The 140,905-nt window shown below is 39.0% G+C and overlaps 5 protein-coding genes across 6 annotated transcripts; 3 read left to right on the forward strand and 2 right to left on the reverse strand.

Moving 5' to 3' along the window:
- Window positions 1-3,900: 3,900 nt before the first annotated feature.
- On the reverse strand, window positions 3,901-21,370 carry slc29a1a (solute carrier family 29 member 1a). Its single transcript, XM_027026719.2, has 13 exons — window positions 21,306-21,370; window positions 14,787-14,860; window positions 14,631-14,712; window positions 13,234-13,418; window positions 12,716-12,855; window positions 12,279-12,413; window positions 12,027-12,124; window positions 11,705-11,786; window positions 11,309-11,394; window positions 11,017-11,125; window positions 10,844-10,929; window positions 8,701-8,900; window positions 3,901-4,744 (listed from the first exon to the last, which is right to left on the reverse strand). The coding sequence occupies exons 2-13, from the start codon at window positions 14,813-14,815 to the stop codon at window positions 4,633-4,635; spliced, it is 1,344 nt and encodes a 447-aa protein (XP_026882520.2). The 5' UTR covers window positions 14,816-14,860; window positions 21,306-21,370; the 3' UTR covers window positions 3,901-4,632.
- Window positions 21,371-42,314: 20,944 nt separating this feature from the next.
- mtrf1l (mitochondrial translational release factor 1-like) lies at window positions 42,315-48,055 on the forward strand. The gene is made up of 7 exons (XM_027028415.2): window positions 42,315-42,857; window positions 43,004-43,083; window positions 43,240-43,423; window positions 43,534-43,697; window positions 44,746-44,863; window positions 46,523-46,659; window positions 47,075-48,055. Exons 1-7 carry the CDS (start codon window positions 42,410-42,412, stop codon window positions 47,270-47,272), a joined length of 1,329 nt encoding a protein of 442 aa, XP_026884216.2. The 5' UTR covers window positions 42,315-42,409; the 3' UTR covers window positions 47,273-48,055.
- Window positions 48,056-48,777: 722 nt separating this feature from the next.
- fbxo5 (F-box protein 5) lies at window positions 48,778-51,885 on the forward strand. 2 transcript variants are annotated; one of them, XM_027027891.2, is made up of 5 exons: window positions 48,778-48,901; window positions 49,935-50,634; window positions 50,720-50,810; window positions 50,902-51,081; window positions 51,279-51,885. In XM_027027891.2, the coding sequence occupies exons 2-5, from the start codon at window positions 49,973-49,975 to the stop codon at window positions 51,531-51,533; spliced, it is 1,188 nt and encodes a 395-aa protein (XP_026883692.2). In that variant the 5' UTR covers window positions 48,778-48,901; window positions 49,935-49,972; the 3' UTR covers window positions 51,534-51,885. The 2 variants fall into 2 exon arrangements, with proteins under 2 accessions (XP_026883692.2, XP_026883698.2); XM_027027897.2 differs by lacking the exon at window positions 48,778-48,901 and adding an exon at window positions 49,221-49,277.
- Window positions 51,886-60,676: 8,791 nt separating this feature from the next.
- On the reverse strand, window positions 60,677-63,399 carry vip (vasoactive intestinal peptide). Its single transcript, XM_027028064.2, has 6 exons — window positions 63,265-63,399; window positions 62,832-62,936; window positions 62,349-62,453; window positions 61,623-61,754; window positions 61,314-61,422; window positions 60,677-61,130 (listed from the first exon to the last, which is right to left on the reverse strand). Coding segments are annotated over exons 1-6 (462 nt in total). The 5' UTR covers window positions 63,267-63,399; the 3' UTR covers window positions 60,677-61,121.
- Window positions 63,400-69,424: 6,025 nt separating this feature from the next.
- On the forward strand, window positions 69,425-99,224 carry anapc1 (anaphase promoting complex subunit 1). Its single transcript, XM_035531430.1, has 48 exons — window positions 69,425-69,641; window positions 70,152-70,388; window positions 70,573-70,734; window positions 70,960-71,002; window positions 71,138-71,238; window positions 71,797-71,879; window positions 72,026-72,099; window positions 72,201-72,352; window positions 72,655-72,878; window positions 73,047-73,256; window positions 73,394-73,489; window positions 73,651-73,741; window positions 74,070-74,135; window positions 74,544-74,672; window positions 75,161-75,301; window positions 76,140-76,200; window positions 77,831-78,018; window positions 78,219-78,293; window positions 78,703-78,968; window positions 79,637-79,728; window positions 79,877-80,025; window positions 81,247-81,342; window positions 81,562-81,599; window positions 81,710-81,783; window positions 82,675-82,853; window positions 83,004-83,230; window positions 83,551-83,669; window positions 84,180-84,451; window positions 85,761-85,995; window positions 86,211-86,302; window positions 87,092-87,226; window positions 87,335-87,417; window positions 87,520-87,598; window positions 88,655-88,729; window positions 89,689-89,759; window positions 91,500-91,590; window positions 91,672-91,734; window positions 91,868-92,061; window positions 93,490-93,576; window positions 93,872-93,989; window positions 94,471-94,548; window positions 94,743-94,810; window positions 94,906-95,044; window positions 95,387-95,473; window positions 96,872-96,967; window positions 97,937-98,141; window positions 98,479-98,613; window positions 98,843-99,224. Exons 2-48 carry the CDS (start codon window positions 70,176-70,178, stop codon window positions 98,965-98,967), a joined length of 5,877 nt encoding a protein of 1,958 aa, XP_035387323.1. The 5' UTR covers window positions 69,425-69,641; window positions 70,152-70,175; the 3' UTR covers window positions 98,968-99,224.
- Window positions 99,225-140,905: the final 41,681 nt, after the last annotated feature.

Genomic DNA, 140,905 nt, shown 5'->3' on the forward strand with positions numbered 1-140,905 from the left:
CCTTGTCTCCCAGTTTAGAAACTGGGACCCAAGGGAGCATCAAACACATTTGTTGTAAGAACATTTTCTTTTGCATCACCCTCTCAGACATTTCAGGCATAAACCCCCATAGGCAGAAAGAAGATAATCATGGTTCCATTATTCTTAACTTACAGTATGACACAGCTTCAATTTATCAGCTAGCACTTAAGAGGAAAACTGCTGTACTCTGTGATGCACAGGTATGCGTCGTAAAACCCTCTTAAGAAAGCACCAGGATTTCCGTATACTCACTTAAAATGCAAAAGGATTCTTAACAATATAGTTTGTTAAAACTGTCACTTCAGTCATTTTTTCTAATACTGGTTCCTCCATTTACTTCCATTCATAAAATTTACCCTGTGGTTTTTGTAACAAAGTGCAGGCTTCCCATATAGGAGGGGCTTTGAGTTCTGTGTATATAATGTTATGTATCTACTAACGAACCCAGTCGCTCATCGGTTGTCAACATTTGTGCTACATTTTTCTAATAAGCATAACGGATAGCTAAGTAGGTACAGTTTGTTTGCTATTTATCTAGTTTGCTAGCTAGTAAGAATAGCTAGATCTTGTCGTAAAACTACACTGCTTAAAACAATAAAGGGAGCACCTAATCATCACAGTATAACACCAATTCTTCTCTACAGTACTTTGGTTTTATGTTTTTCTAGTGTATTGACACTACTGGTAGCATGAGGTGGTACCTGCAGCCCATTCAGGTTACACAGGTACTTCAGCTCCTCCAGGATGGCGCAACCATACATGACGTTGCAAGAAGGTTTGCTTTGTCTCCTAACGCAGTCTCTAGAACATGGAGATACCAGGACAAAGTCCATTACATCAGGAGAACTCAACAGGGCCATAGAATGGCATCAACCCAGCAGCAGGACCAGCATCTTCTGTGTACAAGGAGGAACATGAAGAGCACTGAGAGAGGCCTACAAAATGTCAGTAACAGACTACATGAGGGTCTGAAATCCTCAAGTGAAACCTGTGCTCACAGCCCAGCACCATGGATCTTGACTGGCATTTGCGAGAGAACAGCACAATTGGCAGGTACACAATTGGTACCCCATTCTGTTCACATGTGACAGATGTGGAAGAGTCTGGAGACACTGTGGGCGGTGGGTCACTGATAGTCTGGAGAGGCACATCTTTGGAGGGTCGCACTCTCCGACATGAACCTGACACCCATCGGTACCCTGACTGCTGTTAGGTTTCAGGATGAAATCCTCAGAACCATTGTCAGACCTCACGCTGGTGCAGTGGTACCTGGGTTCCTCCTGTTGCAGGACAATGCCCAGCCTTGTCAAAGTCAAATTTATTTATATAGCACCTTTTACAACAGTTCTTGTCATAAAGCAGCGTTACAAATGTCTGAGTCCAAGCTAATAAGTAGCTAGTAAGCTAGTAAGTCCATTTGTAATGCTGCTCTATGACAGGAACTGTTGTAAAAGTAAGCAAGTGAGCAAGCCAAGTGCGACAGTGGCAAGGAAAAACTCGCTAGAGTATGAGGAAGAAACCTTGAGAGGAACCAAGACTCAAGGGGGGGGCATCGTCCTCTGGCTGACAATGTACACCATAATATTAACGATATATACAATAAGCAACATAAGTAGTGAAAGAGAAAAATTATAATAATATATAAATAATAATAAAATCATACTCCAGTTTCTAGAAGTCCTAGTCTGGTCTCGATGGTGTGCGAGTGTCTGAAACTCATCCCACATGAAAACGTCCATCAAGGGCAACAGAGAAGTAGGCGGCTGGGGTGGAGGTGTGGTCAGCCACAGCAGTGGGTGGTGAGTGTAGCCACGACAGCAGAGATGGGTTGAAGCTCAGTAACATCATGACATTAGATGTAGGTGTACCTCGGCAGGAAGGGAGAATAGAATAGAGTGTAAAATAGGGAACTATATTGTGTAAAGATGGACTTCAGCTCTAGCTAAGGCAGCATAGCTACAAAGAGCCAGAAGGAACCACAGGCATGAGGGCACCCTGGAATATCAGCAGTCTACCACTCTCAGTCAACCAACTTGAGAGACAAAAGAGAGGTGAAGTGACAAGTGGCTAGAATGTGTAGGCAGTCTATGGATGATGAAGGAATTGATGCCATTGACTGTCTTTCACATTCCCCAGACCAACTGATAATCTCTGGGATGTTATCTATTACTGCATCCAACACTGCCAAAATGTGCCACAGACTGTCCAGCAGCTCACTGCTGCCCTGCTCCAGGTCTGGGAGGAGATCCCCTAGGACGCCATCCAATGTCTCATCAGGAGAATGAGTACTATGGATACTGTGGATATTAACTACTTTTGGGCAGATTTTGACCTAGTTTAGCACTAAGTAGGCCTACTGTTGCTAATAAAGATATAAAAAGGACAACTTGTATGATGATGTTAATTAGTTATGTTTTTGTTTACTTTCAGGTTGTACTATTTGCAGCACATAGAATAAATGGTTGATAACATTCAGTCTTTCAGAATGGACTTGACTGTGTCAGGGTTCCTATTGGTCATGGAATTTCTGGAATATTATAAAATATCCAGACATGGAAAGTCAGGGGATTTGATCCTTTTTTAGGGTCAAGTCAAAGAATATGACTTGTAGCATCTTTACATTTTAGATGTAATTTATCAGTGTTATATTTTCACATTTCCCATATTGCAAGCGGTTATTATTGTTACTTGATTTTTCTGCATCCTTATAACAAAGATGGTCTGTTTTTCCACTCAAAATAGGTCATGGAAATTCAGATTTTTAGTTAGTGCAAGTTAGAGAAAAGTCTTAGAATTTGACATGATATATTTTTCAAAATTTCAGAGTCACTGATAATGCCAATTTAAATCCTAACATGAATAGAAGGGATGTAGGAAAAGTGCATTTCATAATTTAAAAATATTTAAATTACAATTGGGATACTTCAGTTATTTGTGCTAATCTGACACTCAGTGCTACTGTCCTTAATTATCTGACAGACCTTATCTAATTTTATAACATGGCAAGCTGCTCCAAGGTAACTGAAACCCTGCGATGAACATCATAGGGATAACACTTAGAGGTTGGGTCTCTTATGGTGAAGAAACCTACTACAGTTAGCAAACTGTAGAACAGACTAGAAGAAGAGTGGACCAAGTCCAAACCAGAGCAGTGTGAGAAACTGGTGTTTTGTGGGTGCGGATATGCTGAAATCATTCAAAACAATGACCTCTACACTTCAAACTACCTTCTAAAAACTTTCATTTGGAAAAAAAAGATTTTTGTTGAATTGTCTGTGATTTTGATAACAAGCTAGTAGAATGGTGTTACATTAATATTCCTTTAGGAATAAATAAATATATATATCTCCTCCTCCCACTAATTAAAAATCACTTTGCTTGTACAGCTGATTATATTTGTGTGTATCCAGTAACTTAATATATACCAATGTAAGTTTATACACATACAAACACAAATATATAAATATATAAACAGCACTTTACTGCAGTCAACCATGTTGAAGCTGTAAAGACTATGAAAACTGCAAAGAAGTACCCAAGGTTTTCAGGATGTTTCAAAAGAATTTTGATTGCACAGCTGATGATCACAAGTCATCATGTGTTAACATGCGTTATCCAGCTGAAGCCTACATATTGTGCTGCTTATTTATAGCAAGAACAATCAAATGTGGACAGCAAAACTACAGCAAGCAGCAAATAGGTACTAAAACACCACGTTTCAACAGAGGTCACTTTGCTTTTTGGAAAACCCTGGCCAAGTATCGTACTACCACATGCATATGTGGTCGATATGTCATGTACAATGTACAAGTGCTGTTTGTGTTTTTTGTCTATGGAGGTGTTAAAATGGAAGTACTTAATGACACTGGCACAATGAAATACAAAAAGGTTAATTTTTAATAAAAAAAGCAGTTATAATTAATCAGGAGCATTATCTATGAAGATGAAGTTAGTTAGTCACTTCAACAACCAATGAAAACTGAACAAATTCCACAACCAATAAACCAACACACTTAAAAGGCTAAAAACTAAAATAATCAAACAAAACTAACAATATGCGATTAAAAGAGATTAAACCAGAAAACAGCACCTCAGTCATCATATACCTTTTATATATATTAGAATTTTAGAGTACTACTTAAAAAAACAAAATAAGAGTAAATTTAAAGGCTATGCATTCAAAAGATTTAATCTCAAATGAGCTAATGATTCAGGTAGTCCTATTACTGAGCTAACATAAAAAATATTTGATTCACACTTAGAGTGTGAAAATGTTAAAAAAAAAAAATTTTTTAAAGTTTAAGTTTGGCTTATACAATGGTTCCTGAATGGAGAGCTTTGCTTAGAAAGGGTGTTCCTTTCCACAATGAACCCCCACAATGTCTGTTTCCTAAGGAGCTGTTTTGTGTAAACAATGGTGTATACGACCCCCCAGTAGCCCTTCCAAATAAGCAATGGTCTCTGTTTATACAAAGCAGATGTTCTCAGGCTTGGAAACCATGGGCAATTATGAAGCCAGTTCTGGTTCCAAATGGCACAGTTCAGAAATCTGGCCACTTTTTCCTCCTTCCCCCAGGGGGCACTATGCTGAGTAGCTGCAGAACAAAGATTCTAGATCATGACCCGGAAAGCAAAGGACACCGCGGCTCCCAGTGCAAGGCCCAGGGAAAGGAAAAAGACCATGATAGTCCCAGCTGTCTCCGCTTCATGCTGGGCCACTTTCCTGTGGGACACAGACAAAATACCACAATATTACCAAACAGGAAGTCATAGCAGAAATGACCAGGAAAAAAAGTCCTCCGCAAACACACAGAAAGCACATTCATTAGTTTGTGTTAGCTAGAGTTTAGCTTAGGAAACCAAAAATCATGAAGTACCATATTGTTTGAATCAGACACTGCTAAAATTAAGATTTACTAAATATTTGATTTTAAAAGTTTATTTTTACATTTGTGTGTTATATTATGTACACTAGCCTTGTATTAGAGTACGACTTCATTATATCCCTTTCATCATCTAGAATGCATTTCTTGGTTCTTATTCCATTTCTGTTGTTTGTATGCTAATATACAAGGGGGAACAATGAAAAAGAACAAATTTTGGTAATCTAATTATTGTTGCTTAAATGTGTAACTACATAGATAAAAATTATTTTTAATTAAATAAATAAAGAAGCAGGCAGGCATCGGTGACTAGTTACCAAAGGTGTAATTTACGTTGGGGACATGGCTGATTTTGCCCCCTGTTATGGACTTCTTCCCCACTGTGCTCTCAGTTTTCAATGCAAAGTCACTAAGTAGAAAAGGTCTTTGGCTTAGTTATTTTCTCTCACAACATAATGTTGATATTCTTTTCTTAGTTGAAACATGGCAAACTCCAAATGATTTTAAACAGTTACACCAGTTAATTCTTTCAGGTTATAATTATTATACTCCAGCCACATACATCATGGGATTTACTGCCCTTCTAAGCCATGTTTAATTTATCTGATTTGTCTCCACAACCGTTTTCTCTCTCCTCATGTGTTATTTGCAAGTGAGTTTAACATACACGTGGATAATCAGTAGTTCTTTAGCTGACTTACTCTATACTGTTAAAAAGCCAAATACTTGATCTAGTTTGTACCTTTGAAGCAAGTCCCACTACTGTTACGTTTGCCATTTCATATCACATATCCATTGTTTTTGTTATTCTCATTACTCACTCTCTGCAAAAAATGTATCAATTGAGACAATTCACTTCAGAATCCCAATACTTTTGTCATTCTCTCCTCCTAATTCTTTATTTTCACCTAACTGCCTCATTAGATCGCTTAGCCACAATTAAAACAAGAATAATTTCTTTGACTAATAGCACCCCGTTTCACCTCAGATCTCGAATGAAGGCTGGAGGATGTAGATTGGAATGTCAGTCTACAAGAAATGGCCTTACAAGTAATTTATGGGCATAACAGATCATCTTCAATCTTACCACAATTGCCTTGTCTAATGCATGCTCTACCTACTATACTTCTAGCACTAATTCTACCACCTCACTGGTGTGTTGACTGGATGTAAACTTTGTGAGTTTTTGTGATTGTAAAGTGTCCTTGGGTTCTGAGAAAGGCACCATATAACTTCATTCACCTCCAATCAAAGGGGTTTATTTGCAAGTTAAACCTCTAAAGCCACCTAATAGTTTTCATAAATGACATTCTGTAAGCAGCTGATTCAGGCTTATTTTCCATTCTTGTCCTACTTGATCTTAGCTCAGCTTTTGGAGTAATTTGTCAAACTTCCTGATGTCCTGTTGATTGGCTCCAAGTCCAATATGCCAAAATTGTCCACTTTTCATGTCACTTCATGACATTACTTTCTCACAATGCAAGTTAAGAGCCTTGGGGTCATCTTGGATAGTACTACACCAATGGAACACCACATTAAAATCACTCGGACTTACTGGTTATTTTCATCTCAGAAATATTTGGACACCCATTCCTTTCAAAAACTAGTACAGAAACACTGGTACATATATTTGTAACATCGAGCCTTGATTATTGTAATGCTCTATTTACTGGACTACCTGCAAAGATTCTGAAGAAAATTCATTTGGTTCAGAATACTGCAGCTCATATTATTACATGCACACATTGTCACCAATGCAATTCCCCTGTTCTGCACAATCTTCACTGGCTTCCCATAAAACAAAGAACAGATTTCAAGATTAGTCTTAACATTTAAAGCACTTCATGATTTAACTCCTTTATACCTCACTGGTCTTCAAGATTACTCTTCACAGAGAAATCTACACTGCTCCTCAGCTACACTCCTTACTTCCATTTCTTGTTGGCAGACGTGGCTTTAAGTAATTATGCACCACAGCTATGACGCTCTCTTCCTCTAGACCCTTCTCTCTTAAGACTCTCTGAAAGTAAAACAAAAAACTTCATAAATGTTCATGATGATTTATTCTTATTTTTAACTTCCCACACTTCCTTCCACCTTCACTGTACACATATTGGTATTCTTGTCCACTGTTTTGTTATACATTTCCTTTATTTAATTGTCTGCACTCTGCATTGTGTCCTTGAGGTCTTGATGCACTGATGCACTACAGATTGCTGATGTTTTGCTTCTACTGCAGATTAGCTAGTATATATTTATATCTATATTTTATATACATTTGATAAACTTGTTTTTTTAATTATTATTATTATTATTATTTTTACATAGCATCTTGTTCGTTGTACGTGGGTAATGACAGATATTCTATTCTCTATTCTATTCTGAAAGAGATGGAATAATCCTGTTCTGGGTGTTCTTGTTGGAAATATCCTTCAGTATAATTCCACTTTATGTTTTTAGCCAAGCTAGTTTGCTAGCTATATTAACATTATCTAGCAGCTATAATAGCTAGCTAACTGTGAGTGATATCTTCTGTGTTGCTAAAGCCAACAAGTGTACCAGTAATTTAAACAATTACAAGATATGAGTCAGGTATCTACGACTATATACGCACTTGTTTCTAGTTAAAGTGTGGACAGATATGTAAACTTGCTAAATCATTCATCATAAGCAGATTGCGCCGAGTCATTAGCTAGTTAGTCTGAACTGACATCTATGGGCCAATGCAAATCGACAAAATAAAGTAATAAAAATAAATAAATAATTCACATTCTGTCCTAAATGTATTCTCAATGCAGTGTTTCAGAAACAAGCATATCAGCATTTTTTCTCAAGACATATTAAATGTCATTTTAACTGGAACATTTGTGTTCAGACTGCTATAACTTTTGGGGTTTTAATCCTGTGTCGCCACAGTGGTGCTACTTACATAGCATTTACAATATGGAAAGCGCACATTATCAAGTTGGAGCAATATATTATTTCCTTGCTGGCATCTAAGGGGTGATGGAAATGGGTAAAACTAGGTATATTTAGCTTAAGTTGGCTTTAGCTTGCGTTATAGCAACCATTATCAGACTACCCAAATGGGTGTAAAAACAACTACATGGTTAATTACGTTGCTTACATATCATTCTGTGATATGTTTGATATGTGATATTCTGTGATATGATATCATTCTGTTTAAAATATTCCCAGTACTGGTCAAAATAAATGCACTGTCTGTTCATTGTGTATTGGTCCTGTCCTGTATTTATTGTATATTATTGCACTGTATTGTATTGTTTGCACTCGTGCAGTGTATTGTCTGTCGCACTTGTTTAGTGTTGCACCATGATCCTGAAGGAACATTGTTTCGTTTTGCTGTTTACTTGTATATAGCTGAAATGACAACAAAGCCCTTTTGAACTTGAACTTTGAAAACTTGAAAACACAAATAACTTACTTGGCAGTTGCTATATATAAAATAAGGCCTTAAAATTTAAGTGTAAGTACATGTTACTCCTGGAGGTTACTTTGGAGGAGGAAATTAATAGTATAAACAATATTGCTTGCTAGTTTAACACTGACCAGAAAACTGTGTCCTGGAGAGCATAATGATTTCAGGCTGGACCATGTCAGTAGCAAGGCCAAGAGCAGTTACAACAACACCAGTAACATCAATTGTTGTTTTGAGTGGTGTTTTGAACCTTAGTGACCAAGGCTAATCCTTGTAATGCCAACCTGGTAAGAAACCAACAACGGGGCAGCCAAGGCTATATTTCATTCAAAGATGCTGTAACCGGTGCATACTCACTTGGGTCCAAAGCACATGCAGAGGCTGGCCAGGTAGCCATTGCTAAAGGAGAAGACGATCATGAAGATGATGTACCAGGCATCATGGTCGAAGAGCACAGGCAGGTTGTTCCTAGGTTGCACGTTACACAAAATGAAGAGGGGGATGAACACCACACGTGCTATGACCAGGCCTGGCAGCCAGATGCTGTCTTTGCCAGGCTGAGGGGAGACCAGGAGAACAAGAGTTGGACTATGCACATGCACGTGCGTGCATGCATACATAAATATGGGGCCTAACAAAGTCTCTCTACTGTATATTTTATTTGAACAGAGAATTTCCCTTAGAACCTGAGTATAAATAGTCTAAAATCCAGAGGTTAAAGCTTTTACTGTCAGTCAATACAAAACCTTTTAGACATTTTGGGCCAAAGATCTTGAGCAAAGTAGGGGCACATGAGTCACCTTAAACAGCAAATGCCCTGTAACTACATTTTTTTTTTCTGCTTGAAAAATCTGATTTTCCACCCAAATCTGGTTCACATCAGATGTTGAGGACTTCTAACACAGCTGTTTTCTGCTGAAGATAGGAGTTGCTCTTAAGCAACGTATATCACATCACTTATTTCCTTGATAGATTGATAGATCACTATTAGTGTAATTAAGTGTGTTCACACTTGAAAATGCAACAAGATTTAGCCTATTGTTAATACCTTGATGCATTAGAAATGCCGAAAAAAAAGAATGAAATGGCAGACAGTTTTTGGACTGGGAGTCTGCTCTATGTCGTGGAGGTGAAATAATCCTGCAAGGCCACCACAATTCAAAGTTTTGTTTGAGATAACCAAAGCTATGTCTTCAATTTCAAGTTCAATGTATGTTAAAGCAGAAATTTGGTAAAGAACATGTCATTTTCACATGCTCATTTTTAAGAAGAATTTGAATTTAATTCAGTGGACCACATATACCAACTAAAAGCCAAAAGGCATCATTTTAAAACTGTTAGTTTTGTTCATACTGAGGTCATTTTAGCACAGTTGAATAATGTGAGATACACTGAAGGAATGTCATCTACATTTAGCACCAAACATTAGTATCCAATTTGAGACATTACTACTCCATAAAGACCTAGATAGTCAAGTATATGTGTAAAGTAGGAATATTACATGGTGGGCAAATTGACACAGCAAATTATTTATTTTAGTTCTGGTAAATGACTTCAGAATTGTTGATTTCTTGTAAAATAACTGAGGAATTACTAATTTAAGAGGAAAGGGTATGGTCAGAGAAATAGTGGGAATGGTAAGCACATAGAAATTTGATCTCAAGGGGACTAGCTCAAGCTGTTGCCAGGAAAAACTCAGCATCAGGGGGGTGAAATCAGAACACAACACAAGCTACTTATGTTATACTACTAATGTACGTCTCAGTTCCACCTCTTAAGGAAGGGTAATGTCCAAAATGTCAAAAGTAAAATGTCTAAACAATAGCAAAATTGTAAACAAAGAAAATATGCTCCCTTACACATAACAAAAGAGACACTGTCAGGACAAAAAACATCCGCTTTGAACAGTCTTGGATGGGGACTTGTAATAAAAAAAAATTGCTCACTTTACTCAACCTCATAATACAACTAACAGATGGTATTGTCTAGTTCTAGCATCGCTATAGAATGAGGAGATGGAGAAATGAGGTCAGAGGAGTAGGGACAAAGGAGAACTTGCATATACCACCAAGTTCACAAACTTTCTAGGGAATATGTAAAAATGCCTCAAAACGGGGCCTCTACAACTGCTTCACCACTGCTTTCACAATAGTATGTGTTACGCAACAGCCAGAACACAAATTGCTAACAGGTTTGTTTTGAAATCATAGAAGGGACCATTTTCCATTTTGCTTTTCACAAAACTGGAATCATTGCACTATGGTTTCTAACATTTGGTGCTATAAGTAAAGAACACTACATTATACATTTCATGGGAAATCACAGGGAGAGTTCATCAGTCTGTTAGATCACAAGTTAGGTTTAATTTTGCCCGAAGCAAAGAATCTGTACACTGGGAAAATATATGCACACAGGGCCATAAAAGGCCATTTTGGGCCTTTCTATGTCAGACAAGGCAAAATCTGGGATACAAGCTCACATCCACACAACCTTCACTTACCCACATACACACTGCAGTTAAGCTTCGTCCAGCCCAGTCCATCACATTGAAGAGCAAGAAGCAAGCCACGGGAATGAAATAAATTTCTGGCCACCAATAAAAAAGAAGCCAGTGAACAAATGCACAATGATGAAAATGTATGTAATTATAAGTTTATGTATGTAAACTCTTACCCCAAATGCTCCCATTTGCCACAGATGATTTGACGTCTACAGTCACAGCAGGAAACATTCCAATAGTGATCATGAAAATAAAACACACTGAAAGTGCCATCACCCTGATCTATAAGGGGCGGAATAAAGAACAGTGAATACCTTTGATATTATGCCTATAATAAAAGGGCCAATAATTCACTAGTTTATTTAAAATGGTACAGGCCAAGCCCATGCTTGGAGACTGAAAAACAGCAAAACCTGGCAAGTTGACAAAAGTTTTTTTTGGTTTTTTTTAAAATAAAAAAGGTACCTTTTTAAAGATGGCAAATACAGAGATATTGTGTGTTGTTTCTTCACCAGTGAGACTGACTACAGCGGTTGCCTCCCCAGGGCTTTCTGTGGAAGAAACATCAACCATCCATGACAAAAACAATAAAGGAACAGAATAAGACAATCTGAAATCATATGCCATAAATTAAAGTGAGGCCAGTGCAGAAACTAACTAGGAGTCTTTTAATGCAGTGCAGAGCAGAACTAAACTCACACTGAGCATCATTTCCAGATGGGTTGGGGCTTAATGCAAACTGTAAATGCATTCATTGGGTACTCTAGGTACGAGTCAGGAAGCATTTGTCAATTCTTGTGTTTACTGGAATTAAACAGACACATTTCAACAGAGCACCTTTGGATTGACAGATTGTTCTACCTTTGGACAACAGATCCATATTTTTTTCCTCATCAGTGCCAGGTTTGGAGCTACTGGTGTCTGAGTAATACTGGAAAAATTCCTGTTGGCCAGAGGAGAGAAAAACAAACAAACAAAAAAAACAGTGGTGGGCATACAACAAACGTGCATTCATTGATTAGCTAACTAGTTTTCTTGAGTATTCTGACCTTAACCCAATGTAACTTTACAATTGGGCTCAGCTTTGCAATTATACACAGGATAATGTCAAATTTCGTATGACAAACCATTAATCTGCAAACACAATCTATTTCAGAAAGTTTGTAATGAATTTGGGTCATACCATTTTTGGTAGGGCAATATAGGACACGATGGCCAGAAGTATTACAACGCATGCAGTGATGAAATACCCAAAGGCACTGTCCTGCAGCTCTGAGCCAGCTGGGAGGGAAAAAAAAGCCCATGGATCATGACCTAGACGTTCCTCAAAACAAATAAGTCTTAAATAAGTGACTAAACTCAAAAAGCTTATCGAATAGTGCCTAGCATTCAATCTGTGTGGGGCATTATATGACTGAATTGAAGATATACATACTGGCAAGCGCACAGATCATGGAAAATGCTGCAAAGGTTCCAGCGAGCCCTTGGCCACTCATGATTGGAGTGGTATAGGAGGCTGGCAGCATACCAGCCAGACCAAACAGACTCCCCTGTAGAATTGCACCAAATGCTGCAGATAGGACAGGATGAGAGAGTGATGAGAAAAGACACACCCTCGTCAAAATGATAGAGCTGGACATATAGCACCTAAGAGAATTTCAACATATATTGCAACATATAACACCTAAGAGAATTTCAAAGATTACTTCCCAGCAAGCATTCTTTTTGATGTTGTCTCTTCCTCACCTACACTTTCAAAACCACTATAATGGCATCAAAAAAAGCCATCTCTAAGATGTTGGCCCATCCTCCGTTTCCACAAAGAAGGAATACAGAACCAATGGACACAAGACAACCAGCAGAGGTACTCACAGTTAATGCAGACAATTTTGATCATAGTGACCACGAAAAAGGACAGAGGGGTCATGTCCACCTTCACCAACACCGCAGTGATCAGAAACACCAACAGGATAACTGAGAGACTGCCAGAGATTCTCAATTTCTGTGGAATTCTGAAAGAGATAAAGAGTGCAAGGGCACAAAATCAGCATTCCTAAAATAATGTTTGTCTGAGGAGTAAATGAATAAATATGCGATAGCTGTCAAGCCCACCCCTTAAAAAAAAAAAAAAAAAAAGAAAAGAAAAAAAAAGCCCTCCAGGATGTTGAAGTTTATGAAGGGATTAAAAATAAGGGAAATAAGGGACTGTGATGAAGGATGAGCTATGATCACGTTTGAATGTGAGGTTTATTGGGCCAGAATTAGACTGAATGATGATTAGCCAGAAGAGTTCAAGACTTGAAGACATGATCAAGATCATGTCATGATCACGGTAAGTCACAGTCAGGTGCTGGCAGGTTTTGTGCAGAGGTGAATGGAGCTGGTCTCACCTCTGATGGATGAAGGAATTGAGGCAAGTGAAGATGAGCAGTGGCACCATAGCACATAGGGTCATCACATTGTTGAACTTGGACTCCAGGACATTACGTACGTCAACAGCTGCCAACGTGCTATTGGCTGTCTGGTTGACCACAGCTCCGTTTGTGGGTGTGCTCTTCAACCGGCTGGTGAAGTACTGTGGAGAAATGGCACATCAGTCATAGTGCTGCTTGAAACTGCAAAAATTTGGTTTCAAAGCAGTTGACAATATTCATGTTTGCATTAATAAAAATGTAATGAATTCATGCTCTGGTTCTAAAAAAAAGAATCTCCCATAAATCCTGATATAAAGGTTTTAATTGAAGTTTGTTCAATTTTGTTCAAATCATATAGTATTGCAGAGATTAGCCAGAAAAAAAAGGAGGAAAAAAGATGTTCAAGAAAACTATACATCATTTCATAATTTGTTTTCTCAATTTTTTTAGAGCGGAAACAGTGTGTTTATGACTATTCTGAGAGCAGAGAGTCAAGAAATTGTAAATTTTAATCCTGCCACCAGCTGTTTGTTTCACTCTTCTGTACGGAAACCAATTTCAAATCTCTCTAACACTTGATTCTTCAAGTGCTTGCATGAGCATCATAATGTTCATTATCCATTAACAAATTCAACAAAAACTATACATTAATCATTGTGTGGCACCAATTATTCATTCAACCTTTAATCCTTTAATCAATTAATTAAATTAAAAGAACAATTAATCATTGTGTGCATGCTTGTATACACAGTATATTGCATAGTACTAAACAGTCATGCACCACTAAGGCATCTTATGCTGGGAACATAAAATTGTAAAAATTGTGCTGAATTTATCATAACTGAAACTTCCAGTATCTGGCCCAAATGTGAGTCTCAAGTATGAGGAACAGGCATTGCAGACAAACAAAGAACGCTGATGTGGTGTTTGGGATACCCCATGGCACTCCGATGAAAGGTTCTGCCTAGTTCCTTAATATCCATGGCTAACAATTTCTTGACCCTCTTCTCCTGTGAACTCGCAAAAAGGCACGAATGACTGGTGGGGATCATATGTAGTGTTGCTAATCTCACAATGAAGACACAGCAAGAATTTATGGCACCATGACTGACTAAATCAGCTAACATAATGACTGTCGTGAAAGACAAAAATATGTAGTCTGATCCCAGCATTACATGTTGCTCAACCCTCAGTATCATGGTCATAGCTACAATTCCTATTTTTAAAAGAAGGAAATTACACGAAGACACTTGAGTAATTTGTAAAATATGTTTACTAAAAAAACAAATAAAACTTATTTCTTTATACATTTTTGTAGCACAATGGAATGCCTAACTTCTATTACATATTAGCCATAATGAGTACAACGTTACCATGGTAGCAGTCATGAAGAAGTTCCATGGCAGGAGAGTTCCAAGCCCCAATATGAAAAATATGATCCATACAGCCTTGTACCTGCCAAAACACAAAACATTACACAACTGGACATTATAAGTTTGCACGTGGTTGATGATGAAGACATCACCCACCTGTCTCGAGGAGAATTAATGGCAGTCATAATTCCTTGAAATTGGAGGAATCAAAAGCTGGTATCTTGACAAATCTGGAATTACAGCAAGTTTCAAATTAATCATGTGCACATTTTATAATGTTTCTGCAAAATGGTTGGTGAACGAACACCAAGATTAATGTAAGATAAGCCATTCTAAACATACAAAAGCTACAGCTATGAAAATCACTATTTAATAGGCATCACAGTAAAATTACCATAAAGAAACTATGGGGACTTCATAGATAGCACCATACAATCTAGTAGATGATCATTCATGAACAGTAGCAATTAGGTCAATTAGCAAAGAATTAGTTAATCATCCACAGGTTCAGCCAGTGCCCTGTGTATGAAATCTAAAAGTACAATTATAGGTCAGTAGATTATTACATCAAGAACAGAATACTCAAAATTCCATCAACAATTAGTGAAAGCGTATAGGAATATTTATGCAAATTTAAGAAGTTAAATCAAAAATAAGAAATCTTACAACATGTGTTCCTTCTGTGCCAACAAGTTGCAACTATGGCAACAGCTGCTTGACAAAACTCAACTTATATATTCCATGAGACACGAGGAGAGGTGAGAGGAGCCGCAGTTTAAATGTCAACCCAGCCTCAGGAAGCCTAGCCCAGGCCAATAGGGGTTGTGGTTGGAGTCAATTTGGCCAGATAGAGCTGTACAATGTGTCATGTATTTATCAGCATCACAATACTTACCACTGTAGCAGCATACAACAAAACACCCTTCAATGTAGTGAATTCCACTGAGTACCACTGCAGCCTGATACATCAGTCTGTTTATTTATTTATTTTACCTAAAACATCCTTTACTATGGAAGTGTGAGGCGCATGATATTACTGATATTCAGACTGAGCAGATTCATACAACATTGAATCACAAGTATTCACTCTCAGAAATATTTACATTTATGGCATTTAGCAGACGCTCTTATCCAGAGCGACTTACAAAGTGCTTTGTCGTTTACTCATAGAATATATCCTAGTACAGTAGGTTAGAATCAGACATACCAATGAACTAGAATACTGTCGAATACAGGGATGAATGCTGATACCTAGAAGTACAAAATACATAAGGTCTATCTTAAACAATGATAAGTGCTATAAATAATAAGTGCTAGAGTTTGTTAAACAACATAAACAATACCCTACGATAAGTACTAATTTAGTACTTTAGTACACTGGGAGCAGTGTGAATTGTCCTTTAAATATTCTGCAAATAGATGGGTCTTCAGAAATACCATATATGACATCTATGAGAGGTGTGAAAACATTCAGTTCTGGTATTTTTGGAGAAGCATCACTAAGCTTTATAACTGAAGTACCTTGCCTTGTGCCTGTATTCCAGTTCCTTCACTGAGAGCTCTGTTGGCATGTTTTCCATCATTTGTACGTTTTATGTATGTCTGAAACATATGCCTATGTAAAATGCTCAAGGTGCATATTTCAAACGCATAAAACAAATGACTTAATACCCAACAAATGTCAACAAGTTTGATGAGCTTGTGCAGCTGCCCTAAGAGAACCCACTGGAAGACACCTGGTAAACGTGACCTAGTAAAAAGGGCAGATGCAGAATTCAAAGTTCATACAAGCAAAGAACTGGGCCTTGATCAAAGACAGCACAACCATACACAATCCAAGACCTCAAACTGTTGCCAGAAATCTCAAAGGTCTCCATTAAAGCACTTAATACACTTAGTCACCCATGCATGGATAAAATCTCTTGTACAACACTTAAAAAAAAAAAAAAAAAGTCATAATTGGGAATTCTTCAGAAATAACAGTTTATGGGAGACCTGCATTGTGTTTAAATGTTTGTAATTAATTGGCCTGAAATTTCCCAAAAACTGAAATGCACAATACCCGTGATGCTGACAGCTGCCCCATTCAGTTGAGCAAACACTATGGTGGAATAATTCCCCTTTTCCCAGACTTTTTGGCTATTTAGTAAATCTGAGTTTCGGACTCAAGTGTCATTCTATACATCACAAAAGCAACCTGTGACATGACTAAGTGGACTTTTATCAGTAGTATGTACAGTACACTGGGGCCGGTACCAATAGTGTAAAAATACGATAAAATACAACTATTTATCCCTGACCTTTACCCATAGAACCCTGCTGGACAACTGCAGAGGCAAAAGCACTCAACACAGGCCATCATTAGTCAGTACCCTGCACATATATAAAAGTTTATGGGTGCAGACATGACCAGTAAATAAATTCATATTACATGAGTAGAAGGGGCATTTTATAGTTACCAAGAGTTCTGAATAAAATCAATTCAACTTAGCAGCAGGACACACACACACACGCACACTTATTATGAACATCCTTAAAATAAAACGGATTTAAACCATTTTTAGGAAGAGCTGTTGTTCAACAGTAAGCAAAATTATTAACATAAAAATAGCATATTGTACAAATCAAGAAATTCAAGACTAGACGTTCTGATAGTCAGCCAAGAACAAAATAATTTTTCACAGCAATAAATGACAAAAATTAGAACAAGAATTTCAGTTAATGTAATGTTGCAAAAAAATGCAAGTTACATATGACTAAGACACATGCCACACCCTACACAGAATGCCATTTTCCATTAGAAGGCCTGAAAGAACTATGCACAGAAACAGCTTTTCACAAACAAGATTCTGAATCCCTTAAACATAATCAACTTCTACTTATATGTACGCATGTCCCCATTATATTTATACTATGGACTCCTGAAAATGAAATTCTAAGATTACAGAAATCTTTTAGAAGTGAACATTTACAGGGGGGTTGTGATAGCTGTAAAGAAGTCATACCCTGTTCTGTTAAACTCTGTTTTAGGATATTCTAAGTTAGAGGAAAATTAAATTAAATGAACTTAAAGCAGGGGTGGGGCTTCATCAATTTGGCTAATTTGATAACAACTAAAGTCAATTGTCTGATTTCAAAACAGGAAGGAACTAGACACCACACGCAAGTATAAACCAGCCACAATCATTACAGCAGAAAGCCATACCATACCATACCATACCATACCATAGTTTATGGTAATACTATATAGCAATACTTTTTATCCAAAAATTAAATGCAACAGGCTTTCAATTCCTTGCACCCTCACTCTCACATAACATGCCTGAAGCAGCATACAGGCATCTGACCCCAAAGTTATTCCATGGAATCTAACTGCTTGTAAACATTATAATCGCAAAGGGTTTGCCTTACTGAGTGAACCTCAGTCACAAACAAATGCCTTGGAAACTATGCAGCTCCTCAGAGACGCTGCTATGATGACTAAGTCTTACATTCTTTCACGTCCTTCCTAAACTCCCCTTAATTTGAAACAGGCCTGCCTCTACTCTGCTGTATTGGATGTGAGGTCTAAGAAAACAAATCTATTAAACTTCTTTGCCTGTACATGTCGTTGTTGCAATCTGAAGTCCTGGTTAGTCTGGATCTGTAAAACTACTTGTTCAAACAATAAAAGCAAGAGGCCATCCAAAACAAAGCTAGGACTTGCCACCCACTGAAATTGACATGCATTTTCAAAACACTTTTTGTTATTTACTTAAAGTAATTACCAGAGTGCCCACAGTTGTTGCGGTAATTGGACTTTCAAAGAAAACATGTACAAATGCCAGTTCGGAACCTGGAAATGTGACCATGTAGGCCAAGGTAAATTAGGCAGGGGTGGGGCTTCACCACTTTGGCTACTTTGATAACAACTAAAGTCAATCGTCTGATTTGAAAATAGGAAGGAACTAGACACCACATGCAAGTATAAACCAGCCACAATCATTACAGCAGAAAGCCATGCTTTTCAGTGATACTATAGGATAATAGATTATGGTAATACTATATAGCAATACTTTTTATCCAAACATTAAATGCAACAGGCTTTCAATTCCTTGCACCCTCTCTCACATAACATGCCTGAAGCAGCATACAGGCATCTGACCCCAAAGTTATTCCATGAGATCTAACTGCTTGTAAAAATTATAATCGCAAAGGGTTTGCCTTACTGAGCGAACCTCAGTCACAAACAAATGCCTTGGAAACTATGCAGCTCCTCAGAGACGCTGCTATGATGACTAAGTCCTTCCTAAACTCCCCTTAATTTGAAACAGGCCTGCCTCTACTCTGCTGTATTGGATGTGAGGTCTTAGAAAACAAATCTATTAAACTTCTTTGCCTGTACATGTCGTTGTTGCAATCTGAAGTCCTGGTTAGTCTGGATCTGTAAAACTACTTGTTCAAACAATAAAAGCAAGAGGCCATCCAAAACAAAGCTAGGATTTGCCACCCACTGAAATTGACATGCATTTTCAAAACACTTTTTGTTATTTACTTAAAGTAATTACCAGAGTGCCCACAGTTGTTGCGGTAATTGGACTTTCAAAGAAAACATGTACAAATGCCAGTTCGGAACCTGGAAATGTGACCATGTAGGCCAAGGTAAATTAGGCAGGGGTGGGGCTTCACCACTTTGGCTACTTTGATAACAACTAAAGTCAATCGTCTGATTTGAAAATAGGAAGGAACTAGACACCACATGCAAGTATAAACCAGCCACAATCATTACAGCAGAAAGCCATGCTTTTCAGTGATACTATAGGATAATAGATTATGGTAATACTATATAGCAATACTTTTTATCCAAACATTAAATGCAACAGGCTTTCAATTCCTTGCACCCTCTCTCACATAACATGCCTGAAGCAGCATACAGGCATCTGACCCCAAAGTTATTCCATGAGATCTAACTGCTTGTAAAAATTATAATCGCAAAGGGTTTGCCTTACTGAGTGAACCTCATTCACAAACAAAAGCTTTGGAAACTATGCATCTCCTCAGAGACGCTGCTATGATGACTAAGTCTTACATTCATTCACATCCTTCCTAAACTCCCCTTAATTTGAAACAGGCCTGCCTCTATTCTGCTGTATTGGATGTGAGGTCTTAGAAAACAATTCTATTAAACTCCTTTGCCTGTACATGTGGTTGTTGCAATCTGAAGTCCTGGTTAGTCTGGATCTGTAAAAACATTTGTTCAAACAATAAAAGCAAGAGGCCATCCGAAACAAAGTTAGGACTTGCTATTCCCTAATATTGACATGGACTTTCAAAATACTGTTTATTTATCTGAAGTAATTTCCAGAGTGCCCACAGTTGTTGCGGTAATGGGACTTTCAAACATGTACAAATGCCAGTTCGGAACCTGGAAATGTGACCATGTAGGCCAAGGTGAATGAGTACAGAACTGCATCCCTGAAAAACAACCTTTGGACAGCATTTTTAAAGGTTTCATGAGTTGGTAGAGAAGCTCTACAATGTCACATCTGATATCTAACAGTGCTTCCCTCACCAGGCATGTGACAGGGGATGCCTTATGCACAGTCACCGCATTGTTGCAGACGACCACATAAATCTCGCAATTCATCTACAGTAAATCTCCACGTGTTCACAGTGATCCACCTGGCTCGAATCGTTATTTTTTATTTATACCTATACATATGTTCACCAACAGTACCTGCTGCTGGTACCCTGTTATCACTAGCATTTGGGGCACATTTTGGCTTCTATCTGGCTCCCCCTACACAATTATACGAGATATTCAGTGCTCGTGGAACCTTGGTTCATGCGTTTTGGTAAATAGGGCAAAGAAAAATGCTGAGCGTCTGGGGATATCTTAAGGCTGGGCTGGTAATCATTTGGCCAAAGCATATTTTTCTTATGGACAGGTAACTTCATTAAATTAACTCAAAGTTTCGTTTCTTTTGCGATGGCCTAGACAACATGGAAAATCATACCCTTGCCAGTAGTTCTAAATCCGCACGTAGTTAACCAAATAGAACATGCATGCCAACATAACCACCGTATGTACCTAACTAAAACAAAAGGGCGCTAAGCCCACAATATAAATAATTTGAACATAAGACCTCTTATGCATGGAACTTCCAAAACGTTTTGGGACAAAAGCGACTATAATCTTGGCCTTCGACGAACATGAGTCCCGGCTGGTTATCGCTCCAAATATATCGTACGTTCCAATAGACTCAAAGTACTCATCTCGACGCACGTGGGGCCGTAGTTTAATATAGGAAGCGTATATTTTTAGTACTAAAACATATTCACTACTAAGAAAGTAGCTACTTATCAAATTTGCATGCATTCGCGCTGTATTTTGTCTGACTACTTAAAAGCTTAAAAGTTGAAACATACAGCCCAGTAAAGTGAGCTCTAACTGTAACACCGACACAGCATGGCATCCACGTTGTCTGGCTAACGGAACAAATTACAGTAGATAGCTATGTTAACGTAGCTACCTAGACAGATTTAGCGACGTATGTTAGACCCGTTATTTCAGCGCTTAACGACAGTACAAAAAAGAAACATATTCATAAGCTATTACCAGTAATTATGTATTAAAGCCGATTTATAACATAATTTAAAATTCGCCTAGACAAAGTGAACAAAAGAACACATTACCTAACACATTAATAGAGGTTTCCGCTGAGTGGAGGTGGCTAGCGTGCCTTTCTTGGCAAAAAATCATTTGCGGATGGCGCGGAGCGCACGCGGGCTTATGTTCCACGTTCAGCTTTCTTTGTGACGCCCCATCTCGGTCAGGTCTGCGCAAGCCCCGAAAGACTTATGAACTTTAAACGTGCATTTACTTAATTTAAATACGAATGCAACACCAGTTACTGAGAATAGCACTTAAACCAATCTCGCAATTCACTCCAAGTTACAGTCTTAAAAGAGAATTATAACTGTATGAGCCAAAATAAACTTGAATATTTTCATGCTTGGTGTAATTAGAAAAAAATTAAGACCCTGTCTTCACAAATCCACTTGTGTAAACAATTCTTGAATGTGAATACTTCCTGTCACAGCAAGGGAACCTGAGGGTAGAGAAACAGTAATGTCTAATGGCCCTGATGGCATCAGTGAAATATCTGTACTTATAAAGCAATTGGTCTGTCTCTATAACAAAGTATTAAAATAAAAGGAAAAGGGCAAAGTTTGTTAACTTTACTGCTTTCCTATTATTTTAATAAATACATGTTCTTTTTGTTTTGTTTGCTGTTGGTTTTGTTTATTTTGTTCCTTTTGCTTCTAGTGTGTCTAATGTGCTCTCAAACCAAAAACTCAAAATGCAGGCACACTGACAAAATGTGTGAGTGTAATTTGTTATGAGTCACACAGCATTTTACATTGGTTGGTGCAATACATTATTAAAACAGAATTGACAGAATGCTTGTTTACTTGTGGTTTAAGCTGTAAGCAAGTGGGTAAGTGTGGAAGATGCTGTTTACACTTACAGCCAGACTGCTTTGCCTCCTACACCCTGTCAGGTCTAAAATCAGTCTGCAGTGGTATGGGAGGGACAGTCTGGGGTCTGTCCCTGAAAATAACACACAAATTCCAAAATTGAGAATGAGAGAGTGAGCTTCTAAGCATTACTTGATTATTGTGAAATAATAGTCTGTAACATCAACTTCAGTATGTGTAATCAGTATCAGTATATAGTTCTGTGCTTTAGTATATTTTCTTTTATTTGTAATATGAAATACAAAACTGTTTCCAGGGACTTTCTAGACACTAACTTTTCCTTTCACAAAATGGCAGTGCTGACAGTGTTTTTCCAAGGCTTGTAGACCAGAAAATAAAGTGAAACTTGTAGTCAGATACACACTGCAGTTTTGCTGTCCAAAGTTAATTTTAAATTCTAAGTGCACTAGAAACTTCTTTTATTGGGTTAGGAAAGCTGAAAAGACAAATACAGACTCAGAGAAGTGGAATGCTCTCTCACTGGCACACCTAATCCTCAGACGTCTGCTATAGCAGATTATGCACAATACAGAATTCATAAAATCAGGACCCAGTTTCAAAGGTGAATAAAAAAAGGAAATTAAATAAGTCTGCTTTCTTGCTTATGGGTAAACTCATGGGTAATGTTTACCTGTGCCTGGGAGGGGTACCATTTATTTCATCCTCGCTGCATGACATTTCTATCATAATGCGTAAAAAGCATAACATTCAGTAATGATATTGAATAATGAGTTATGAGTTGGCAGCTTTGAAAAAGAAGTTGTTTTAGATCTTTAATGCCTCATATCTACACTAGTGTTAATTTGTCTAAGACACAACAAATAATAACTCTATTGTGCATAGGGGCAGTTGTTGTCTATAAAAAAAAATCAACAAAAGCTTACGTGGAAATCAATAAAAACAATGTGAAGTGCAATCAGAGTTTATGTGGAACAGGTATTTAAACAAAACAATGAATGAATTCTTCAGTCATAGGTAATTGTAAATTAAGGTTTACATCTGTAGAATTCATTCTTTCAAAGACAAGACTACATTTACAAAAATTCCTCAGAGGAGGAAAAGGTCCTCTGAGCAAATGGATACACTGTGATTGAAAAGTGAGCACAAGTCCTGTCTTGCCTGTTCGTTTTGCATCTACAGTACTTTAGTTTTTTACACTGAGTGTGCCAAATGTAGTATTGCATCTAAGATTTATCAATGCTGATGGTTAAATGCTGCAATAGGGAATATTTATTCCAATCTGCCATACAGTTTAGTCATTCACATAATTATACCACTCATCTTTTTCTCATGTATATGACAGAAATGCCATACTGTTACAACTTTCCAGTTTATTAGGTACTGCTACCTTATAGCTGGATCTGTACAACCCATTAATGGGTTGACTTTTAAGATCCCGATCTTTTTTCAGTCAACACCATGCATTTAGAAGTGAATTCACTGACAATAACTTATCATGCCTTAGTACAGTTGTTTCCAATATTTCTCTTCCATAAATGACCTGTTTTGAACAAAGGGCAGGTAATATGTTCATATTTGTTTGTGTATAAATAAATGTGTTGACATCTGAAATGGGCTGAGACTCAGTAACAACATGACATCAGAGGTAGATGTACCTCAGCAGAAAGAGAGAATAGATTATTAGGCATGTCCAGGTATAAGGGTGTGTAAATTAGGGAACTATAATGTGCAAAGATGGACTCCGGCAGATCTAGCTAGATCTATAGCAGCACAGCTAAAAGCACAGAGCCAGAAGGAAACACAGGCATGAGGGTACACCGGAACACCTGCACTCCACTGCTCTCAGTCAACAAACTTGAGTGACAAAAGAGAGGTGAAGTGACAGCATCATAACATGCCAGTTTACCATAACTCACAATGCCCATGGATCCCCAGATCTACACCTTTAACTAAGATGGGGAAGTAGTTAATAAAATGCCTGACTATACAGATATTATTTAAATGAGCATTGAATGGATCCATAATAACTCCAAGATCTTTAACTGTTAGAGAAAATGTGACTGCTAGACCCTTGAGGTTCATTGAGTAATTAGAGAGCGAGGACCTAGCCATCTCTGGGCCTAATAGAAGCACCTCTGTTTTGTCAGTATTAAGTGAGAGAAAGTTCCTCAACATCCAGTGCCAGATGTCCTTTATGCATTAGGATAATACTAAGCATATATAATATATATATATTATGGCCTCTGGTTTGGCTGCGACATAGAGCTGAGTATCATCAGCAAAGCAGTGTAAACTAGCACAGTGTTTATGTATAATGTCACCTAGAGGTAGCATATATAAAGAAAAAAGCAAAGGCCCTAGAACAGATCCTTGTGGGATACCATAGCTAACCTTGTTGTATGCTGAGAAGTCTGCATTTATGTTAACAAACTGGTAGCAACCGGCTAGATAAGATATAAAACAGGAATGAGCTATTCACAACAACATTTTTGAGTCTATATAGTAAAATGTTGTGATCTATAGTGTCAAATGCTCCACTCAGGTCAATCAATATAAGCAAAGAGACATAACCCTGGTCAGAAGCCAACAACAGGTCATTAACTACTTTAATCAGTGCTGCCTCCGTACTATGATGAGGCCTAAACCCTGACTGAAAGACTTCATGTGTCTGGTTCTGATTCAAGTATGAGCTTAGCTGCTGCACTACAGCTTTTTCTAGGATAGGTTCCTGATGGCCTGTAGATGCCAATTAGTGGAAGAGGCTGGGTGGGCTTCTTATCGCTGGCTACATTATTTATGCTAGTAGATATAATTTCAAAGGACTCAAAATCATAACCAGGTTTAATAACAGTGTCAGGATAAATAACTACAATTCCACCTCCACGGCCATTTAAACAAGCGCAGTGTACATAGCGGTAGCCAGAAGGACATGCTTCCTTTAAAGCTGGCTTGATCCAGGTTTATGTTAGACAAAGTACATAAAATCTATGATCTGTTAGGATTTCACTTATCATGATTACTTTAGATGTTAGGGATCTAACATTTAGTAAACCCATCTTTTGATGAAAGATGCAGGTAGTGTTCTGTGAATCAGTTACTTTAATACTAATTAGGTTATTAAGACTTGTTTTTCTTCATTTTGTTTATTTCTGCTTATCTCTGGGAACAGACACAGTGTCAATATGATGAACCTCTGGTGACGTCACGTAGCGACCAGTAGACGGTTGGTTTAGCTTATTTGTCTGCTGCCTGGCCTACGTTCTGGATTGTCAGATTAACAAGGTCTGTCATAAAACTATGGCTTATGTTACAGGAGAGGAGAGCAGTGCTCTCTCTGTTAGGATGGATACCATCTCGCCCTAAAAGGCCAGGCTTGCCCTTGAATGTGCTCCAATTATCTATAAACCCCACATTGTTTTGCCAGCACCACTTGGTCATCCAGCAGTTCAGCGAAGATAACTGGCTGTATGTTATATCGCTGCGCTGCACTGGGATGGAACCAGAGCATACTACAGCTTCGAACTTCGCCTTCGCTAATTGACATACCTCTTCAATATTATTTTTAGTAATGTCTTACTGGCGAAGTTGTATGTCATTAGCTCCTAAATGAATAACTATGTCAGAGAACCTATGCTTGCCCAAGACCTTTAGATGCCCTGGCCCTCGTTATATAGCTAACTACTGCTGCTGGTGTCCCTAAAGGCCTAGCCAATTTCAAAAGAGGGTCCCCTATAACCAGAGCTCTTTCAACAGGCTTTTCAGATGGTGCTTTGCTGAGTGGGGCAAACCTGTTAGACACGCAAATTGGGGATGCATGATCCTCCCGTGGACGAGCCGAAGCTCGGCTATATCACTGTAACATCACTCATTTGCCCTGCTGCAAGGGCTATAATGCTGGACTTGAGGGCTTGCTAACTACATCTAAGTTATATTGAGCTTGTACTTCTAGTTCCTTGATAGGTCTAACACTTTCTAAGGTCTGGATGCACACCTCTAGCACTAGAATCTTCTCTGTCAGACTAGCAATTGATCTACTCTTCTCACAGATAAAACTATCACTAACGACAGACAAAGAATAGCTAAACATGTACTCTGCACACTGAAGAGGAATGAAAGCAGCCATGATGGAAAAAGAAAAATGTTAACGTAATTTACGTTTTAAGCATTCTTTGGATGTAGTTTTTGATGTCTAGTGGAAGTTGCTGGTTTCCAGCTATAATGTAGTAAAGTCCACGGGAAAAAATATAAACAGTTAGAGAGCACTAAGGGCTAGTATACCTAAACGGTGTTGGTGATAAACAGTTCCAAAAATAGCAGCGTCATGCTTTTGCATGAGTTCTTTTGAGTAGAAGAAGATCCAATTCGTCCAATCCAACTCTTCCCTGGGGCATTTTTATTATGTAATCTGTACAGAGACATTAATCCCACATCAGAACTATTACATTAAAAAAGTTTGTCTACAGAAAGAAAATTTGGAAAACATTTTTGCCTTTATAGAACTGGAAAAACATCACTTGGAATTATGGTGTATGTGAGATAAGATCAGACATCACTTGGGATTATGGTGTATGGGAGATAAGATCAGACATCACTTGGGATTTCGGTGTATGGGAGATAAAATCAGACATCACTTGGGATTATGGTGTATGGGAGATAAGATCAGACATCACTTGGGATTATGCTGTATGGGAGATAAAATCAGACATCACTTGGGATTATGGTGTATGGGAGATAAAATCAGACATCATTTGGGATTATGCTGTATGGAGGATAGGAACAGCATTGTTGTACTTTTGGCCTTCAGTCATAATGTTAAAACATTACATAGCCTCATTAAAATATCAGAAATTTTGGATTTGGCCTAATAAGCCTCATATAGTTCACTACAGTTCCATAAATTATTACTGGTTTTAGATCTGAACAAATACATTTCAAATTCCACAAAAAGATTAACAAGTTAAAAGCTTAATAATTATGCATCACTGGGGTCTTGAGTCAAGACACACTTAAATCCTCATCATCTCACTTTATTATCAGTAAACATGAAAGAGGTAATCCTTCTAAACCTTCATCCTGTCACATGCTCTATGCACATGAACCCTCCATTGTTCTCATTTCATGATTACTTGAGTCACACCAGCCAAATACAATAAGAGGAAACTTCCATGTTCAGCCATCTCCTTTTGAACCGTACACTCAGTGCATGTGGTGGATTTTCAGACAATTGAGTTTTCCACATTTTGGTACATTTCAGATTCATCTTAAAGTCCCTTTCCTGTCATCAAAGATAGAAATCTCCAATGCCCTAAAAGATTCAAGATTCTTTATTGTCATTCCTCAGCACACAGGTGTACAAAAGTGGACTCTGGCTCAGTAGTGCTGTGTAAGCATGTAATAAGAGTTCTGTAATTAAATATGTAACTTAAACAGAAGAAATGTGCCAAATATAATATAGGTACAAATTAGACAAGCATTTAAACCTAAGGAAACAGAAATAAACATAAGAAATTAAAGCTGTAATGGACTGTTGGCAAGAAGTGAAAAAAAGAGCTGGATGCAGACACGAGTCTAATGTTTTTTAATTGAAACACGATACAACAAACATGAGAAGAAGCACAGCAGACTATAACCGACATCATACATGTTCAACAAAGGGGTATATGAATATACATTGATTAAGGCAGAGAACAAGGCACAGGTGAAATGGGGAACACTGCTAACAAGGGGGATGACCTCATTTCTGGTTCCGAACAATAATTGTTTGCTGTCTCTGTCACGATTAGTCCTTCCCATCTTCCGTATTCCATGTTTTCCCTGTCTTTTTTATTTTAGTTCCATTCGGTAGTTTCATTTTCTCCACCCCTCGTTTGATTTTCCACACCTGTCCCTCGTTTAGTTCATGTATTTAAACCCTGCCCTGTGCTCTTGGTCTTGGCTATTCATTGCAAGTTTATTTGAATCTGTGCGTTTATGTGTTTAGTGAATGTTTTTAAAAGCCCGTCTCTGTATACCTGTAAGATTGTACTACGTGTATCCTAGCCTCCGTGTTTCTTAGCCCTGAGTTTTCCATAGTTTTTGTTATAGCCTGATTCCCCTGTTTGCCTTTGTGTGTTTTTGTTTTGGTCATGTATGCACATACTCTCTGTGGTGGCTCTATGACCATGGAATGCTACAATGACTCTGATTTTGGATTTGCCCATAATAAATCTCGTTCTTCTTCATACGTGTCTGCCTCCTCACTGCTCCCTGTTACAGTCTCATTACTTGCTTATTATATATCAGTATCTTATTTTTTCTATTTTAAATTTAGCCTTTTCCTGTTGTTAATTGCTATTTTATTTTAATTTGTTGCAATGCACTCCGCATTACCCCTCTTTCCCCTAGATTAACCTTTCTTTCCCTCCATCTGAAACATTGAGGAAATGGTATCTGCCAAAGAATGCACACTTCACCAGCCAGACTTGACCCTGGACACTGACACACCATATTTCCATGTCAATATAATCCCCTCACTTGCTGTGCTGTGATGTCATTATGTTGTCCAGTGTCGAGGTGGATGGGTTCACATTTTTGAGTCTTGGTACCTCTTGAGGTCTCTTCCTCTGAGCCAGGGAGTTTTTCTTTATGCTGTTGCCTTTGGCTTGCTCTACTGGGGCTTGGACCTGGATATATGTAAAGCTTGCAAGTGTTGCAACATGTGGGGGAAAAGAAGGTAAACACATACACACAGTGACATACAAACAGAAAAGAAACCAAAACACTAAACCACATGTACAAAAATAATGTGGATGAGGGAGTTGAGGAGGGGAGCATGACAATAATGTAATACTATATCAATATTGAGCAACTTGACATGTGTTATTGTAATCTTAATTAATGTGCAAATACAGCTGAGAATGTGAAAATAAGTTGAGTAGTAGTATTGGATCAGGTTGTGGTGTTTGCAAGGCAGATAGCTTGTGGAACAAGTTCTGCCTTATGCTCATTTACGGTTGTCCTCGTTACTTTCTGTTTACTCCGGTAGCATGTTATTTTACCCTTAGTGTTACCCCTTTGCCTCTGTTTGTTTTACACTTCATGTTCGTGTTTCCTCATATAACAAACCACCTCCTGCAATTGCGTTCTACCTCTGCCTGTTCCTGGTGGAATCATAGCAGAGTAACCAACTATAAAACAAACAGAGGCAAAAGGTGTAACACTAAGGGTAAAATAACACACTACCAGAGTAAACAGAAAGTAATGACGACAACCGTAAATGGGCATAAGGCAGAACTGACAGAAGGACATAACACAATAACCAACAACCAGAAGACAAAACAAAACGGCTTAAATAAGCAAGACAGACGCCAAACAGACACAGGCGAACATGAGAAGAGCGGAAACTTAAACAAGGAGTGGAATAGAGGAACAGACGGGGAAGGAGAAAACGAAACTAAGGCATGGAACCAGGGAGTGCAGTAAGACAGGGAAACCGTGACATCATGCACGTGAGGAGGGTGGCCATTTGTGACATCAATTAAAAGTTAATACTCTCATAGAAAATCTCACTGCCAGGTTAATAAATATAATTGATGTGCTGGTGTCTGAAAAAACAGAAAATCTATGACAGGCAAAAGTCCACAGGGAGAAGAACAAAAACATCGAACTGCCTTAAAAGGCAGGCAGAAAAGCTAAAAAGCCTCGATTGACTAGCCTTCAGATTGACTTTGAAATAAATAAAGCCCCAGGATTATAACACATACATTTTGGATGTCATTAATAAAAACATTAATAATTCCTGTGCTCTCTTTTCCATCGTTGACCGATTAACAAGGCCTCCTACATCTCTCAGTCAATAAATGCAATGTATTTCCACTTTTTTTCAGAGGCAAAGTATTAAACATCAGGCAAGCCAAAGTGATCTGGGTGTGTCTCGCATTACTCCAGTAATGATGCCCTCCCTCTGCTGTTAGCCTCCGGCCTATCCCATATTAGCTATACCACCTGGGACTTGTGTCACTGATTGTCCTGATTTAAGCCTGTTGAGTTTCCTTGACCATTTGTCGGTCAATTTCTAACCTCCTGTTTATAAGCAATGTTATTGAAATGGGTACGCTCACTCATCTTATTAAATTCTTAAGTGCAAATAGATGCTTTGCTAAAGTCCAATCAGGATTCAGGATATATTTTTAAAATACTGTTACTTGTATTCAAATCACAAAATAGCTCCTACGTACACTCTGATATGCTGGAAAAATTCAAGCCTAATAGGACCCTTTAGAGCAGTATTATTCAGCCATCATGTTGTGAAATACACACAGAGTATAACCATTTTCAAAAACAAACTGAAAACATCTGTTCTCCTGTATCATACAGACCACTTAAGCCACTACCCTGCTATTGAACAGCTGTTCCACCGCCTTGATTTTATGCACTTTATATATGTTATTATTCATATTTTTATTCTATTTTTTCACTATTTTATTTATTTCAATTTACTGAATTTTATTTAATTCTATTTTAACATTATCATTATTAATGTCATTATATTATTGTTCTATTTTATTTTTTTCTCTTTTAATTCCTTTTTTATATGTCATTATATAATTAGCCTTTATGTCACATTTCGCCCCCGCCTAGCATCCCCGTCGCTACAGTTTCCCTGTCTTGTGTCTTTGTTTTGCGTTACTTCATTGTTGTGGTTCAGTTCCTTAGTTTCGGTTTATTTGTATCACCTGTCTCTTGTTTAATGCTCGTTAAACCATGTATTTAAGCCCTGTGTTAGTTAAGTCTTGTTGCTGGTTATTGTGAATCCATGTCACTGTAGTGTTCGCTGTTCATGTTTGTCAGTGCAAACCTCTAAGTCTTTTCCTCTGCTTGTTTAAGTTGTGTTTCTTTTTGTAGCCTGCTTTCCTTTTTCTGTTACCATGTGTTTTGTTTCCTTTTTGTTGATCATGTATTCTCAGACTCTGTGTATTGTTTCTATGACCGGACTGTTTATTTCCGCTTATGAATACGACTCTGGATTTGCCCATAATAAATCTCACTCTCTTCTGTGTATGCGTCCGCCTCCTAACCGCTCATCGTTACATTTTATTTAGATCAATTTCATTTTATTTAAATACATTGTAATGTAAATTTTTCTTTAAATTATTTTGGGGAAGAAAACTTTCCCAAGGTGATGGATCTCGGAATGCATTAAGCTTTATTACTTTAATTTCTTATGCTTATGTAAAGCACTTTGAATTACCTGTGTGTACAAAAGTTCTACACAAATAAACTTGCCTTGCCCGGCCTTGCTAGAAATACTCTCTTGGGTCCAAGTCCAGAATCTGGGTGACCACTCAGGACGTCCACAGAATTTTGCCAAAGATAATCTTTGGCTTTTGTTCTTTGTCATATTGACTCTAGAGATGATATTAATACTAGCCAATTACTTCAATCTTTGTTTTATAAGACCAGCAATCTTTCTTTTCGGGGTCTGAGAGTTGCTCAAGTGCCTATTGTCAAACTCCACATGAACTTTAGCATGCCTTTAGGGAAGAATGGCTTCCATCTGGCCACTCTACCACAAAGGCCTAATTGGTGGATTGCTACACTGATGGTTAGCATTCTGTAATTTTCACAAACAAACTCTGTATCTCATAGTGACCATTAGGTTCTTGGTTACCTCTGACCAAGGCTTTTGTCCCTGATTACTCACAAACCTGTCTTGCAGGTCTACAGACAATTCTCTCAACCTCATGGCCCGATTTCCATTGTGACATACACCATCAACTGTAAGACCTCATATAGACAGCTGTGTGCATTTTATAATTATGGCCAATCAATTAAATTAGGCACAAGTGAAGTTTCAAGGACGATTTATAAAAGTAGAATGCACCACAGCAAGACTGAGTGTCATAAAATGTCTGATTGCTTAAGAAAATGCAAGATTTTTATCTTTTTTTTTTTTTTAAATGTACAAAAACATCCAAAAACCAATTTTCACTAACTCATTGGGCAATATTGAATGTAGATTGATAAGGGAAAAAAATGTTGAATTTGTGTGAGGATGAGCCTGAAAAATACCAAAATATGAAAATCAGTTTGAAAAGCTTGAAAACATCAATTTCAAGCTTCAATTACAGTCAATCAGGCAATGCTGGTTCACTGCTTACAGTATGATTTCAATACAGGCCAGGATATATATATATCGTTGGACTGCCTTTAACTTTGATGATGGCACGCATTCACTGTGGCATCCTTTCCACAAGCTTCTGCAATGTCACAAGATTCATTTATGTCCAGAGTTCGATTCATTTTTCCCCAAGATCTTGTATTGATGATCGGAGATTTAGACCACTGCACAAAGTCTTCTCCAGCACATCCCAAAGATTCTTAATGGGGTTCAGGTCTGGACTCTGTGGTGGCCAATCCATGTGTGAAGATGATGTCTCATGCTCCCTGAACCACTCTTTCACAGTTTGAGCCCGATGAATCCTGGCATTGTTATCTTGGAATATGCCCGTGCCGTCAGGGAAGAAAAAATCTATTGATGGAATAACCTGGTCGTTCAGTATATTCAGGTAGTCAGTTGACCTCATTCTTTGGGCACATAACGTTGCTGAACCTAGACCTGACCAACTGCAGCAACACAGATCATAACACTGCCCCTACAGGCTTGTAGGCACTAGGCATGATGGGTGCATCACTTCAGCTGCCTCTCTTCTTACCCTGATGCGCCCATCACTCTGGAAAAGGGTAAATCTGGACTCATCAGACCACATGACCTTCCATTGTTCCAGAGTCCAATCTTTATGCTCCCTAGCAAATTGAAGCCATTTTTGCTGGTTAGCCTCACTGACAAGTGGTTTTCTTCAGGCTACACAGCTGTTTAGTCACAATCCCTTGAGTTTCCTTCACATTGTGCGTGTGAAAATGCTCTTGCTTTCACTATTAAACATGAGTTCTACTGTTGTTTTTCTACGATTTGATTTCACCACACGTTTAAGTGATCGCCGATCATGGTCATTCAAGATTTTTTTCCCACCACATTCCTTCCTCGAAGATATTTCCCCACTGTCCTTCCACTTTTAAATAGTACAGTTCTTAACCCGATTTTAGTAGTTTCAGCAATCTCCTTAGATGTTTGCTCTGCTTGATGCATGCCAATAATTTGACCCTTCTGAAGATTAACAACTTCCTTCAAGGTCAGGTCCTTTACTAGAGGCCTGTTCCCAAGATTGCACTCTTCTGGATGGAGATCTCAGATGTTGTTCCTGGGATCTGCTAGAGACATTTTCCTAGTTTGGGGGTCACAACCCCTAGTGCTCCAATTACTACTGGAACGACTGTTGCCTTCACCTTCTACATGTTTTCCAGCTCTTCTCTCAGCCCTTGATATTTTTCAAGCTTTTTGTGTACCTTGTTCTTGATGTTGTTATTGCTTGGGATTGCTACATCTATCACTATGGTCCTCTTCAGCTGTTTATCCACCTCTACTATATGTGGTTGATTAGCCATTACCATTTTGCTTGTCTGTATCTGAAAGTCCTACAGGATACTACAGGACAAATGCCATTCTTTGGGTGATACAAAGAATAACAAAGAATACAAATCTGGGGGGTGATTTCTTTGGGGTGTATCCCACTTTGACCTTGGAACTTCCAGCATCAACTTGGCACAGATCGGTACGATGACAGCTACTAAATTATGGCATTCCATGTAGACTCTGCCTGCTAGCATCTTGCACCCCTGGATTGTTTCAGGAGTATGTTTGCACAGCCTGCATCTGCACCTGGTGTGGCAGATCCCAGCCTCTACTGATCTGTTATTCAGAGCTTGTAACTGTGCTGCTGTGATTAGTGTAGCCATGCTGTCTTTCAATCCAGCACTTTTCAGCCATTGGTAAGATTTTTCCATATCAGTCACTTCCACTATTTTCCCGTGGTACATACCATGCAGAGGTTTATTGTCTCATGATGATTCCTGCTCCTCCTCATTCTCATTCACCTTGGGTTACTGCTGTCTGAGGTACTCACTTCATCACTTGTGGGATCTGGAGGTCCTACAGTATCTTGTTCCCTGTGGTTCCTAACATTTAGACTTGGGGGTGTCCAGCTCATATGTCTTACATATGTTGTTGTATATGATGACTTCTACTTAGATAAGTGTCTCTATCAGCATTATTTTCTTGCCAGCACCTTGCATCCTGCTACTATCCACGTGATTCCCTCAGATGCTACATATACAAAGATCACTACAGTTTTTATTATCTCTACACCTTTTACTACAGTACACTGCACACACTCAAGAGTGTTCTTGTGGTCAGAAACTGAACACTGATGAATGGGTAGAAAATGGCTGACAAACTGATGAGGTCCACTTTATATTTTTGTTTTGAGAATTTTCTATTCTATTTCTGTTAAACTCTAATGTGTACTATCAGAAATGTGTATCAGAAATGTGTACTAAATAAATTAATAAAAGTAACTTAAACACTATGGTCTTTTCAGTGAATTGAATCATAAAAATCAACACTCCAGCTCTGCTCCATAGACTATTAGTGTATTTTACAGAAAAAAATGCTATCTTGTCATCACAGCCATCCCGCATGTTGCGGGAGGATGGTGCCCTGCCAGTTTGTTATCGTAAGCTGAGGGATGTGAACATCCCGCAGGGCCAAAAGTGCTCAGTGTTCCACGAGTGCTTTGTTGCTGCCACATTGCCCATCCAATAGTACAAGCAACAGATAATTTGAAAGACTCAGCGCACAGCTGCCTATAGGCTGTACATAGCCATTATGACATATCACATGTCTGATCCAGTACAGGTTAAAATGGAAGCTTAATGTGTATCCAGCAGAAATAGACTGTGGATTAAAATGGCAGTAACTGTGGGTCTGAAAGTCTAAATAAATAAAGTCTAAGTATATACATCTATAATACTAGAATCTATAAAGCATTTTTTTCAATAGATTAACATTGTTACCTCCTGGGATGTTGGCATCATAACAATTCACTCACCAAATTAAATTTAGCTACATTTAGTATGTCCTCACTGCAGGAAGCCTGTTTTTGGCATGAAATGCTTAGCCCTAAACATCATGAAAAACATATCAATGAGGTGAAAACCCCAAATAATATTTTATCGCTAGACATTCATTTACTTGAATAAAAGATGTTGATGCCAGGGGTTGTGTGATTGTCATTTCCCATAATCTTGGTGTTAAAGCACCAGGAAAGCAAAGGGAAAGCATAATGAATCACAACAAACTATGCAATGTCACACTGCCTACAGTCAAGACCAGGCGAGCCAAATGGGACCCTGCAGCTTCCTCAACAAGTTTATCCCCAGTCACTGCACCCCATGGTACTTACCATCACAGTCAGCTAGTGGAAGGCCGAGGTAGGAAATTCACAGATTGCCCCGCACACACGGTATATTCCTGCACAATGCATACAGTGTCCTTGTCCAAGTGTCTAATGTTGTTCTGAAGGCCAAAGTGATAAATGTGTCTAGTAAACTGGCAATTCAGTTTATTATCTTAAAAGACAGGAATGAGTTTAAGAATACGTATTTTGCATGGAGAAAAGAGAATTTATAATCTTCTGCTTAAGATTAACTAGTCCAACCTAAACATTTATAAAACATTTCAAAAATCAATTTGTGGCTTGTGTAGATTTCAATGAACAGCAAATATTAATAATTCAATAATTATATCAAATATATAATTATCCACATTTCACTCAACTGAAGGTAATTACTAGGATTACTTACAACTCGGTTGTTGAAAGAGATTTTTCTTATATAGCTCCTAACTATAGGAATATTAGTGATGCAAGCACTACAATGTTTTTTTTAAATCCAGAATAAAGACTTACTTGTTTAGATTGGCCTATACATCATATTGAGTCTTTTATTTAATTTCATTTTAATTTAAATTTCATGATTTGTAGTTGTTATTTCGATAATGTAATTTATTTTTGACCCAAAATGAAATGTGCTATGTAAATACTAGATCTTAAATAGACCAAATTCAAAGAAAGTAAAATATCATACTGTTGAATCTTTCATGTAAGTTTACCAGTGTTGATCATGAAACTTTGAAGTAACATGATACTCTTGTAAGATACATGTAAGATTTTTCTTAAAGTGTAAACAGCTAACAATTACATCCTGTCACTTTAAACATAATGCATAATTTAATTAAGCCACTCAGCTTTGAATTTCTTAGAATCTGCCCATCAGAAGACTATTTTCAGAGCGTAAATCCGCCTATGAATGGTCTTATTATCTTTACAGTGGCTTCATTAAACCAGAGCTAGCTGCGCACTATAATGGAAATGCATTCCACTCCCTTTAGGAAATGTTCTGCAAGGCTTCAATGTTCTTTTGCCCACACACAAAAGCAGATATTCATTTGAATGCATATTTCCTCCTCCTTTATTTTCAGGCCTTGGGTGCGCAACAGCCTATTTATGTGATGCCAGCATGTAGTGTTTTTAGGAAGCAGCAGAGTGTGTAGTGAATGAGGTTAATGCAGATTAAAGACCAAAAAGACAGGTGTCTATCCTCAGATTTTCATGTTACTCATCTAAATGTAATTCAGACATAACTTGTTCAAATTAAAAAATAAACTTTAAATTAAAAAATTCTTGAACTAAATCCTCACATAATTTACAGAATTTATGGACATAATTTATCATTTCAAGTTGCATTGACTCTGTGCTGTAACAACATTGGCTGCACCAGGATTAAGTGACACCATGAGAATGTCTAGAATGTCTCAGCTGGAATGCAAGTATACGCAGGTAGATAAATGGTGAAATGAAGTGAATTTAGAGAATGTGTCACTGTATTTCTCTGTTTTAGTCATGGAGACAGGACTTTACCTATGGTTTCTATATATTTCTACAAATATCTGTAAATTTGGCAATTAGTGGTGTCACTTGAAGTCAAACATGTGAAATCAAAAACTGTGGTGCCCACTCCCAACCGCAATACTGGCAGAAAATGTCCTATTGTAGTATAAGGTGTTAGTTGTACTAAGCATGAACCTTTGTTGTAATCAGAATCAAGTAAACCAAGTATGTTATACAAGGAATACATAAAAGGAATTTGTCCCATATAACTCATGTTACTTGTGAGTATTTCGGAAAGTGGCATGTGGTAACTCAAACTATGATGTTAGAAATACTCCTTCACAAAAAGAAACATGGATTTCTGAGGCTCTGTTTAACCCATTTGAAACATTCCTACCGTTTTTACTTCCAAACACTGTTAACATTCTGCTTTAAGGCAGGTTTAAGCATAAAAACGTTCTGGCACTGACAAATGGAGAAAAGGCATGAAGCGAAAGAAGAATTGTACAGCAGAGACCTGCCCATTTTTCCTTTGAAGATTTCCTGTGCGGGCTATGGTTATGTCTCTTGTTCATTACATTTAAGCTTTTCAAATAAGGATCTTAAGTCAACAGTTAAGCTGCCTGACACAGAAAAAGCTTTCTTCTGTGTAGTAAAATGTCCAAGTATCGTTTAATGTCCAAGTAAGGAATTAATGACATCTGATTTATTCATTCTCTGTTGGATGGACAGAATTTTCAGATTGATTTGACATCACCACTGAAATATCAGTGAACAATTTTGTATTAGGGCGGGCATGTAAAACACGACAATAAGACTCTCTCCGAGTTCTGTTTGACCTTCCCCGTGCTACGTGCTACAGGAACATGCCACCACTAGTCCCACGTGTTAATCTTAGGAATGAAGTTGATATCACCCTGAGTAATATGTAGTCTGTAAGCACCGATTACAGAGGATGAACACTACGACTTCATAAATGACACGTAGAACTGCTAAATACATACAGTCGTGAGCAGCATCTTTTAAGGCAAATCCAAGTCTAAGGTCATAATGCCAGAAGAAAGAGAAACACCCCAAAACCATAAAACAATCAGGATGCAAAGTAAGAGATACACAGGGATAGACATATAGGTAAAACAGTAAACAAATGCAATAGTCAGGTACAAAAGTGAAGAACAGAACAATTGTTACACATGCAGAGTAGGGGTTAGGGGGGAATCATGACAGGTGAACACAATGAAGGGTGGAGATATGAAACATACAAGACAAGGTAGGGACTAAACTAAAACAACAAAATTTAAAAAAAGCATTGCTCCTAGTGCCATGGGAAACACAACACCAAACAGGGAAAACCGTGATATAACCCCTCACCCTTTATGCACAGCAATGGAGCACAGTATGGCAAACAAGGGCCCCCTAGAGCAGAAAGGGGGCAGTTAACAGGAACACCAGAGGCAGGCGTCACACTGGGCCCAGGGCAGGACCTGGTACCGCCAGGCAAGCAACACAGGCAGAGAGAGGATCAAGGTCCTGGTCTGGAGCAGGAACAGAAACAGGAATGGTAACTGGAACAGGAGCCGAAACAGAAACATGGTCCATGAAGGGGACCAGAGGCTGTGCAAAGTCAGCAGACAAATTCAGAAGAATGCAGGGGACAGGTCATGAAATGACACCAGAGGTTTTAGAAAGGTGGCAGACAGGTCTGGGAGAGCAGAACATGCTAAGAGCTGCATCCTTTTCAGTGTAGGTTATGACCAAAAACACAAGACAGAAAGGCAACTATTTGGCATTCCTTGGTAAAAAAAAAAACAAAAAAGGATATGAAAAGAAATCTTACTGAAAATATGACAGAAGTCAAAATTATGATATTATGATAATGTTCAAATATGAATATAAAAATATTATAAATTGTATTTTCCCATTTAAAAACGGATGTCACAATTATTGGAAACTCTGTATTTTGGTAGTCTGTGCACTCTTCCTTTGCACTTACAATGTTGCATGTGGTGGGAGAACATGTAGGGACCTGAGTTTGTTCTTCCATGTAAAATATCTCTAGATCCTTCAGTGCTTGGTCATCACTTGTGAAGCCAAAAAAGGGTTTAAGTTGGGGGAAGTGATGATTAACCCTTTTTTGTGTTCTCAGATTTGGAGGTATGCTTTTAACAACTGTCAAACCATAATCTAGTCTTAGCCATTTCACAGAGACAACAAGCTTTTAATCTAAAAACGCCTAATGGAGACCATGGTTACTGCCATGTGTGCTAACATGCCGCTGGACCTTTGGAAGAAAAAAAGCCTCACAGTGGGGAGGTTCTTTTCTGTGTATCCTTGACTTTTGTATATCTAAAAATGTCCATGCCATTGACCTTGGAGTAGGTTTTTGCTATTGTGATCATCCTTTTCTTTTGGCTTCTCTTTTAGGCGGATTAGGAAGAGTCCAGCCATGCTTTGTAAAACCTGAATACAATACATGCCAATTTATGATGTGTGCCTTTTTTTGCGGGGGTGGGTGGGGGGGTGGCTTGTATTTTACAAATTTTTGTATGAATAATTTTAACCCAATGACAGTTTGTACTACTTTCATACTTTCAGTGTAAGATCATGCTGATTAACAAAGACACTCTTTCAAAAACATTCTTTGTGATATTTTTTTGTTCTTCTTTACCAATAATGACAATTCTGGAGGGCACATGACACACACACACAAAAAAAAGAATGGTTCATTCATAGCTCTGTGGAAGAACGTTTTTCTTTCCCATGAGAGCCTAACTGCAAACATCTCAGCATTTCAACCAGGTGTTTGGCTTCTACTGCTCCTGAATGGGTTCTGTGGTCTAACAGGGTATTTTTCTTATTTTCTGAGCAAAGGGCAAGTAAACAAACTTTGTTAGTCAAAGATTTCTGATAGTCAAATATGTTATTAGTAAAAAAAAGGGGGCTCGCAGAATAATGCTTAATGGATTGATGGCTCCAAGCAAATTATTTGAATCAGACAATATCACCCACTATGTTCTTAAGAGGCTACATTTTCATTTTGATTGTACTGAAAGTGCCTTCACTAAAGGAATGTATTATTTATTAGAAATGATGACTCAGTGGTTAATGGTTAAAGGTTAATGACTCCACACTAACCATGAGAATGATAAGACATGGTCATAATCCTTTCAAAGATTAACTGTACAGACCCACAACTCCCTAGCATTAATTGCTTAATACATTAAATATAGAGTTAGGTGAAAAATCTCTGCTGAAAGCTCATGAGACAGAAAGAGAGAGAGATGATATTGATGAAGGTGTATGTCATAATGTCTAACACTTGCTTGTCCTAAAGAATGAAGTATAAGAGATTTGTTTGTCTTTTAGAACACAATACCAATGTCCAATTTAACATCTGCTTCCAGTTAAAAAACAAAAACTTAAAGTTATAAGTTGCAATTATTTAACTTTTCTTTTTTTAAGTGTACCAAAAGAGTACAGCATTGGCAGAACAATATTATCCAGACTTACCTCCAGAGCAAAAAAGTTCACTTGACATATAATTATCAGGCTATTAATATTTTGGATCTGGGACTATTGTGTAAAATCTATTACTTTAAATCTACCGAAGATAGAAAAAATAATAAATAAAAATGCAAATCACACATTAGAGTATGATCCTTTACTGCCATCTTCTTGATAAAAAGCAAACTACAATTTATGTTATTTTTAACTTCAGCAGAGGTATACAACACAAGTTCTAGAAGGGACACAACATTGAAAAATACTAAGCTCTGCAGTGCTGTCAATATCTCATACAGGACTCTTTAAGTCCTTTTGTCATAAAAAACATTCCATTACACACTAAAGCGAACAGAAATTACCTTGGGAATTATCAGTAAGATTCCATCTTCAGAATTGTATCTATCATTTTTAGAAAAAGTTGATCAAAAGGCATGAACGAATCTATGAAGTTGTAAATACCCATTCTCATTTATACATTTTAGTTAAGACCTGTTTTTAACAGATTGCATAAAGTAGGAAATAGATAAAAGGAATTCATGTAGCAAGGTTCTGTTACACTTACTAAAGGCTTTTGACAGATTATACGATACAATGATTTCAAAATTAAGAGTCAAAGTTTTTTCCAAGTACAACAATCACATGGTTGACATCTTTTATTTCTCTAGCAGGGTTCTGAAAGTTGAGATTATTTTCTAAAGTTTCTATTTTCTAAATTGGAGATTTATTTTCTAAAACCGAACCTGTGACTCAATGTTTCTGATATATATTATCTGATATATTTATTTTGTGTTTCTGATATATATTAATGATATAAGAGCTGCTTGTAGTAGTAATTTATTCCTTTATTATTGTTTCTGCACTACAGGTTTTAGACAGGAATATCACCTGTGTGCAGACACAGCCAGGTAAGGATCTATGAAAAGTAGGTGCATGGTTTTGGCAATAAGCTCTCTATATATGTAGGAAAAACAGAATCACTTTTATTTGTATCAAAACCTAAATTCTATAAAAGAACTGCATAGTTAATGGTATGTGTGGGGGATTGTAGTATTTCACCTAGAACCTCTGTTAAATGTCTTGACTGTCTTGTATAATAGCTTAAGTGGTGTAGGTATGGCTATGAAAGTGCTAGGAAAATTTAATGGACTAATATTCTTGCCAAACAGGCAGATTTCTTGGTTAGGGATTGTTTAAAGCTGCTGCCATCAAGTCTGATACTGCATCATTTGATTATGTCAATAATATCTGGATGATTAATTTGACAAAGCCACAGTTAAAGAAATTTTAGGTATGACAAAATCAACTGATTAGAGTGATTCTAGGGTTACATCCTTGGAGCCATGTAAGAAATGGTCTATTTCAGGAACTCATTTATTGGTGTATAGCAGCTCAACTCAGGCTAAATTTGATGCATAGAATAATTAATAAAAAGGCTCCTGTTTTTCCCATATTAATGAGAGAACTAAATCAAAAATATTTACTGTAACTGCTTTTAGTTTAATTGTTAGTTTTAGTAGACAAATAAAAAACTGATTACTTGAAAAAAACATAGGATAATACAACCATATGCTGAATTAATGCTTCTATTAAACTAAACTAACTAAATAACTAAACGCCGAAAACCTTCCCTTTCTGAAAACTAGTAAACAAACAAAAGAACAAGCGAATATGTTTATGTGTGTATTAGATAAGAAACATCTAAAAAAAAGATTTTTAAAAGTCTTACATAGTATAACATCTATAGAAGAATCAGCATACAGTATTTTCAAAGCAACCACCGATTTATTGTTCAGGTTTATAAAAACCTGACTTTTATTGTGCGGACCTTTATAATGAAATATAGCTGACATGGAAATAAAACAACGACCTTGGCTTCTGTCGGCAAGCATGGATGGCAAGTTATTGAAGGTTTGAACGGTATATTATACGTAATTTAAATGACAAGATATTCCTGTTTTTTGACTTGCTATGGCCGTCGCGAAATTGGGTCCTGTGTGTCAGCTACTCTGCTGGACTGTGCTAAAACAAATAAAGTACTCAAGACCGTTCAGGAAATCAGCGTCTAGTTTCATCTCCGGTGGTTTTGCAAATCACAACTGCACAATTACAAACCCGATTTTTTGCCAATTTTTAAGACATCAGCGAAACTTTCATAGTACAACTCCAGTAATGGTCACAAAGATTTTGACAGTGGACGAGATCTTTTCCATGAAATCCCTACATGACTACCTCAAGAGAGTAGAAACGGAATATGCTAACTGTTTGGAAGCAGTGAACGCTGCAGACATTCACACGGACGACGAGGAGTTAAGAACAAAAAGGACAAGAATGTCTTTTTTAGGACCGTTGATCCAAAAAATTAAAGATTTAGAAATAAAACGGAGGGAATTTGAGGAGACCGAGGAGTTACTGAAAGGTAAGGATTGATAGCCAAGTTACCCAGTTATTGCTGACTTAAACTGTCATGGTTCACGGTATTAGGTTACGTTTTAAGGCAGTTAACTACCTAACATGTCTAGCTAAGGTATACTGGCTAACTCGCTAACTCCCAGTTCTCTTCAGAGAATGACCCAGATCTGCGTGAACTTGTACAGAGAGAGCACGAGAATTGTCACGCAGCCATTCAAGAAATGAAACAAATAGTAGGTTCCTACATGCCATGTAATCAATCATTAGGTGTATATCAGCATGATTTAATGAAAGTCAAAATTGTGCAGATTAATTGTTATACAAAAAATGTATTTCTGTAGTATTTCAAATATTACAACAATCAGTACTCTGACTTTTAATGCTTGTAGATTCTCTCTCTCCTGATCCCTGAGGAGCAGTCAGACATGAGTGATCTGGTACTAGAGGTTACAGCTGGGGTTGGAGGTCAGGAAGCCATGCTTTTTACCGCTGAAATATTTGACATGTATCAGAACTTTGCTGCTTTCCATGGCTGGAACTTTGACATTCTGGAATTCATGCCAAGTGACATAGGTCAGTTTCAATTCTACCGAAAGTGTAACCCAAAAACAACTGGGACTATTTTGTGCTGGCTTGGGAAAATTATTTACAGATGATGTCTCATGTCTCTCATCCTTGCTCAGGTGGTGTAAGGCATGCCACAGCAAGCATCAGTGGCCCATTGAGCTATAAAAAGATGAAGTTTGAAGCAGGGGTCCATCGTGTTCAGAGGGTCCCAAAGACAGAGAAACAAGGACGCACACACACAAGCACGATGACAGTGGCAATACTACCACAGCCATCAGAGGTCCCAAAGATACTGGAGATATAAACTGTCAATTTTTTATACCTAGAAAAAATGTCTGAGGGAGTTTGTATTTCAGTTATGTTTACTTGTTTTTTATCTAACCGGCATGGTCAGTTTGAGGTTCAGTAATAAGCAACACCTTATAATAAGGTTTGATTATAGTACATCATAGTCAAAACATTTACAATAGACCTTATCTAAAGACATTCAAGCTCAATTTTTCAAAACTCCACACTTTCAGTTAACTATACATTTCTTTTGCAAAGTCAGTTAGGGCATCTACTTTGTTCATACCACCTGTGGGATTTAAAGGTCTGCATTTAAAGTTGCCGTTGATACCATGGGAAAATCCAAGGAACTCACCCAAGACCTTCAAGAACAAAAAATGGGGATCTCCATAAGTCCAGCTCCTCCTTAGGAGAAATTCTGAAACAACTTAAAGCATCACAAACTTCTGAGCAAACAGTTGTATGTAAATATAAACATCACACAGACTCTGAATTGTTCAGGAACAAGGCAGGAGTGAATTTCAAGGGCTGAACAGACTTTTCTCTGAGTGGTGCAACTGAACCCCAAGACAACTGCTTCATCTGTGGATACCGTATTGTATCCATAGATGAAACAGTTTGAGGCATCAGTTATCAATGTATCTATACCCACCATTTAGAGAGTCCTACGTTGAAATGCTGTGATGCTAGGAAAAAGTCCCTAATTCAAAACCAGCATAAAAAGCTAGACTGAAGTCCTGGTGATGACCTGCAAACAAAGATCTACCCTTTTGGTGGGGTGTTCTCTGGTCAGATAAAACAAAGATTAGTTTGGTCATAATAATGTAAGGAAAAAGGTTGAGGTTTTTAATCCAAAGCGCACCAAAACATCTTTTTGCAGGGGGGTGGCAGCATTATGTTGTGGGAGTATTTTGCTGAAAAAGGGACTGGTGCACATCATAAAAGAGGGAGATTATCTATAATTACTGAAGGAACACCTTAAACAACCTGAAAGTTACAGAAGAGTTTACTTATGTGATTATATTATATTGTATCCACAGATCTCTTTTACTATAAACTCTAAAGACCTAAGGATAGAGACAAAGCGAGCCAGTGGAGCTGGAGGACAACATGTTAACACGACTGATAGTGCTGTGAGGATTGTCCACTTACCAACAGGTAAAAAGGTCAACAGGGCATAGAAATATGCTCTTTTGTTAAAACCAGGGAATTCTAGTCAAATTTAAACTTGGTCACCCAAAACCAGTTGATAGTACCAGTCATGGCCAAATGTTTTGAGACTAGCACAAATTTTAGTTTTTACCAAGTTTGATGCTTCAGTTTTTATGGTGGCAATTTGCATTAACTCTAGATTGTGAAGAGTGATCAGATGACTTGCAATTTCTTGCCATGAAAACGAACTTAATCACAAAAATGACTGCATTTCAGCCCTCCCACAAAATGGCCTACTAACATTGTTTCAAATATCTTCTCATTAGCTCAGGAGAAAGGGTTAATGAGGACAAGGTAGGTGATATCACTCTGTCATGCTGATTAGAAGAGCAGACTGGTTGCTTTAAAAGGGTGGTGGTGCTTGAAGTTTTCTTCTGTTAACCATGGTTACCTTCAAGGAAATGTGCAGTCATCATTGCATTGCATCAAAGGGGCTTCATAGGCAAGGACATTGCTGCTAGTAGGAAAGCACCTAAACCAAACACTAATCAAATAATCAAGAGCTTGAAGAAGAGAGAGGTTCAGTTGAACTGAAGAAGGCTTCAGGGTGCCCAAGAAAGTTGAGCAAGCACCAGGATTGTCTCCTAAAGAGGATGCAACTGTAGGAGCAGGGTCACCACCAGTGCAGAGCTTGCTCAGGAATGGCAGAAGGCAGGTGTGAGTGCATGGCTTGGGTAGCAAAAAAGCCACTTCTCTGGAAGAAAAACATAAAGGACAGACTGACATTCTGCAGGAAGTGTAGGGATTGGATTGCAGAGGACTGGGGTAAAATTATTTTTCTCTGATGAAGCCCCCTTCAGACTGTTTAGGACATCTGGACAAATTATTGTCCACAGAAGAAAAGGTGAGCGTTACCATGAGTCCTGTGTCATGCCAACAGTGAAGCATCCTGAGAACATTCGTGTGTGTGGGGTTGCTTCTCATCGAATGGAGTGGGTTTGCTCAAACTTGCCTAAGAACACTGCCATGAATAAGGAATGGTATCAAAGCATCCTCCAAGTGCAATTTTTCACAATGATCCAGGAGCAATTTTGTGATGAACAATGCTTTTTCCAGAATGACAGTACCATGTCACAAGGCAAAAGTGATAACCAAGTGGCTTGGTGAATGAAACATTGAAATTTTGGCACCATGGCCAGGAAACTCCCTAGATCTCAATCCCACTGGGAGCCTGTGGTCAATCCTCAAAAAGAGGGTGGACAAACAAAAACACAGAAACTGATCAACTCCAATCATTGATTAGGCAAGAATGGGTTGCCATCAGTCAATATTTTGCCCAGAAGATGATATCCAGCATGCCAAGGTGAATTGCAGAAGTCTTAAAAAAGGGTCAACACTGTAAATATTAAGTCTTTGCTTGAACTGGATGTATTTGTCAATAAAAATTTATGAAATGCTTATAATTGTATTTCACTATACCACATAAATATTTGACAAAAGGATCTAAAAAACTGAGGCAGTAAACTTTGTGAAGGCCAAAAGTTGAGACTGACAAATTTTGGTTATGACTGTAAAGCCGTACACTTATTAACTCCTATCACCAGTGTGCTATAATAATTATGATAAGATTCCTAAGTTTGCAGTGTGGATATCTTGCAACTGCAGGCATGGTGTCAGAGTGTCAGCAGGAGCGTTCCCAGATCAAAAACAAAGAGAAGGCCATGAAAGTGCTGCGGGCCAAGATCTACAATGCAAAATTGGAGGAGGAGACCAGTAAGAGATATCAAACTCGCAAACTTCAGGTACACTGCTGATTTGTGGCTAAGAAATGATTGGAAAATGCAGCATATTTCTGGTTATCCAGATGTAGTTTAAATGTAATCAGGGGGAAACTCAATGTCAAACATATTTCAATTTAAAAAGCAATTTAGTTTCAGATTAAGTATAATCTGGGCATAACTGCATTTTGAATATTGTTCAATATATGTGTGGTCAATGTGTTGAACTTAACAATTTACAGTTGGTTGTATTTAATATATTGGGCATGTACTAAGACAGAAGTCCCCAATCCAGTCCTTAATATCCAGCCAGCCCATACTTTTGTTCTGTTCAGGCAACTCAGACCGTGGGCATCTAAAATAGGCTTGGAGGCCTGCAAAAACTGAATTTGTAACTGCTAATTACCTTGCTCTGATGTATTTTACCCTGTTGAAAAAGATTGGAACCAAAGGCAGATCAGAAAAAATCAGGACCTACAACTTCTCTCAGGACAGAGTCACTGACCATCGGATTGGGAAAACTCTGCATGATGTACATTGCTTTTTATCAGGGGAGGCGCTTCTGGATCAAATGAGTGTGTCTTTGCAGCAGTTTTCTGAACAAGAAGATCTCATAGACATTCTGGAGAACAAATGACTTGGATCAGAAATTTTATGTGACTGATTTAATGAATGCATTTTGTAATATGTAATGTATATGTAATGCTTAACTGATAGCAATCATGAGTTTTCTTTTGTTTTGACAACCGTGGTTTATGAAAAGTGAGACTTTGTCTTTAACAGATTCACAAAGAACAAATTATATACAAATTTAATTTGTTTAATTTAACCTGTATACTAATTTCTCCAGAAGACTGTTCACAACACTATAAATAATCAGATGTAATGGTGTGACAAGCTAGCTGCAGGTCATAGCCAGAAAACACCTGGAATTTTATCCTTAAGCCTACTTTGAGCTGTTTTGTGCTGTACACAAAGTAATTTATTCTGCTGAACACGTTACTGTACTGAGGCTAAAGTTAGTTCCTCCTACACCCCTTGGGTTTCTTAAGGGTACCCTGGCCCAGGCGTAGATGCTTAAAGTGCTTATGTGATTTAGACTAAGGTTTACCTTCCTGTTTATCAAACTACTGCTCACCCAAACCAAAAATACATTAATTTGATTCTTTATACACATGAAAAAGTCTGAATAAATTCTGAATCAATACCAATGTTTCACTGTATTAAGAAGTACTGTTCTTAATGGATTATTGTACTATGAGTACTGTACTATGCTGATATCTAGAGAGCCTTTATTATTCTTTCTGTATAAAATTATTTGCCAGGCCCTTGTGTTAGTGCCTGCTTTTTTTCATGGTCCCCTGAAAGAAATGTGCAGAACTAAAATAAACATAAAATGGCTTTATCAAATGGAAATGTTTCTCACATGTTAAATGGATTTTCTCATATAATTTCAAATGGTGACATTTGAAAGCACTAGATAATGGTTTATTTTTTAATGTTGTCTGTAACTATACAGTATACCCATCAGTGTATTTTTTAGATTAAGTAGTTTTATTATAGGGTAAGCATTCCAAAAAAATTGCCAGTATACCCAATCAGAGCTGTGCAAATGACAGACAGACTGATTTAATCTAGGAAATTAACCCATGGCCTGTACCCTATGGATTGTCTTTTTGATAGGGAGTCATTTGTCTTGGAAAAAGTTTGAAACCGCACTCAAGTAGTTTACACATTTTAAGTTGGAGTGTGAAATACCTTAGTAATGGGAGATAGCTTGCATGCAGCTACAACGCATACGTTATATAATAAATGTGTGCGTGTATATATAAGGATATTTGCACCCAGAACCTCGTTTACAAAGTGATAAATATCCAGACATACTGAATAAATAAGTATTAGAAAAACAGAGGTTACAATAAAATGAAAAGATATCTAGCTTCCCTCCACTTTAGCTAATTGTGGGCGGCATAATTTTCTTGTTGCTCTAGCGCCCTATAGTATTACAAGTCAAACGTCACGGTGCGCGTCTTCTCCTACGCTTCTATTGGCTGTTATCAATTTAAAGGTACTGAACTCTGTCCTGATAGGTCAGTGGTTTTTTTTGTCGCGAAATTCAAATGTTTTACTAAGTGGCGCTTTTTCAGGCGTCTGTATTACCGGGAGATAGCTAGATAACTAGCTATGTGGAAAGAGTGTACACCACTCAGTACAAGAAAGGTTGGTTCTGAGGACTATCTAAAAAGTTAAAGCTTGATTTTTCGAGGTAAGGTGTAAAAGGTACTTTTTTTTGTTCGAGTTTCTACGATGTCTTAGCATGTAACCTTATTTCACACTCGATGCTAGGCGGTTAGGTAGCTGGCGTAATGTTAGTTGTTTAGCTAACCTAACGCTACGGTAACGATGTTCGAGCATTTTAAAGTTGTGTATTGTTAATTTTTACAAGAAAACGCTATCTATATCGCCATGATGGGTTCTTCAGTATAGTGGCTAAGATTTAGCTTGCTTACATTTGTCCAAGGCCATTTGTTAACCAACAGGTTAACTAACTCGCTGTCTTGGCTAGTTGGGAGCGAGAGTAGCTGGCCATCTTAGGCGCGTAAAACAATCACCCCTCGATGTTAGATAAATCTAACCGTGAGGTAAGACTTTACTTTGACAATGGGTATACCATCATCGTTAATCTAGCTAGCTAGATTGATAACTAGCTAAATAAATTGATTTCTAGCTACGTTTTTCTTATTGTAAATTATGCTATAACTAGCTAAGCAGTTAACACTAGTTAACTACTAACATTACAATGATGTAGCCGCTTCGGATAGCTATGCACATTGGAGAAAGCGGCCATTTTTGCAGGTTAAGACGACTAAATTTGAAATTCGTTATCATAAAATTGGTTGCTTAACACGTTACAATATTAGCTAGCTAACCTAGCTGCATTATATTAAATGGATGTGAATTAACGCTAACGATGATATAACTAGGTAACTGCTTGCTGGGGCAACTAACGCTAGTCAGGATAGCTAGCGTTAGAAACTGGCTAACTTACAAAGACAAAGTGCTATGGCAGAAAACTTCTAAAATATTTACAACATGTAGTAAGGAGTCAGCCAACTGGTATTTAGCCGAGTAACCAGCTAATTTTGTCGACTTTGTTCGCCAGGCCCAGTTTCTGCTTTCAATCCCCCTTCATGATAGTTTAACTGCGGGTGTTGGCTAGTCAACGTTAGTCAGACAGACCTATCTAACACGGGTAGCTTCCTGTTAATGTAATGTTTTTTTTGGTTTTTTTTTAACAGTTTTGGCCGTACACCGTAACCAAAAGCCGGTTACAATTATGAAGTGTCTGAACTGGAGTAAAACCTCAGCTGCCTCCCGCCACACAGAAAAGGAGAAGGTGGAAGCCGCTACGCAATTAAAGGGACAGGCTACACCGCGAAAAATATGCGCCGCCAACTCAGGAAAAGCCCCGCGCTCTCCTGGCGCGCCCACCGTCTTCCGCCATGGAGATGGCAACTTGAAAGGTCCTCATAATAAAGAGAACTGCAAAGAAAAGAGTTATGTGGAGGAGATATATAACAACGAACCTATTTTAAGCAGTTCTAGTTTAGCAGAGGACAGTGGCTACCTCTCCCTTCAGAACAGCCAAATCGATCACGGAGATACTGACACGAATTGTGCGGACGCTATAGAGAGATGTTCAGAGGAAACAGAATCTAGACTTTCTTCAGATGTTTGCTCTGATACCAAATATGCTTGCCTTCCTGTACTGAAATTCCAGGAGGAGGTTTGCAAAGAGTTGGCTAAAAACTACAGAAAAAAACAAAGCTATGATTGGACTGTCATTGACAAGATAGCCAAAAACTATGGCCTCCATAATGTCATTGGAGGAAAGATGGGTCTGGATTATGTGGACATTCTTTGTGGACTATTGAAGAAGGATATGAAACACATCCTCACCAAAATCCTGGCCCTATTGGGCGAGTGGGACTTAATAAAGTAAGCTTGTTCTTTTACTGTAACCCAATATTTTAAATGCACAGTGTAAATTTGCACTATGAATTTATACTGTTACTTCTAACAGCTGCAAAATGGTCAGCAAGACATGGTGGAAAATCATTTGGCAAGATGAGGGAGCCTTTCAGAGATGCAGACGAGCAGAAAAAATTCTAAAGGTGAGAAGTGTTCTTCTTTTTAGATAAATAAACTAAATGAAAATACACCTGTACTCCTGTTTCTACAACCCCCTTCTCATTTTGTTTATAGGCCCCAGCAAGGTCAGTTGGGTCTTTATCCAGAGACTTTGGCCTTAGCAGGGTGGTGTTTTCCTGCTTACAGAGTGTAGCTTCCTCCACCCCTGTCCACAAGACCCCAAAGAAGACCATACATCAGACAGACAGCATTTTAAGCACACCTAAGCCAAGTCGCTTTACAGAGTTTTATGAGGTAAGAAGTTTTGTACTCTGTATACATTCCTTTTTGTGTTTTATGGTGCATCAGTAATGGAAACCAGAGGGTATCCTTTTGTAACATGGCAGATCTCGTTTTTTCTGTAGTTTGACACGAGGTTTGAATTCAGTTTCCAGTCTTTTACTTGTCCACTCATGCTAGACCTGAGAACAGATATTTTTATTTTCCATTAGGCTGCTAAATCGTTGAAAGTGCATGAGGAGCTACGTTGTTGCCGCCTCTGTGGCTCTCCTGCACGCCTCAATGCTGCCGCGCAAAGGGCCGTATGTATGCGTGCCAGCTGTGCCTTCGACTTCTGCTCACTGTGTCAGTCCAACTACCATGGCTCAGCCCCTTGCCAGAGGTGTGTGGTTCGTTCGTTACCACGTTCGCAAATTGAGCCTGTTGCAGGTTCTGCCCGCAGCAAACGCAATGTCAGACGGCTTTGAGCTTGTGAAGGAATGCACACCAATTGCACCTTTCCTTTCTTTTTTTAAGATCAACTTTTACAGTCAACTTTTAAATTCTAGAGGTTTTTTTGTTGTTTTGTTTGTTTTTTGTTTTTTTAAAATAATGTGTAGGTCATACTGTATGTGGTACTGGCTCATGTTTTTGTAAATTGCTATCATTGATTACCAAGGAAAAAAGGATGGAACAGCTGTCTCAAATGATGTGATGTAATGTTTTGCATTAGTTTTATAGGTGATGTAAAAGTATGAATGAAATTAACAGTATTTGTCTGTCAATGCAAACTGTAAATATTTACATGGCTGAATAAAGAGACCTATATTTTTACACCTTTTCTTCAATTAGTGATTTCAAATCTTAAGACTGTTTCTTATTCTCTATTGACTTATGAAGGTCTGAGCGTTCCTCACTTATCTGTTGCACTTATTCTGTATTCATATTATCATTCAAAGTGCCAATGCCTTTCTTAATGCAGCAAACTGCAAATATATTGAGTCACTGTTGGGTGACATTTAAGGCCATTTCTACTTAAATTTTGTTAAACTGTCTTATTTATATGACTGGCTGTGACTTGAATATAGTCATATTTAAAGATGTTATCAAGATATTGTTGCATTTGCTGGCTAGATGGCATTAACTATGTTGTTTGAAAGCGTGGTTTTTCAATACTCCTGTCCCTTCACGAGTTTCACATAATATTTTGGATTTGGTAGTTTCTTTTGGGGGTTGTGAATAGCTAAATACTCATGGGCTGCCGGTACTATACCTGAAAGAAGAATTTAATTATGACATGTTAATGCTGTGGTTATGCAATTTGCTAGAAAAGAAAGCAGCTGATTTTGATATGAAATGTGCTTCTCTTCACTGAATTTAGCTGCGTCCAGAACAGCTCCTTACAGGCAATGCCACTTGGAAAGCAAGACTGCTAGTCTGTCTGAATTGGTTCTATCTTTACTTATTCTCTGAGCTGATGTAAAAATTAAATTGTCTATTACATCTGCAACTTTTTACTAGCACTTTTTTTTTTTCTCTCTCTTAATACTGCATACTATGCACAGATTGCAAAGGAGTCTTTTAGGCGTAAACCAGAAAGCTGGTTGAGTGAGTCCATTTGAAGTTATTTTTTCTAGCATAAACAATGTAGCCTGTGATGAGACACCCAGCCTCTTCCACTAATTGGCATCTACAGGCAACCAGGACCCTATTCAGAATTTATTAATGTGTTTGCAGATTTCCACTCTAGTAGAAAGCCACTATATGACTTCAATATTCACTTTGATAGTACCTAAAACCCCCCCGAGACTGACCTGTAGTTCTATATTAGAATCAGTTGGTTTCACCCAATGTATAAGAGAACATATGCTCAATTTAGCACTGACATATGATTTAGGCATGGAGAACATGGTCATACTACCCCAGAATGATGCCATCTCAGACCATTCCCTAATTTAATTTGAACTACGTTTGAGCCACAATACAGCAACCTTGCCTCGCTACCACACCAGACACACCAATTGTCAGCCACTAGATTTATTGCGAATCTCCCAGGCTTATCATTTGTGGCTCGGATATTCTGGTACCCCACAGAACTTGACCAAGTGAATGAACGCTTAAAATCAGTGTTTTGCTGCACACTCAATGATGTTGCTCCACTTAAGAATAAAAAAGTATGAGGGGCTAAAAATTAGTACCTTGGTATAATGATCACATTCACAATTTGAAACAGAACACTCAAAAGATACGTAAATCACACAAAACGTCGTCTTCCAGCTCGCGTGGAAGAAGAACCTTCTCAAGTATAGAAAGGCACTTATTACCACTTGACCCTAATAGAATCTCTTGACCCTAATAGAAAATAACAATAGTTCTAGATTTTTATTTAGTACAGTTGCACATCTAAGTAGGAATAAAACTGACCAATGCTCAGATTACATCACATAGTAGTAATTAAGCACATTAGAGATAATATTCAGAGAAATTAACGTGACATCGGGAAGTTACTTAGAGATCAGAACAACCAAGCAAAAAAAGACTAGAATTCTTTACACCTATCCAAGAGCCAGATCTCACGCTCAAAATCCTCCACTTGTTAACTAGAGTCACTGCCCACACACTTAAGGAAATCCTACCTGAAGTAATTGAACCTTTACTAAATTTAATAAACTCATCCTTGAATATTGGCTATGTACCAAAATCATTCAAATTGACAGTAATTAGACCACTTAACAAAAAAATCTACTCTCGACCCATGTCAACTGTCAAACTACAGGCCAATCTCAAACCTTCCATTTATTTTCAAGTTCCTATAAAAAGCTGTAGCTCAGCCGCTAAGCTCATAACTGATTCAGAACCAGATACGTGAAGTTTTTCAGTCAGGGTTTAGGTTTCTTCAGAGTACAGAGGCTGCACTGAATAAAAGTAGCTAATAACCTATTATTGGCTTCTGACCAGGGTTATGTTTCTTTGCTTATATTGCTTGACCTGAGTGCAGTATTTGACAGTATAGATCACAAAATTTTACTAGATAGACTCGAAAATGTTGTTGGGATTAGGGGAATAGCCCTTTCCCGGTTTAAATCTTTTCTAGCAGATCACTACCGGTTTGTTAACATAAATGCAGACTTTTCAGCATAAAATAAGGTGACTTATAGTGTCCCACAAGGATGTGTTCTAGGGCCTCTGCTTTTTTCTTTATACATGCTACCTCTGGGTGACATTATACATAAATACTATTTTCCACTGCTACACTGGCCCCCAGACAGCTAGGGACTCGCTTTCTAATTACCTAACGAACCTCAATGCTCACCCAATCACATCTTCAACAATTAAAGATCGTGGAGTAATTAGTTTGAATCTTATGTAAATCATATTTCTAGCATCACCTTTCTCCACCTCAGGAACATTATAAAGATTAGGAACATACTCTCCTCACATGATACAGAAAAGCTAGTCCAGGCATTTATCACTTCAAGATTTGACTGTGTACTGTAATGCCTTACTATCTGGCTGTACCACTAAGTGCCTAAATAAGCTCCAGGTAATTCAAAATGCAGCTGCCTGAATTCTTACTAGAACTAGAAAATTTGATCACATTAGTCTTATCTTAACTACATTACATTGGCTCTCAGTCAAACTTCGTATTGATTATAAAATACTTCTGACCCACAAAGCACTGAATGGTCTTGCCCCACAGTACCTTAGCGAATGCCTTGTGCATTAATACTTACCACATCTGTTTAGATCAAAAGGTGCAGGCTTTACTAGTTCTTTACTAGCACCACAGGGGGCAAAGCTTTTCCTAAAAGCTCCTGCACTATGGAATAACCTTCCTGTAAATGTTAGAGACTCAGACACAGTCTCAATATTTAAAACTAGGCTGAAAACCTATACAGTCAGGCATTTTATTTAATATTTCCCTTCTTATGCAAATGTGTAGACCTGGGGGTTCATGGCATTGACAGTTATGGTAAACTGGGATGTTATGATGCTGTCACTTCACCTCTCTTTTGTCACTCAATTTTGTTGACTGAGAGTGGTGGAGGGCTGATGTTCCAGGGTGCTCTCATGAGCCCCAAGAGCGAGATTTATTAAGGGCAAATCCAGAGTCGTAGTCGTTGGAGTAGTCCAGGGACATAGAGCCAATACGTAGAGTACTAGGATACATGATACACAAAACAAGGGCTGAAACGGGACTGGAAAAGTGAAACATGAGACGTGGAAACCATAGAGATGGACAACCATGACACTAGAAGTGCTATGATTTTACAGTGGAAGTCATTATAATGTAATTTATCCCTTTGTCAATCTGTGGATGCTGGCTCTTATGTTTGAAAAGCACCAAAATAAGAGGAACAGTTCAGACAGGTTAGACTGGTCACTTTCTAAAGTAAGTTGGTATCACAGTTCTTTAAAAGACATATTCAACCAACCATGACTGTCACAAAAACAAGAGCCACCAAAACCAAAAAACAGGACTAGGATGAGACATGAACAGGAACATGTTCAGGAACATGATGCAAAGCCTAAATATAGCTCTTATGCTTATGTGACATCTCTGTATCCCCATCCTCATCTTCCTTCCATCTCCATAGATGTTACACTCATAAGACACATAGGTTGTGTTTTATCATACATAGATAACAGTGGATTTGAAAAAAATGGTTTGAGTAAAAAAAAATAAATTGCTAATCAAAGAGTTTATGGTCAAGTTAATCTCAGAACTGACCTTTTGCAGGGAAAAGTGCTCAGGGGTGCCACATTATTGCATTCCTTTCATTACCCTACATCAGCAGCCACTGAATCCTGCAACTAAGCACATTTGGACATACTGTGACATAAGCAGTATGTTTACAACCTCAGTTTCGGAGCACCCACACACACACGTTCACCCTTTTATAACAATGAAGGAAAAAGCTGATTCCCACATTATGGTGTGTCAACCTGCTTGGGCAAAGGAATGCAATTTTCCTGTTGAAAGATATTTCTGGACCTACCCTTTAAAAACTGGGGACACACTTGTGTCATTGTGTCTGTGTCTGTGACTGTGACAATCACAGTGTCTGTGATTGTGACATTTTCTTTTGAATGTAACTGTTTTCTGCTTTCATCTATAGCTCTCTTGACCAGACATCTGACAACTCCATGGATTAAAAATACAGGTCAGCAGTCCCTAAAATTCAATACAAATACAAATAAAATTGACAAAACAAAAGTATCATGTATGCAGCAGGCCAGCTGTTAGCCAGGCATATCTCTCATAGTCTTCTAGAAATTATATACAGTGTTGTGAAAAAGTGTTTGCCCCCTTCCTGATATCTTCTTTTTTTTTTGCATGTTTGTCACACTTAAATGTGTGTTAAATGTGTGTTAAAACATAAATTAACTGTGGTTATCGCATCTTTGGAAAGCTGAGTTCAATTTCTCTAGCCACACCCAGGCCTGATTACTGCCACACCTGTGCTCAATCAAGAAATCACTTAAATAGGACCTGCCAGACAACGTGAAGTAGACCGAAAATATCCTTGTGATCCAAAGAAATTCAGGAACAAATGAGATACAAAGTAATTGAGATCTATCAGTCTGGAAAAGGTTATAAAGCCATTTCTAAAGCTTTGTGACTCCAGCTAACCACAGTGAGAGCCGTTATCCACAAATGGCAAAAACATGGAACAGTGGTGAACCTTCCCAGGAGTGGCCGGCCAGCCAAAATTACCCCAAGAGTGCAAAGACACCACAACAACATCCAAAGAACTGCAGGCCTCACTTTCCTCAGTTAAGGTCAGTGTTCATGACTCCACCATAAGAAAGAGGCTGGGCAAAAATGGCCTGCATGGCAGAGTTCCAAGATGAAAACCACTGCTGAGCAAAAAGAACATTAAGGCTCGTCTCAGTTTTGCCGGAAAACTTGAAATCTTGATGATCCCCAAGACTTTTGGGAAAATACTCCGTGGACTGACGAGACAAAAGTTAAACTTTTTGGAAGGTGTATGTTCCGTTACATCTGTCGTAAAAGTAACACAGTATTTCAGAAAAGGAACATCATACAGTAAAATATGGTGGTGGTAATGTTATGGTCTAGGGCTGTTTTGCTGCTTTAGCACCTGGAAGACTTGCTGTGGTAAATGGAACCATGAATTCTGCTGTCTACCAAAAAATCCTGAAGGAGAATGTCCGGCCATCTGTTCGTGACCTCAAGCTGAAGCGCACTTGGGTTCTGCAGCAGGACAGTGATCCAAAACACACCAGCAACTCCACCTCTGAATGGCTTAAGAAAAACAAAATGAAGACTTTGGAGAGGCCTAGTCAAAGTCCTGACCTGAATCCAACTGAGATGTTGTGGCGTGACCTTAAAAAGGCGGTTCATGCTCTCAAACCCTCCAATGTGGCCGAATTGCAACAATTCTGGCCAATCTCGCTGAATTATTGAGATTTCATTAAAGGGTAGTCTTGAAAGGGCTTTTCAATTGGTTACACCACAATGTATGTCTCACTTGTAGTCACCATTTGAAGTGATCTACCTAGAAAGCGGAAAAGGGCCAGGCTGCTATAGGCCCTCCCCCCGCATAGTGAAAATCATAAATGTCATTGGTCAGATTTCCTGTTATTTTGCCTAGAGATTTACATTACAGAATTCTTCAAAATCTTGCCAAAAGTTGAATGTAAGTGTGCACACAGTGAGTCCCTGCAGCCATACTAATGAGCAGTTTTGATTATACCACTCTTGCATAGAAATGTGTCCTATACACAATATTTTTATAAACTAGCCTATATGAATAGGTTGATTTACTTTATTTACAAAATATGTTTAAAATATTTGTCCACTTTTTTGCTATCCCTTCTCTGACGGGATACTCTCTGTAAATCACACTTTTCCACTCTTAGTGGAAACTTCTCAATCTCCTTTTATTTAATGACAATTGCCTGGGACAATCACTTGTTCAGTGCTGCAGGGAATCCAGTAATAAGTGACCCCATCTTATCATGTTCTGATCGCGATCATAACTGGCTGTGGCCATATATCTGATCAATCTTAAACCCACCACTGATCATTAAGATACCATATAAGAAGTATTTTTGGGTAATTGTTTTACAGTTGAATGCTTGATTAGGCACAATTAAGGCACTTAACCACTGTTACCACCCCACCATGTCCACTCCTGAGAGATCCTGTCGTCAGATGAAGAACAACAGAACTCATGCAGTGCTGCAATGCTACAACAGTTAAATGTCAAGGAGCATGTTTTGCCTCTATTACTGTGCACAGCAAACTAGTGTTTATGACATCAAAGAAAGTAGATCTTTCCAAGATATTCTCTAAATATAGCATTCCTTGAAAAAAGCCACTTTTGGTCTGGATGTGATAAGGTGGAACCTTGAATATGTAGAAAGTGATGGAGGGAGGGATTTGTCCATTGGCAGTTCAGTTGACAAGGAAATGAAATGTGTGGTCATTTCCTTGTCAGTTGAATTGCCTATCTGCAGAGAGGAAGTAGAACAAAAAGACTTTCTTGTACATGCATGCCAATATCAATGCAGGCACACACAAAAATAGTGGTTACTGGCTTTCCATTTCTACGTGGGCATCGATTTAAATAGTATGGCAGCAATTACCAGAACAGTAGGGTCTGGTCTGTGTTGTGGACAGGGGCCTGTCTATTTTTACCAGCAACATTCACCCGGTCCAATTAGCCTGGCAGCAAAGAGCACTAATGAGCTCCCTGTCTCTATGTAGCTTGGCCAAATCACTCACTACACCACACAATTCAATACACTGAATTAGTCTTGGACTCAATCTGAAATGGCTTCATACTTGACATGTAGTGTACTACACAGAATGTGAGCAAACGGCTTTTGCTCCCTAGATCATTCAGTATTGCTTACCATGGGGAAAATGGTCCACATCACACCTGGTAAGTAGAAGAGGACATTTCTGCCTCATTGGACCCCCTAAGCCAGGAGTGTACAGAAGTGAACTGGCAACCTTCATACTACTAGTTGATTACCTTAACCACTGAGCTGCCACTTGTTTAACTAGGGTTCAGTCTTCAAACAATCAATTAATTGTATCAGATTTGCTTTTGCTTGTTTGGAATGAAAGCCTGCAGCCTCTCCAGTCCTCTGTGGTTAGGAAGGTGCACTTCTGTCCTAAGCCCTCACCCCACTTCCACTTCCGTGTTTCACACTCCATGTTGGAGCTAAAGTATACTGGATCACAAAACTCCAGAACCTACTCACCATCCATGCTGGCTCACAAAACTTCCACTTTGACGTACATCAGTTCTTTGAGGCTTAATGAAACAATCTCCAAAACAACATACAATTAATATTAAAAGATTTATTGCCAACTTTGGTGAATTCTGAAATATCCCCTTGTTTAGGATAAATTTCACCTTGAGTTCCACCTACAGAGAACTGCAAGGCAGCAGAAAACATATAAAAGATCACTGGTTAATATTTTTGTCTCACTGACTACAATGCTTCCTGACCTTTTATGCACCAAAGATAGGGAAGAAACAGCTGACCTCTATAATTTTTCTAAATGCATAGAATTTAACTAACTGTATATTCATTATAGTAAGATGTTAGAGATGAAAATAGCATGCCATTCCAAGAAGATCATTGGGGGGTCTGGGAGCAATCAGCTCCTATTGCTTCATTTTAGCTGTTTTCCTTACAGCCATAAATATGAGGATCAGCTGCTACAAACTCTAAATCCTTTTCTGAGCCTTTTGTTTTCTTGTATCTTATCATTTGTTATTGTTCAGTGTATCTTATCATTTTTTTATCATTTGTCATTTGTTATTGTTATTGTTCAGATTTGGGAAAGGAAGGAAAATAATAGCTAATAGCTAATATGTGTGCTTAAACCTTAAACTGCAGCCAAAAAGCAGACACCTTGTTGATAGGTTGAAGACCCTTTAAAGATATCAGTGAGAACAACATAAAACTGAGCAACTAAAATCACTGATGTTCAAACCAGCCATGCTTGTGCAAAGTTTATATTTCTAGTCTAAGTACAATATTCAGATGGTTCTAAAGTCTTGGGTTGAACAGATGTATTAAAAGAAGGCCACAGGTACATTGCCCATGAAGGTTCTTTAAGAAAAATATGTGCAATACATATTTATGAGACTAGACATCTGTGGACTACATGGACTCTTCCTGTAAATACGAAACACTTTTTATTTTTTTAAACAATTAAACAATTCTTCTCCTCCCCATCACTCACTCTGTCTCTCACTCTCTCTCTCTTTCTTCCCTATATATAGGCATATATTCTTGTATGTGCTGTCTAATCATCTTTTTAAAATCGATTAATCTCAGGTGGGCAAGATTACAAACTAGTAGTTGTGACAACACCAAATTATACCTGAATGGTATTAACTTGATGAACAGTTTATTCATCATTGACATGATTCATGAAAGCTGTTACTATTTGTCAAATGATTGACTTGGCTTCTGATACAAAGTACATCTTGACTCATATGTCCTGGCTCAGGTGGAATGTGTCATTGACGTTCAGAGAAACTAAGAGTTGAATGATTCATCAAACTTTTATTTTCCTTTGAATGGCAAAAATAAAGATTTTCCAATGCTCCTATCCCTCCTAGCCCGTAAAGTTCTCTTTCACTGATGCCAGCAGAGAGGCAACAGCAACAGGTTCTTATAAAATTATTCTGATTAAAAAATGCATGGAGATCAGAGCATATTACATAAACACACATTGTTCAAAGCCAAATATAAGTGTTGTGATCCAGTTGACAAGCTCCACTTGTGGTCTTCAGGTCTGAATCCATGTTCTCTGATTGTATTATGACAGTTCAGAACTAGTTTTAATGCATTTATTGATCTACCACTTACAGAGTACATATAAAGGAAATGTATCTTTTTTCAGGGCCAAATCTCTTTACAGTGTATTTGTTATATACAATGTAAACATTAACTTTATAGATAACTACATTTAATGTATTTTTTGTTTAGACAGATTGTTTTAGAATTAAATACTGTTTTTTACTGCACTCTGTATATGACAGTCACTGATCATTCTTTTTCCATGTCAGGCATCATCCTCATAGTGGCTAATAAAGACAAAAAGAAGAAGAGATGGAGAAAGATGAGAAGAGAGAATTAAGCATGCATAATTGTATGACGCATAATTTCACAGATTTGTTTACAGGGAAAACAAGAGAAGAGTTAAGGTCTACATGCTGTAAATGTTCATCTTATTGTAGTGTAATGTTATTTTAGTGTTAGTGGCTTACCAATGGTATATGGTTTAGAAATTCATCTACATTGATATCATCATAGCTCTCCCGATAGGTTGTCTCGCTTCCGGTGGATTCCTCCTGCTCAGTGGGAGCATCTTCTAGACTGAAAACATATTGAAAGGATCAAATCAGCCACCTAGTAGAACATAATCATACAGTCATATGTCAGTTTCCTAGACCCAGAGTAAGATTCATCCTTGATTTAAGAGAATTTCTACTGGTATGCCACAACTATATTTAACTTATGCTTGGGAAACCAAGTTATATAATATGTCAAACTCTCCAACTTTATCTATCACCCACCTTCTCTTTCCTGTTAAGACAGAGTTCAGGTATTTTTTCACAGCCATTTGCTTGCGGAAGCGACTGTAGTTGTCTGTGAATATTGCATCTGAGTGGCGTTTCACGGGCAACTGCTCTTCCAGCAGATCATCACTAAAATGGAAAGTTGTGAACCACTGGGTTAGTATGAATTGAGGAGGGGGGGGGGGGGGACACACACACATGCTCACAGAGTTAAATGCAGCTTGCTACCATAGAAGATGAAACGTGATTTTTGACTGAATCACAAGGTTTAGCAGGCAATTGTTGATTCTTGTTATAGTCAGTGAAATGATTGTTTAAAAGTAATAAATGGACATGGTCACACATACTAAGTCAACTTCAATAACAGATCAAGAGTTCAAACAAATATTTATTAAATAAGATAATATTGAGTTTGACATTGTCATTGTATGGTGAGCCAGAAAGACAAGATGAGCTTTCTCTCCCCGTTCTTCAGCAGTTTTTTTTCTTTACATTTAACCACATTCTGTCATATTAATCACGTTCTATCACAATTCTCATATTATTTCAATTAAAATGAGTTTCTTTTTCTTTCCCAAAAATTGCATCAACGTTTAAACAAATCGTGGTTTCGAAAATTTATTCAAAGAAAATAGAAGGGACATTTTCTCAAAACAGAATAAGGTTTTCAAGTGAAAAAACTGCATCCTTGATGTGATTAAGCCAATTGGCAGCCCTCCCTACCTGACTCGCTTTCCGATCAGCGATTCCAGATACCGTCTCGCGGAAAGCTGTCCTAGAAGTTTGCTGTATCCGCTCGTGAAGAGACCGTCTGCGTGCCTCGCGGCTCTGGAAAAATATGCCGTTTAGAAACGTAACCGACGTCTCTTCTTAGATTCAGTAAAAATTATCTTCAGGTTAAAAACAAACAAAATAAATTACAGGATACACACCACGGCTTGCATTTTTGTCGTTGTTTGAAAAAACAAACATGAGAATAGTTGAAAAGAGTAGACTCAATTAACCCAATCGAACGTTTACCCAGCACAAAATGTATCCTTGTGAAATAAATAATTCAAATTTCTTTCAGAGTATTACACTTAGCCGGAAAGTGTCCCGGTGTCTTTCATTTCAGGTACGAAATAACAATATAGGTTTAAAACGATACATTTGCAACCATGCGTTTATTTATCTTAGATTTGTAGGACAAAACAGACGCATTCTTACCTCATGGAGGCGTAGGGTAAACTTAAAGTCCGCGAATACAAGACGCTGCACAGGGCTATGAGGAGAAGAAGCCGGGGAACGTTCCTTTGTAACATCGCTTTAAACCTGCACAGGAAGGGAACAGTTGCGTTCACTCGACCCATTTCGCTTTATTCTTTAAACTGCCTCTAAGTGTGATAGGTGGTCAAATTGCTTGGCGGCACGTTCTGAAAATAAAAGTACGACTACAGTAAAATATTAGCCAGCAATAAAACAACTTGTATGTTCATGTAATATAAAGTTCAGCAATAAAACAAAACAACAAGCAACAAAAAATCTGTCACGTGAAACTGCACAAAACAAATATGAAGAATAACTGTCTATTTGGAAATAATAGTGAAATATATTTCAAAATGTTCATATTCGAGTCAGCAAGTAAAGAATAAGCACTTACATGTGCTAAGGTGAATCTGTAGAATAAACGTTCCCTTCGTTGCTGACCGTGGTCCTGAATCAGGTGAAAAATCTCGTAAAGTTCTATGAAGAAGACTCCCAGGCTCTTTTCCTGGATTGACGTCTTTTTGAATGGCCTCACCCTTCGTCTCAATTTATATATCTGAATATTTTTTCTCAAATGGGAACACAGTCGGATTTTATCTGGGCAAGTACGTCATAAAAGGAGTCCCACTGGGATTTATATGTTCGTCATAGGTTTGCTGGCGTGCTCAGTTCATGGAGGCAACCCAATGCTGAAATTAAGTTTTCGCTTAACAAAGAATAACGTTCTTGTCATATTTGGGATTTTACATATAAGTTTTCACATGTCATTTTGGATGAAAGGGCTTGTTAAGAGTGATTCAAGAACAATGTATTAATTGAGGATGTTGATCAAATCTTGAGATATTTGTATGGCTATATTGTTATTAACAGTGAAACTGATTATGAGACTAGTTTGATTCCTAACCCACATATTTGGGTGATAGCTTATGTAAAGATCACTGAGCAAACCACAGTGACTTTTTACATCATTTATTTGGTATGATTTTGAACCTTCAGTGATGAAGCCCATTGTGAATGGACATATCAGTTCAGTTTAGAGATCCCTCCAAGTCTATTTCACTTGCTCTGAACTCTGATGGCACACTCCCCATCAGCATTCCCTCATTCCACACCTTGCTTTTTTCTCAACATTTAGGCCACAATTCCTTGCCCAGCCCATTTTTCTTACCCTTCTTCTGACACCATTTCTTTCTCATTCTATTACCTTTCATCGGCTTTTCATCTTTTTTTCTCAACTGCAGGCTTCCTTCTGCCTTGGCCTAACTGGCAATTCATTTTAAGGTAATTTTGTTTAGATATTTCACATCTTAGAGCTGTATTGTGATGTCATCTTGAAATCGGCATAAAAGGGTCAAATTAGATAAAGGTAGTTTTCACTCAACAGCAGTGCTTTGAAGCATGTTTCCCCTCCACAAAACAGCACAACTCATGATGGTGGTGCATCGAATAAAACTACAAAATATAAAACATGCCATTGTCAACATAAGAAAATAGTTATCACCATATATTATGACTATAGTATTGCAAAGTAACCTAAACAATAGAATAGGCAGTATATTCTTGATACATAGATGCTGCATTATATCATACTCATCAAAAAAAAAAAAAAAAAAAAAAGCCTAACTAGAAGGGTGTGAACAAAAATCCAATCCAACCCTCCAGATATTTCTGACCTGTATTTGACATATTTGTAGTTATTTTAAGGCTTGAAATCCTGGAGTAATCACGCTTTCTTTGTGTGCTTCACCTTTTAATTGCATATATAGGTGGTATATGAGGTGTATCTTTTTAGTCAAGGTAGGCATCCAGATTTACTCTTAATGATCACTTTTTAGAAGCACATTTCTTTCTACTGACTGGCCACTTTTCTAGGTACATCTAATTTTAAGATGCATTAAAGTGTACAGTTACAGACAGTAGTGTCTGTTTCCAGGTACAATTTGTTAGCCACCCTTTGCCCTTTTTATTACTTGTTAGTTTCCAACCATTCATACCAGGATATTGTCATGGGTGGCAGTCCACAGTATTCTCAGTACAGTGTTAACACTTACATACAACCGGCCAGCAGTGGCCCTGTGCTCAGAAACTGCCCATTGCTGAAGGGCTAAAGACTGTAGATTGCACATGGCAAAAGGTGGGCTAGATTCTAACAGTACACTTAAAAGATTTTCCTACTATGTAGTTGTTTTTCATAAATTGGCTTGTGAGGGTATAGATTATTTTAATTATTAATCAGGCATACCAAAACCTTTCATATTTTCTGTGCATTTTATGCTTGTGTGATGAACATGAAAATTTGCAAAGTTTAGGCCTCTTAATGAATATCTGGGATACTTCTGGGATAGTTCTGCATTGTTCCTCCATACAGTTTTGAACTACGTGTCCTTTAAAATGCTGACAAGATAAATCATACATTTAAGGTGTGTGATTATAAATTATACTATAATCTTTTTTGGAATTACTCTTCAGAAGTGGAAAGTGTTCCTTCAACATTTCACTTTTAATTTCCAAAGTTACATGAAATATTATGAAGGCACAATCAGTCTGTTGTGTTACAGCTCAACATCAGAGCTTGACTCAATCACAATGCTAAAAAAATTACTCCCAGCATTAAATACATTAGTGCCCAAACTGTTGAGAGTTTGTTTAGTGGCCAAATGTGCAGAAAAGCTTAAAACCTCTTGAAAATATTGCTATGCTCATGCAGTGTAATTTTTTCACAAAACATGATTGAAACATTGACAATTTTAAACAGCATTTAGCTGTGTACAATTTTCAATTGAGAGAGCCAGTTAATATCCTCACAGACCACAGATAAATGTTCTTTAATGCTTGTGTATATGTTGAAGTTTAAGATGAAGTTCAGTTCTGAACACTGCTTTCCATGGATAGTTCCTAGATGCCACTGGGTTGTGCCTTATGGCTTCCAGAGATTAATTTGTTGACAAATTTATTGAGACAGAAATTATTGCCTTCTGAAGAGCTCAGGTGGAGTGTCTGGGAATATTCTTGCCCCCACAGTGAATCAGTTTTAAACAGATATCTGTAGAGAGAGTGTTCCAAATTATTTCATCTGCATTGCTCTTTGTATAGACTGATTAAGGAGGAAGAACTTGCCAATGCATTGACTGTTAGAACCATGAAAGGTTAGAGCAAAGTTAGGACTTCAGACACTGAAGGACGCTAGAAGAAATGTAAAAACATCTGGTGAAAAATTCTATTTTAGTTATCAATACATTGGGAAAAGGTCAATGAACTTACTTATATGAAATAAATAAACTTCATGTGTCTGAACAAGGGAGTCTCCATCACAGACCCATCATCCTGTGTATTTTACTGTTTATAGAGATTGGCCATTAGATCCCTAGGACTGAGAGTAAGAACCATTGTTTTAAATCTTAACTGGAATAATGACTGTGATACCACCAAAAAGCGCTACGTTTGATCACTTAGACAAACTCTAAAGTACATCACTAAGCAATACTGTAAACTCACATCTGTATCTCTGACCACACGGAATATATTAGGTTTAGTAATGCTTTCAGAGCATAATTAGGGCTCTAATCAAAGCCAAGGCCTATGGTGCAATACTCCTGGGACCTCCGGTCATCATGACCAATCATATTAGGGCTTTTTTCTGCATGGTTCATCCATTTTGAACCACATGTCTTTTAATGCTAACAAGATAAATAATGCATTTAAGGTATGTGATTAAACATTATACTATAAATTTTTTTGGCTTTACTCTTCTGAAGCAGAAAGTATTTATTCAACATTTCACATTTAGTAATATGAAATATCTATGTCTATTTCAGATTAAAAGGGCTGCATTCTGATATTACCTGATTCTCAGTTCACAAAAGACACACCCACTACTTTAAATGCTTAAGTGTTTGCATCTGTTTGTTTATGCATGCTTTTTCTATGTAACTGCAAATGTATTGCACATGCTTTTAATCTAAAGAGCAGAATTCTTCTTAGACATGCAAGATACACTTCCTGGCCAAAAAAAAGGTCACCAACTTGATTTAACTAAGCAAATAGGTAAGAGCCTCCCATTGGATAATTACTGCATGGGTGATTATGTTTCAGCTGGCAACAAGTTATTTAACCCTAACTGATGCAGTGAGTAGCTTCTCATTTGTTAAACAGTGGGGAAACATCATCTTTGAGGAAGGAATGTGGTTGGAAAAAAATCTTGAATGATCGTGATTGGTGGTCACTTAAACGTGTGGCGAAATCAAATCGTAGAAAAACAACAGTAGAACTCAGCGATATGTTTAATAGTGAAAGTAAGAGCATTTCCACATGCACAATGTGAAGGGAACTCAAGGGAATGGGACTAAACAGCTGTGTAGCCTTAAGAAAACCACTTGTCAGTGAGGCTAACCAGCAAAAACAGCTTCAGTTTGCAAGGGAGCATAAAGATTGGACTCTGGTACAATGGAAGAAGGTCATGTGGTCTGATGAGTCCAGATTTACCCTGTTCCACAGTGATGGGTGCATCAGGGTAAGAAGAGAGGCGGCTGAACTGATGCACTCATCATGACTAGTGCCTACTGTACAAGCCTGTGGGGACAGTGCTATGATCTGGGGTTGCTGCAGTTGGTTCAGCAATGTTATGTGTCCAAAGAATGAGGTCAGCCGACCACCTGAATATACTGAATGACCAGGTTATTCCATCAATGATGCCACAGCGAATGTGTGCCGTAATCAAAGCCAAAGGCGGTCAAATGAAATATTATAGTGTGACCTTTTTTTTGGCCAGGCCAGGCAGTGAATTCTAACCTCTGACTTGCAAACTGTAGCTTTGCATTTTTTTTTACATCTTTTACTTCATGTGGTACATAAAAAGCTTAGACAGAAACAGGTAGCTACAATAATATATCAAGCAATTTGAAGCCATGATTCATAGGTGACAGTCACCATATGTGAGAAAGGGTTTTATTGAAAAATAATTGGGTAAAATAAGAATGGTGGAGACACATTCTCCTAGTTCCAGTTCTATCTAGGGACACACAGTCTCCTATCTTCAGAGCACACTGTGTTGGTGGAAAATTGTTCTGTCTCCCTCTGTAATCATATGGATCATATGGAAACATCTATCTCTATTCTGTGCTATAGAGTATAGGAAACACACAAATATATCAAACTGTCACACAAACAGATAGCACAGTGTCTTCTTAAAAACATGATCTGAGATTTTACCTGATTATGCAATATAATGTATATGTCACTTTACAACAACTTATTTTACTAATATGCTTCTTATACTCTAGGCTAAACATACTGTTGCAATTAACAGACAGTGAGACTGCTTGTGCATAAACATACCATCATCAAATGTTTTTGAACTTTTATAGAGCTATATATAAAAATGTACGGTGTTAATCATTATTAGCCTCACTGTCTTGTATTTGTTTCTTCCATTGAATGCATATTTTTGTAACTCCTGAAATATAATGATACCCAACATACAAATGACAAACACTTAAGTCACAAAAGCCTTTGGTTTTCTCTGTTCTTATTCAGTTAATTGCTTCTCTGTTGCCCCAGGACTGGGAGGAACAAAATGGATTTTTGGTAATAAAAAAAGAGAGACTGGAACTCTCCTCTGTCCCGTTGGACACTTGCTTGCGTCACCAAGCTACACAGATTGATTAGAACACCAGCAAGCAAACTCAGTCTCTTTTTTCTTTTTTTCATGCACAAAAACAAATAAAGCCTTCTTTTTTTCTGGCTGTTAAGTAATAACTTGCTAATAAATAAATACCGCTTGGTCAACCATTTGAGATTATTTGTATTCGACCTCCAAACCCCTCTTTCACTGTCATTTTTGTTATCCAAGTAGCTAACTGTCAATTTAAGAAAGCGTATAAAACCCTTGTTCATCCAAAGTGTTATCAGTACATTGAGGCCCTTATTTGTGACAAAATCTACTTTGATTGCTGTGGAAAAAGATGTGATTAACTGAGCATTAGAGTCTTATGTACCTTGACAGAATGCTGTTATACTGCATACGTTTGTGTGTTTAAATGCTATATTGAGCAAATATGAATACTATAACAAATATATATATATTTAAATTTAATAACAATAAAAATAGGCTAGTAATAAAATAACATACCGATTTTTATAATTTAAGATTATGTATTTTGATCATGTAGGGCTCAGCAATATACATCTGTCTGAATAGTATGACTGAGGAAGCCTCGCGTTTTAACGTCATCACACCCACTCACATAAACACATTTCGCTCTTTACTCTCACTTGTCCTGGACTTTACAAAGTACACAGACGAAAAACAAGCTTCAGACTGTATCTTGTAAGAAAACAGACGATGCTTTTGTTTCTATTTTAAAGATAAAGAAAAAGACAGAAATATAGCATACTAATAAGTGTATACTGTTTCGCCAAAGTTGCTGTGCAGAACCATTGATAAGAATGTCATGTTACACGGACCTTTCGCACCGATTGTGTGAGATCAGCAAAGCTACACAGACCTGCCGAATACAGCCTGCTGTCAGATACGCTTTGACGTGATCCGTCTGTCTTTGTTGTGATTGGCTGTGCTTAGAGGACAAGGCTCACGGGACAGCAAGATGTCCGCGTTCATTTGAAAATGTCCGTTTAATTTGTATTTATGGCGCAAGATTACTTTTAGGTATTTTATGCTGGGTTTAGCTATCGAATTATTCCTGTGGGGAGGTATCAATTTAACAAAAAAGGAACGGACTCCGAGACAAGAGCCTGACTATTCGTTATTACCAGGTTTGTTTTAGCCTGTGTCATAGTTTTATAGCTTAGCTACCTGCTAATAGTAGCTAGCTTGGTAATGTTATCCTACCGGTATTTCTTAAAATGATTAAAGATTGAGGTCGACTCTGTTCATCCAGAACTATGGAAATGCTTTACATAGCTGTCTCGGTGCATGTGAATGAGTAACTAGTGGTTTAAAACTGTGGTTAAACTTTAAATAACTAGCTAGCTACGTTTGCCAATGCATTTACCTACCAGCTAATGGTATATTGGAATAGCTAGCGGTAGCTAGTAAATAAGGTTTGTCGTTAACCTAAGTTAGCTCTCTCGCTACGAATATCAAATTGTATTGCAGATTAACACATATAGAGTTATCTTAACCAAATCAAAGCTTTAAAGACGTGATTATGCTAGCCAGATAACCGTTTAAAGACTAGCTGCTTATGCTAGCTAGCAGGTTAGATTATCGTTGTCAGATTTATGTACAAAGGTATGCAACAAACCATTTTTAATTTCTCACAGAAATAATGCTGATATTCGGAACTCATGTCGAACGTCTATGAAGAGAGATCCACAATGATAGCCGCTGGGGAATTGCAGTCGTTTGTTCCGTTCGGTCGTGAGCACTGTAAAAACCACCCGAACGCCGTGAATCTCCAGCTGCGGCAGCTACAGCCGGCCTCCGAGCTTTGGTCCTCAGACGGAGCTGCTGGTCTCGTGGGTTCCCTTCAGGAGGTTAGCCTTCAAGAGCGCGAGAAGGTAGACACATCTTATCTTAATTACGATTATCCTGTATGCCGGCATTGTTTAAGTATTTTTGCAATGTATTAGCTTAGTCGCTTTAAGTACACGCTAAAATTAATTTACTTTTTACACTTGAAATAAAATATTGAGTTAGGGGGAGGGTCACGGATGGCCATGGTTTACATTATTTGTTTGACAGGAATACTGGCAGCTTAGGAAGGGCCCAACTGTGGCAACAGATGAAGCTGAATATGAAGAGGAACTGTACGTGGCTGGACACATGGTTATTTGGAGTCGTGGGACCAAGAGTCAAGCTTCTTATGTGTACAAGGCTTTCACAGTGGACAGCCCAGTGCAGCAGGTATCAACAATACTGACAGGATTATGGAGAGCTGTGAAAGTCATTTATTGGCTTGATTGCTATTCCAATCTTAGTAAGTCATTTTATAAATAATAAGTGATGAATAAATGGGGTTTACAAAGTAACATGAGTGTGTTCAAGATCTTTTGATCCATTGCTGTACCTGAAATAATGGTTTGTCTCATGAAGAACCTTTATCTTTTGTATTCCAATCTACTTTTATAGGCCTTGTGGTGTAATTTTACTGTTCCCCAGTCCCACAAAGATAGTAAGCACCCTTCATGTTGTTACATACATACTCTGTACATGTCCATAGCTGTGACTCCAGAAAATATTTGTAAATAATATGATCTGGTTGTCTGTTATGTATATTATTGGCATATTCTTTATCTCTGAACTTCAGAAAAGGAGAAAGTTGAACAAAGTGTCTGCATAGTCCAAAGCACGTGTGTAAATGTACACACTGTAAGTGGAAAAGACTTCATCTCCCCACTACCATTTCAGGTATGTCTCTGAGTAGTGAGTACCCATTATGTAATTGTTTTATTCTCTGTAATCAAAAACAAAACAAGTAAATATCTGTTCCTGGATTGAAATACTAAAACAAGTAAATATTTTTATCCTGAAATGTAAAAAAAGATTGGTCTTTCTTTTGAAATGTTGAATTCCCACCTCTCACACACATTGATGCAAGGTGTGTTTTGCCTGTTCTTCCACTGCATACTATTAGATAATCCAGTGAGGTTTTTCAGAAGTGTAATCATCTCAATTTACAACATCAAACTGATATTGGCCAGGACTTGTCCATTCTACTCTCAGACTAGTAGTAATGGCTGAATTGGCAGGCTGACAACACAGTTGTGTCTGCTTGAGGATAACGAGCACCATAATTTCAGCTAAAGAATTAGCAGCCTTGGTAAATAATGCTGTTAATGCTCTGACATGGAACATAGAATTTTGTCTTTTTTTGTTGGGGTAGGGGGTGGGTGGACTGGGTATTGGGGAAAATGTGTCCACTGACAAGCCTCATGTCAACATGTTACCTATATCTTTGCCATTTAGGTCTCTACACTGTGGCCAACGACATTTGGCTTGCTTTTTGAGCGCAAAAACATCATATCTGATGCTCCCATGAGTCCTACAAGGTAGCGACACCCTCCCTCCCATGCAATGACACCAGTAATGCTTAATGATACCTCGTGCTGAGTTTGTGTTTGAACTTAAGTTAGTCAGTTAAGGACTTTAAATAGCTTGTGATGTAAATTCTGTAAAAACTTTTCTTTTGGTCAAGGGAACCTCTTCCGACTCTCTTCAGCATGCTCCATCCACTGGATGAAATTGCCCCTGTTGTATGTAAGACCACAGGTGAGTGTCAGTCATTTCCTCCTGTTCTAAACTGCATGAAAGGCGGTATTGCTTGGTGCTAAGGCTCTCTAAGTACAGTAATAAGCTCTTCTGTCTAATAGGGGCAGGCCTGTTTGAGACAGGACGGCTGCAGTATGTATCAGACAGTGCCCTTCGAGTGTTGTTCTCCTGTGAGGAGCCCTCTATCATCATGACCTATGACACACTGCAGTGCAGTCATACTGTCTGGGCCTTGCGCAAGGTTACACCAGAGGTAACAGCGAGGCTGATGTCCTGCTCATAAATGCTACATAATGATAACCTGTATTTATGCTGCCTGTAGTTCCTGTGCGATAGCAAGTACAGTAAAATGATAACTTTCCCAGTGTCAAATGTTTTTATTTCCAGGAAGCACACACAATGTCATACTGATTACTGAATGTTAGTTTGCTCTGGATAAGAGCATCTGCCAAATGGTGAAAATGTGAAATTCTGTTTGTATTTTAGTTGTTAAGACATTAACCATTGCGACATGAATGAATCTCAGTTTACATTTTGACTTACCCTGCTGTGCAGGAGCAGTCTACGCTGCTGAAATGGCCGGGACAGGACGGCCCCGCTCAGACCCCTACGGCTGCTGCCACCTTTCTTGGTGCCCACCTGCGGAACGTGACCCGGCTGGACTCGCCCGGGTCGCCCCTGCACTGTCACGCCCTGCACAACCAGAGCCGCGTGCCCTCCTCGCCCAGCCTCCACTCACGTGCCCACTCACCCAACATCTCCAATATGGCCGCCCTCAGGTTAGGCACGTTCTGCTCTTTTCCTCCTTTATTTTGCCCCACTTGATTAGGATTCCATTTTTACTTACTGCAACCATAAGCATTTAATTGGATTATGACAGAAAATCAGCTTTGTAACCTAAGTTAATCCTAATGATCATATTATTGTTTTTTATGTCTTATGGTCAGCCGGGCCCACTCCCCTGGAATTGCGGCACCCTCTTTTACCGGAGCGCAGCGTTTCAACATGTCGTGCCACTCCCCTTCTCCCCGTGCGCACAGCCTACTGGCCTCGCCCAACAGCACGCTCAATGACACGGCCCTGCTGCCCGAGATGGAGCCCATCCTCCCAGACCTCTGCATCGAGCAGCTCTGGTCCGAGTCTGCTGCTGCCTACAGGTTAGCAATATATATATATAGCAATATATATATTGGGGTTTGACTTATTAATGGGGATACAATTTCAGTGAGCATTATTCAGATAGGGCCCTGTGACATGTAGGCTGTAGTGGTGTGTGCTGGGTTTTGTTGTTCAGGGAGAAGAGCTGCCAGGCTTCCAAAGTGTTCATCACCTCCGACCTGTGTGAGAGCAGATACTTGTGCTTCCTGGTTGAATCCCACCAGCAGCTCAGGTTTTTCCCCTCTTTCGGCATCTCTTGTTTTTGACTTTCATGCCAAAAATTGTCCTTTTATTTTGTCCTTAATCATGTTCTTTTTCTTGCTGACTTCATCTAGACAGTAACAGTAAGTTTTAATTTTCTTTCTTGCTCCCATTGCTGTGTGGTCCTGAAAGATGTGTGAAGTTTCTTGAAAGCAATGAAACTTCCCAACTTATATTCACATCAGTCACCTCCATTCCAGCCAAAGATGCTGTTCCTTTGGAGGTAAGAGGACTGGAAATATATGGATAGCATTGTTTCTGGCTACTATGCCTCCATATTTCAATAAGAATAAATCAGCATTGGTATATTTTTGTTAAATATGTAACTCAGTTTAAACGCTGCATAGGCTTTCTGTATAATCTGGTTACCGTGGAGCCTGTCTTCTTGTTCCATTACAGTGGAAAACCTTTGACATTATTTTATTAGACACCCTCTTAAATTATAGACTATCTCTATAATCTATAAGGCAAGAAATCTTATGAATACAATACAGTAGTTTTAGTTTGTAAGTGTTCACATCATTTAATGCATCTCATTTTAATTTTGGTAGGGTATTGATGCTTTGCTGGTATTAGAGAGCAATGGTAGCCTGGTCTTGTACACAGGGATCACACGGGTGAGCTGACTTTTGTACAGTACACACACGCACTATGGGAAACAGAGCAGGATACAAGAAACTTGTAAAGTGCAATTTCTGCTGCTTTGTGTCAAGCCTTGTCTCCATGAAGGCTCTGACCATTTTTCGGTTGCATAGTTGAGTAATGCCCAGTACCAGCTTTGTGTTCTTCGGCTTTACAGTTTTTTTGAGGAATTGACGAAAGCCAAAAACTAATTCACTGCGTACATCATATGTAAAGGAAGAATGTTGTAAATCTCAACTTGTCACGACTCTGGTTATTTGATTATAGTAAAATCAAATTACTTGCTTATATTTGAAACACACTCCCACTAATGGCAGTGCTGATTCATCTGCTTAGAGACTTGCCATAGATGTAGCTCTTGTGAATGTCTCCTTTCTCTTTAGGTAAGCAAAGTGTTTGTCCCTGGTCTTCTGTTGAATTTGCCCAATCACCTGACCCATTTGAATACCCCTCTGGAGAACGTGAGCACTCCTGCTAAAGCAACAGTTCAACATATGAGCAGACTTGAGGAGGTACCATAATACGGTCCTTTTTGAGGGGAGCAATAAACTTTATTAAGAGTGATTTATGTAATATACACTTAATGAGACAAATCTTAAATGTTCAGACATTTCGTAGATCAATGAGAAATGCCAGTGTTTGGCCTATTGGTCAGTGTGTTGCATCAGTAGAGTAATTTAGTCCTTTTAGATTGTTACTTTTAAAACAAATGCAACTTTCATATCCAAAGGATGCCTGAACCATGCATTAGGCTGGGTTTAAGAAAAAAACACATATTTGAATCAGTGAATTAAGTTTGATTAAAAAATAAACCGAATTGCAGAACAAAGCCGTCTGTATGAACATAAAGGAAAACGGCTTTAAAAGCAAATTAAATCAATGCTGTCATTGACCATAAGTAATAATTTCACTTGATAAGTGCCTGGACCACCTGGCAACTGATGAGCTTCATTGGTTGCATTTACTGTCTGTCTTCCTTGTCGTCCCCCTTGGGCCTTAGCCTGACATGCCGTCCCCAGTGTCTGAGGTGCGAAGTTCAGTGCAGCACAACGAGTCATCCTGGCTGGAGGACTCGACGTTCCAGCCGGCCGCACCCCACATCCAGGCTCTCCGAGATCCTGTCAGTAACAGAGTCACAATGGTCAGTCAACATCCTACCTCATACTTAAAGCACTAGTAATAATGAAAGAAAGAATTACGTGTAATGGTCTCTAGTAGTTTAATTCAATATTGGTTATTTTAGCATTGGTAGGGTAACAGATTTTTTTCTATTGTGTATTTTAGATGAGGATGTTTTTTCAGATGATGTTTGATACCATTTTGCAACATGGCCAAAAACCGATGGAAAATTATTGGGAAGTACAGAAAGGGTGTAATACTTTGCCATAATTATACTGCTAATAACCAACCAGTACACTGTGTAATTGTGTAATGGTAAGAAATACTAATACACTTTTGTTGTGACATGCAGTAACCTAGTTGGAACAATGGCTCATGCATTAATGCTATATTTCTAAAAGGTTTCCTCAAGCTCCTATGTGCACTATTGTGCAGTGTTTATGCTGAGGTAATTTCCTGATTCCGTGCTCTCTCCTGCGTTACTATGAGCAGAAGCTGATAATTGCTCTTGGTGTGTGATGTTCAAGCTCTACTCAAGGGCTGAAATTGTGTCTCTGTTTGTGCATGGGCACTTTTATAGCAGAACACCAGGAACCTGTTGCGATGTTGACGTCTGTCTGCCTGTAGGGCTTGATTCATCAAGAGTGGTCAAACGTGCTGTCCTGCCACCAGGCTTTTCCTTTCATCAAAGCAATTTGTTGTGCCTTTAATTTATTTTGCCCCATATGCTGTTTTGTTTTTGTTTTGACTTGTTTTGCTTGATGACTTGATGGGTCATTATGACAGTTACATTTATTTTATTGATTTTCTGCCACCAGTTGGTAATAGTTTCATTTGTCTTCTTGTTTTGTCTGTTTTAGGAACTGAGCAACAGCTCAATGCTGAGGATCACCATTCCTGAAGTAGCAACGTCGGAGCTCGGTGAGAAACATGCATGCGCGCGCACACACATACAGAGCAACCCACACAGAGCAGCATGGCTTGACTCATTCAGTGTTAATAAACTGTGAGATCGATTGATTTTGTATAATGGCTTTACAGCAGTCCCATTGAAGACCATCTCGTTACAACATTGAGGGTAGTATGTGTTTTACCCATGTAGTATTATTTTTTTTAAACACTTCTATGTTACTCGATCTCTGTGTAATTCGCATAGGCAAATAATTAATTCATTCAGTATCCTGTAGCGACCAACGCTTCCTGTTTGACCTGCCTGAGGGCCCTAAGCCTTTCATGAGCATGATTATATCCTATTTTAGGAAACCCCAACGCTCTGGTTTTTATGTTTTATATTTTTCACTTTCTCATATAGATTCTCATTGCTTTTTTTTTCCCTCAAATCCCATGAATGTGTTTATGATGTCTGCTCTTGGCCTTTCCTGGTCCTGTTGCCTGTCACAGCTGTTGGGTGCAGTTAGCTTGTCATATTTGTATGCCGTCATATTAATTGGCTTTTTGTCATGACTTGATCTCATTTTCTTCGCTCTAAAATTACTGCACATTATGGCCTGTCTGTCCTCTTTTTATTAAGGCGTTCAGTTTAAAAGCAATGGCTGCCTGCTTCTAATAAATTGACATTTTAGCCAGCTTTGCATTGACCTTTTGGAGTTTGTTTGCCAATTACGATGCTGGCAGATTCATTAGGAACCTAATTGGTTTTTGCTCATACATAACAGGTTGTAGTCGCTATGTTTTGAATTTTCTCAGGTAGGGTAGTAATTATATAAACACATGCTTTGTTGTTCTATGTGCATTACATTCAGCGTTATCCAGTCCTTCAGTTACTCTATTTTAAAGAGTTCTCCAGCCACACTTTACGTCGTGAAATTTCATGTCATCGCCAGATGTGCACTATTAACCATCAGTCATTTAGATGCCCTGGCACACAGGCATCTTTAACCAGTAATGCAGGCTTTCTTTACGCAACCAAATGCATGTCCCACTAAATTTGACCAGGGAGAAATTGCACCTTGCCCCCCTACTGCTGCAATTAATCCTGTTATGCTCCTGCCAGGAGCGCGGAGCAAATCGGCCCCATACCACGCGCCTCATCATCTGCTGCTAGGCCTTCCATCAGTCACTCAGCCCCATGAGCTGGCAAACGATCCCCTCGAAATCCCTTATTGGCAGAGACCCACCATACTGAACTTGCTCATTTTCCCTGCAGCACCTCCTCCACTTACTTCTAAACTTGGATCCAGCAAGCTCTTATCTTGTGTTCCTTTCCTGCACACCCCTGCTGCTTTCTATTTTGAATCCTTTGCAGCCTGGCTTAGAATCATTTCTGCTTAAACAGAGCCCTTTTATTTGCCATCACCCCCTCATTTTTATTTGGATGGTTTACTTCGTTCTCATGCAGATGTTGCGAGGGCTGAATGTTGTTTTCTGTCAGTTTGATCATGTAGAAGTATATCAGCTTCATACACTACTGTGAACTTAAATACAAAGCAATGCCAGGATGCATCCATCCATCATCATTTATGAGTGTGGATCCATCATCATTTGTGGTCGGCTTTATTAAATTACTTGGGTGTTTTCTCCACTCCTTCAGTGAAGCGATGCCTGCAGGCCATTCGGTTCATCTTGCCCAAAGACATGGCTATGAAGGTGCTGGTGAAGTGGTACAACATCTACAATGCTCCTGGAGGTCCCAGCATGCACCAGGAGTGGAATCTCTTTGTTACCTGCTTTATGACGCTAATGGGCTACAACACAGAGCGACTGGCTTGGACACGAAATGTCAGTCGGTAGTCATGTTTAGACATATTAGTCAGTCACTGTCAGTAGTATAAAAAACAAAACAAAAAAACCCTTTTTTTTTCTTTTAAGTTGTCCTTTTTTTTTTTTTTTAGTCACATTGTATCGGTAGAGAGTGAGAAATAGCAATATGCAATGAAAAGAGATTGTTTTTGTTATTTGTTTTTCACTTCCCTCCACAGCTCCATATTGAAGTGCCCCTGTCTCCAGTAATCGCTCCTAAGAAGGCACGGCCTGCAGACACAGGCTCTGATGAGGTAAGTGTTTTGAAAGACACAAACCCGCCTTAAGGCTGTCTGCCAATATGACAGAACTCAGCTGTAGTAATTAAAGTAAGGCATCATTTGAATCCAGCTGATGTGGTACATTAGTGACCTTTCCCCCCCACCCCATTTCTTTTTCTTTTCCTTTTTCTGAGTGACCTTCAGTCCTACCGCACCAGGGACAGGGAATAAATGGTGATGTCAGTCTGAGTTAGAGTAATGTGAAGCCTTTGGGCTGCTACAGTGGTCATTAGGTCAGGAGTCTCGGGGTTGCAGGGCCATATATGTTCAACTCAGGCCTCATAAGTCAGAACCGTTAACACGCATGACTGGGTTTTGGGTTTTATTTATTTATTTATTTTGAGAATCTGTCTAACATGTCTTGTTGTCTTGACTCCTCAAGGACTGGGCATACCTCTGTGCCTCAGACTACCACTGTCAGGTGTTGGCACAGCCTGCAGTGGGGGTGCCAGGTCTGCAGGAGGCAGTGCCCATTGCCTCCATGGAGGAGGGCGGGCCGGTGGTGGGGCTGGAGCCCTCAGCCCTGCTCTTCCCCCATATCCCGGCACTCTTCTACGTGCTGCACCTGCTGTATGAGGACCTGAAGCTGGACGAGCTCCAGCGTGGAGGGGCGCGCTCCCTCATCGGCCTCTTACAGCAGCTGGCCAGGTAGAGTAACATGCCTCGCTAGCAGGGGTGCCGTATGCTCTTATCCAACTAAAGCCCTGCACCATCGTCCTTCCATTGCAAACTAAATTCTCACCGGAACAGACGGCCACGAGATCTCCATGGATTGTTTCGGAAAATGTCAAGAGCGTGTTCCCTTTTATGTTGATGTGCAACAGGAAAATTAAGAGGGCTTGATTGCCCTTCAGGGAAATTGCATGTGTATGTGTGGGTTGGAAGACTTTTTTTTTTTTTTTTTTTCTCCCCTCCCTTCATTTTGTGTTTGTATCAAGAACTGTGTTGTATTGAGGCTGTGCCCACTCAAACTGATAGGGGTGTAATTAAAGTTTTAAAGGGTAATTGCAGTAATTGCTCACCTGATGCTGGGGCTTTGATGGGTTATTGGAGTATGAATGGAGATGGGGTCATCTTTAGCCATGTCGCCCATCTCCGATCTCTTGGAATTTTGTAGGCTTCGCAGGTGTGTGGTTAGTCTTTTTTTTAAAAAAAACTTTCCCTTTGCAGCAAATGATGCATGCTGTGCTTGGCATCAGAGACGGTGTGAGCATTGATCCTCTGACCATGATGAACAGTGTGATCAGGTGGCTCCTTCTGCTATTAGTTTTTCTTCACCCTCCCATCCTTCACTGCCCTGTTCCTCTTCCCATCAGGGACCTACAGCTGGAGGAGTACATTGATCTGTACTGGCGTGATTACCCTTCATTTATCAAAACCTTCAAGGAAGCCTGCGTGATCGATCAGGGTAAGTGGCTGATCAATGGGGCGGCTCTTCTCATTAGTAAGCAAGACTGTTCATTTAACAAAGGATTTAAACAGCTGAGCTTGTTTACCACTGCTGAGGCTTTGACATCGAGGTGTTGCTATCTGTGTGTGTGTGTGCTTGTTTTCAGCTCAATTGGAGCAGGTGAGCTGGCCGATGTACCTGAATGGCGAGGTGCCATGTGTGTTTAGCTGGCTCAGTAGCTGTCTGAGGGGACAGGAAGTACCTCCCTTTCCCTACCTGCCTGGAATTTGTGAGAGGACCAAACTACTTGTGCTGGTAAGGTCGTCCAAGAAGGACTTGCCTTACGAGCAGCTAAACTCCAGTAGTGGAAAAAGAATGAAAATTGTTTTGCGTTTGATTGGGTGCATTATTTCAGATCAGGCCAGCAGTCCATCATCCAGCAATGCCCAACAGAGGGCGCCAGTTCAGCTCTTGTAGAGTATGTTTGCATTTTTAGCATCAGCTAAAGTCATATTTCAGTGCAGTTATAGATAGAATAATGTAGAATATGTTGTGAAATCTTTTACATGTAGCTGTTTTTTTTTGACGCAGCTCTCATCTGATCCAGTGCCCTGAAATGGCATGCATGCTTGTTCTATGAAAATGTCATGCAGTTAGATGACAGCACTCCTAGCTAATCATAATGACATTTCAGCAATGCTGCTTCCTCCCTGGGCCACCAAAGGCATCTTTTTCTGTCTGTCTCTCCTCTCTCACACACACACACACACACTCACACGCACACACTCTCAGTCTGTGTGTGCTTGAATGCATGCGTCCATGTGCACAAGAAGAACGGGGGGTGGGAAGGTGTGTGTTTGCACTGTGAGAGTTGCCCCACCTTAATTAAGCCGTGGAAATGGAGGGCTGGATCACTGGGGAGCGGGGGTAGGGGGACAGGCTGGGACTCCTCCTGTTAAGTGATATGACGCATAAGCCTACTGAGGTGCTGACAAGGCTTCATGCAATTATGGCCTTAATTTACTCCAGTATCCTTTGCAATGAGTACATTACAGACTCCATTTTACCCTCTTTCTGGTTTGGCCACAGATTATTATCCAGTGCATTAACTGTTTTACTCTCCCTGTCACTCTGTGCTTTTTTCTTCTTTTTTCCCTGTTTTTCTAAATGTAAGAGAACATGTATATGAATGGAAAAATTCTGATTTTCTCTTTCCTGCTCTAGTGATATTCTTGCCTCTTGTTTAGAGGCAGTTGGACATAGTGGTCCCTCCTCTGAAGAAATTATACATTGTATAAGCACATGACTGCCTCCTTCTGTGGTTGGTATATACATTAATGTGGTTGATGACTCCATCCTTGGTTAGAATCAGTGTGAACATGCTATTTTTCGCTAACATGCCCAGACTGACTTTTACTGTCATTGCAGTAGAAAACTGAAACCACATGGGTGCTGTCCCACTGCTAATAACAGCTATTCTTGCAGCATTCAATCTTTCTTTGCATTTCTGTGCCTCTCCATCTCTATCTGTGACAGAGCTATGCGCTGTATGTAGTGGGGGATGAAAACGCCGTCTCGACGAATGTATCTAAATACCTGACAAGGCTCACTGCAGGTGAACTGTCTACTGCTGTATTTCATGGCTGTGGGAAGACCAGACAGCAAGTGGTGTCCATGTCCCTAGCATGGGTTTTCCAGCACTCCTCTATGCCAAAGATCAAGGGTACCATAGGAGACTGGAAATTTAATTATGATTTTAATAGGAAAGATAAGAAATAAGAAAGTGTTCATCAGCTGATGGCTGTGCACATGCAGTATATCTCACTGTTGTTGTCTTTTGTTTCATTTCAGGACAAAAAAAAGGGTTTTGGTGAGCCTGCTCTAAGGAGGTAATGACTGGGTGATCTGCTGGGAAGGCTAATGCATGCACTCTTTTTAACTCTGTTGTGCTTAACAGACTGTAATTGAAGATAATGTGTCTGTGTGTGCGTGTGTACAGGCAGAGCAGTGTAAAGCCCTGTGCTCCATCAGGCTGCCTGGCAGAGAAACTGGTGGTATGGTTGACCTCTGCAGGTTTGACTCCCATTCATAGCGCTTTACTCAGTCATGTCAGATCTGTGATCAGGTGAATTAGAATGCAGCTTGTATGTGGGTAATTAAAAGATGCATCATGCGCATTAACCTTCCCCAATCGCCTATTACATGACACATGATCAATATTCTGCTTCAGACATCCGGATGTGATATTTTATAAAAACATCCTTATTTACATTAAGGGAAGAAAAGCTAAGGAAGTGAGAATGGTAAATCTATTTACACATGGGACCAGTTTCATTAAATTTGATGGTAATCATGCTATGCAATGCAAAATGTGCAACACAGTAGCTATATAATTCCTATTCATAAATTTACCATGGTTATAATTGGAGTCAACTTAGTGCTGTGCTAAATTCACCTGATGAAAGCCACTTACATCAACATGTAAATTACGTTCTACATATTAAAGACCGATGCCAAGAGACAAATGACTGACCAGATAACTGTCGGTTGCATAAAATTGTAATGCATTTGCAACTTTCACCTAGACACGAACAGCATATTTGCATTGAGTTGATGACTTTGTCACTTCTAAATCATGGTAGAAAAGCTTAATTGTATCTCACATCTATATTGGTCTATATCTATTTATAGTTTGTTCCACTGTAATGCCTAAGATTGCAATTTTTTATGGCATTCTGCTCAAGGAAGTCACCTTCCTCTTTGTGTACTCATAGCATCATATATTATGCCAACAGAACACATTTATGAATGAGTAAACACTCATTCATAAATCTCTTTTGGCTAGACATTCCATCTGATGGGTGTGTTTTTTGGGGGGGGGGGGGGTTGGTTGGTTTGTTTTGTGATAATTTTTTTTGCTTTCCTTTTTTTTTTTTTTTTTTTTTTTTTTTTTTTTTTTTTTAGGATTTTTATCGAATGACCTGGAATCTGTGCCTTTTGGCGTGGCTCTGCCAATTAGAGATGCCATCACACAGTGCAGAGAACACCCCTGTTCTGATTGGTCTGAAGAGGTTTGTGCCCTTATTGGACGGGAGGACCTAACCAAGCAGGCTCACAAAGTTTCTTTGGCCAAAGGAAAGCCAGTAAGCAAATACAAGATTGAAACTACAATTGCCTCTTTCTTGCTAAATAGTGCTCTATGTAGGCTGTGAGCTAATGGCTTTGGACCCTGTACAGTGCACTACTATGTGTGTGCGTGTATAATAAAAATTAAAAAATATATATAAAAACAGATGGTTGGACTAAACATCCCACTGGAGCCCCCTGTAACGAGCGAGGCGGATGAGGAAGAGGATGGCATGGTGGACCTCCACCCGGAGGTGACTGGGCTGATATGGAATCAGGACCTACGTGTTCAGGAGGTGCGGCGCCTGCTCCAGAGCTCCAGACCCGTACGTGTCAACGTGCCCCATCTGCCCGAGGTCAGCGACCACGAGTACATCGAAGAGAAGGAGAACAAGTGAGTCATCCCCAGTCATTCAGAGACATGCCAAGAATTAAGGAAAGACCTTTGCTTTTAATATACAGTATTATTGCAGTTTTCTTTCCCATGTTAGTGATATGTAGTCTGACAGATATGTAGTCCTTTTATGACTGACTAAATAAATGAATAAGCTGTCATTCCACAGGAATATATATGCAGGCCCCCTCCTCATCATTATATTTTTTTATATTTCTGCCATAGTAGTAGGAGAAGCCCTCTCTCAGCCCATTGTACTGGACACACCTTAAAGCTTTTCAGCCTTGGCTTGACCCATGTGGTTCTGTTGTGTGTGCTAGGCTCCTGCAGCTGTGCCAGCGCACCATGGCTCTGCCTGTTGGCCGAGGCCTCTTCACGCTCTTCTCCTACCACCCTGTGCCAACTGAACCCCTGCCCGTGCCCAAGCTGAACCTGACAGGTAAAGTGCTGTGCTGCATCAGCCTATGAGCTCAGCGGAACCATACGTGACTGCATCAACTCGCTGCTGGTCTGTGGCAAGCTGACCCTGCTCACAGCTCTAAGACTTTTATGTAAAAGACGTCAGGATGCAAAAGATGGTGCTTGATGGAGTGCAGCACTTGTGTTCGTCAGGTGCAAGCTCTGCTCTTTGAGGTTGATGGATAATAACCCTCTTCCTGTGCCAGACAATTATACAGCAGCTCTCTTAGTCAATGTGTCCACCTTTGTATGTCTGCCTTAATAATCCCTGATGCATGTTCAAGTGCTGGAGTCTTTGCAAAAACCAGACTGTTCTCCCTGCTTGTCAGTTCTTGCTTAGAACATGTATGTGCATAAATGCAGGGCATTTGTGTGTGTGTATGTGTATGTGCGTGCACATGTGAGCACTCTGCAAAATGGCACCATTCTGAAAATTGGTACCAAAGGCATTCGCCTTCCTACCTAAGCGGTGACCCTATCCCGCCTGCAGGCCGAGCTCCGCCCAGGAACACCATGGTGGACCTGAACAGTGGCAACATCGATGTGCCACCCAATATGACCAGCTGGCCCAGCTTCCACAATGGCGTGGCGGCTGGCCTGAAGATCGCACCAGCCTCTCAGGTCGAGTCGGCCTGGATCGCCTACAACAAGCCCAAGAGTGCCGAGTTGGCCAATGAGTACGCCGGCTTCCTCATGGCTCTGGGCCTGAATGGTCACCTGACCAAACTCGCCACACTCAACATCCACGACTACCTCACCAAGGTAAGTGGCTGGTGAAAAGCCGAAAGTAGCCCTCTAATTCGGGAGTCTCCTAATGCAAGTTGTTGAACTGCAAAATCTGACAGAGGATATGCTCAAGGCAGTAAATGGCTGGAGAAAGAGTGGAGTTTTGCCTTGATCCGTGGCAGCAGATGTCCCCGTGTGGTACAGTGGTTTTCATGCAAGTGGCATGAATGAAGTAGGGCACATTCAAAGAGCATGATGGAACGATCGGTGTGAGCAGAGTGACTCACTGCTGCATATCTATATAATGGAACTCTGCGTCGAAGTGTGGAGTCTATTGGATGCAGCGGTTACTTTGAAGCCAGAGTTTAATGGGAATCAGTAGGGATTCAGTAGAGAGTAGGACCAGATCTTATAGCCAGGAGGATGGTGCTCCTTGAAGTTGGTGAGTTTTGCAGTCAAGAGTGAGAGTTCGCCCTACAAGGCACTTGATTGTAAAGCTCACTGCTTTAAACAGGACATGAAAGGGACTCCCTTATTAAAGGGATGCGTCAACATGTGATACTAACTGGGCTCCCAAAGATTTGAGATTTCTTTCTTTCCTTTCTTATTTTCTCCAGTAATGGAGCTACATGCTGTTTATTCTTTTTGCCTTTCTTTTCGGGTTTTGCTCTCATCCTGTTGTTTTTCTCACATGAAAGACAAACGTAAAGCACAGTTTCATTATGACATGGTGTAGCACCGTAACGTGCTCTCATTTCCAGTCAAGCCTGACTCTATCGCTACTTTCAGTGGTTGCAGTGCATATCTGTCATCTATAACTTCAGCTATACACTGAGTATTGATACTGTCCCTTCACCACGTTGAGATTGTTGGCTTCATAGAGTCTGATAGTACTCAATTACGAGAAACCAGCGGAAAACAACCCATCTTACACACACTAATATCAAAAGTGAATGAATGAACGAATTAATATGCTATTGTTTTCAGAACCGGTGAAGAAGCTTACTTTGTAAATTTGTAAATCAGATACTAGTATTGAGGATTCCGTGTCATAGTTATGAAGTGTTTTCTAGCCATACCATATTCAGCTGATTTCTGCCTTTACTGTTTGGTGTGGACCTGGTGTGCTGTGTGTAGTACAGCAGTACTCTATGCCCTGGATGATCAGCCAGCCTACCTGATCTACAAATTTAGAAAACTTGCTTCTTGTTGTTGTTGTTGTTGTTGTTGTTGTTGTTTTTCAGTGATGCTTGAACAGCCTAAACCTTCACACTACCTGAACAGTCATATTACACTGTGACACTGTGTCCTACCTCCTTACCCCCCCGCCCCCCTCATTGTCCAGGGCCATGAGATGACGAGCATCGGACTCCTGCTGGGCGTGTCCGCAGCCAAGCTGGGCACCATGGACATGTCCATCACCCGCCTGCTCAGCATCCACATACCTGCACTGCTGCCTCCCACCTCCACCGAGCTGGACGTGCCTCACAGTGTCCAGGTGGCTGCCGTGGTGGCCATCGGCCTCGTCTACCAGGGCACGGGCCACCGACACAACGCAGAGGTGCTGCTCGCCGAGATCGGTCAGTGTGGCTGAGACCTGGGTCCTAACCCCCCATGTGGAAAGTTCTGGCCTTGGGTGTCATGATCTGTGCTGTGTGTAAACGGTAGTGGTGTTTGTATGTTTGGACAATGGTGGTAGGGGGAGGTTTAGGTTTATAACTGGGGCGTGACAGTCCAGATGCTAAGCAGGGGTGTGTGGGTGTGGCTATGTGTGCATATTTGTGTGTTTCCCTAGGCCGTCCCCCTGGCCCTGAGATGGAGTACTGCACAGACAGAGAGTCCTACTCTCTAGCAGCAGGTCTGGCCCTTGGCATGGTTTGTCTGGGGGTGAGCGTGCCACTGTTGCTTATTAATTTGAGAATGCTGGGTTTCATGCAAAGTTTTTTATTTCCTTGGAGAGCTACCTGCAACCTTGGCTTATCAGTGCATATCACTGTTAACAATTTTCATGGTCACCTGACCTACTCTTTCCTGCTTGTTATCATACAAGCTAGTCATAGCCAAACCATTTGCCTTTGAACAAGAACTTTCCCATAATTAAAGCCACTCTGTGGGTTTTTTTTAAACTATTTTCTCTAAATGGGTTACATGCATTGAATTCTGAAGACAGTTCCTTCTAGTTTCCACAAGAGGTCCACATAGCTTCTTCCTGTTATGGTGAGCTAGTACTTGAATATTCACTTGTGATTTTATTCTGTTGATCGTGTGCAAGTCTCACGGCACTTTAAGGTCAATAACTAATGAATATTGTTGGTTCTCTGTCTTTGAATTGGATGGACTAAAGTAGTTTTAGCTTTTTCCTTCAGCAATGTAGTAAATCCACTGTGTAACGGTATAGTAAAATACAGTTAATTTAGTGGACTTTTAATAATATAACAGTGATCACTTTTTGTAGAGATGTTAAATTGCAAAAACATAATTCTAATATTATGTATCATGAGAATTCTAATGAATTAAATAAAACTTGGTAAAGTTTTGTCAGAATACTTATTCTGGGCTTGATGAACAAACAGGACATTTAAAAGTGTCAAGTCTAAGCTCAAAAGAAAAGTGGTGTGTGAGAGAGAAACTAAGAATAGCGTTGTTCCCACGCTGACCAGGCCTCTCTTCCTGTAGCACGGCAGTAACCTGATCGGGATGACCGACCTGAATGTGCCGGAGCAGCTTTACCAATACATGGTGGGGGGTCACAGGCGCTCACACGCTGGCATGAACAGAGAGAAGCACAAGTCCCCTAGTTACCAAATCAAGGTGCAGTAAAAACGCAGTCACACAAATGATTAAACTGGCAGTGTGTCAGTGATGGCTGTCCCTGTTGTCTCCTTTTGGAATCAAATAAACAAAAGAACAAAATCATAGGAGGGTGACACCATCAATGTGGATGTGACCTGCCCTGGTGCCACCTTGGCTCTTGCTATGATCTACCTAAAAACCAACAACAGGCAAGTGTTATTTTCTTTCATTCTTCCTCTCTTTGAAATGGCCATGATTTATGTCTGATTTTTGCACTTCTCTCTCGCTGCTGACTCCTTGTGCCCCTCCAGGTCTATAGCTGATTGGTTGAAAGCCCCAGACACCATGTTCCTGTTGGACTTCATCAAACCGGAGTTCCTGCTGCTGAGGGTGAGTGGGTGGGAGGGGGTATTGGAGAGAGCACACAGAAGTAATGGATGCTAAATGTGTGTAAAGTTCACCGTCACCCATGAGTCCTAAGAGCTTCACATCAGAACATTTCTCATTTTCCTTTTCTTGATTTGAGAGAGAGAATCCACACTGTTATTATTATTCTAGTCTCTTTTTGTTTTACTGTCCTCAATAGTTACTGTTTACTAATTGTTTAACTTCACTGCTCACACTACCTTTTGGAGATAAACTGAAGTTACAGTCGAGTCAGATTTTATAGTTTGAATAAATTGGAATGCAATGCCGTTTCTTCTGTGATACAAGACACAACAACAGTACAGCAGCCCAGGAACTCAAGACTACATAAGTGCAAATGCACCAGAAAATAAAATAAATACACAGAACAAAAGACACTTGACAGTCACACTAGACAGGGCAACCAGAGCATTATCATTCTGGTGGCTTAGTTGTGTGTCATCCCAAGGAGGTCTGTAAACTTTGAATGCAGGGGTGCACATGCAGTGATGTGCAAAGAAAGGCAAATGCTCATTTGGGTGGGTGAGGGGATGAGTCGTGATGGTCCTTGTGGTGAAGGCTCAAGATTGGTTTGGGCGTAGCAGTGTGTTCATCAGTATAACTACTGCTGGGAAGAAGTAAAGTCTGGCAGCAGGGGCATGCTTCCAGACGACAGGAAGGTGAAGAAACTGAGGGGTGGGAGAGGTCAACTACACTGCTGGTTGCGTTACAGACACGGGTAGGAAGTGTTCATGGTTGTTTTCACAAACTGCTGTACAGACATGCGGTCTGAGTGCAGCCCCCATTCCAGACTGTGAAACAGCTGGTCATCATGCTGTCTATTGTCCCCTCACTATATCCTAATGGGACTCAGACATGGGTACTGGGTAACCAGAAAAAATCAGCTCAGACAAGCTGTAACAAGTTTCAGCTAGAAGTATAGACAGAAGGCTGAAGGGGGGGGGGGGGGGGGGGTGACCTAATGGAAAAGCAGTCAGTGGATAATGACTGAATCTCATAAACTCTTTGTTTGGTCTCCAGACTCTGGCCAGATGCATCATCATGTGGGATGAGATTCTGCCCAATCAGGAATGGTTGACCAGCAATGTGCCTCAGGTACAGGATTAAGATACTTCACTGATACATGCACACACATTAAGATCACACTCTCTCTCCAGTTGCCTGGGTGGTAGACGCGCAAGGTCATTTTCACCTTGGGTCATCTTAACTTCCCCTTACTCTTTCAAATTTAAGGGTCATTAGGATATTTTGCAAGGCAGGTTTTGAAATTTTTTACCACTGCAAAAGGCAGAGCAGTGTTAAGTAATTTTAGTTTAATGTTGTGCAATTGGCAACTTAAAAGAGAATGGTGCATTTTTGAGTTTCTTGAACAAAGCATTGACTTGTTTTCAGTTTCATTTGCACAATCATTCTCAGGTTCTGAATAGTTTCAGAACAGGTAAAATCCTGTGGTCTAAAGCTAGGGTTTTTGCTTGAGGTAAACAGGCTTTATCAAGTTTGCTGTGCTATTTAGAAGACCACACTTAATGGAACTCCAGCACAAATTTAAAGCGTATAATCTGTGCAGATTGAAGAGACTGAAATTTTAATCTCAGCCCCCAATCCTCCTTTCATTAATGTGCACATGAGCAAGTTTCCAAAATCTTTACAGTTTAGATTGTACCACATTGATTCTTTTTGTGAACATTTTTGTTTCATTACACTGTTTCCTCATGCCATTATTTGGGTTGTGGACCTTTTTTAATGTAGCATTAATCCTGACATGGTAGTGTCATGGGGCAGTGGTAGCTCAGTGGTTAAGGTACTTGACTTGTAATTGGAAGGGTGCCGGTTCAAGCCGCACCATTGCTAAGTTGCTACTGTTGGGCCCTTGAGCAAGGCCCTTAACCCTCAATTGCTCAAGTTGTACTCAATCATAATCGCAAGACGCTTTGGATAAAAGCTTCAGACATAAATGCCATAAATGTAGTGCCAAAACTGTGCATGGCATGACAGCGCATGCTACATAAAGATTTATGTAAAGAATAAAGATATGTAAATAATGATGTTCACAGATAATCAAAGACAGCATTGGACTCCAGGAGGAAGCACTAGTTTCGGAGGACCTAAACATGGAAACATTAATGTGAGTCCATGTCATCGGTATTAAATGTGTGAACAAGTGCTTGTTTTCTATTTAATTTAAACTTTTAGCACTTATTCCTATAAATATAAGTGGGTTGGCAGGAGAAAAGCTGTCTGCAAGCAACGATTCTAACCGCTAAACCATTTCTGATGCACTGGGAAGTCTGGAAAAGTATTCCCCTTTAAAGTACCCCCTTTTCTGACCTTGAAATGTTTAGATATTCATCCAATGTTCTAGGAAACACATGGCTCTTCTGTTGCCAAAACAATACAGAGTCTGAATCTCCTTCAGAAGAGAGAGAAATCTATAGTATTGGTTTTTTTTTATTCCCACCCCCCCAAAGTTTAGAGACTGAGGCATTGTTTTTCACAAAGTTTACTTCCTCAGTTGTTTATTTATTTATTTTTTTTAGATCCTTTTCTCAGATGTTTATATGGTATAGTGAAGTACAATTATAAAAGGGGTTGAGAACTTAGCTTTGAGGGACTTCTTATGTAATACAGGGAGTAAAGGATGCATGTTTATTAATAGATTAATGTGAGATCTGCTAGAGAAATTGGATGTAAAGCAGTATTAGAAGAGAATAACAGTGGAAAAGTATACAAGGGCAGGAGAGAGGAAAAAACAACCAAAAAACTAATTTAAAAAAATTAAATTTTTAAAAACACCCCACACATTATGATACAAACTCTTAAAGGCCGCACTGAGGTCTTGCAGAATACTGAGGGCACCAGTACTGAGGGGCAAGACTATTTTAGCAGCAGAGACATCATTTAATGATTCTTACAAGAGCTGTCTCAGTACTATGCAGATGATGGAAAGCCAAACTGTAAAGGCTCAAAGATGTAGTTTGTGGTAAGATAGTACTGTAGTTCAGTGGCTACAACTATTATTAGCAGTTTGTTAAGAAATGCAAAATTGGAAATAGATCTATAGTTAAAGTGTACAGAAGGGCAGGACTTAAGAACTGCTGTAACCACTACAGTTTTGAGACTTATTGATGATGTTGGAAAGTGGCAAAAGAGAACAGATAAGCAGACCCTGATGACAGCGGTTGGGGAAGGATTACAGTGACAGCTGGGGATCAGATTTAAAAGTAAAGTAGAGAAACAGAATCTGAATGAGTGGGCGCAAAGCAGGTCAGGGTGCACTCACAACAGTACAATTCTGATTAAAAACCAGATGAGTGGACACAGGAGAAATGTGAAATATGATATGTACAGTTGTGGCCAAAAGTTGAGACTAGCACAAATTTTGGTTTTCACAAAAGTTTGCTGCTTCAGTTTTTATGGTGGCAATTTTCATTAATGCTAGATTGTGAAGTGATCACATGAATTACAATTGCAAAGTCATTCCTTGCCATTAAAATGAACTTAATCACAAAAATTACAGCTGTCACTGTAATCCTTCCCCAACCGCTGTCATCAGGGTCTGCTTATCTGTTCTCTTTTGCCACTTTCCAACATCATCAATAAGTCTCAAAACTGTAGTGGTTACAGCAGTTCTTAAGTGTCTGCCCTTCTGTACACTTTAACTATAGATCTATTTCTAATTTTGCATTTCTGTACAAACTGCTAATAATAGTTGTAGCCACTGAACAAGACTGTGATGATGGCTAACTGATGATGTATTGTGTTGCCCTAGTAAAAAGGTGTGGAAAGGGCAATATCTCTAATATATTACCATAGCTTTCAGCTGAATGAAAGCAGCCCTGCTCAAACCATATATTTCTCTTCTCAGACAAGCTCATGACTACATCATAGCTGGAGCCTGCATGGCTGTGGGGTTTAGATTCGCTGGATCTGCTAATTCGGATGCCTTTGAATGCCTAGTAAGAGAAATCCTACTTGGCACATTTTTCTAAATATTTTCTTCTCTTTGCATTGACTGTTATTTTCCATCTTTTTTGCAGTACAAGTTTGCTCGCAACTTCATGCAGTCCTTAACTACAACTACATCATCTACAGCCACAGTCGTAAGTTCCATCTCAAAGTCGGTTGAATGTATTGGCGCTGTACTTTTTCAATTGCTGTGTGTGTGTGTGTGTGTGTGTGTGTGTGTGTGTGTGTCTGTTTGTGTTTGTTTGTGGTGCACCCATGTCCCAACAGCCGGGCCAATATAACCTGCAGACATGTTTGAGCATGGTGCTGTTGGCCACCTCCATGGTGATGGCCGGTTCAGGAGACCTGAAGGTGCTGCAGTTATGCCGTTTCCTACACAAGCGCACCTTCGGTGAGATGAACTACGGCTTCCACATGGCCCACCACATGGCCCTTGGCCTGCTTTTCCTGGGAGGAGGCAGGTTAGTGGTGTCCAGAACCCTTCTAGACTAGGACCCATTTTAATTTTTACTTTTGCTCTGATCTCATATTCCTTATTGCTTTTCTTTCAATTTTTGCCCCAGTTTGACAGTTTATCATGTATGTCACTTTGGTAGAAATGTGTAATCTCATTGAGGTACACATCTTCAGGCCTAGGCTGTAGTCTTTTTAATTTTTCAGAAACAAGTGCTTGCACATTTTTCATTTAGAAATGAACTGGGCTGGTTTTATTAGGGTACTTTTGTAACATTCTAGTCTTTTTAGTAGAAATAAACATACTCTTAAACACAGAGTTATTGTATTTGTGTCTATGCTGCCTTGTTTTGCCTTGCATGTATTTTCTACTAGCCCTTTTGTCTGAGAAGTTTCCAAGCTTATTCTTCTTTTCTCTAGCCAATAGCTGGTCCAGCTAGAACTTGCATACCTGACTTATTGTTTGTGTTGTCCATTTTAATGTTAATTAATTGACAGCTTGGTGTGTTGGTTTGGTAGATGTCACCATCACATGACAAAAAGACGATGTTTTTCATATGCATTTAATACCAATTTTAACTGTACCATAGGTGACTGTTTTTTTGGGATGATATGATCACACCTCTTTTTAACATGGTCACACTCCTTCCACTCTGCAAACCTAACTGACAGAATGGTCTCTCTTATCCTTCTTCTGTAAGACTGCTTACTCCCACTGGACTTCACAATTTTCTGGTCTAATATTTGTTTCGTTCATTTATATGGGAGATGTTTTGAAGCAAGATCTGACTGTATAATACCTGACACCAAGTTGAACAACAGAAGTGTCATAAGGCTTTCTTGTGTTATGACATCATCTTCTCTGCCGACCTTAAACATCAACAATTTCAGCTTTGTGTGGTTTTCGGTGACTGCATGTGAATTTTATTCAAGTTCCTCCAAAGCCAAATGGAGACCAGGTGCTAGCTGTGGTGCTGTGCTGAGAGGCAGCTGGTGGGCTAATATGAGTTTGTTGTGCAAACATTTTTGAAGGGAGAGGCAGAATGCCACCCATGAGCAGGCTGAATGTACCACGAGAGCCTCTTTTCTCCCCTGATCCGCTCAAGCACTCTCATCAGCGTGGCTGGTATTTTTAAGTGAAGCTTTTCAAAGGGCTCCAAATGACTCCATTTCAACAATGGATGAACAATTCCCCCCTCACAAACAGTTCTAGTGCAAACATAACCGCTTTTGTCCAGTACTCCTGCTTTTGGAATACGGCTGTGAGTTTACATGTGCAACATCTATTGTTTCATTTCTGGATGACACATATTGTGCTTACTCTTCATATGGCAATTTCTGTGCAGGTTTTTTTTTTTTGTCATGCTTGTGGCTTACATTATGATGTGGCATTACTAATGGAAAGAATAATGTATCATATGACTTTTTGTTTACAGGTACACACTGAGCACATCCAACTCTGCCATCGCTGCCCTCCTCTGTGCCCTCTATCCTCATTTCCCTGCTCATAGCACCGACAACAGGTGAAGACCAAGTTCACCAGTGGCCCAGCTCTCTAAGTGTTAATGAATGCAGTGTTGATGCTTTGTACTTGATTTTATGTTGATTCCATCCTCTGTGTTGTTGAGTGGTTTTTAAGTGGTGGGTTTTTGCATCCACATTTGTAAGGAATTGTTCTCTTCCTGAGAGTACTTTGGTCTGATTGGTCTCTAGCTGTTGATCTTGGAACAGGTTTTCATGGTCATGAGAAATGTTTATGGTTGCAGTGAGGAGTTACACTTATATATTGGTGTGTCTGTGTGTTTGTTTCCTCCTCAGATATCACCTTCAGGCCCTGCGTCATCTCTGTGTGCTTGCAGCCGAACCTCGGCTGCTGGTTCCTGTGGATGTAGACACTCTGAAACCCTGCTATGCCCTGCTTGATGTCACCTACAAGGTACTACTTCACACCTGCACACATTTAGAGTCCCTCAGCTTCCCATGCTGTTCACCATCAAATGATGGGCATGTACTGAATTAGAATTAAGGCTCATACTGGGCTTATAGATAGGAAATGGTGGGAGATTTTTATTTGCATGTATAGCAGCTACTACAATGATGGAACAAGTGAATTAATCATTGTGCTTGGTCTGTAGCTCTGTTTGTGGCCTTTGTTCAACTGGCTGCTGTGTCAGAGGTTTGACCTGTGTGGGAGAGTTGCTCTGCTGGTTGTCTGTGGGTCTGTTCCCTTCTATTCAAGTGGTCAAAGAGCTGCTTGCTTTCAGTTAACTGTCAGCCCTGAAGGGTGGAACCATGCTGTTAACTGCAAAGATGCCCCCTACCCAACAATTCCATGTACTTATAACATGTAGATGAGTAGCTAATAAAAACAGTAGTTACACAGTTTTCTTCTGTGTATCTGTCTGTTTTTTTAATAGGCGACACAGTGGTATGAGGAGACAACTGTGGAATTGATGGCTCCCACCATGCTGTCTGAACTGCACCTCCTGAAACAGGTAACAACCTGAACAGTGCAACATGCAAATAGTGCCAGTCTGAAACAGCTTTGCCTCCATTAAAATGAACAGAGCAGCAAGAGATTAGTAGTCTTGAAAAGAAAAAGAAAAAAAACCCCCACTAACCTTGATCTAGAATTAAAGACTTGTCACTTTTGATATTCACTTTTTCTCTGTATGAACTGTGTGTACAGATCAAGGTGAAAGGTCCAAGATACTGGGAGCTAAATATTGATCTCAGCAAAGGAACTCAGCATCTGAAGTAGGTGTCTCAAAGCGCCTTGTTATAAGATCTGGCTTGTGTGTATGAGACACGAGATGAGAGAGAGAGGTGTGTTTTGTTGTCGCCCCACCCAGGTCCATCCTCTCCAGAGACGGCATCCTTTATGTGAAGCTGCGTGCAGGACATCTGCCCTACAAAGACGATCCACGCGGCTGGAAGAGTCTGCTGGCACCTAGCGTCAACAACAGAAACCCGGAAGTGCGCACCTTCAAGGTCTGTCTGGGAGGCAGATTAAATGGCACATAGGCTTAACCATGGCTCGGTCAATATTTACTAATATTATCAAATATTAGTTTTCATAGGAAGATTATGAAGCTTTAATTTCTCCATTTTAAACAGCACAAGTAAAAATGGAGAATGAGAGGTTCACCTGTTTCATTTTCGTGTTTGTTTTGTCTAAGATAAACTTGACTGTATTCAAACCTGGAATTTCTAAAAATGAATTATTCTGTTTAGCATACTCTTCACTTTTGGTGACTGTCTTTCTTCCATTCATGTTCACTGTCTATTCCTACATCTCTCGCACTCTCTCACTCTCTCTTGCCCCCCCCGCAGCCTGAAGCTATTTCTACGTTTACCTCAGATGCTGCCTTGGTGTCCTTTGCTGAGTACTTTTGCAAAGCATCAGAGAATATGAAGCATGTGAGTTGATGTTATATGGATCAGCCATAGATTTTTATTCTTTTGACTATTCCATGAGTTAAGTGCTATATAAGAGAAACATTTTCTACCTTGTGTTGTAAGGGATCCTAGAGATGTACCTCAGCTGGGAGAAATTGTCGGGATGGGCTAATAACACTTAAATAGAAGGCCTTTAAACATCAAAAGCAAGAGTTTGTAGTCAGTGAGGAACTTAATAGGCAGCCACTGCCAATTGAGTGAGACTGGTGTAAATATCTTCTGAACCTCTTTGCCTGGTAAGGATGTAGACTACTGCATTCCGAAGCAGCTGAATCTCATTTAAATACATTTTAAGTAAATATAGCTCCCTCCAGAATTACTGGACCCTTCGTAAAGTTGAGCAAAGGCTATTAAAAAATGATTGTGTTTTACCAGTTGGTTCCTACACTGGGAATTGAGCAGTCTAACCTTTTACTGAAATGAAATTATTTAAAGAAAGAACACTTTTAGGATTTATGTGGTGCAGTTGTTGGTGCATTTGCCTTTAGTACTCTGCATTTTACAATAATGCATGAAATCAAGTCTCTTCATTGTCCTTGGCCTTCACTTGTGGAGCCTTCTCTTAAAATCACCGTTTTCAGTGAAGAAATGTGGGTGTGAAAGCTTGATTCTATGAACTGCCGTGCGTCCTACCAGGATTTCCATGGCTGTCCCCACGTCACAGATCCAGCGCCGTACGTCTTCAGTGGACGTTACACTCTCTTCTGCATGATGTTGACTCTTTATACAACAGGCTCACCTCCAGGGCTTGCTGCCACAAAGCTCTCTTTTGTCTCATTCTAATCTAAAGTTGCAGTAATGTTTAGTGAACTGCGTGTACTTAGGTTTATGTCCTGGGAACAGCTGAAGCTTTCTTCTGGCAAGCCTTACAAATAATTTGTTGGCATGAAGGTTGCATGTGAGGTATTGTTTTTTTTTTAATTATTATTTTTTATTTTGTTAAAAAAAAACACTGGGTGCAACCTACTTCCGCACCTTCTTGCTTTGATCCTTGCAGAAAGTGTTGGCCCTCATGCCTTCCTCACTGAGCATGGGAAAAAAAATACATTAATATATCCTCTTCCAAACAGGTTTGTCACAGTCAACTGTCTGAAACTGAAATGTTAGGTTTTTCTCATTCTCAGTGCAAGGTCAAGCTGATGAACAAAGACTTTTTTATATAGCATGTTTTAGCCTTACCTCTACTAAGGCCATCAGGTTAAGAGCACTGTAAATGATTGTATGTAATCTCTATTCTTGCTCCACCCATCATTATACACCCCAAACATTTTTGACGTCATGAAGTTACTATAGTGGTTTTCCCTTATTGTTCTGGTGTGTTTCTGTCTGTCTTTATTCCTCCTGGTATTTGTTGCCCAGAAACAGGAAACAGTGGCCCTATTCTCAGCTATTCTATATGAATGTGTGACCCAGGAGAACCCAGAAATGCTTCCCACCCATATCTCTATTGACCAGGTTAGTTTTGGTGCATGATGCATTATTTGCAAGGAGACTCATCCATTTGCTCACACGGTTTGTCCAAGTAGTCTGCAAGGTAGTGCTACAAGACTTACTTTACCACAAAGCTTATGATGCAGCTAAATACCAGTCTTATGACATTGCTCGTCTGTAATGTAATAGGAGTTTGGAAGTAGTAGTTAAGAATGGAGTTAGTCTTCATTTACCCATAACATTTTATAGAATCTGAAAAGGTGCAGGGGAAGGGGGGCCAGGGGCCTCTGAACAGATAACAGATGTTGAGATACTTAAAATGTAGATCAGGTGAGGACTAGTCCATGCCTTCTTTTGAAGTGTACCAATTAATTATTTAGAATTGCTGCTCATGTAATGCTATTGTACAACTCAAACTGCTTTGAGAAGACAATTGTACTCTCAGCTCTCATGGAGCCAGAGACGGCCCTGCTGGGGAACAGGTGAATCTGCCTGCTTTTTCACTTACAGAAACAGTGCCTTAGCTAGGGATGAGCATGGCTTAGGGTTGGTTGTCTAGTGCTTATCTCCATTCCAGTATTTGCAAGTGAGATGTCCAGTGAACCATAGGTCAGTGGGCAGGCACTTGAGATTCTTCTGTTCTTCCAGTTTACAGTAAGGAACTGGATTTTATATTCTACATAGTTTTAGTGGGTGTTACTTGATGTCAGGCTATTGAGGGTCTAGAGATCTTGGGGGGTGGGGGGTGGGAGAAGACCTAAATTTCAATAATTATGATACTTTTTGGGTTAAGTGGATGTGGTTAATGGTGAAAGAACTGTAGCTCTAGGCATGAAGACCCTAGGCACCTTGGTTGAATAAGTCCTGGATAAAACAACTAACAAAACATACCATGTAACACACATTCCGTTAACTCGTTGTAGAATGTCATTCTGTTCATCCATTGTCGCACATTGTATCCATTCCCACACACCCTTGTGTGCACATATGCAGGCAGTGAAGGCGCTGGAGCGGGCGGATGTGAGTGAGACGTTCGGCCTGTGGCAAATGAAACTTGTCCTGGAGCTGTGCGAGCGTGGCGGACTGCAGCAGAAACCGCAGGAGGCCTGCCGACACGGCTGCGGCCAGCTGCTCCGCTCTGAGTTATTGCCCGTCATGAAGAGCTCGGCCGACCGAGCCCTCGACTGCTGGCTTCGTGGTGAGTTAAGCACACAGTTAACACACAGGTGTGTCTCAGAATTAACTGAATGGATTTAGTGGTACTTTGGCATTATCTACATTCACACTTGTCAATGGTACTAAAAATACATTTAAAAGACAACCATCAAAAAAGATTTGTACAATTGGAAGTAAAGAAACTGAGTACTTTAAAGGCTATGTTTTTAACATGTAACCTTGTTTAGGATTTGTGTATAGTTTTGGGGGGGGGGGGGGGGGGGGGGACAAAAAAAACAAAACCTTACTCTGACATATCAAGTTACTGTAAATGACTTTTGATCCTTCCTGCTTCCTGACCTGTGATCCTTCATGCACAGATAACAGCCATGTACTGCAGGCGTATGTGAGTGGCCAGCCGTTGAGTGAAGATGCCAACATTAGCATGCTAGCCTGCTTTCTGGTCTACCACTCTATTCCCAGCTCCAAAAGAATGGCAACCATAGACCTTGAGGGTAAAAAATTTGATTCTGAACAACCTGAAATTTATTTTTTTATTTGGGATGGTGGTAGTGTTGTCTGGACCCCTTGGTGTCACGGCAGTATGTCTGTATGTCAGTATAGTTTTGTTCAGACTACAAGGCTGCTATCCCATTGTCAAAGGAATTCTCTGCCTATAGCCAACTGATCTGTCCTGTGTCTGTCCATTCGGCCATCAGATGTTTACCCATCTTTCCCCTGCAGGGAGCTCCTCTTTCCCCATGTTCCTTCTGAAGTTCAGTCAGCTGGGCGTCCCTGTGCGTGCCTTGCTGCGTCTGAGACCCCTGCTTCTGCCCACAGGAGGCTGTGCTGCTGAGCTGCCTCGATGACATGCGGACGTCCCGTGTTTCTTCTGTTCCCACATGCTGTTTCAGCAGGGACAGCCAGATATGCTCTGCATGAAATCTTTGTTAGGGTTTTTAAAAGTTAGGCTGGGCTGTGTATGCTAACCCTAGCATAACTAGTAGCTCCTCAGGGGGGTAAAGGTCGACCACACCTGCATTGCAGTGATGTAAATAATATCAATGTTTGTACTTGTGCTAAGTGTCAATAAATGAAGACTTCAGGTAATGGTTCTTTTAAGTTACATCTTGCATTACGACCAGTAAATGAGAGATAATTGCAGTTCCCTATTGCTTTTTCTTTTTCCAGTATTTTCTGTTGCTTGGCAAAACAAGCAAAAAACACAAAAGCTTTGCTGTACGAATGAAAGGCATTCTAGAAGCAAATGAAAAACATTCCACAGTACGGAAACGTTGCCACACACACCCACACACATTCCACACTATTTGAATAGCCATGTTTCTGTTTAAAATAGCTCTTACTCCACTGTGCTTTGAATGCAACGTTCTCACAATGTCTCTGGGAAGTGAAAATTCTCTTGAGTTCTTTTAGAGACAGACATAGTCTGCTACACTTCAAGCCAGTAATAAGTACATTTTAAGACATAATGGTGGGTTTTTTGAGTTTGAGTTAGGGCATTTGTTTAGCTGTCAGGTGAGCTACAGCCATATAACTGCTCCACACTAAAATCCAGTGTGCAACAACTTCATTAGTGCTTTATGTGTGGGCAGCACAGCTGAGGAGATTACTGGGCACTCGTGTGTAAGAGATCTGTTCTGGAAACTGGGAAGTGTTTCCATAACCAAAATCTTACACAATTCTTAGCTGTACCAGAGGAGCTCCTCTGTGTGTGAGAGAGAGATTGTAAGACTAGAAGTCTTTCTCAGACCGAAATCATTGTAGCATTGTCTGGAGAAAGGGTACATCAGCAACGTGTCACCCCAGCAGCTGTTATGCTGCAAAAACTATGAGCACTGGTATGCCATGTACGAAAGCATACTGATTTGTAGCAGGCTAGTCATTTTGTCTGCTTTCCCACAGTCTCAGCACGAGGCGGTGGACGTTCCTCAATTGATGAATCTTCTATCAGTAAACTGCACATGGTGTGGTTTGTGAAAGCTTATTCTAATTCCACTGACATTTGGCACGTCTTATTCACATTAAAATGAAATAGGAATGATAAAAACTATGTGAAAGAGTTTACAGTTACTTAACATGATCTTATTGGCAGTTGTTGTGGAGTTACTTCCAGTTGCAGGTAATGTTCTCATTTTTGCATTTGAGCGTGTGTGGACAAGCTCTCCAGGTTGAACGTGTCTGTATACCGTGAGAACTCCCACACACGCCCTAATTCTTTCACCTTTCTTTCATCTCATTATTCTAACTCCACAACATTATTCCATACCAAATTTAACGAAAACAGGGAAATGAGGCAACCGAGTAAAACTGCGTTTGCTTCTTTCCGTCACTATTTTCAAAATCAGCACCTCCCAGAAGCGACTACAGCCGCCTTTGCCTCTGTAAACAGTTGTGGGTAACAGTTCAAGAAGTTTTCAACGACTACTTAAGTGCAACCACGAGGACCTGTATAGGGCTTGGTACACAATACATAATAATTTTCGTCTTTACGCTAAATTACTTATAGGCGGCTTTGCGTTCCTGACTTTACGACCATCCTGAAATGCATGGGAGTGTTTGTAAGACGGTTGCCAAGGCGTTGACTTCTTAAGAGCGAAACTTCATTCACAACCCATGAAGATTTGAATCGCTGCGGCAAATTGACGGCAGGGAGAAGTGGGTGTGACCAACTGGAGAAAGTCTGTGTTCTGACTACATGAATGACTCAAGTCCAGAACAAGCGTAAAAAATTCAAAAGAGAAGTAGAGGAAGAAGCTTCGATTATTCACTGTCTCTTATCGCATGGACAGTTTGCGCAAAGTAAGTGCAGCCAAAGTAAACGCAGCCTAGTCTAACATATTCCTAACTTGGCGCAGAGGTTTATTGGTCACGACAAGAACGCTCATACTCGACTAGAATAATGGGTAAGTTTCCATGTACTTGTACACTAACCTCAAACTATCTTTCCTACAATCTTTAAAATGTCAAAAGCATAAACACCTACTGCATTTTATTGCTTGTTTTATACATATATTTATTCTAAGACCTTGTTATCCGGAACCCAAGAAACTGTAATTTCCATTTTAGATCCTGTGCGGACACTAATTTTGCACATCACTAATGTTAGCAAGGTACTCTTAGACTATTTGTAACTATCTTAGGTAACTTCCATGATGTATATGCACATCCACACTTGTATATACGTTTTGTTGTCTTTAGAATTGTACAGATTTATAATTGTTTAGTGTATAAATGAAAAAGAACCGTATGTTGTATTATGCAAGTATCATAATTAACGGAATTACCGAGTCGGGTCACTTTAATCTCATTGGGTGGTTTGGGCGATGATGAGAGGAAGTGTGCGGCACAAGCTGTAGAGTGTCTAACTTCCTGTTCCTTCTTTATATTTCAAAAAGACATAGAGAATACATGCGATTGAAGTTTATTTCTATCCATGAACTTATACATTTGATTGTATTTGTTGCAGCGCCACCCCCACCCCCCCCCAAAAAAACCCAACCCCCCCCCCCCCCCCCAAGATAGTATCAGCAAAACTGCGTTGCAATTAATTTCACCTCTCGCAGCTATGCGAGGGTCAACTCCGTGGTTACCGTGGTGAGTCACGTAGTCATTGGTTTTGACGCTCTGCGTCACCAAGGAGGCGTAACGGGCGCGAGGCGTTCCTCTGTATCCGGGTGAAAAAAAAGGATCCCTCGAGCGCAGCACGTCTCCATGGCACTGTTCCGGGGCCCTGTAATGAGGAAAAAAATTTTAATTTGTCCTTTTAAGACAATGACAAAGGTCGTTTATCGTCCGTGTCCTTACTACACGCCAGGCATCTGTGGTTTCTTAGGATTCTCGAACCTATTTTTACTATTCTTTTGAGAAGAGTTTAATGGGACTTCCTCTCGTCTCCATTCATGTGGTTTTAGTTGCGCGGTATGCGCAGTACATTCATGAATCTGTGAATAAATGGGTGCTTTCCAGCGCCACCACAACCTATTAAATGGGACATAAGTCTAAAAGCCCCATTCCAAAGGTGCATGACTAATTGTATCAAAAAGTTAAGCATAAGGCAACCCAGTTTTTCTATGACAAACCTTATCGTTCTAAATTAGACCTTCGAGATAATGATGATTAAAAATATGCAGCTAAATATAGTTATCTTCAAAGATGCTTGGCATCTTACAGGCATTCTTTGCTGGTTTGAATTAATCTCGCTAATATTGAATATGATGAGCTTAGTACATCCTTATCATGTAAACTAAGCATAAAGCAAATGCTTAATAATTATATACCTTTGTGCCAGCTGCTGCCCTCTGTATCTACTTTCAGACCGGCGAGTTTATTTTACAGTAAAATCTGCTATTAGTATTCTCAAAGAAGCGGAAGTAGTAGCACTGAAACTTACATTGATGACAGAGATCAATTATTATCTTTCAAATGATTTTCACATGGCTAAGCAGATGCTCTCTTAGTGGAGCATTAGTTGCCATCTTATTCTTTGATAAATCCTCGTATACAGAAGACCCTACATAGTACAGTATCAAGTACTATTGTGATATACAATATCTTTAGTATAGTCCTCTTTTTTTTTTTTTCTCCAAAATGTTACATGGCATGGTAGGACATAGTATTGAATATGTAATAACAAAATATTAATATAAATGTTCTTTTGTATTTTTAAATTATTTTTAAAAGTTATAATAGATCAGTATGCCATTATAATATTACAGAGGGCCCCGAGGTATCGAGAATATTTATTGTACTCATGTCCCTTAACCTTTTGTGCCATCTTGTGGATATTTCTGGAACTGCAGCAAGGCAGCGTCAGGGTCATTTTCGAAAGCTCGCAGTCTGTTGTATTTTCACACGATGTTATGAATGCACAGTGTTCTCCGATTAATATAAACATTCTTTTGTCTGCACAGTGGAAATGTTTATGCTGCAACCATCTTGGTGGCATCACTCCTCTGTAGAAGGAGTCGTGAAGAATCGTTTTTAAAAAAGTAATTGCTGGCAAAGAAATTGGGTCATATCGAGAGGGTATTGTACAGGGAGGAGGAAGGTTACATTTTTCAGAGGAACACACAAGCCAATTGTCTGACTGTATACCATTAATAATTAGTCGTCGGTTGTGTATTGATCGAAGTAACTTAAGTTCCAACAGATCACTCTGGAATGAGGACATATGCAATGTATATGCAAGGCATTTAGCTAATTTGAACCGTAATGCAATGAGAAAAATGCGTTATCTCATCGTCCACACGGTGGCAATATAATGATGTAGGGCATGTGAAATCCTTTTAATGTTTGAGACTTCGTGAAACAAGACGGTTGTCATGTTTTATGAATTGATTAAATTAGAGGAGTTAATAATAGAGAAGACTACCAGTTAATGGAACACTTAAAGACAGCAAGTCAATTGGACAACTTGCTACTTCTTATTTTTACCAGCAGCATAAATGTTTTTGGTACTAAAGTGAATTTCTTTGGGTGCTTGGATAAAATAAAAATCTCTACAGTCTTGCTTATAGCATCTTGCTGAAAATTACCGTTCCTCTGAAAGGATTGTCACAGAGCATGACTCCTAACACCACTCCTCCCTTAAGTACAACCGTTGTTTGTCTGTTGAGACAGTTTCATAATTACTGGTAATTTCTGTAATACCCTATACATTATATGGTAATACTCCCAGCCCAAAGATGCAAAAGTTTAAACTGCCGGTATTTTGAAAAGAAGATTCACAAATTTCTTGAAATTTCACAAACATGTTTTTACCTCAAGTGGAGTGAATTCATTACTGGACCTTCATTTTTAATATCTCAGCTTTTTGGCTTATTTTTTATTTGTCTTATTTTGATTTAGATTGCATTTTGACTGAATTTGACTGAATATGACTGAAGATGTATAGATCTAAAAATATTTTTGATCCAGTCATCAATTAGCCACAACACACACACACACACACACACACACACACACACACACACACACACACACACACACACACACACACACACACACACACAAATGCATTACAGTTTCAAAGGAGTAGCAGTTCAGCACACCTAATCAGTTTTTAAAAATTATGCTCTCTGTTCAGGCTATCTCTTTATCCCCTGTGAACCTATTTAGTTATTCTATATATTCTATCTTCAATAGTTTGCAGCAACAAATCAGCCCTGGAGCATGAAAACATCACAATGGGGCCTAATGAATAAAAAAATTACCTAATGTTTTACAAATCTTTTAGGGCCCCATCAGTCTCAGGCCCTTTAAATTGTCCCCATAACCTCCATATGGTGTCCCTGCCCTGGAATAACCATAATCAATAATCAACATGCCCTACAGTGTCACTTCCTTGAGACTGTTATGTGGAGAAAAGTGTAAGTCATTACAACTGCTTTAGATGACTGTCAGTGGTGCTTAGTGACTCTGTGGAGCAGTGCTGGCCTTTGTGTGTGTGAATGAGGATGAGCCTCTCTAGAGTTTCTTGTTCCCTAGAGTATGCATGAAATGGGAGTATATTGATCACTAGGTTTTGTGTGCCATTCCTGTTTGGAGAGAGCCTGTGAGAAAGCACCTGGGCTGGTTTCTCACAGGCTTTATCAGAGGGAGGAAAAAGACTGCTACCAGCTGGGTACCTGTGTGTGTGTGTGTGTGTGTGTGTGTGTGTGTGTGTGTGTGTGTGTGTGTGTGTGTGTGTGTGTGTGTGTGTGTGTGTGTGTGTGTGTGTGTGTACATGCACATGTGTTGTCTCTAACACATTCATGTGTAACGTGACATCAGTGTTTTCTCAACGGAGATGTGCATGTTTCGAGGTGGCCGCTTCAGTTAGAGGTTGGTGTTGCGAGGCATTTTTGCACCATGCCTGTTGTAAAAGCTTTGGCATTCTTGAGCTGAAACCAAAAAAGCACTGTCACCTGCCCAAACTGTTTATTCTCTTTGTAGTGCATACTGAGGTCCACATCACTTCACATGCTTTGAGCATTTCTTTATGATGCAGATAGTGTTCTGTTAATACATATGCTTTCAGATTAGAACTACATGGCTTGCTCTGAAAATGCTGCTTTAATGAGGAGCAATAAAGCAAAAACCTGGACTCTAAGACACCTGCATCTTCATGTCAGGAAGCTACGCTGACGCTTATGGACACCTTTGGTAGTTCTGGGCTATGTAAATTACTGTATTAGTACCTTGACGAGCCTGGAAAGAGACTATTGGTTGGTTGCTGGGCATAGACTGGAGGTGGTGGGTTCTGTAGGCTATTTGTCATTTACAATGTGATTTTTAAAAATTTTGTTTTCAACTGCAATGAGTCTATGCCTGAGAGTGCTGCCTCGGTTCAAGACCTCTGCAGGGCAGACGTAGTGTGGGTCACTCCAGGGGCTGGTGGAGGAAGGGTGACTGTAGGACAGGCACATGCAGAGATGCCTAAGACTCTGCTTCAACCATAACTGACTGAAGGCCGTGTCAACACACTGCCATAGTACAGGACTGTATAATTACTTATCCATGAGGCAGTGCTCTCTGCTCCAGATGCATAGTAATGTGTAATCCCACCTGCCTCCAGGAAAAATAGACAGACAAATTAGTAGGATTTATTGAGCCTCTTTTTTTCCCTTAAGGCTTGTGTTCATTTCAGCAAGCCAACTGTATCTGGAGCAGAACAAGAGAATTTGGAATCAGAACCTGAATGTCATGGGAATCTTGCAGTCCTTCCGAGCAGTCTTTTCCTGTGGACCAGCCTGCTGTGTTTTTCTGGGTGATTGGGATTGACCAGTGGCCTACGACTAAAACTGTCACTCAATTTAGGTGTCCTTACATTTTAACACTGGCACTTGAGTTTGTTCAGTTTATAAAACATTGATGTACAAGCATTTTTCCATGTCAAATTTATGAAGCCATGATTAACATCTGTAGTTTCTGAAACATAATTGAAGCATAACATGCTTCTGACTGTAACACATTTTAACACACAACAGAATAGCCAATATATCAAGATCACATTTCAGACAACCTTTGTTAAGCCTTAATGTAGGCTCTCATGATCTTTAAACTGCCAACTATTTCTGTATTTCTGTTTGGTTGTCCAGTTCATTTCTTTGTCATTTAATTTGGCTTCATGCCTACATTTACTGTAATGTCTCACCCCAGTTGACCCATCTCTTGTAATATGATTAATGAGTGAAACTGAAAGAGAAGGGATCACTGCTGGAGATTATTCACCAGCCTGTAGAGTGAAAGAAGGGGGGGTGGGTAGAAACTGCATCAGTGAGTCAGAAGGTACAGTAGATGCCTTTGCAGTTACATTTAAAATGCGAGCGTGCCATGACAGCATGGCTGGATGCATTGTGTCTTTCTCACTTCTCACTTTTGGTGCTTCTCAGCATTAGAGCGGGAGGTTGGCTGCCGGGGCTTTAGAACCACCCCCACCCCCACCCCCGCACCATACACCCCCACCCCTTGTGTTGTTGCAGGCTTGCACTCCGCAGTAACTGTAAAAATGCGTGTACAACTGGTTTAAACAGAGTTGTATTCATCTGTGATAGATTTAAATGATTTGTTAAGAAAGCCGCAATCTCACATTCCAGCAGGCACGTTCAAGCGACAGCAAGCAAAAAAGGATAATGTTTTGGAAATGTTAACGTTTCCAAAACACAAAGTTATCAGTAGTGTTGCCGAGGACAACAAGAATGAAGAAAACAACAATGCAGGAAATCATGCTTTATTCGTGTGCAGCTTATGGTGGTCAGCCTGGAGAGTGACGGCGACGTGTGATGCTCTAGAGAGCACAATGACGCAATTCATTTTACACTCAGTTGGCAGATATAGCGGAACTTCAATGTGTGTCGCACGCCTTCACAGAGAAGCATTTATAAAACCAACGTATCATTTTAGGTTTAGCAAAGAGGTTATGCACAATTTCTGGTAATTTTATTTTTTACTTTCGCTCGCTAAAAGTACAAACGGCTGCGAACGTGCTACTTCTAAAGATTCCACTGCTTAGGCTAAACGTTATAATGGATTGCAGCGCAATTTTAAGGCTTAATGAATGAAACACGTCTAGCTACTACTTGTTATCGCATTCAACACATTCTTTGTTGAACAACAAAACGAAAAACACGTTAACGTTCATGCACCCTCGTTGCTTGTTACAAAGTAGCTACAATGTTTAGTGCGTGATTGCGCAGATATTTACTTTTTTCCTAGGATTACATTTACAATTGTATGTATTTGGTGGGTAGGACTACTTAGTGGGTAGCAAATGAATTCACTAGACGTCTGGTATTTAGACTATTAGAACTGTTGCTAAAGAGATGATTGTTGGATGGATTTATGGTTATTGGATAATAGATGGTTTGTTAGATACTCTTTCAGTGGTTACTGGATGTCTGTAGGAAGACTATTAGGTATTATGAATTGCTGGGATTTCACTATATGGCAATCAAAACCCAACAGAAAATACTTTTAGTTGAGTGAAATTTCAGTAACAGTTTTTCAACAGGAAAACTGTAATTTGACTCAAGAAGGTTAAAGGCCAAAGAAAGCAGAGCAAATGTTAGCAGTCATAGCAGAGGAGGAACTTCATCTTTCCTATGACTTTTGTGTTCCCACGAACTCAGACTTCAAAGGCATCGCTGCATCATGTCCGGTCCTTTTCCTCCTCCATAACCTTTCCTCTGAAGCAAATGAGCCTTTTGTCTTCTCCCTCCGTTACTCTTGGAACTCCAGATGACCGTCATGGAGGTTTTCTCTCTTTTACGCACACACATACGCCCAAACACAGGTCAGGCACAGGTCCAACTGTGGCTCTGTATGCTGTGTCCATACAAGACCTCCCGTGTATTGCTGTGGGAACTTGGCCAGTCATCTGTGGAGTTATGAGAGGCATGTGGGGGAGAGGAAGCAGTGGTTTGGTGAGTCAGTGCCTCATGAGCGTTCCGTTCCGTTAGCCTTCCACTTAAGCTCTTTTGACTCATCTGGATCCCTCTGGTCCTTTGAGAGGTGTGTGTGCGTGTGTGTGTGTGTGTGTGTGTGTGTGTGTGTGTGTGTGTGTGTGTGTATGCATGATTAAGGGGGAAGATCATTTATTTTTGCATTTGTTTGGCCCATTTGTTCATTTCACTTTACTGTGTTTATGGCTTCTAGGAGAACAAGAGGTATAATGGTAAGTCAGTACCTGATTAATCCTGGTTGAATGAATGTTAGTTCTAGAGAGTAGTTGTAGTGAGTATAGAGCTTTTGTTGTGGAGATTGTGTTGGAAGACTACTATTGAGGAAACGGCAATAAACATTGATGTACACAGGTTTTGCATTGTAGAACTTTTGAGGGGTCTTGAAATGGATCAGCGCAGCTATGAATATATATGGACTAGGATGGAATATTTAGGATGACTGACTTTAGACACAATCCTGACTGTACACTACATACTGTGTACATACTGCATACAGTGAACTCAATAAATGTTCATCTGATTTATTTTTATACTCTGAGAGCTGCGTCATTGCTTTGGAATGATTTTTGGAGACTCAAGGAGACACTTACTGTCCCTGTACATTTGCCTTGATCAGACATAGATGTTGGACAGGAGCAAATATTGTGTTGCATCTTGTCTAATCAGCTTTGCAATTGTAGAACACAAGTCAATACATAACAAATGTGATTCACACAACTTTACAAGAAAGGATGGTAGAAGTCTGGTGTAATCGTAGCTGTGAAGCTTTCATTTGTATTGGTGTAATGTTTGAACAAATAGTCTCTTGTAATTTCTTAAAACATGAACTAGGTAATTGGTAATGGTTGGGTAGCAATACCCTACAGTCACTTTGAAAGTAGCATGTTATAAAGTCTAAACTAACATTTCCATATTTACCAACTGCAGATTCTGAACTTTACTCATGTATTCACACAGTAATCAATCCAACTAGTATACACACACTGTGCTATTCGATGCTTTCCTGCATTATTCTGTCAGTCAGTATTAATGTGTAGATATGTCTTGCTAAGATGGTGGTGGAAAAGGAAGCCCATCTGACCTCTTGGAGTTCCCAGCGAGACAGCAAGACTCTGGATCTGTGGGAAAAGTGGAAAACATCCCCTTGATCTATTTTTAGTTCTGGCTATTAAACCACAGTGATCCATGCTCTGGAGTCTGGTGAGAACTATGCACTATGGCTATACCAAGCATGGAAACCTGATAAATTACACTTCTTAATTTCTTGCTTCAAATCTCATTCATCCAGCATTATACAAAAGATAAGGTTAATCGAAATCCTTTTTGTACAGGTGAAGATGACTGAAAAGAAAGGTCAATGAAACAGACGTTCTGAAGATTCTGAGTCATACTGTATGCTGTGTTTTGCATATGCATGTGTGTGTATTTTTGTTACTCAGTAATGTCAGGGATCATGGGTATGGTTCAAATGCCCCTCTGTGGAAGCAAACACCACACACTGGTACCGTTTACTGTAAATGAAGAGACACTGAGCAAACCGCTGGTCCTGGAGCTCTCGGCGCTCACGGTGCACTGAGCAGATCAGCGTGGGGCTGCTTGCGTGGGCAGACATGACACAGATGACTCAGCACACTGTTACCCAGCAGAAAAAAACTCCCTTATTAACTCATTAACTACAATGTGGAAGGTTTAGAGAACTGCTATATCGGCATTTTAAAAATATAGTACTACTAGTACAAATACTAATAATACTTGAACACAGTAAATATAGGCTGGAAATTGATGTGAGCTATGAGATATTTGACTGACTAATGTCAAAGACTGCAGTTAGTGTTCTTACCTAACAGTGGCAGAAGGTAAGAAACTAAGAACACACACACACACACACACACACACACACACATATATATATATATATATATATATATATATATATATATATATATATATATATATATATATCCAAGTGTTCTTTGACTTGTTTTCTGTATTGTTTGTGATCTGCACTGTGTAATTTATTGATCATTTATCATATTTGACCACTGTGTGCATGGGCAACACTTCATGTAGCAACCCTATCACAAATATTGCCTTTGGTGGCCTTTTTTTTTAATAACTCTTTGCACTGTGTACACTATCTATAGGCAGAGTTTTTTGCATAGTTTTATGTAAACTAACCCGGTACTTCATATCAATAAATGCACACATGATTCTGTTTTTTTAGTATTTCATTCTAGGTAAATCTGGCTCATTTTGTGCAAGCTTGCTGAAAACTATAAAGAGGCTGTTATGTAATTATGAAGTAGTTCATAGACATTGAAAAATAAACATGTCCATATTTCTATAATTCTGTGGAAAACATCTTGATTCAGCATGAATTGCATGCATATGTGAAATTCCTACTGTATTTCTGAATATATTAATAGTATCTGAATTAATATGTTCAGTTAGCAATGAATAGACTACTTGTATTTTGTTCAACAACCCTCAAATTATGGATTTGAAATCAGTTGTCTTAACTTTTTTTGTTTGTTTGTTTTTCTTTTTTGTTTGTAAATGTAAAAAAAAATATGCATATTTCCATTCATGGAAAAATGCTGGAAATGGACCAAAGCATTCAGCATAATCTTCATTCATTGTTTGTAGTGTTTTGTTTTTGTTTGCAAGAACACCACATATGTTCACCTATGGAAAGATAGTGATATTCAAATGCAGGCCACCAAAGGCAATATTAGTGGTCAATTGCAGTTGCTAAATGATGTGTAGTGCATTTGCACAGTGGTCAAATATATTCAATAAATTTACACAGCACAGAACACATACAATACAGTACAGAATTTGGAGAAGACCTAAAGAAAAACATATGGCAGTATCATGCATAAATATAATAAATATGATATGAAATTAGCCTCTACACTGCAGATAATCTCTTCCTTATATACATGTCTGGCTTTTATTTTTTTGTTAAGCATTTTTGAGTTAAAATGTTTCGTAAATATGGTACCAAACAGCAAATGGATTGTCAAAGATTTTGAAATGTCATGTTAATGTCATAGGTAAAAGATCGGTATCAGTTGTTTGATCTGAACGTAGCGTAAAATGACTGAGAAATTGCCTTGTTGATCATCTAAGTTGTTTCAGTTTTATTTACTGTCATATTGAACTAAACAAATTATTGTTTGTGAAGCCATTAGTCATTTCTGCAGGTTTCTCTGTATAGTAGTGGTAAGAATCAGCGAATTTTCTCGAAGAGTCACCAGGTTCAAAGAAGGGTGTGCATATGTAAGTCAAATGCACCATAGGGGTGTGAGGGGGGCCACTAGCCCAGAGGGGCTAACTTCTAGTTTGAGTCAGCCCTGCAAACATGAAAAGCTAAAAAGCAGAAGCATATTATTCTCAAGGGTAAAAAAAACCTTTAAGTGATTTAAAATGTACCACACTACAGGCTTGTTCCTGCATCTTGTTAATCTTCAGCCTGGCCTGTAATACCTTTGACATAGTGGTATTAGTAATTCCTGTCCATGCCGAATGAGATTGGGATGAAAGGAGGGTGGTGATGTTTGCTGATCCAGATGAGCATGGACCACAGAATCGGGACAGGCTACTCCTGTCTTGGACTGGCCAGATAAAATAGCACTTTGTCAGAGAGAGAGAGAGAGAGAGAGAGAGAGAGATGCACGCAAATGCCACGCACTCCCACTGGCAATGATTCACCAGGTGTCCTGTTTTGCTGGGTTTCACACATTCACCGTGAATTTACCATACCCTACATTTACATTTATCTTAAAAGTGATGCCTCTTAAGCTGCATTTTGAGAAATGCTGTGGAATAATATTTGCGCACCATGCACTGTTGATAATTTGAAAAGGAAAACACTTTATAATTTAGTGTTTATATGAATATTTACCTTGGTGATCAAATGCTCGTTTTGGACATACAAGCCAGTTCAGAAATGAATATGCTTATCTCTAAGGAGACGGCCAGGAAGAACAAATTTTGTACCAACTTATGCATCTGACCCTTCATTGCAAGTTGATATGTACTGTATGTAAGTGCTCTTAATGGCAAACATTTGCCCGATATTCATTTTTCTTCAGGTTGTATTATTTATAATAGATTTTCTTATGTTTCAAGATTTTTTGACCAGAAATTTAACTAGTAATTAAATAGAGACATTTAAATGCTGTCAAATTTGTGGACAGGCTACTATTTCGAGCTTTCTTCTCTTTTGAAGACTGTTATAGTACAATGTGCTTTGTCATTTATAAAAGGATTCACTGACATTTGGTTTCTGGCTCTGAAAAGATGCTGTTTTAGATTTGACCACATCTGACTAAGCTCAGGAGACATGTAAGAAGTGTTGAAACTCTCACATTAGTGTGACGCAGTATGTTTGCATTTTAAACAAATGTATCATGCCATTTCTCCCCATTATAAAACCAGTGATCAATGAGGAATCATGTTCTGATTCACACTTATTTTTTATATAGCCCCCAAAGGGCGATGTCTTTTCTTCCTTGAAGTTTTATTGTGTTTCTACAGTGTGTGTGTGTGTGTGTGTGTGTGTGTGTATGTATATATATATATATATATATATATATATATATATATATATATATATTTATTTATTTATTTTTTTTAACCAGTGCCTTGATTATAATGTGTTATTACCTTTCCTGTTAATAGTTAAATTTCCAAGCTCTCAAACTGCAGCACCCATTTATTTAAATATGCCAACTATTCCTCTTGTATATTAGTTTTGATAATTTTGATATTTTTGCTTAAAATTAGCATAGGTAATTTCTCCCTCTGTGGTTCTATGAACCAGTGATTCTAACGGAGAAGGCAGTGTAATTACACTCTGTCAGTGGAGGGATTATGTGTTAGCAGTAATGCCTTAATAGGGTGTTTCAACCTTTGTGTTGTATCACAAATGTAAACATTTAATACACTGGTGCTGTAGTAGACCTATATTGTGAGCTGATGTAGATCTGTCACATTAAGCTCTCTCACATTTTAGATAACAAAATGTATAGAAATAAAACCTGCGCATATTAATTGTGATGCAGTTTGTTAGATTTGTCAAAAATGATAATTTAGTTCATTTCATAGCAGAGTCTGTTATTTGGATGAGGGTAGAGGTAGTTTCGGTGCATGTTGCTTTACTTTTCGATGTTACTGATGCTTCCTGGTTCAAGCTCATGTTGGTATCGATACACAAAACTGCCTAGGGGTGGTTGGTGCTCCTCAATGATGAAATTGTCATTGCAGAGACTGCAGTACCTTTGGAATCCAGTGGGTGGCAGCGTCCATAAAGAAATAAGGACAATGTTTGTTTTTGCTTAGTGGTGGTATTTTTCTGCTCACGAAAGTCAAGTCAATTTGAAACAAGAAATAAATAGGATAGTCTAAATACGATACTGTGTGTAATCTTTCACGCTATCTTATTGCCTACTCTGTTGTGCTGAGTGCAGGCTGTGCTTGATGAGAGCCAATAAAGACTAATAACCCACTGCATAATGCAAGCCTAGTGACAAGTTTTTGATTAGGCGGCGTTATTATTCATTTTTTTCTGAAATGTCGTCTGTCACGGCTCCAGTGCCTGATGAGTGCGAAATATGCAGACAGAACTGTGCTTATAAAGCTCAACAATTAGGCCTAGCATGTTTTTAAAATTAAATGCACAAACAAAATGTCTAGAAACAGCCTAATTTATAAAATTGTTTTTTAGGGTTTACATGGGCTACATTGAGCACACGCATACAAGCAATAATTATTACAATCACCGCGAGACTTGACTGCGTACCACCAGTGATTTTCCAAAAAAACTAATCGAAACAAACAAACAAACCAAAAACAAAACAAAACAAACCAAAACATTTAGTATCCTAAATTCAACAATGTTCTGCAGCGCACCGTTTTATATGCTAGTGAGCTTTTAGTGGAAAGTAAATACTGAGGATCACGTTTCAATGTTATCAGATGCACCCGGTAAATCGTCACTGTGAAATGGCCACACAGTTTTAGTTTTTATGTGTTACCCCGCAAAAAAAGTAATTTAGCATTAGCGATTGTACAGTAGCATGTTTGACTTGGGTATGCATTTGTGACATTTTATAAGCACTTAAATCGTTTGAGTAATTTATTATTGTTTTTTTATTGTCTTTTTAGATTTATTGGGTTACACCAGTCTACTTGACATTGCAAAAGGCATTTTCTACAAGATTATTTCAAGATACTCCAGTTTTGTTACAACAAATTTTAATACTCAGTTCATTTGCTTATAATCCACAAGAATCGCACTCAAAATTCAAGATGGAAAATTAGCAACTTCTTATATACCCCGCAATCTTCTAAACTGACCTACAGAGCACGAATAATTTGCATGACTAGGCCTAATCCTGTGTCGCTGGATTATTGAACTGTCTCTTACTCTGCAAATCCACTTGTTGCCAAAGATGAAACATTTTGTAGTCTATAAGCTTTCAGGTTTGTTGCTGTATAGCATTTAAATATGCACAACTGTATATAGCACGGCGTTCACAATAAACTCAAAAGTTTAAAGTAAAATGTCTTGTCTGTAAATAGGCTGTGTTTTAAACATTTAAATTTACAGAATACATTATATAGATTATGTTCCATGAACTTCACTCTTACAGTGCAACTTTAGATACATATGGCGATCATTGAAAAAAAGGAGGTTAAGTTTGTAAATTGGGTCCTGGAGTGAAATTAAAACAAAAAACAGATATTGAGTTATTGATTCGTAGCCTTTTATAAGTTTGCTTCACTTTGGATCTCGTTTGTGATCGGTAGACTACAAAGCATGTTATTGATAACACTTTTAAATAAACAATTGATGAAGTGTTGTCGCCTGTCCTCTCGTTTCCTTTTCGATAAGGGGCGATAACAATCACTCTTTAGCCGCTGACATTTAAGGACTATGCCGAGGCACTTTTCCAATCCAACCGACGATTATTTTACATAGTTAATTCAAATTATATATATAACATTATATATATATATATATATATATATATATATATATATATATATATATATATATATATATATATATATATATATGAAATTCACACGTATGGATGATATATACATGTGTATAAAAGATTATATTTAGTAAAACCTCCCCAGGCCAATTTTAATAAAAGTGTGAGCAAACTCATTGGCATCGTTATTCGGATGGTTATGCACAAATATAACAATAATATTACTGATAATGACTAATTACTGAATTATAACACACACATACACACACACACACACACACACACACACACACACACACACACACACACACACACACACACACAAAATTCTGCAGTGTACTGTAGTAAGAGATATAGTGATATTTAAAACTTAAAAAACAGGACGTGTCAGACAAGTCCTCCATTTGCTGTGCAATCAAAGTGATATATAGATCAGCAAATTCTATCATTATTCTTTTAATATATTATCTATCTATCTATCTATCTATCTATCTATCTATCTATCTATCTATCTATCTATCTATCTATCTATCTATCTATCTATCTATCTATCTATCTATCTATCTATCTATCTATCTATCTATCTATCTATCTATCTATCTATCTATCGAGACATGAGACGTTTTGGTCTTTTTATGTCTGAAAATGAAATATGTAGCTTCCAGTGTACATGGAGTGTGATCTGGGGAAAAAAAGTACTTGGAAAATAGACACACATTTCTGGAAACATACTGACTGCTGGTGTTTGTGTGTGTGCCATATTGTGGAATGTGGCATGTGTTACATGTGTAGTGCAGGTTGACCATTCTGATGAAGGCTTGATCTTGTTTCAATCAGAATTGTCCTCCTCCTGTGGTTTGATGTGATAGTAATCTTAGTCAGTGGACAACGAGGCTCAAAGAACTGAGTCTGAGTACTTCTTCTTTCTCTCTTTTTCTCTCTTCTCTCTCTTCCCTCACTCTCTCCCCACTCTCTTGCTGTCCTTCTCAATTCTCTCCATCGAAGAAAATATGAATTTCCCACTGAGAACTGATGGGAACAGGAAGAATGGGAAGTTGTGGGAAGAATTGGAAGTTGTGTGTTTGTGTGTAAGGATGGAATGCTCTGTCTGTGTATTGTCATAGTGTGCATTGTCGTTTGATTGTTGTGTGTATTCACATGGAAAGGGTTGCAGACGAGTGCTCATATTTGTGCTGTGTGTCTCTCTCTGTGTGCCGCTGGAGTAGAATGTTCTGAAGGCTGAAGAACGGACCAGCACTAACTGTCCAGAACTACTGAGCTGCATTTACAAAGTGAGAATCAATCTTTTTGCATCAAATGTGGTATTTTTTTTTAAATAGTCTCTTTCCCCTTCTCTATAACTGCATTAATAGCAGATATCTTATGAGACCATGTGCTTTTACAAAGATGGTGTAGCAGTAGTGTATGACCCAGTAAAGGCAGGAAAATTACAGGGTCTCAAGCAATTATCTAAATTCTGTTAAAAATTAAGCCATTATGTATCAGAAAATATGTCCAGTGTTCACAAAGGAAATATATCTGAAACCAGTCAGTGAGTATTGTCCCATTTTTGGCACAGACTTCAAAATGTAGTTCAGTCATAACTTCAGTCATGCAAGTAATCATTTAATTCATAATAATCTAAAATTGCAATTATTTCATGGCTAACATATGTTAGGTTTTTAAAGGCAGCTCTAGTTTTCAGCCAGAGCTTGGTTGGTGGTACTTTTTTAGCTGTAATGGCAAGTGAAAGCAGGAGGGTGACGTTCACGAAGATGCAAGCAGATAAGGTCCCTGAAAGCTGACTCTTACAGAGGAGGGGCAGCAGACGTTGTGCTGAGATGAGGCATAGTGAAACTCTGTTGGACTTCAATACCCTGGGTATTTGAATGAGGTCCAGTGGCACAGTTGTTCCGCTTTGAGTGAGGATATTGAGCAAGAGCCCCTATTTGGGTTGTGACATGGAAGCACCAGTCAGGTTCTCATACAGAAGGTTCTCAAATTGGAAGCATCCCTAAATGCACATTTGCAATCATAGCTTGCGACAGTGACATAAGGTTGATTTGACCGAGGAGGCATTTGTTAGATTCCATAAATTGCAATCTATATGCACTATTCATTATATTAACAAATACATAGACAATTATGTGCACACGGAATAATAAGGTTGTTGTTAAATTTCTTTCTGACTGGCTATTAATGCTTTACATTTGCTTTATGAATGCCCTTATAATATTCTGGTGTTTCATTAAATCCAGTGCTACCATGCCGCATTGTATATTGTTTAAATACATTATATTTAAAAATCGAATGAAGAAAGTATTTTTTGGGCCTGAAAGGTGGGTCATCTCTTTGAGACCTCTCTCATTCTGTTGCACTTATTTCTATTTAATTATATCAGATGGAACAAGAGAGCCTAGCCAGGAGTTGTGACCTTTAACCTCTTGCTCGTCTTGCACCCACCTGGCTGCAGAGGTTCCAGGGCTCACTTGGTGGGTACCAAATCATACCCACTTCACCCCAAAAGGTGCATTGTCTCTTCCTTTTTCACCATTCTAATAGAAATGAAACCTTGACACTAACCAGTGCATGTCTATATTCTGAAGCTTTTTTTGATGCTCTGAGCGCTGGGGTTTGGAGCTCACCTGTGCGGAAGTTTTGCGCCTCTTTGTTGAAATATGAACAGTCATAATAACCTGAAGTTGAAAGAAATTCAACTGTTTCAGGATGAGCAACATGAAGTGCGTATGTGAGGAAGTGTGGAGGGAGGGAGAGAGAGCGAGAGAGAGAGTGAGTGAGTGTGGGTTGGTTTGAATGCTGAGATGCCAGCTTGAAGCATAGGATGTGTAAATGTCAAGCAGAAATATCGAATCCTTCATAAAATATTACATGGCTCTGAATAATATGCATGACCTTTTTTCTTTTTTGTGAAAACCACAAGCCCTCTCAGTTTTGTTTTTCGGGCGTAATTTGGTTTATCTTAAGTTCATCGCCATTGTGTTAAGGCAAACATTTTTTAACCCTTCATACAGGTTTACAGCCTAACCAGATATACGTACACAAACACAGCGACACACACACACAAAACAAAACACAACACATCCGTGTGTGCGCACACACAAATTATTACTTTATTATTACTAATATATTACTTTGAAGCTTACATTTTGTGTTAATAGTTTGCTGTACAACATGAATTTTACTTGTTCTCATTAAGAAGCTGCACTGTAATGAAATACAGTCATGTGGTCATGTTTAGTTGAGAAGGAGATTTTCAGAATTTTTTGTTGTATTATTTTTAATTTGTGTGCATTGTATTTTAACTGAAATATAGTTGTTGTTGGTTGTTTTTGTTACTACTGAGTTGAGGTACATATAATAAAAAATAAAAAAAATTTATTATATATAATAAAAAAGCAATAGACAATGGCAGCAAAAAATTGAGATGATTAATACTAGAATTATTTTACAATGTAGTGCTACCCAAAAAATGGGTGTTTGGCCAAATCTGGCCCACATACAAAAACACTGTTTCCAAAAGATATTCGATTTCAAAGGAACATAACTTTAATGCCATCAGGAGATACCAGGGGAAATTCCAGATTATTTCTACATTTTGTTTAAAGTTTTCTGCCTTATCACAAACTTCACCATTTGTTTGGACCATCCTGACCTAACATTTGTTGACTCACCAAACCCACGAGGTAGGAGTTTGTTTCCATTGCCATTTAAAAAAACTGGTCCTGATGCCTAAAAACCATTAGATTAGATTACATTAGTTTTTGAGTATTGGCCAAAAATATTAAACTTACCAAGTCTCAACTACTTGTGAGTTCTATGAATTTGGGTTGAGGGCTGCTTCAGCTTTATAAAAAACACATGGCATATACACACACCATTCTAAGAATTCACCTTTCACTCGACAACAGACCTATTCAAAAGCTGTCTTGTGTCTATGTCTGCATGTATCTAATTGTGTGTGTGTGTGTGTGTGTGTGTGTGTGTGTGTGTGTATGTGTGCGTGCATGTGCATGTCTGTCTGGGTTTTGTATCTCATAGAGTGTCAGTACTCCCACCTGTGGTTGTGTGCTGCATGTTGCTTTGCTCTCAGACAACAGTAGGAGGTTAACAGCAGTAACAAAAACACTCACACATAAAAGAACAGAAACAGAGCCTGCACAAAATGGACACTGCTTTCATAGTTTGGATATAATTGTGTGTGGTTTTTTAAATAATTATTTTGGTTTACTTTTGCTTATGTGATTAGTATTAAAAACAGTAAATTTTCATTATACAGCTTCCATTTAAAGTTGCGCATTCATCTGAAGATTTTATATTAGATATTATCACCATATCATGATCTTCTAAATAATGTCATTTTGCACCAGAAGTAGAAATTTGTATCAATGTACTGTCTTAATACAATTACCTCATATATAATCAAGTTCCTTGGTTTTTATTATTTAATTGACCTGTGCTAGGGCAATAATGATCAACAAAAAACGTTGAATTAAATTGTGTGTTCTATAAAGTGTGACTAAAATAATGGATGCAAAGGTTTGATCCTTGTTGTTTGTGAGAGTTTCAGTATTAATTGTCTGTGCGACTCCTGTGTAGGTGTAACTTATCAGCAGTAAGTCGAAAACAGTACACTAAATTTAACTCTATCGTTTTAGCTGTATAATTATTCAGAAAACTAGGATACCTTTGAATTGGTATTTCCAGTTCTCTTTTAATGTTTTGCTCAGCCAAATGCAAAGTGATCCAAATGAATGTGGAATTATATACATATATAAAAAAGTAATCTGTAACTTCATATCCTACATTGTTGCGCAGAAATTGTGTGGTGATAGAACAGCAAAAAGAGAGTTGGTATTAAAAAGTCCAACTAGAATGGAATAAAAAAAACCCATCAGACTGTGGTTGCTCCCCCCCACTGTAGTGTGTCTCACACAACACTGTTAGCTCACCAACTCTGAGTGTATGCCACCAAGGTCTCGCCTAGGCTTCCACTTTAGACTTAATTACACTCACTAAGCTCATTGTGTTCTTGCCTGGCCCCAACTAGCCTTTGTGCCTCGCCTGTGCACCTCTCTGTGACTGACATAGAGCAGAGGAGAGAGGAGGCTGCTAGCTAGCCACAGTCCTCTGCCTCCTTCTGTCTCAGCCCAACCACGGGAACCTTCAAACACTTCTCTGCTCTTCTCTCACATATACTTTGGATTAAACAGAACTGTGGCAAAACCGGGTCTGCGTATGTGGGGTTGTTTTTAATTTCTTCAGCCTTGTCAGATTTTTTATGTCAGCACATGGAAATAAACAGGTTTCTATTTGTATTTCTCTTCGAAGTTGTTTAATTTGGTCAGAAATAATTATGCTGTTACAAGTGCAAAATTGTTTCTAAATTCACCAGAAAACACATTACAAATTAACTATAGTTTGTCTCATCACATCATGCTTTTTGAACACAGAATTAATCATGTAGATCCCATTAAACAATTGACCATTTAAGAACAAGCAAGATATTAGTTATTGTTACAATTGTAAATAAACAACTATTGATCTTTGAGAGGAAAAGGCAATAGCATTTGATATGATAATTTTAAAATTAATGTTAGAACATTTATTGGTAAATTAATGTGTTATGTAGTTGTTTTTATATAAATAAATCCTGAAGTCATTTTGAAACTGATGGTTTAGATGATATTACAGACACTCAGGGGAAATTTGACTCTCAAACATGTTCTCTCACAACCCACTCAGTTTCGTAGGAAAAATCTTTAACCTTTTCAGCTACAACAAATGCCCATCAAAGTGAGAGAGAGAGAGAGAGAGACAGACATAGACAGACTTAGTGCTGTTTTTTTCCAGGCCACACAATTTTTGTCATCTTTTTGAACAGGAAAACACTAAAACAATTATAAAATCAAATTCAGCTGTATGACTCAGTTTTTTTCTCCCTGAGATTGAGGATTGTTGTAGAGATGGCATAATGACATGTCTAATATTTGTATGACCTCAAATTCAAATCTGATAGGGCTGACCTTTATAATAGGTAGTTGCATGAATTTGTGTAAGAAATTCACAAGTGTGTGTTAAAAAATTGGGGCATGTTAAAATGGTTAAATACAGCCGAATTGTTTGCTGTGCTCTGTTATTAACAGGTTCTCTGTTCAAAGTTTCTTAATTGTTACAGTATTAAGAATTATTTATATTCATGCTGCCAAATTGGAATCAATTAATCATTTTTAAAATGATATTTTAGCTGTGTTCCAGTTGCAATAACTTTAAATATATGACTTGAAATATACTTTTAATATAAACTTTTCATATGTGGTATAGAATATATTCCTTTTTACTTTTACTTTCACTGATATGGGACATAACAAAAGGGTAGATATATATGAGCTTGGTTTTTTGAATTTTGCCATTCAAATTCATACACAAATAATTGGTATTTTCTTTTTTTAAAATTGCATATTGTTTAACTATTGATTAAACTTTTGTCTTTTTTAAATAAGGGATGAAGCATTTGCCAAACACACCAGGCCAAACTCTGTGATCTTTTGAGCCATTTACTGTCGTGTCTGAATTCAGTGCAATGACCTTGTGCACTTTTAAAAGATTGATTTGAATTTTGTGTCTTTGAGTTGTTCTTAGCCAGTACACAGATATTAGCCTCCCACTTCCTGTTTTAGGCTGTTTTGTTTACCATTTGAAGGTGCTATATTTTTAACCTTATTTCTCCACTGGCCTGTTTGAACCTTTAAAAAAATGTGGACATGAGATCATGTATGTGCAACCCCCCCCCCCACCAAACCTTTCCTATTTCTGTTATACCATCTTATAAAACTCCTTGTTGTCAGTAATTTAGATGTTACCTATTGGCATATTAGAGCTTCACAGTCCATAGGAAACCATGGTTTGTTTCTCACTCACAAATTGCCTGATTAATTCAAGTAATCTGGCAAGAAAATGTATAATAAACAGTTTCATTTGTGCACTATGACATAGTGAAACAGTATCCTTCTTTCTTGTTCTCTACTTGTATTTTTCACCATAAATCGGTGACATTTTAAAATGCTTCTTCTCTCTCTCTCGCTCTCTCTCTCTCTCTCTCTCTCTCTCTCTCTCTCTCTCTCTCTCTCTCTCTCTCTCTCTCTCTGCCCTTTTTCATTAATTACATTCTAGTGGCACAGAGCATGCAGAAGTCACTCATCTTCCTCCTACCCGTAAGAGAGATGCTCTTTTTTTTTTCTGTCTCTCTGACCTGATTCTATACACTACCTCCATTCTTACCACTAGTGTGGGAGGTGTTTACTAATCGCAGAGGTCCAACCTTGTCTCCTTATAATAGATGCATCCCTTTCAGATTCATTTGCTAGATTGCAACTCATCCATTTTGTTGGATATTTGTAAAAGACGTCACCTTGGCAGAACGAATGAGTGGATGGCCCGAGCACTCCCATACTTGGTCTCTACTGACTCTGCTCATCCTTTATGCTACAGAAAAAAGATAACATGCATGAGCTCCTGTGCGTGCCACCTTGCACCCTCCATGAGTGACCAGAGGCTCATACTCTGTTGGATTCAAAATCGTAAGGTAACACATTTTGATCTTAAATGTATGGCCAGAATCATAAAAAATGAACACAGAGCATGAAGTTTATTCATGGAAAAGTAAGTGTGCTGCAGCAGCTAAGGAATGGCAGTGGTGAGAGTGATCTGTTGCCGCACCGCTTCGAGGCCTTCAGGAAATCCCTAGTTTTGGTCCGTCGTCTGGCTTTCCACACCACATTTGTCATGCTTCTTCACACCAGGCGTGAGGCAGGTCAGAAAAAATAGGCCTGTCCCACTCGCGCCGCAGTGCGGCGGCCTGACTCTTGAATAACTCAAAGGCGTGTCCATGTGGTGCTTGTTGACCGTCATGTGCACTGGATTGACAGCATCTTGCTTTCTCACAGTGGTGCTCTGAGATTAAGGTTCCACCGGGTAGCTTTTTTTGGCAGTGATGAAGGTGGACGGAAACATAGGTCATCTCTATATTGATGGCCTTGGAATTAAGTATAGCACTCTGAACGCTGTGTTTGTATTCATTAAAGCCTTTCTACAGGACTCTTCAATCACTCTTTGTTAGCTAGGGGTTTTAGGGTGACCCAGGCGATGCATACATGGTCTACAGAAGGGATATATTAGCTTGAGTGCATTGGGTCTGAGGGCTGAGAAATGAAGAGCTGTGACACCCTGGCTTAATTTCCTAACGACAACAATGATTTATAGCTAGTTTTATAAGAATATGGTTGAATCAAGCTCTGTCAGTTAAAACCTCACCTGAAGTCATTTAAAATTAGGAACTGTGATTTTGTAAAAGCACACCTGCTGGATCTGGGGAGGTGCTGTGCATGGTCCTGGTTGAGCAATTGTCATTAATTATGTTCTGGTTATGTATGTGCAATGTCTTTGTGCAGGTACATAGGTACACATGCTGGGTGTATAAGATTTGTGAATCAGCCTAGTTTGAGTGTGTGTGTGTGTGTGTGTGTGTGTGTGTGTGTGTGTGTGTGTGTGTGTGTGTGTGTGTGTGCATGTGTGTGTGTCAGTGTATGTTTTAGAACATCCAAGCATTCAATATGAAGTGTCGTACTAGGTACTGGAAAGAGGATTTCTGGCCTCTTTCTACCCAGCTCGCACTGCTGGCTCAGGAAAAAGCACAAGACCGCTACTGAATCCTCCAAGCTCGACAGCTGTAAAAAAACAAAACATTTCTTATATTCAGATATATGCTTAATTCACTGTATCACTATTGTTGTTGTTGTTGTTGTTTGCATGAGCTCCTCTCTCCAGTATCACCTAAAGGAGGATGGAAGTACGTTTTGACTATGGTCCTCCCAAGGGTTCTTCATTGCACCCAAGGGAGTTTTTCCATGCTACTGCTAGCTTTGGCTTGCTCATTCGGGTTCTCGACCTGGTTCCTGTAAAGCTACATTGACAAATCCTCTATATAAATACATCTGAAATTAAATTAGTCACCAGAAAAAAAATCTTTAGAATTATTTTCCTTCAATTAAAATATTTCTTTTGGGGGGCCCCAAAATGTTCAGTTTAACAAGTGGTGAAGGTGGGATGGATTTTATTTTTTTCTTTCCTGTTAAATATGACTGATGACTGAACTGTTTGTTCCTCAATCAGGATGTGGGCTTAGAGACAAGTTACTGCCAATAACTGAAAATGTATGTGGTGTTAATGAGTGCATGTGGAAACGGCAAAGAAATATGTGGTTAAAATCAGTAGAGAAGAAAGAAATAAGTGCTTTGAAATCTGAATAATGTAAATTAAGGTATGGGTTAAGATATCGTTTCTCAGGCTGGTGTGGAGTACACACTTTTACTTGAGTCGACTCAAACCAGTGAACATGGTGGAAAGATTTTTATGTTGAAGCTTCTCAGCAGAACAACAACAGATTGCTTGCGTTATTGAGGCTGCATACATTTTCTTTAATTAGCCAGTTTTATCACATATCACAAAGATAACTTGATTGTTACAAGAGGTTGGTAATTACTCATTATATTCTTTAAAATGTGCTATGTTAACAACTGCTTTGAACTTGTAATAGTTTCAGGTGCTAACATTTTTTCTGCCATTGGGTGCTATTAAAAACAAAACATTCAAATATCTTAATGTACCATATACAGTGCATGTCATAGGCTAGACTTTACAGTAAATAAGCCTCAAATGCATAAAACAGCTAAAATTCGTGCTTTAACCCAAAATCCATTTTCTTGGCACTCCATCTGAGTGTCACGTGTCTTTGGCACTCCATCAACTCATCCTAGAACAAAGTGACTTTCTCTTCCTCATCATTTGATCTGGATAAAGGGGAGAGACAAAAAACAAAAACTGGGAAGGGGGGAGGGACCCAGACAGTTGAGGGCGAGGCCCGAGGTCTTGACAGCTCAGGCCTTGCTGTGACTTGCAGGTCTGTAGCACAGAAGCAAATGGCTGCAGACAAGTACTGAAGCTCCAGGCTTTGCCCTCCTGAGGTTTCCTGTAATACTGAGGGCTGTGTTGTGAGGGTTCTCAGCAAGCTGTGTTAACTTGAGCGTATCTGTTTGTACAGGGCACCGGGGGAAGAGAGACACAGCCGGTGAGGATGGCTTCATCTCAGGTACCTGCGCTCCGGAACCATGGGCTGCTTTTCATGCTTTAATGTCATGTGGGAGTGTAAACTTAAGCATGTACTGATGAGGGTGCATATTGTGATTGGTGGTTATGTAATCATGATAACCCAATTATTTGGAAATGTAAAGATCTAATTGGTTGTAATAAATGCTACCATGAAAAACATGATCGGTGTGACATTTGCTTGTCTGTGGTCAGAGTTGGGACCCGAAAGTGTTTGTTTTAACGGTATGTTTACATTTGATCTGTCCGCCTACTTGTCTGCCAGTTGAGAGCAGAGTGGTTGGGCTGTGGTTTAGATGAGCACTATGCATTCCCAGACTCTATGAGGACACATGGTGACATTTTAAAATGCTGCTTCTCTCTCTCTCTCTCTCTCTCTCTCTCTCTCTCTCTCTCTCTCTCTCTATCTATCTATCTATCTATCTATCTATCTATCTATCTATCTACCCATCTATCTATCTCTCATTAACATATATATATTTCTCAGACACATGATTAGCTAGGAGCTGTTTTTTATTTTTTATTTCTTTTATTTTTGCTTTTTGTGATTTCTAGAGAAGTACTATACAAGTCAAATATTAGAGACTATTTGTATGCATATTTTGCATGCATACTCTGAGTGTCTGAGTCTGACCACCACTACTGTAATATTAAATTTCAAAATATATTTTCACATATTTTTGGCAGTATGCTGCTACATTCAATAGTGCATTCATCCCTCAATATTAGTGGCTACAGTTTGTGTGTTAGAGTCATAACTGTTGTACAAGTTAATTTAAGGTCATAATACTCAGGGATGCATCATGTCTGTTAATGCTCTGTTTCAAATGAGTCACACTATTTAAATCTCCACCCCACAGAGTTATTTTCTTAATGCTTGTGTGAGTGAGAATCAGATGCATTATAATATTTGTGTATAGTAATAAAGGCTCCGGCCTTGTCTTTTTGAAAGTGAGAGTAATAAAGCTCGAGTGGTGGTAGTCTGAACAGGTGTCCTGATCATGATCACAAAGCGGAGTGGCTGAGATCACAGCAGCTCTGGTAGGGTTGCAGTGTTATGGCTTACTGGTTTAGCACTGGCCTGATGTTTGCAAATTTCACTTAATTGTCTGTTAATTGTGCATTTCTAGTCTTGTGCCCATATATATTTGACACTCCAAGGAGGAACCTCAATGTATGGTAGTTGATGTAGAGGCATTACACATTGCAGTGTAGTACACAAAGTTTCCAGTCATTAACTTACTTTTAGCACTTAGATCACTAACTAGGAAGAGCCAAAACAATGGTTGGGGGTTTTATAAGAGGAAAGTATGCATACCTACACACACTGAATGTTTTAGTGGATGGTTTATTATTCAACAGGCTCTGTTGTTGCACTAAAAACTGACCTACATATTGCAGCAATGTCTAAATATGGCTTAAATTGATAAGTTTTTGTTAATGGCATGGATTCAAATGCATGTAAATTTGACCTCATATCTAAGAAAACACATAGTTCTATGAGGAAACATTACATATGCAGTATACAGTAGGTTACATATGCCATATACACTAAGCTACATACAATGTTTACTTTTGATAATTGAGTACAATTTAGTGAAGTTAATTTAATACTTTAACTCAGGTTCATTTTTAACTTGCATTAAGTGTCAACATCCACATAGACCAGCCTATGAGACTGTAAATTCTTAAGTATTTCTACTGAGGTTTCCCAGTCAGATAGAAAGCTTGTTATAAGTTTAACCTGACATCTCTCTCACTCTCACTCTTTCTCTCTCCATCTTGTTGAAAAACAAAACTCTATAAATATGGAGCGACTGAAACTTGCATTCACACTTTGTCTCATGACGCATACATCCTGTCAATAGGTCCCTGATGTAAAGTGATTTTTTGATATTTTTCTCTTTAGGGACATCCTTAGAGTTTCCCTTGCACTACCACAATCAGGAACAGGGCTAGTGCTAAATACATTACATGTAATTTATGCCATATGGTGGCTTGACTCACTTAATGTCTAAATCTAAAAATCTAAAATTAGGATTAAGATTATCCTTAAATCAGAAGAAATTTTAACCAGTATCAATAAGGACTCAGCAATAGGTTTGACGTGAAAACTGAAAAAAAAAATTAGGAAGTGGCTTTATGTTAGCAACACAGTGTCTTTTGTGGACCACTGTTAGTCATCTACCGGAAAACATGCAGCTAATGTCCCTGAAATCAGTGATCTAAAGCATAAAAATAGTTCATTTCATGTGTTGACTGGACTCTTTGCTCTGGCCTTACATTAGTAGGAGTGGATAATAGAGAGTGGAGTATTAGAGTAGAGTGGCGTTTCAGGTAGAAGTAAATTAGCTTTCACAAAACAAAAATGGTTTGAAGCAGAATAATAAAAAATAGACACTTTAGCATGTCTGTAACCTCTTCCATGTTGTTGCAAATATATTACATTTAATAGCCTCTCATATAACACTGACATTCAAATTTGACAATTTGACTAACCCTAACCCTTTCCTCTGGAAAGAGGAGGCTTCACAGACACTCCAGCTGTTACATATTGCAACCTACTAAATCAGTATGTAACGCCTGAATCAAAAACAATGGGAAGAACTTTTAGGACCCGATACAGAGTTGTGGCCCCACGTTTCTTCCTGACCCCTCCCACCATCTGCTCCTATGACTCAGCGGAAAACACAGGAAGTTGTGCGACATCCAAGGCTACGTGACTCTTCACGCCATGTTCACTAACCGTTCTTGACGTGCAGAAGATCTTTGAATTGCAACCTTAGGCCTGACGCTTGCATCACATATCTTAACTGCCATATAATGGCAGGTAAAAGTAGCCCAGTATTATAACTGTTATCTTATCCACTGAAAAGGAGCGGCAGTGTGTGAGGGTGTGCTACCTTTGTGTGCTGAAGAGTGAGAAGAGAAGAAGGAGAAAAAAAACAATGTTGTTAGACAGACATGTAGGAGCCCACGCACGTGTGTGATACAGATATGATGACTATCTGTTTACAGGCCACTGAAACCCACCTTGCAGAAGTGACTGAAGTGACTCATGGCATTAAGAAACATCCTGAGTGTTTAGCCCTGTCTATACAAGACTACAGCAAGCAGTGTGTGCCGACTATAGGCGGCTTGAGCTGTCAGACCATCAAATGACCCATATTTTAACTTGTACTCTCTCTGCCTCATCATCATCTAGGCTGTCGAGACTTCTTTTGCCTCTACATCAGTGTGTTTTGCGAGAACAAAGAAAAGAAGAGTTTAGGCATGGCTCAGTGTAAAGTAAAATAACTTAGGTATGTTGGTTAGTTCCATTTGCATGCTCAATATTTGCACAGAACTTTGAGTTTCTGTGTGATCAACTAGGAAGGGGGGGGCAGTAAGCAGTGGGAATGATGCATGTGTGTGTTTCTGCTCAAGTTTCTGCCTGATAAAAAAGGACATGTAAGATAATAATCAGCAACTGCACCATGACATCTCAACCCTAATCCTTCATGTCCTGCCTCCTGTGTTTTATTGGGCTGTCTGGGGTCATTATCCTGAGACAGTAGTCTGTCTTTTGTTTATTCACCACGTCCAACCTGGCAGTAGTTTCAGCCAAGCCAGTGAGAAAGAGAGCCCGAGAGAGCAAAAGAGAAAGAGAGGGTGCGAGAGAGAGAATAAAACAGACAGACAGACAGAGAGAGAGAGAGAGAGAGGAGAAACTCTGTCTAGGGTGCAGTGAGTGAGCTCAGAGCCTGGGGCGACGGGCTCTGCTGCTCTCCTCAGACAGGGACACGCCCTGACATGCTGAGCTGCTGTGTCTTTCCCCTCTCTTGGCTTTGTCCTCTGTGTAAACAAAAGTCTCACAATCAGGTGCTGCTCCACTGAGATTAAACTTCACCCTGGTCTCCGTGACCCTCCCAGCGCCACCCACACCACCACCTTCTAAAGTTGGCCCAGGCACGACGGAAGAATTTGGGGGTTTGAAGGGGGGCTGCACTGTAGACACTGCAACCTTAACTGTATTCACTCGACTGTTGCTTTGTCTCTTTCAGCACTCTCTAGTGCCTGTGTTATCCTGGAGATCTGTGCTTCTGAGGTTTAGGTTTTTACCTCGCTGACAGAGTTTCATGAAAGGTTGGAATAGATGATAAGATGAGGAATGGGTTGTTAGAGCAGGGGCAACACAAAACTGCAAAAGTCATGCTGTGCCAGAGGACCATTGATCTTGGTAATTTGATCATTTGTTGCACGAGTATAAGGAGGAGCAGACAGATTAGTCTGGTACTCTGTCATCCCTGAGACAAGCAGTTTTGGTCCTCCCTGCCCTAACATATCATACTTATCTTTTATATTCAGACACATTTGAAATCCTCGATTAACTGGGTTAGTTTAGCTGTAGGATTAAATACAGCATGGAGATCTTCTGGAGCAGGGATCCGTTCACATGTCAGGGGCCCACCTGAAGCCACAGCAGTGTGGAGTTTGTCTCTTCCCCTCTCTACCATGCCCAGTCCTGGGAGTGAAACTCTTATCCGTTCCCTTGTCTGATTGATCCATGGAACTCAACATGAGATGGTGCTTGCCACTCGGGGTGACTGTACATGTGTCCCTGTGAGCTTTCATTGCCCTGCACATGGCTGTGATGGCTGTTAACACTGATCCATAGGGGCTCACACTGATGGGGTGTTATGCAACAACCCATATGCCAAGGGTCTATAAATGATCATGAGTTCATGTTGGATATTTAGTAATGGTTACTTATGGTTAGTTATCTCCCACACCTAGAACTTTCCATTAGATCTTACATTATATAAATAAGCTTTAACATGAAATATGTATGACAAGGATTGTCATTTGAAATGTATATGCTACTTCTATACCACATGGTTATTTAAATAATATATTGGCATAGGTTATTTTATAGAGTTTTTACAGAGCTTTTGCGTAAGGTACAGCTGCATGTGTATGCCCGGCTAATGGCAGGATGCTCTTACCATTTGTGCAAATTTAAATAGAAGGTTATTTTTGTTAGATACAGACTATGCTTATTTGTAGAATATAAAGTGTCTTCAATGACATTATTAAAAACTAAGATGAATTTGTGTTCTTTAAAATTACTAAAAACATTTTTATCTTAAATACATGCAATATAGGCTACATTTTGCATTATGAGATTGTTGTGAAAGAAGATTGTTTAAACTCATTTTGAGACATTTTTACACTTTACTCCTTTAGCAAATAAATACTTGCAAGAAGTCAACTAATTCCAAACAGCACAACTGACTAAGGTTTTGCAATATCATTGAAAGATTGCGCTTCTGAATCCTGACCATAGCTGAGATTTTCATGTTGGTAGCGTTCACCCAGTTGAGGGAGACCCAGGTAGGAGGTTGAAGACAGGAGATCACTGGCTAAAGAAAAATGATGAGAATTATATTAATAAAAATTTGATACTTTCTTGAGTTGACAAAAATATTTTCTGTCTGCTTTTAGGATCGCTTAGTATAATGTTTTGCCTATATCACATTTTTTGGCTTAATAGCCATTTTTGATGTATTTTAAAACATATAGGCTGATTTCTAAAACAGCATTTTTGTAATGCAGTAGTGGTTTGTCAAGTGAACAGTTAATTATAGAAAGTCCTTAATCGGAGGACCCCAGTGTCATAGTGAACAGAAGAACTGACGAAGCCAGCCACCACCTATACAGTTAATCCTCTTGTCTGATTCTTTAAAATTGAGATTGAAAACAACAATTGCATGATGATGATAGCCATTTTACCTCACCATTAAACAGATTCTAGCCTTTGTCTGCTACAGCATTGCCTAGCTTAACAACAAATGTGCTGGGTTTTTTGTGAAAGGAGAAATGAACAGTCATAGTGTTGAAATATAGTGGCTCCTGTGAAATCAGCCTGGTAACAAAATGCGATGACTCATGTCACACAGGTTCCTTGTCCTGATTTCTCTTAGCTCTCACACAGTCCTGCCCTTTAGTAGGCCAACAATACACACTGCTGACCAGTGCGCGCACACATTCTTAACAAATACACAGTAGCCACATGCAGCCGAATAGCTAAGTAAGGTTCCTCAAAGGGTTATTGTTTCATTAGATGCCAGCTGCTGCTTTATGACTAGCTGAATAGAAGGTACTGATGAGAATGTAAATACAGAATGTTTTGGCAGAAGTAACCTTTTTATGGTGCAACTAAAAATTGGGTACAGACTAAATTTATTTTAAAGAAGTAGATTCTGGCAGGCATATTTTGTCTTGAGTAGGGGCAGTAAAATAAATACATTTATTTATTTCCCTTTATTAACTTATTTTCTTGACCATTGCAATCGTTATAATTAATGCTTTTTAAAACAATCAAAACACTCACAGTGAGAAGAGTGATATGTGACTCTTAATGAAAACAAAGGTCCCTGATCACTTTGTTGCTCTGAGTTATTCATTTATGATTAAATGGGGCAAATGCTTCAGCAGAGACACTCCAGTTCAGTGTATTCAGGCTAAAGGAGGAACCCACCTGAACTTTATACCTGCTTAATATAACCCTGCCCAGATCAGCCAATTACCACACTGCGGTACACAGTGACTCACTGGTCTGGAATACCTACACGCACACACATTGGTTCAACAGTTTCCAAGTTGACTACAGATGTACACCTGAACAAAGCACATAACCCTAGGCTGGTCTGCGTGGGGGGAGGGTGCCTAGAGTGCCACATAGCACTGAAGTAGGGCAAACCTTTAAAAGACCTTCTCAATGGCTCCACCAAGGACAGATAAAGGGTAAACAAACACATATAAAAACATTGGTTTATTTATACTCTTATGTATAGATGTAAAAGATAAAGCGTGAATTTTCAGGATCATCCTAATTATTGAAATAAATAAAACTTGACACACTTGTTAAAATGATTCAGCAGTTTCAGCAGTGACAGTAAAGCATGAAATGTTGTGTGAACGGTATTTCTGGAGCCCTGAGGCATGCTGGTGGTATCTTTGACGACACTTCCTGGTGGGGATTTTTCAGGAGTTGGGAGGTGACAGTGAAAGAGCCTATGGGATGAGTAATTCCTCTGGAAAGTACACAGCGCTCATGACAGGCAGGCTGCTGACCTAGAGTGAAGCAGAGGACAGACAGCACACAGGTGAGCAGATAGTCTGCCCCCAAGGAGCCTGCGGCAGGGATTTGACGTGGTTGTATAAAGGAGAACTCCATGCAGAATTACTGATCGTGGCCACTGGGGCCTGAGGTGCACTGAATTTCATTTAATTGAATTTGCACAGTACTGACATAGTTTTGTAAGATGGAAGCCCCAGATGGAGGTTTGTATTATACTGCCAACTCACAGCTTGACTGCGACAGCTTCATTGCTGAGAACTGAACTGACAGGTTCCTCCTTGTGAGATTCCAGCAGGCCCCCGCAGGAACACCAAGGCCATCCAGTTCAAGGCCATTGTTGCTATTATCTTATATCTTATGTCATATCAATATCCCTCAGGGCACAAACTTAAAAGCATTCTACAATTCAAAATCTAGGCCTTCATTCATCTAGGACATCATTCATCTAGAACTTCATTCTCCTTGGAGGAAATAGGAGATGCTATTTAAGACAGAAAGTAGAAAAAGGTGCTATTTTACAATCTGGTCTGCATGTTCAGATGCTACAAAAGCTAGAGGAGAGCAACAAATGCTGTATCTTAATTAATTCAGACCAACAATAGTGTGTATTTACTCTTCATAGGGGGTTGGGTGACACACTTTTTCCATGACTCTGTGGAGGAGTAGCTCACAAGCCTGTTCTCCTTTGCCTCTGACGAGACTGGATCAGCTGAGTTCTAAAAGCACCTCTCTAGCCCATGCCTCCTTCCTGGAAACAACTATGAGAGAGAGAAAAACAGAGGGAGAGAAAAGGGAAGGTAATAAAGTCAAAGGGTGGATGTATTTATTTACTCTTGGTCAGGATTACCAGCAGCACAAAGTTTCTCTTCCCTCTTAAAGTGTAGAAATGGAAACTTGCAGGTCTAAGTGAGTCTTCATGGTGTTTTAAATGGGCAGTTCAATATGCTGTCAGTTAATCCATTTTTAAGACACTCAGTAAGTTAAAGTCATCTGTACTGCACATAGTATGAATAGAATGTACTAAAGCTGCATAACTTAGCATAATCAATTATTGTAATGGATTTCTCCCTCCATTGTTCTTCTAAACATGATTTTAAGCAACAACAATGTGTTGTGTACTAAACTGCAATTTGAACAGAAAAACTGAGGGAAAGTTATTTCTAACAAAACAGGTGGCTATCCAAAAGTTCCTTATCAGCAGCTGATCTAATTGAGTGGAAAAACAAGTTTGTTTGTTTTGTTTTTTTTTATAAATTGCAAGGCGCTAATTGCAAGGAGCTAACTCTGGAAGTACTTGCAACACATAACCAATACATGAAATGATTCAGGTACATGAAAAATATTACATATTGGACTTTTAAAGGATGATTATTACAGTAGGCTGTGGTAATTCTGAAGTTATTTGTTTACTGGTGCTATATTTTCTTCAGTTAATGAAAGAAAATGTATGCTTAATAATTTGTTCTCTCAATCTGTGCACCTCAATTTCAAGAATTTGTTCATTTTAAAAATGAACTTTGAGGTAAGAGCTAAAACAGCTCCCTAATTTCATACTAATACATTCACAAACAGAAAAATGAAATCAAAGGATTCAGAAAATGTTGACACACAGAAAGCTTTATTGCCAAAAGGTTGGCTGAAATCGACTCACACCATCACCAAAGTTTAAATTAAATTGTTTAGTGCAGTGGTTCTCATCCTTGTTGCTTAATTTATGAAAAATTTAGTTGCAACCTTAGTCTAGAACACACATGGCTCTATTATTCAGATATCCGTAAAGGCATTGACTTGTGTGATTTGAACTGAGTAAAGTCAGAAGTATTACATATAAGAGGGCAGAAAGTGTGTGTGTGTGTGTGTGTGTGTGTGTATTTATTCACACAAGTCAAGGCCTTTAGGGATATATGAATATATGTGTGTTTGTGTGTGTTTAAACAAAGGAAACACTAAAGTCTGCATTGTAATAACCTTCAGTGACCTTTGCCCTTCCTAATGCAACTGAAAACAGGAGTCACTCAAAATGTCATGACACACAAGCCAAATACCTGCTCTCTCTCTCTCTTTCACTCACACACACACACACACACACACACACACACACACACACACACACACCATCTTAAAACCTATATCTCCACCCAACATTGTTTACATCATCTGATTTAAGTAACTTTAATGTTCCTTGGTTTTGGCAGTGCCATTTTGATTCATTTTGAAATATGCACTTTGATCCTGAAATCTGCATTTGACTTGAAGGGTAAGAGAAAACACTTTAAACTTTGAGATTATTCATACGTCTGCATCTAAGGGCCCAGTGTCTTAGTCAGATAGGCTTCCTGTCATACTCAGACCAAAACACATGGTCCTGTATCAGTTTAACAGGGGCAGTGGTAGCTCAGTGGTTAAGTTACTTGACTTGTAATTGAAAGTTGCTGGTTTAAATGCCACTGTTGCTTCTGTTTGCACCATTAGCAAGGCCCTTAAGCCTCAAGTTGTACTCATAATTGTAAGTTGCTTTGGATAAATGCCATATATATTTATGTTCATGACATTTAGCTGGCATATGTATATATACATACTACTTACCATAAAGAGAAAAAATGAGAACAGCCTAACAAACTGGTGTTTGAATTAGTTTGCGCTTGCCATGCGTTAACTGGCTGTCATGTGACATGGCTACCAGCAGGACTGCAATAAAGCCTAGCTGTGTTCCTTCCTATTGTTGTTTTCACTCTTTTTTTCCAAATAACTTTTTGTGTTCACCGTTGCCACCAAGTAAGCGGTAACGGGTTCTGTTACACTTTATATACGTTTAAAGTCTTAATCTGGGGCTGAAGGAAAAGTCATTTAGAACACATTTGGAAGTGCACTTCGACTGCACTTATGAAAAGTACAAATATATATATTAGAATATATAATTGTCTAACAGTTTTGCTTGCAACATACAAATATATACAAATTTTTAAAGAATATAATATTAAATTTTGCATGTTGGCATAATATCCGCACACACTAAATATTTTAATAGCCTACTTGCTGTATTAACTACAGTGTGTGGGTACATGTTTGTCATCTGATATTCTATCTGATATTAAGATCATCAAGCAGTCCCTTGGCTCGTGCAATCCGTGGAGAGCGACTGTAATGGGTCACACTCAGGATATTATAACTGCGTCTGTCATCGTGACGCGCCAATGTCGCCGACTAATTTGAACCAAAACAAACTTCGCGCCGCATTAAGTCAAACAAGTATATTAAGTTGAACAGGCGTCACTCGGCTCGAACATCATTCTTGAGATGACAAGGTGAGTTTGTCCTTTCATCACCCAGCTTCAGAAATAAATATAAATTATTGAGATATCATATCAGATAGCAGCAAAGTGCTATGCCAAACGTGTGGAACTAACCAACCAACACAGTAAAACAAAAATCAAACAAAACAGAGAAACCGAAAAACGTTAGTCCGCAAATCCGAGACAGCAATTTTTATTGCACTGATTTGGACAAGATCCATGCAGTGCGGCAGTCTGCATATCATTCAGTGGTTCATGGACATAGTTAGATCACCTGACCGCACTGCGAAACTAATCAGCAAGGTGTACTATGCAAATTTTGTTTGTGCTCGAACCAAATCAGAGTTTATTGTTTGTAATATGATAAACCTGGTATCAAAAAAAGTTCAGTTATTTACAAAAGTATTATTTTATCACTCCAAATGTGGATGCATCAAACCACAAAGCTTTTTTTGTTTTGTTTTTTCCATTGTTGGTGCATTATTTCCTGCCACTGAGTGCAGTAAACACTAAAATAATTTTCTTCTTTGCCTGGAGAAACTGCTGACTGATAAATGAGAGTATTTGATAGTAACTTATCAGATAACTTATCAAGAAACATTCTTACATTATTGGGCTTTGTATAGACAACACAGATACTGTCTCTGGCAGTGCTACATGAATGGGAAGAATTGTAATTCTACTCAAAATGACAAATATCCTATGTGAAGCCATTAGAACTTCACATAGGGCCCAGTCCACTCACTTCATACCAGCATCCACAACATCATGAGTTCTTCTCATGGATCATTAGGTAGACACTCCCCATCATCTGTGTTTCATTGAATTAAACCCATGACACCTCCAGAAGGCTCAAAAGTGAGGTCTGGCATCCCAACCCCAACCCCTCCAAGATCACTTTTAAGCCAAGCTGCACCTCTTTAAACATAAACCCAAACTGTCCTCCCTGGTGAAGAAGGCCATAGCCAGCCCCACTGCATGCTCTATACCACCAGTTCAACATTGGCTCTACGCTGTGTGCCAATAGCACACACAGCTATGCTGACCCCATGCGGACAGTCACTGGTTAACCCATAAAATTCATTCTGGCCTCCGTAAGGACATACCCAGCCCACTGGCACCGTTAATGTGTACTCAGTGCCATCAGTTCCACATAGATTTTGTCTAATACTTCTCCAAGCTTTCCCCAACACTGCAGATCCATACTGGCCTAATATTTGCAGTGTCAAGAGGGAAAGACATTTTAGACATAAGTTGTGCTGCTCATATTGTATACAGTTGTTTTCAAACTGCTTCAGATTGTCTTCTTATCAATTTGGAATGTACATGTGAAAATAAAGTGTTTTTCAGGGAAAGTATATAAGTACTTCCACATATACCCAGTGTGCTTTGAGGAGCTAAAAGACTTGAAATTTTGCAAAGGTTGAGTATGCTAAATGTGTGCAACATTACAGCACACAGTTTCCCTCTTCGGGGCCACTTCTTGAGAGAATTTTACTGTTGTTTGATGGACTAAATGCCTACTTGTTCTCACAAGTCAACTGTCCCCAAATGTTAAGACAACATTTCACTGATACTTGCACAAAACTGTAGATTTATTTTTGCTACCTGGCAGAAGCTACATTTTAGCATACTGAGAGCATTACTGGGAGGAACATCTGTTGCTGAGGTTTCACAGCATATCTGCTACCTCAAGTGTATGGCAACGTGCACATAAAATCCTTTCACAATCAGGGTTCAGACACAGCTGGACACTTTGACTGAGGCTGGCAGTATAACAGAAGAAGCCTTCTCCATTGTTTTTGACACATTTTTTTCCCACTGCTCTTGATTACCTGCACCTTTGGGCTGGATTATTTGAATGCACAGAAGCTCATTGGGCCTTGCATGGCGGTATCCCACTGTGTATCCCACTGTATATTCCCTTGTCTATCCAACTTATATCCCACTGTATATCCCACTGTCTATCTCACTGTATATATTGCTGTGTAGCTAGATCACTTTGTATCCCACTATGGAGTGAGGTTCAGGACAGCATTTCCCATGTTGCATCCAGAATACCAGCTCTCTGTGTGGAACTAATGAAAATACACTTTTTGATGAAGGCACTAATGCAAATGAAATGATAAAGCATTACAGAATGGAATTAACTGTAGGAAATCCTATTCGAGGTTACTGATGGACAAATGTGTTCTGCAAAAAATCACTTTAAATGAAAAATTCCTCTAACCTGTCCCCCACCTGCTATGACCCAGCACTTCCAGCTAGAAAAGGAAATATGATACCTGGGTTTTATGTAAAATTCCTTGGGTTTTATGTAAAATGTCTTATTTGTACCCCCATCCCTGACACTGCATCCCACATTGTGTCTGCAAAAATATGGCCACCCTACTTATGATTACAAATAAACTTTTGGGTAACATTTTGTTAGTTACATATTCTCTGGGGTTAGAATGACATCTTGGGGCTTAATCTCCTGGACAAGGACCACAGACAGACCACAGAAACTTTAATTTATAACTTTTATATGTATCTTTTCATGCTTGAGGAAATTGCATATTGACTGACCATGACTGAGTCATGGAACTTCATACTGTGTTTTACATGCCATTCCTTATGATCCAGACAGATTTCCTTCTAATTTTCTTGCTGTTCCCTAGACATTATCATAACCTGTATCCCATTTCTTACTATTCCTATTTCTCACATGTACCATAATGGGCTGGAGGGTTCGGTTATGTCCATTCTGCCACACATGCTTTCTGCTAGTCGGTCTTAGATTTTATCCAGGAAAATGCCTTGTTTTCAAAGGCAATGTGCCTTCCTTACACTGAAGAGCCTTGTGAACTGTCCTCCCGAGATCTAGAGAAATTCACTGTGACCTGTTCTTACACTGAATATGATTTACATGCTGCAGTTTAAAGACTGTCAATTTGTCAAGTGCTGTATATGGAAACATATTCTACTGTACTCTATCATACTGACAACATAAAACTGTCATTGCTCAAGACGACATGAGTGTAGGGGCACATTAAAATTTGCTTACATGAAAAATGGTACTTTACTAACCATTATTATTTACAGTGGAAATGAATCTGGACATTTTATGAATAATATGCCACAACAACAGACCATTTGTCAGTATATATTCTTATTATATTATATAATTATATTCTTGTAATTAACTTAATAATATTTTTTTCAGCTTTGTGTATGAGGTTTTGCATACATACACACAGTTAATAAGGCAATAACTAAGGTACTGGTGAATTGTCCACAGGAACTGTCACAAAAGACTTTAAAAAAGTCATTTTCATAAACCCAGTATGTCCATTTCAAGCTCATCCACATGTTCCCCTGGGTTTATTCACATGACCCATGAGGCCTGCACTGAAGGTGAGAAAAGGTGCTGTTCCATGCCTCCAGTCCCTACCCTATAACTACAACTGCATATATTTAAATATCCTGAGTCCCTCTATGGTTTTCTGCCATTGCAGTTTTGTGCTAGAGCCTTTCTTTCCAGAGTGTGCTCAGTGTGAGCTCACAGCTTGCATGCCTGCAATGGAAAGTAATCAACAGCTTGCCACTTCAAATGTGCAGAAAGAACTTGCATTTTCACTATATGGTGCAGGCAATAACGCCTAGATAGACACAGGGTACAAAAATTGTATAAAGCCTAAACTAACCAAATACAAAAACTTTTAAATGTGTATGATCTTTTCATGGGACTTTTTCAAATCATGTGACACATTTTAGTCATCCTTGTGTGGTATTGCTTGTTTATGCTATTTTTATACACCTGGTGAAGAAAACATGTCTGAACATAAAATTGATTTAAAAAAGAGGCCTGACGCTTAAGTTCGAAGCTATAAATCTATTTGGCTTCGGGCCTAATTTCAAAGTAGTAAATTTGCTAGGCCTGGGCCTAAATTTAACATTAATATTTGAAAAAGCAAACCAGTTTATATCATCTGGATCATAAATAATGTCAGGAGAAAAATTATGGCCAAGCAGATATCAATATATTAATACAATGTTGTTGTTTTTTTTCCAAGAGAAAGGAGGAGGAGGCAATAAGAGATAAGAAAATAAGATAGAGGGACATCATTGGAGGATGACACTTCCCTAGGGAGGGAAAGAGGTAGAGAATAATAACCAACTCCAAACTTAAGGTTTTTACTCATTCTTGAGGAATCTCCTTTGATGCATACCTTTTTGGTGTCAATAAAGTTCATCTTGTTTTTCTCTACAATCCTGGATGCTGACTCCAGTGCCTCGTTTGATTTTACACATGACAGTGTAATCCCAATAAGAAAAAACAGTAAATACCTGAGCAATGACGCAGTACAAATTGTCGCTACTTTGTAAAAAGCAACAACAATGGGGGTGTAACGTTAGCGTGTTTATTTCATGTTTGTTGTTCAAAAATGTGTTTAATGCAATAACAAGTGGGCTAGTTGGACGCGTTTAATGTATCAGACGTATTATGGTTGACTCTTGAAAATGCGCTGCATGAATCCATGGAAACATTAAGCCTAAGCAGAGCTGTGGAAGTAGCACGTTCGCAGCTGTTTGTATTTTAACGGTGCATTTACATAGGTCCGGCCCGCCGCTTGCGGCGTGATGCGTTCCCTGCGTCATCTAAACAAAATTAAACATTTTACTGAGGATCATAACATTAACTAAACTACAAAGTGAGCAGAATATAGGGGAACAAGGTTATATTCAAGAACAATGCAACTTTTCTCCAGGCATTGTAGCGCTGACCAGAGTTCCCACAATTTGGCAGGATGGATCTCCCATACTTAATCGGAACGGGAATACTCATTTAATCATAGCACTGTTGACGCTAATCACGCAGTCTTGTAATTGGATTGACGCCTCGCACTGGCTGGATTCATTTACATAAAATTTAGATCGGTTCACCTTTTCACCGCATCGCATTCCTCTAACTCCACGTGTCGACCTATGTACCGCGCGGCCTGCCTGAACCGGCGCTTCACATTAAAATGAATGGGATCCTTTGCATTGTGTTGCCACACCGGACTAATGTAATGGTGTCTTTACGTTGCAGCGAAAGGCGGTTATCATGGAGGAGTATGGGAGCAAGCGCGCTGAGTACCAAGCGCAAATGAGAGCACATTATACAAATGAGAAGCGACTTTCGCAGGCCTGCAGCCAATAAGCATCGCCTGTGGCATTCAGTAATATCACGTCAAGCCATAAGCAGACATCAATGT

This window comes from Electrophorus electricus, chromosome 11 (genome assembly GCF_013358815.1).
Source record: "Electrophorus electricus isolate fEleEle1 chromosome 11, fEleEle1.pri, whole genome shotgun sequence".
In the NCBI taxonomy this organism is placed as follows: Eukaryota; Metazoa; Chordata; class Actinopteri; order Gymnotiformes; family Gymnotidae; genus Electrophorus; species Electrophorus electricus.

Coding starts and splice junctions, on each gene's coding strand:
- slc29a1a (XM_027026719.2), bottom strand. CDS start 14,815: ATGACTGCCATTAATTCTCCTCGAGACAG. Junction 11,787..12,026: donor ATATTGCCCTACCAAAAATG/GTATGACCCAAA, acceptor TCTGGCCAACAG/GAATTTTTCCAGTATTACTC. Junction 11,395..11,704: donor TATGGATCTGTTGTCCAAAG/GTAGAACAATCT, acceptor TTTCTTCCACAG/AAAGCCCTGGGGAGGCAACC.
- mtrf1l (XM_027028415.2), top strand. CDS start 42,410: ATGGCCGTCGCGAAATTGGGTCCTGTGTGTCAGCTACTCTGCTGGACT. Junction 43,424..43,533: donor ATTCATGCCAAGTGACATAG/GTCAGTTTCAAT, acceptor ATCCTTGCTCAG/GTGGTGTAAGGCATGCCACA. Junction 43,698..44,745: donor TACTACCACAGCCATCAGAG/GTCCCAAAGATA, acceptor TTGTATCCACAG/ATCTCTTTTACTATAAACTC.
- fbxo5 (XM_027027891.2), top strand. CDS start 49,973: ATGAAGTGTCTGAACTGGAGTAAAACCTCAGCTGCCTCCCGCCACACA. Junction 50,635..50,719: donor GGCGAGTGGGACTTAATAAA/GTAAGCTTGTTC, acceptor TACTTCTAACAG/CTGCAAAATGGTCAGCAAGA. Junction 50,811..50,901: donor GAGCAGAAAAAATTCTAAAG/GTGAGAAGTGTT, acceptor TTTTGTTTATAG/GCCCCAGCAAGGTCAGTTGG.
- vip (XM_027028064.2), bottom strand. Junction 61,755..62,348: donor CTGATCGGAAAGCGAGTCAG/GTAGGGAGGGCT, acceptor TTTCCATTTTAG/TGATGATCTGCTGGAAGAGC. Junction 61,423..61,622: donor GTCTTAACAGGAAAGAGAAG/GTGGGTGATAGA, acceptor ATATGTTTTCAG/TCTAGAAGATGCTCCCACTG.
- anapc1 (XM_035531430.1), top strand. CDS start 70,176: ATGTCGAACGTCTATGAAGAGAGATCCACAATGATAGCCGCTGGGGAA. Junction 81,784..82,674: donor GGTATGGTTGACCTCTGCAG/GTTTGACTCCCA, acceptor TTTTTTTTTTAG/GATTTTTATCGAATGACCTG. Junction 96,968..97,936: donor CCCATATCTCTATTGACCAG/GTTAGTTTTGGT, acceptor GCACATATGCAG/GCAGTGAAGGCGCTGGAGCG.